The sequence below is a fragment of the Cucumis sativus genome, chromosome 1 (genome assembly GCF_000004075.3).
Source record: "Cucumis sativus cultivar 9930 chromosome 1, Cucumber_9930_V3, whole genome shotgun sequence".
Classification (NCBI taxonomy): Eukaryota; Viridiplantae; Streptophyta; class Magnoliopsida; order Cucurbitales; family Cucurbitaceae; genus Cucumis; species Cucumis sativus.
This window is the reverse complement of record NC_026655.2, coordinates 27,445,614-27,589,792: the sequence shown is the minus strand read 5'-3', so window position 1 is coordinate 27,589,792 and position 144,179 is coordinate 27,445,614. Positions and strand designations below refer to the sequence as shown.

Sequence of the window (144,179 nt, the reverse complement as noted above, 5' to 3'; positions counted from 1 at the left end):
TTCGATCCAAACTCATAAGTCATAACTACGTCCAATTTGTTACACATGTTCTACTATGATAGAGCTTGCAAAGAACCTTCAAATCTCGCTTATATAGCTCAACATGAAACTATTTGATTTGCAGTCCACACCAGAAGTGTTTTGAAATAAATAGAAAGAAAAACTCTAAAGATGAGAAGAGAATGAACACAATTTTCTGAAAGAGCACACACATCCATACTATACTATGGATGCATATTTTTTCTTCTAATTTTTCTTGTTTGTAAAGGATTCCACCCGTACATATTCTTGTTTTGATAAATTACCTCCAAATTTTGCCAATCAAAGAAATGAAGGGTTATTATGAGTCAATGAAAGCCAAATAAGTCTCGGGAGTTTTGGACTCCACATTTTCTTAACAATCTCTCACTTCAAGACAAATTGACTATTTTGTATCCAAACTTTAAATTTTGACAAATGCAAAGGCGTGACATAAAAGCTATAAGATTAACAATGTAACCAAGCAGAAAACCATAATAAAAAAAAAAAAGGTAACTATTGCTCGTTTATATTTGCCTCAAGGTATGAGCAAGCTACGTGGAACTACACCTCGAACATAACAACAGTCATGTGCTCTCACTTCAGCTAATTGAGTGACACCAACTAAGATCTTATTTACTTATGAACAATTATTTCCTAAGAAGATACATTTTTACAACTGAATTGACACATTCTTTCAAACTTTGTTAGCAGAACTCTACCTTTGACCTTAGCTTCTCCTTTGGCCTTCCATTTTGATTTCTTTACTTGTCTTTGTAAATTTATCAATCTATTCCACAAACTATTTTGATAAAGTCTACGAATGTAAGAACTTTTTTATCTGTAAATAATTTTAAGGATTTTGCTATTTAAATCAATTTGACGTGAATGTAAAAACTTTTTTATCTGTAAATATTTTTAAAAATTTTGCTATTTAAATCAATTTCACATTTTAGATTTGGCCTATTTTTTCAAAAACTATGTTTACAATTTCCCCTCCAAAAGTTTTGTACATATGGTGTCTTAGGTGGGCTTTTTCTTATAATTGTTTAGGGTTTAATATTTTATTTGTGTTTGTATTGTTGCATCTAAATTGGCTTGGTACCATTTCTTGGTTGATTAATGAAAAATGTTCATTCTATTTTTAGAGATTATTACAACATAAAAACTAGGGAGCAATAATATTAAATATAGCAATTTGATCTAAAATATAGTGTTTGATATACATATAATTCATTTTGATTATTATGGATTTGATTATATTTGTTGGACTTTGAAACATTATTGATATGAAGCATGTTTAGTTTTTAAAATTTGATTTTGACATGTATAACATTAGCTACATTGTTGACTAGTGGAATGTTTGTGTTTACATTTGTGAGATATTAAAATCCTCTTTGGCCACAATGAGTTCTCCAACCACGTCTTTCTTTCAACTCTTTCTTTCTTTCTTTCTATTATTTCCCATTTGGATGAATGAATTGTTTCCAACATATATTATATTTTTAGTTTCATATTTCAATGTGGTTTTTATTCATTGAATTCTCAATCAACACTTTTCTTTTCTTTTCTTTTTTAATTATTATATCACTTCAAAGTCATACACTTTGAGACAATTTATTTTTAATTAACAATTCTTCTTACAATTAGTTGGAGCCAATTGACATCTTTGTTTCCTATTAAACAAAACCATGTTTCTCTAAAGGATACTCACTATAAAAACACCTTCAAACTTGCTTACTAAACATCATTTTTCAATCACCTTTCTTCTCTCTTTTCCATTAGGCGAAGTTTGAGAAAAAAGTGATGAAGATATCAAAACCTCCGCGACATTGGCTTCCGATGTTTTGTGTTGTCACATTATGTCTTCTTGCTACTACAGTTGTGGCTGGAAAGAACCCTTATGTTTATGCATCACCACCGCCACCACCATCTCCTTATTATTATACTTCACCACCTCCGCCATTGAACTCTCCACCACCGCCCTCACCGTATTATTACAAATCTCCTCCTCCACCATCCCCATCTCCACCACCTACATATGTTTTTAAGTCTCCTCCTCCACCATCACCATCTCCACCACCACCATATGTTTACAAATCTCCTCCTCCACCATCACCATCTCCACCACCACCATATGTTTACAAATCTCCTCCTCCACCATCACCATCTCCACCACCACCATATGTCTATAAGTCTCCTCCTCCACCATCACCATCTCCACCACCTCCTTACGTCTATAAGTCTCCCCCTCCACCATCTCCATCCCCACCACCTCCATATGTCTATAAATCTCCTCCTCCACCATCACCATCTCCACCACCTCCTTATGTCTATAAGTCTCCACCTCCACCATCTCCATCTCCACCACCTCCCTATGTTTATAAGTCTCCTCCTCCACCATCATTATCTCCCCCACCTCCATACGTTTACAAATCTCTTCCACCGCCATCACCTTCTCCTCCACCTTCATATATCTACAAGTCTCCTCCTCCACCGTTTCCTTCTGCACCCCCTCCATATGCTTACAAATCTCCTCCACCACCTTCATATGTCTATAAGTCTCCTCCACCGTCTTCATGCCCACCAAAACCATACGTTTACAAATCTTCTCCTCCACCACCTTCTTATGTCTATAAGTCTCCACCTCCACCATCTCCATCTCCACCACCTCCTTATGTCTCTAAGTCTCCACCTCCACCATCTCCATCTCCACCGCCTCCCTATGTTTATAAGTCTCCTCCTCCACTATCACTATCGCTCCCACCTTCATACGTTTACAAATCTCCTCCACCGCCATCACCTTCTCCTCCACCTCCATATATCTATAAGTCTCCACCTCCACCGTCTCCTTCTCCACCCCCTCCATATGCTTACAAATCTCCTCCACCAGCATCACCTTCTCCACCACCTCCATATGTCTATAAGTCTCCTCAATCGTCTCCATGCCCACCAACACCATACATTTATAAATCTCCTCGGCCACAATCGCCTTCTCCTCCACCTCCATATGTCTATAAGTCTCCTTCTCCACCACTTCCAAACGTTTACAAATCTCCTCCACCACCATCACCATCTTCACCACCTTCTTATGTCTACAAGTCTCCTCCTCCACCATCTGCATCTCCACCTCCTCCATATGTATACAAATCCCCTCCACCACCATCTCCATCCCCACCACCTCCTTACATCTATAAGTCCCCTCCTCCGCCTTCTTCATCACCACCTCCTCCATCTCCTTCACCTCCTCCACCATACTATTATAAGTCTCCCCCTCCATTGTCTCCTTCTCCACCTCCTCCATATGTTTACAAATCTCCTCCACCACCATCACCATCCCCACCACCTCCTTATATCTATAAATCTCCCCCTCCACCATCTCCATCTCCACCACCTCCATACGTTTACAAATCTCCTCCACCACCATCACCATCTCCCCCACCTCCTTATGTCTATAAGTCTCCTCCACCACCTTCTCCATTTTCACCACCTCCATACGTTTACAAATCTCCTCCACCACCATCTCCATCTCCACCACCTCCTTATGTTTATAAGTCTCCTTCTCCACCATCTCCATCACCACCTCCCCCCTATGTTTACAAATCTCCTCCACCTCCATCTCCTTCACCACCTCCACCGTACTATTATAACTCACCACCTCCACCGTCTCCATCGCCACCTCCTCCATATATTTACAAATCTCCACCACCACCTTCACCATCTCCTTACATTTATAAATCTTCACCCCCTCCACCCCAATCACCACCACCCCCTTATTACTAAACATCTCACTCTCTGCTCACAAAGTCCCAACCTTTTTCATACTATGAAGTCTCATTACCTCCACCTGTCACATATTAAAGATTCTATTTTTAATCTTTATATCGATGCAAGCTCCTGCAATATTCGATGGAATATTTGAATTCATATCTAAACAGATTGAGTTAATTACACTGTATAAGTTCTTATGTTAGGAGAGAATCAAATGAATTATTGTGTTTGAATTAAATTTAAATTTGATTATGCCTTTGTATTGGGACTATTTTTTCAAATGTTTGTATTTGAGATATATATTTTATCAAGAACACATCGTTTTTTCTCTTAAATTCAATTGGAAATTAGACTTGAAAGACATAAGCAATTGATTTCATTCCACCATTAAAACTTCTCAACATCTCCAAGGTGACAAAAAAGAGATTAAAAAAAGATGTAATAAGACAACGTGCAAATTAAAAGATAAAAAATATTGAAGGTAAAATCATGATATGAAAAATAAAAAATAAAATATTTTAGAATCATCATTTTGTAATTTAATTTAGAAAATTGGACTTTCTGAGTATGTAAACGTGACTAACCTAAGATAAAATAAAATTTTGAAAGGAATAAAATAGACTATTGGAAGGAAATCTAAAAATTGGACATATATATGAAACCACTAATCAAACATCAATTGGACCATTTTTGTTAAGTTCTATTTTTCTCAAAACTCCCATTTGGTAAATTAGCGCAAAATAAGTAATTGATCATAAAAGAGTAAACAATAAAGAGAGAATCATACCGAAAAATACTAGTTCAATCCAAACTCATAACTATATTTTCACATGTTCTACCATACCATGGGATGGAGCCTATGAACAACTATTTGATATGTAATTATTTGATTTGGAGTACCACACAGAACTGTGATTTGTAATAAATAAAAAGAAAAACTCTAAAGCTAACGAGAGAATAAACACAATTTTGTAAAAAAGGCCACACATGCATAGTTATGCATTTTTTTCTTATAATTTTTCTTGTTTATAATGGATTATATTCCACCACCACAAAATTTTGTTTTGATAAAAGAGCAACTAGATAAATGGCAAATTTGAATTTTACTTTTTGAAAATAACAAAAATATATTTTAATTATAAAAATGGTAAAAACTAAAAAATGAAATAATAAATGCTTACAAATAGGACTTAAATGCATCTAACCCTAATACAAATGGTACCTTCTAAAATACAAAAATTGTGAAAAAGAGGAGTGCACCATTATTAAATCGCAGTCCCAAAACATCAAATCAAACCTTTTATAACAAAAGAAAATTTGAGAAAGAAGACAAAATCTACAATTATGAGAACGAGGAAAAATAAAAACTTTCCTAAAAGTTTAAATTTTATTTAAGAAATATTACGTTTCATGATTTACTAGCCTTATTTATTTAAATTTTTTTAAAAATAACTTTATTTGTCCTACATAAATGAAAGTGAATTTATTATAGTTGTAATCACGGACCGACCAAACTCTTTGGAGTTGCCAACAACCATATTAGGATGTGATTCATGAGATTTAAGTTCGAAAGTTAGTTGTATGTAGGAAAGGTATTAGCACTCTACACCACTCATAAAATTGTTATCCAATTTTATCTTAAAAACTAAATCAAAGGGGTCCACAAAACATAAAGTTTTTTATTTAGGTTTTTCTTAAATGTTTCATGGTTATCAATTTACATTGAAGAAATAAAGCGTAAGCAGGAGTTGTTAATTATGGGTGACTAAAAGTTAATTAAAAAAATAAAATTTATTTTTGTTTCAAAATATTTTATTTTTTATATTTACCTCAAGAATATTAAAATACCATAATTTTGATATTTTAATTTATATCATAGATGTCTAATAAAAAATTTCATATCTAAAAATTATTAAATTCATAAAAAATACTAGCCAGTATCATTTAAAAGTATAAAATTGTTTATAATTTTAAAGAAAATTTATTAATTAAATTTAAAATTGAGAAATTTCATGTGAAGAAATTTAAATTATAAAACTCATAAATAATTTTTCCACTGTTTAAATTTTTATATTCAAATTAGAAAATAATTAATAATAAAAAAAAATATTGTGAAATTTGAGAAATACTTAAGTGAAATAAATAAGATAAAATAATATACTGACATAAAATAATACAGAGAGATTGAGATAAAATAATACATGATAAAATAATTCAGATATTGAGATAAAATAATATAGAAATAAAATAAACATAGATAATATAAGCAAACAAATAAATAAAGATAAAAGAAAGCTGAAAATATACAAGATGTCATAAAGTAAATAATTAACGCAGCATGCAGTATGCAAATTAATTACTTAATACAAACGATGATAACTAACGCATGATATCAAGATGTCAAATAATTAATTAATGCAAAATGTCATGATCCTAATTGATTAATACATAATGTAAGTAATTAAAGCAAATGATTAACATTGGTAAGTAACTAATGCTAATTCATATTGTGAAGTCTCAATACTCCACCTCTCACATATTAAAGTTTCTATTTCTAATCTTGATATCGATGCAAGTTCCTACCATATTCATGTTGGAGAGAATTATCAAATGATTGTATTTGAGTTATATATTTTATCAATCATACTTAATTTTATTCTTCCAGTTTAAAGCTATGAGTACATCTCTTACCCTCTTCTCCTCTATAATGCTCAAATATTATCGAACCAAAAAACTTGAAAGTGATAATCAATTGATTCCATTCCACCATTGAATCTTCCCAACATCTCGGATGTGAAAAAAAATAGAGAGAAATTTTTCATGGCATGAAAAATAAAATAGACTGATCTTTCTTCGAGTTATAGGGACTAATTTTCTAATTTTAAAAAAATGGACTTTATGAATATCTGAAAGTAACCTAAAATAAATTTAAAATATTGTGTTGAAAATTTATACGGAATATAAAATAAACTAAACTACATCTCAAACTTTTATTTTATAAGTTAGAGCAAAATAAATAATCGATCATAAAAAACTAAATAATATAGCGAAGGAAAAAAAGAGAATGATACCGAAAAATACTAGTTCAATTCAAACTTGTAACTGCATCTAATTTGTTGCACACATGTTCTACTACGTTGGAACCTGCAAAGAACCTTCAAATCAGTAATACAAATCTCATCTATATGACTCAACCTGAACTATTTGATTTGTATTACCACACTAAGCAGTGTTTTGAAATAAATAAAAAGAGAAACTCTAAACCTTCCAAGAGAAAAAATACAATTTTCTAAAAAACCATACATCCATACATATGGATCTTTTTCTTCTAAAGGATTCCACCACCACAAATTCTTGTTTTGATCAAGCACCTCCTAATGTTGCAAATCAAATAAATGAAGAGTTATTATGGATTAATGAAAGCCAAACGAACATTTTGCCTCCAAACTTATCATTTTGACAAATGCTAAGGCACAACATAAAAGCTATAAGATCAACAATGTAACCAAACACACGAAACCATTAAAAAAAAAAAAAGGTAACTAATGCTCGTTTATATTTGCGTCGAGGTATGAGCAAGCTATGTGGAACTATCCCTCGAACATAAGCGACAATCATATGCTCTCACTTCAACTAAGTGGTACCAACTAAGATCTACTTTACTCCTAAACATTTATTTAGAAAGAAGATACATTTTTCAAGCCTATTAGCGAGCTAGACACTATCTTTGACCTTCTATTTTGATTTCCTTACACGTAAATTTTGTTATATCTATAAATACTTTCAACGTTTTACTATTTAAATCAATTTTCCATTTTATATTTTGAGAAAGAATGGGTTGGTTAATTGATTTGATTTGCTATTTAAAAAGAAGGAAAGAAAGCATAACCCTTTGGCCTATTTTTCAGAAACTATGTTTGCAATTTCCCTTCCAAAAGTTTTGTACTTATGGTGTCTTAGGTGGGCTTTTTCTTATAACTTTGGGCCCAAATATTACAAAAATGAAACTTCAAAAGTATTATCCCAAATTTTCTTATAATAGAACTTATCCATATTAACTAATCAGTATGTTAATTATTTGTTTGGTGTTTAACTTTTTATTTTTCTGTGTATTGTTAGCATCTAAATTGGCTTAGTACCCTTCCTTCCTTCACTCAGTTTTTTTTAGAGATTATTGCAACTTAAAAACTAGAAACAATTTTAAACGTAGTAATCAAATCTAAAATATTTGTAAATGTAACACAATACAAAAAGAATTTGTAAATATAGCAAAATTTTATTCTAAAAGCACATCACACATAGACCATATCATTTATTGACTATATTTGTAAATTATTTAAAAATGTTATACACTTAACTATCGTCTCTTCAAAGTATTACCCATTTTAATTGTAGCAGTAATATTATCTTTTCTTTTCACATTCATGTATTCTTCCTTGTACAATTGCTTCAACGATTTTTTTTCCCTTTTGTAGCTTTTGGGCATAAACCATCTTTTTTTTATTTTTTTGGTAAAATAAATGGAATTTAAATGAACGAATTTTATATATATATATATATATATATATATATATATATATATATATATAAAAAAAAAGAGAGAAAGTTCTTAGAATAACTTTTGTAGTTATTTATTTTGTTAGGGTTTTGCCCCATTTAGAAAGAGAATCTATTATATATATTTGTCATAAACAAGGCATGACATGAAAGTGAGAGTTCAAAGGAAAGGGACAAATCATTGGGGGTTTTGTCTATTAAGTTTTTAATTTTGGTAACTTTTGCTTCCTCACAATTTTAGGAATTTTTCCAAATATTTTTCCAAAAATTGCCATAACCCACATAGTACTTCTTGAGAATGTTTTGTACTTTTTTCTTCTCAATTATAAAATGTAATAACCAATTATTAAATAAGTTTATTTTTGGAATACATATTCGAAAATGAAACTATATAGTATATTTATAGAATTCTCTCATTCCTAACCTTTTTTTTCTTTCTATATTTGTTAATATCATATATATAATCTTTTTACAAAAAGAAAAGCAACCTTGGATTCCAACTTAGGAAAAAGAAGAAAAGTTTGAACAAATTAACTTTGTTTAGTTGAATGTCATTATTGGGTCATGTTTTATATGTATATACATGTATATTTGTATGAGTTAATATATTCTAGGGAAAGTCAATTTAACTCGATCGTAATTGATATAACCATCGATTTTAGAGGTGAGAGGTTTGATAGGATTGGAGGATTCTAACTAAATGGAAAGTCGTGTTAATTATGGTTGAGTTAAGTTTATTTTTTGTTTCAGAACTGTCATGAAAGTAACAATTTCGTCCCTAAACTTTAGATTGTAACTATTTATATAGTTTTAGACTTTTGTATTTATGACAATTTAGTCTCTCAACTTAATAAGTAAATGATTTAGTTTTTTTTGCTTTACAATTTGTTACAATTTAGTCATTTTCATAAAATGTATTATCTTAACATGTAGATTCATTAATGGGTCGAGAATCAAATTTATTTATATACTATAAAGATTAAATGGTCGTGTAATAAAACCCGACATTTAATTTTGATAAAAAAAAAATCACTATGGTATCATTTCAAATTATAGGTTTATTAAATGGTGAGAAATTGAATTGATATACCGTCTTAGATGGTAATAGTTAATAAATAAAACAAAGAAAAATTGTTTTAAAAGGACAAAATTGATGAAAATATATTACAAATATAACAAAATGATAGAGTATATTAGTGATAGACAATGAAAGACGTCTAGGATTAATATAGACGATACTAATATTTATCAGCATCAATCAATAATATTTTGCTATTTTTATAGATATGGGGCACTTGCAAAAATAACAAAAAAAAAAGTTATAAACGATAGGGCTCATGTCACTACATTTTCTAAATTGTAAAATTAGCAAATTTAAAACCGATAACTCTCTGATAACCCTCTGATAGTCGTCTGATAATCATCTAATATCACTAATTACTTGTCATATTTGTCATTTTCACAATATACAAAAAAGAGGTATCATGGCCCGTTCTATTTCTAAATTCTTTTATCATCTGTAATTTTTCAATAAATATTTTAGTTTATTTTGTTATATTTCAAAAGAAAAATTAGTTGTTTTTAAATCATAAATTACAACATAAATGAGAAAGTTATTTTATGGGATGCCATTTTTCATTCCACCATTTTTGTTAGTATTGTTTTTTTTTTTTAATAATAAAGATTGCAATAATATTTAAAGATTATTATATTTTTTAGGGAATTTTTTTTAAAAAAAGATAACAAATCGGTAAAATACATACATCGTATAGAATAATTTTGAAAGAAAAAAAAAACTCACAGACCCACAATGTGAAATACCAAATATATCCTAGTCAACATGCAAGCGAAAAGCTTGATACAGATATTGGTACACAATTGTTTAGATTTTGGTAAAACAATCTTGGTGCACATGATCTTGTGCCAAATCTAAGGGGGACGTTTGGGGGAAGGGGTTGGATTATGGAAGGGTTAGGGTTATGATAAAACTAGTGTTATAATAAGTTGTGTTTAGGGGAAAGGTTTATGAAGGTAGTATTATGATAAATTGTGTTTGGAAGAAGGGTTATGTGGGTAAGGTATTGATGGTGTTATGATAAGATGTATTTGGGGGAAAGATTATATGGGTGGTGTTGTGAACGTTATTTTTTAAAAAAAAAATCATATTCTAAATTCAATATTTTATTTTATTTTCAACATTTAGCTTAGAATTTGAAAGAACATCAATTTGTGTAAAAAAAATATATATATAAGAATGAACGTTTAATTAAGAAGTAATTTTAATAAATATATTCATAACCAAACTTATTAAACAATCAAACTCACATATCGATTAAAATTTTTAGTTTATTTCAAACCCAACTTTAATGGCTAATTCTCCAACTTATTCATGTATTTAATTTTTGTAGGCAAAATTTATTCAGTCAACTAAATTGATAAAATAATTGTATATATTTAATTAATCTAACAAATAAATAGATTGTGGAGTGTTCATAGAAACTACAAATTGGGTTTGGTTTTCTCTCACTCACAAATACAATGGAATCTTTCTATTTCTCACATTCTTTCAAATTAAAGATCAATAACAAACATAATTATTAATTATAAGTTATTAGTTATACATTAATCCAATATCCTAAAAAAACCAAAAAACTTAATACATTATGAATCTTCAAATTTTCATAACCTCAACAAAATCTCATTCAAAAAACAGAGCTCTAAACACACAACATCTAACATCTCTCTCACTCTTTGTTCTTAAAAAATGGCTTCTAATTCACAAACAAATTTACCAAGAAAATCCCATTTAACCTCAAATCCAAATCCCACTTGAACAATCCAAAATGGAGAGAAGAGGAAAATGGAGCGAGGGGTAACAAATCTGCTTCCACGAAGGCCATCGCCACCACTTGGTCTCAAACTTATCATTGTTCTGTCTACATAACTCCATATATGCAATTAGATTGATAAGTGGAACAGAAAGGGATGAGAGAAGAAAAAAATGTAGATTTAGAGAGAGAAAGAAGGAGAAACAATGAACAAAAAAAAAAAAAGAGGACTGAAAATGGAGGATGTTGGGTTTCGACAGATATAGAGTGACTGAGATTCTATCTTTACTTCTGTCTCTCTTTGTATCTCTTCGCAGCTGCAAAAAGAAAATGAGGTGAGTAAAATGTAAAGATTTGGAGGAGAAAACGGAAGATTTGGAGGGGAAAATGAAGACAGAAACAGTGAGGGAGGAAGAAGATGAGATTGGACGGAGAAGGGAAAGGATGAAGGATTACACGGTTTCAAGGGGTGTTATGCATAGTGAAAAGTAGTCTGAAAATGATTTTGGAGGATTATGAAAATCTTAAAAATAGGGTTTTCATAAATTTAGCCTCAAACAGAGGTTAGGGTTATGGTAACCCAAACCCAGGGTGATAAACTAGGGCCCAAACAGCCCCTAAATGATCATGTACCAAATCTAAATAATCTTGTACAAAATCTAAACGATCTTGGTACACGATCTTGTACAAATATCAAAGATTGTTTTAATATTGTTACACGATCATTTAGATCTTGGTAAACGATCATTTGGTTCTATCACTTATATATCTCTATCTATCTGGGATAGATGATTGATCATTTAGATTTTGGTATACACTATCATGTAATGAAAAAAAGAAGAAATTAGAATAACACAATACCTGATAATGGAAAAAGAATAAGGAGATGACACTGAAGATGAAAGGTGACAAAGAAGGAAGAAATTCTAGAAGAGAAGATGAAATTCTGAACAAGAAGATGTGAGAATATAAAAAATGAGAAGTAATAATTAGAGGTAAGCATGATCATAGACCAAAAAAAACGAGTCGACCGACAAAACCAAAGTCGATCAATCGAAAAACGAGAGGGTTCGATTTTGGAAAGTTTCAAATTGAGAATTTTCAAAAAACATTTAAGTGTTAAATCATACTCTTGACAAAAACCAACTGACCGACCAACCCTTACCCGTCGATGTCAAGGTCGATTTGAACATTTACTAAACCGACTATGGTCAGTTCGAGATTGGTTTTTAAAAAAAAAAACAAGTGGATTCCAACCAACCAATGATCACCCGTAGTAATAATATCAAGAAGATGCACATGCATTCAACACGAAATTCAAAACAAAAAGGGCAAATCAGAAATTTATGAAAATACAATGGTGGTTTCATAAGCTTTTATTTTTTGTTACACGGGTTATAAATATTTTCAGGTTTTGTTCTATATTTGTAAATTAAGATTTTTTTATAATTATTTTGTGTCAACAAAATTTTTATATAGTAAAATTAAGGATTGAAATTCTGACATCTAAAAGACGTCAATTTTCACTTCTCCATCTTAAATATGTTATTATTCCTAAACTACCATTCAACAACTCTTTTTTTTTTTTTTTTTGCAAAGGTATTGTAATAAATGTTTGGTGAGGATTTGAACTCGGGACCTCTTGTCCACTGGTGCTAGTTGAGCTAAGTTCATGTTGGCTTCAATAACTTATTTCTCTTCCTCTTTTTAATGTCTTGCTTATTATTTATTTATTCTCCCACTTTTTACTCATTTTATTTATTCTCCCACTTTTTAAGGCCCTAATTATTTGTTTATTTTTATACTAAAAAATGTATTTATTCTTTCTGTCGGAATCTTAATTTTAAAATATCAATAGTACAATAATTGCAATATGAAATATAATATAATGGTCGTTGATCAGAGTAATTTAACTTCATTTGTGATTTTTTTTTTTTACTTTCTTCAATGTGTAATTTGAGTTGAATCTGATTCCAAATGATTTTGTTTACATTAATTTTTTGGTTTTACTTTGTCTTAGTTTCATATATCAGTCTTGTGATATACTTATATTATATGTATTAGTTGCTTAATATACTTACTACGTGATTTTCGTTTTTTCAAATTAAGTATATGAATGATGTAACTCAATGTATCATTATAAAGTATATCAACAATATATTACTAAAGCATATCAGTAAAGTGAATTGTTATCCAGTATATGAATCAAGTTTACAAGTGTATATCAATAGTATATCAAGTATATAAGTAGGACTTCAAGCATATCAAGTGCATTTAATCAATCAATTGTATAAGTGGAATATTAAATGTATCTGCAGCGTATCGAGTGTATCAAACATATATTAGTAATATTTCAGGTGTGTATCAAAATGTATCGATCGTGTGTATCAAAGAGTATCAAGTGCATCAAGTGTATCGATCAAATGTATCGAGTGTATCAAAAAGTATAAGGTGTATCAAGGAGTGTATTAGGTGTATCAGACGTGTATAAGATGTATCATACGTATATTAGTAACAAATGCATTTGTGACATTTTACGTCTTAATGTGTGAGTTGGACTTCATTTTTGTCATTTTTACAAATAATAAAATGTGTGTTCTATGAATTTAATTATTATAATTTATTTTGTCATTTTTTCCGGTCGCCCTACTCTACTCTGTATAAGTTCATTTAAGGATCGGAAGGAAACCTTTGATATGCACAAGATTCTTTCCAACCACTAACATTCAATTTGGCAACTTTTTACTCCCTTTTATTTTCCATATTTGTCTTTAAATATATTATTCCAAAGATTTGCATATAAAGAAATAAATTAAATTGATCTCAAAATATTCCAAATAAATAGTTTTCTAGTAAAATAAAGGATGACCAAACAAAGTAGCTATATATATATCTCTGAAAATCACAAAAATCACAAAAATATATTACCAAAAATAGAAAATTCTTAGAAATTATGAGTTTGCCAATTAAAGAAAGAATCTATTCCATTTGTTCAATATCAAAAAGAGAGGAAATGATGGGTGGAGTCTATTATTATGCTTTTCAATATAATTATTTGGTTTTAGTGGTCATGACCCAAATATTCCCTCCAAAGTGCTTTGGTACATTTATAAATTTATGAGTAGTAATAAGATGAGTGCTGGTGGAGTTAGTAGTGCTTATAAAATGACATCTATCCAAAGGGTATGTATAAAACTGATAAATATTGTCGCATTTTGTAAAAAATGATGACATCAATAACGTTATGTAAGTTTTAGCCAGTTAGTTGATCTCGACAATTTTAATTTCAAAGAGCAAATGAGGTATTTGACCCATGACGTCAAATTGAGTGAGGAGGTTAAAGTAATAACCACCACAATATTTGATCCATACTCACTTCACAACCCAATATCAAATAACTTAACTCTATCGACTTCAACAATCATTACACAAAAAAAGGTGATCTTCCAATGCCTAGAATCATCGAGAAATTGCCAAAAATACGTCGGGAGATTCTCTCTGGACACCTTTAGTACCGTTGGAGTACAGTTGAAAAATTTCCGTCAAGAGAGGAATTCCACGGCATTGGAAGTTGTTTTGAACTCCCGATGAGGTATCAACCGACGCCAAGAGTTGTTTTGAACTCTTGACAAGGTGTTTAACTGTGTCAAGAGAGATTCTTAATTTTTTTAATAGTCATTATTAACATAATTATTTTTAAATTTTGATCTTCATGACCTAAAATTTATAGAACCCAAATCAACAATAATCTAAGTAAAGGAAAAAATTTAACCAAAAGAGAAATGTTTTATTTACATTAAGATTGTTGTTACATATAACAGACACAGTTGTAGTAAATAATAATAATGTTTATATAAAGTACACGTTGAGTGTTTAATTTACGTATAGCTTGTGAGTTTTTAATGCACTTCTAAGATATCAAATTTACTGAACTTAACATTAACATTAGTAGCAATTAGTAACATTGCAAGCATGTATCATACCAAATATTTAAGATCAAAATATCAAAGAAAACTTTAAACTAACATTTAAGCTAGGATCTTTTATAGAACAAGTCCAAAACTAGTTAAAATGTTCAGATTTAATCCAAAAAAGAATTTAGAGCAATATTATCATCTAAATCTCAACCAAAATAATATTGAAAGTTTAAATCCTTTAGATATAAAATTTTAGGAAGTATAATGATTAATTAAATCATCTTTATTATCACATTTATTAATTCCTCTAACTCAAAATAACTTATCCATTCAAGATATCTATGGAAAGCAAAAGAGAGGAAAGAATCATTCACTTTACTAACAAATAAATTTAGGCATTAAAGTATGTATAAAAAATGCTTTAAAAACATTTAAATATACATTAAGAATAAAGAATCCTGAAAATCGCACGATGCATGGTTTCTCAAACCAAAAGGCCACAAACTCTGCCTTACGGTGATTAAACTAGTAACAAGATATATAAATATATACTCTTCTTTAACAAAATAGCATGCTACTTTCAACCCTAATCATTTAGGACCAATTTTCAAGTATGAAACAAAGTGATGTTAGCTTGGAGATGAAAATTTGAAACAAAAACATGAAATGATTTACTCAAATACGAAAATTTAAATATCCAACATAATTATTTGCAACACACAAGAAAAATTAAATTAAAACAAGATAATTTTAGGTCTTTTACAACCCTAAAACATACCAAAATTTATTAATAAATGAATATTGAATACATCTCATCTCAAACAAAAAATCCCTTCCCTTGAGAACCATAGTTCCAAGACTCCATTATACATAATGATCAAAGCTTGGAGTTGTCAAATGAAATACACCTAAATAAACAAGAAAACAAAATATGAATAAATGAAGCTTAAATTGGTAACAACCCCAACTGATCATATCATAGTTTCCATAAATCATCATTAACACACTGAATCTAAATTACATTAGGAGCCATCAAAGCAATTAGCCTAATCCCTAGAAAAGCTCAAGAGACAAACAAGAATGCTCAGCTTGATGAAAAGAACGTAGTTCGGGCAAGACTATAGTAAATAATTGAAAATGAGAGCATATATGCAAAGACGAAAAACCTATATAAAAATACACTAATCAAAAGCAGTAGTATACATTATTAAACTAAAAAGTACTATATATTGATATTGTTCAAATTAATACAGATACCCATTTCAATTATATGGATATGTTTTTTTTTTCTTTTGCTAGGAACGATAATGAAATCAAATAATGGACAAAGTTTATATGTGAAAGAGACGATGAAAAAAACTTCAAAAAATCCATATAAAAGGAGGGTTAGGTCTAACAGAATGATCAATCAATCGAAGGGATCACTTTATATTATAGTTGAGGTAGGAAATTAAAGATGAAAAGTGGGTCCTTTTACAAGGTTTGAAGAAAAATAAGGAAATGAAGAAGGAAGAAATTAGGTTGAAGAACCTTTGCCGTTTTGGTTGACCAAAATGTTCCAAATTAGATTTGAAGACAAAAGTTAAAGTGTTGTTAAGTTCAAACAATGTTATATATATATATGTTTTCACACATGAGCATTATTTGATTACTTGATTTAGCTGTGTCCAATTGGGTGTAGTTTGATGTAGCAACCATTTGTTGGTTTACTAATTGACTTGTGTTCATTCAAAATTGTTAAATGGAATATGGCGAAAAGTTAAATGTTTAGTTTAAAATATAGAGCTGTATTTGCCCGTGAATTATCGTAGGTTTCAAACTCTTCTATTAGAAAATTTATGAATTATAATCTCTTTTAAATTTGGCTAAAAACTCAATTATTGTACGTAAGAAAACTATAAACTATTGAAAGTTACGCTTAAACCCCTAAGTAGGCCCAAGCTAGTCCAAGAAAATTTGAGAGACAATATGGGAAAGTATGAGTTTGATCAAATTATTCTAGGTCAATCAACCAAGCTGGAGAATATATACGTCCAACAACCGATAAATAATTGAGACAAACTTAAGCTAGTGATAGCTTCGACAATTTGAACTAACCTTACATATATGGTTAGAGACTTGAAGTGACACATAAATAACTCAAGGTTAGATCGAGAAGAGCATTATAAATAGCTTCAAGTGTGAGAGTAAATAATCTTTCAAATTATAAGAGCTTTAATCTTAGTTGAACTATACATTCCTTGTTCTAACTTAGTCACCAAAGTGTGTATTAGGCTCAACACCATATCAATGTAAAAAAACTGTCACGCAAGTCAGTGTAGAGAACGAGATCAGACCAAAGAAGCAAGCCAACAAAAGAAGACCACGGAAGACTTATAGTGACAAAATAAACGTACAAAATTTCCACACCAACCCAAAGCATTTCAAGAAATTAAGAGAAACTAGACATAATTTTCAAAAACCAAAAATTGATTAGCAAACTTGATATTCTATTTTACAAGTTTCTAACACTAAATGTGATGTATTAAAACACGAACAAGTATATTTTTGTGATATAATTAGTTGAAATGTATTTAAGTTAAAAGCTCAAACACACACATATATACTTTATTTTTCATTTTGCAGAAAGTTAATTTTTTTTGTTATGATCATCAATATCTTTAAAGGTAATAGATTCACATGTGTTGGGCGCCCACATTTTGACTTTGGGGTATGTATTAATGAGTTTTCAAAAGATCAGCAGCTACAATTTCAACCATAAATTTCTAAATTCAAACCTATTAAATATTCCTTTTCTTTTCCTACGACTAAATTTGAGAATTGAATCTTCAACAAAAAAAAAAGTAAACAATTATACATTTTGTTCTCGAACTATATATATGATCAAATTCATGAGCTTTGATACTACATTTATATTCATAATAGCAATGAAAACATGTATTGTTTTACTTCAATGTAGTAATTAATGGACGATTTAGATAGTCTAACTTTAAAATTTTGATTTATAACTTCATAATTATTTTTGTTTTCTCACAATTTTTCTACTCTATTTTAGAATTTTTAAAAATATTTCTTGAATTATTATTAACCAAATACCAAAAACTAAAAAAAGTTTGTAAAAAAACTTCTTTCTTTTTTAATTTTCAAAACTAAAGTAATTATAAAACTAAATTCTGAAGATGTAAATAGGAGTTGTGTTGATGAGACATTTGGTTTATACATGTATGTATGTGTATACATATAAACTCAAATAATAATCATTTAGGGGTATTAGGGAGAAAATTAATAATCCATAACTAAAAAAGTTGCATACACAAGCCTTTGTCTTTTTGTAATGTTTATTCAACTATTATTTTGATAGGGAGAGAGAGAAGCTCCCTTCAATTTATACATTTAAAAATTATTATGACCTTTTGGGATTGGACTTTTTTTCTCGACAATTAATAAATAAACAAAAACCTCCATCATTAACTCAAATCCTCCCTACAATTAACATGATGGATTTATATATATATAAATGGTTCCCGACTCATTCAAATATATCTCTTTTTCTAAACCCGAAACATTACCTCATTTGTTCTTTCAACATTGTTTTGATAATGTTAAATAGTTAAAACTATAAATATTGAGCTTTCATTTTCAAACTCTTCCATCTTCATCAACTTAATTATTTCAAATCATATATGAATTGATTTTACCATAGATATTAAGTCTCTTTATTGTTATTAGAGATTTTTATTTGTACATAATAGTTTTCATTTAAAAATGGTTTGAGTTAATGTGAGTATGAGAAAAGTAAAGAAGATTAAAAAATCGAAAAGGGGAAAAGAAAAAGGGCATTAGAAACGACACATCTTAGTGGTTAGGCATTGGAGGATTGGTTTTTGGTATTCACAATTATAAGGTGAAAGAAAGAATATAATAAAAATGTAAAACGAGTAAGAAAATGATTGGTTGTTTGTATTAAAAATTTAAAATTGTGTAAAAAGATTATGTTAGCTTTGAATATACAACATTATCTAATATTATAACATGGGTAGTGCTTCATTAATATTTTAAATCAAAATATTCTATTCCTTATGAAATGTTAATTATGTATGTCCCCTTTTGATTAGTAGATTAAATTAAATTAGGGTTCACTCCTAATGAATAGGCCAGCTGGCAATGTCACATTTCCCAATGTCATATCAAGTTTATATATTATACTAAAGGGGATGGGATCTCTTTGAATCGGATACGCACGGGGCCTTCTTCTTTCTTCTTTTATTCAATTATAATAACAAGTCTTTGTTTCATTCATTCATCCTTTACCATATCTCCATTAGTTTTTCGTCTTTCTTAGTTTTCAATCTTAGAATGTGTTATTAAGTAATTTTGCTTACATCTTTCAATCTTTCATTCATTCATTCATTAGAATGTTTTCACCTAAAATAATTTTGCTTAAAACACATTTATTATTATTATTATTTTAAAAAGTGTTATTAGGTAGAGGAAAATTGAATTTGGAACCTTTCATGCCAGTTGAGCTAAGTTTTATGTTAACATACAAAATACATTTAAACCATACTTTCCATCTTTATACTTTTAGTATTCTATAATTTGAAAAAGAGAATTTAATTCTCTTAAATAATTTATTTTATAACTCTAAATTGATGTTAGATAGAAAATCTCACACTATTATCATAGAAAATAATTGGAAAATTAGAAAACATAAAAAATTTAATGAAAAAATTCAAACTCAGATAAATAAATAAAAAATCTTTTTATTATATATATTTAGAGTCCTTTTTTTTCTCTTTCTTTTTTACATTTTCAATTACTTCTAATATTTTGCTGAAATTCTGAATGATTTATTTTTTACACAATGGCTATCTTTTAAAAAAAAATTAGTTCTAATTATTCTAACAATCATTTATAACAAATAGAAGAAAAGGAAAATAATAATGAGAATGGAAAAAGTACAATTTCCAAAAAGCTTTCAAGTGCATTTGGTAACCTATATTTACTAATCTATTCAACTTTTGATTTTGAAATTTTGAAGAATAGTTATTATTTTAATTCTTTAAATTCTATATATTGGAAAAATCTAGAGAAGACAAAAACATGAAAGTGCATCTTTTTATTATTAGAAATTAATAAATAGTTTTCAAAAGTGGAAAGAGATCATTATTTTCTTCTCAACAAAAGAAAGAAGAAAAATATTATAAATATTATTTATAGATGTCTGTGTGTTTATTTCTATCAATCCTCCTATTCTCATCTCATGTTTGTCAAATTGTCTATAAATAGTGACATTTTGTGGAATTGTAAGACGCACTCACGTTTGGAGAAGTTTTCACATGGATACATGGATGGAAGAGTATGAGAAATTTTAATTTTTACAATTTTTTTCTTTATTTTATCATTTATTTATTTATTTATATATTCTATTTCTTTACTTTGGTTGTACCTCATTCTAGAAAAATTATTAACTTTAACAAATAGAATAATGGGAAATTATATTAAAATATAATGTTATAATATTTTTTTTAAATATAATTACTTAAGGATATTATAAAATTATTTTCAAACGTAGCTTGGTTTAGATAAAATTTTCATCCTTTTGCACCTTTACACATTTTGACTAATAAATATTATGTATAAATCGAATAAACGTTTTCGTCATTTTTTTAATGTCATTTTTCAGTGTTTCTTTTATTAATTAATGATAAACTTTTATTCCATTAAAAAATATGATCCTCATTAATAAAAGACAAAAAAAAAATTATAGTTTTAATTTACGGTAGTCATCTACTTGAGATTTAATATCTTATAAGTTCATTTTATCGATAGTTAGATGTTGTAAAGTTGAAGTAGACTATTCCATGTTATTAGTTGAAGTGTAACTTGAATACTCGCATATATCATGAATGTTTAAACCGATCTAAATTGTAAGTGAATATATGTCTTGTCGATCTTTTATTATTTTGGTTAGTTTAATTCGTTAGAATTCTTTTTTGAAAATTATAGATTTTAATTTTTTCTAAATTAAGGGAACGTTAACCATACCCCTCTTCTTCTTTAACTAATCGTCTTCAATTTAGTTGATTTAACTAACCGTCTTCAATTTAGTTGATTTTGATGGATCGACTCGATTTTTCATTGTATCCTGATGACTTGAGTTAGAGTACATATTTTACCACCAAACTAAAATTTTTGTTTGTATTTAAATATTATATTTTGGTAAAAGTAAACTAAATTTTTTGTTTGTAATTAAATATTATATTTTGGTAAAAGTAGTTAAATATATATATATAAAAAAAAGTCCTTGTGATTAAATATTATATTATGGTAAAAAGTCACACATGCAAAGGTTGGAATATTTTAGATTAAATTGAACCTCTTTTTATGGGGAGGGGAAAAAAACAAAAGGTTGAAGGGTTTGGAGTCACATGCCTTTGTTGAAATGTGAAAGAAATGTCTTCCCATATGTGTCCAAAACCCCCCATTGAAATTTGGCCAAGCTTTTAGACATGACAACCACATCATTTTTCTTTGGTATATATAAATGTTCAACAAGTATATTCCAATTTGAAATCATCTCTTTCTAAATCATATTCACAAGTAAATCTATTTCTAACCCACTTAATTCATTAATCTAATGCCCCTATTATAAATAATTTTACTATTCTCAGTTAAAATCAACCTATTCTATTAATAAGTTGATATAATGTTTATATTATCAACTTTGATATTAGAGATTCGATTGTTCAGCTCCACACATTTACAAAAATAAAAGTAAATAATAATATTTAACTTAATTAAAATACATTGTACTAGGCCAGAACTAGAAGTACAACTCTATATTTGGTTTAGTCAAGTTGAGATCATAGAGTTGTACGTGACTCACGTACTTCCTTTTACAAATACAACTCTCGTGATTTATAGATTATCAATGTACAGTTACATTATTTTATAGTTCTACATCATTCTTTTGAACTTGTGTTAATTACTAAAAGAATCATGATATAATTTGATCAAAACTTTACACGGATTATTACAAGGAGAAGATATTCAAGGACTAGCTAGCAGTTAAACCTCACACTTTTTAATTTAGATTTTTTTATTGTCGTTTATAAAAAGTATGTGTTCTTTATACATTGTGTTGGAATAACCTTTACTATTTTTCCTCTATACAACCCACTATTGTATGAGCATTGTGAGGTCGTCTCAACAGGTACTACACAATAACTAGTTGAACGAATCCTAGTATTTTAATTATTGATATGGTAGCTTTGTAAGATAAGGATGGAGATGAAAATGTTAGGTGGATACATAGCTTTTGTGTGTTCAATTGTGAATGGCCATGACTAAAAAAGTTACAATATTATAGTGGGTTTGAATTCTTTATTTAGTCACTTTTTCTATATATAAAAAAAAAAAAATTGGTGTACATGTGTGTTAAAAAGAGCAAAATGTGGATTTATGGTCCCTTCAAAAGTGCCATTTAAAAGACCTTGGTGGAATAACATTGTGCACCAACTATTCTATTATATTGCAACTCACTTGTCAATTTTTTGCCCACCAAATACATTATTTTTTTCACTCAAATACCTCTTATTGTGATCTATCAATAATAAATAGTGATAAACGTTGTTGATAAATGTTGTAGATAGTAATAGATATAAATTTAATAATTAGAACGTTGGGTATAAAAAGCATATATATACATTGGAGAAACCAAGATCTTTGCCGTATATAGTTTTGGTGTAGTTATTGTTAATAAGTTTGAATTTTTGAAGGAATAAGTTCCATTTTTAGTTATTCATAAGAATAAAAGGATTTTAAAGTATAAAGTATAAATGTCTAATTTCCCTTTTTGGTGATCTTTTTTCTTTCAACTTTTAATTATTTTGTCTTAGTGTCTCTCAATTGTGCATTACTTTATAAAGCATGGTCTTAATTGTACTTATTTGTCATTAATTAAGTAATAAATTATTCAATAGTAACTTAATATGGACACTTTTTTTTTCTTTTGTTATTTGTAGAAATGTTCTTGCACAATTATTTAAAAGTTAGTTCATTAACTTTTCCAAACAAAGTAGTGAAAACAATTTTATAGTTTAAAAAAAAAATAATCAAGCACATCCAAATATTTGAATTTTTAATTAAAACATGTCCTAAAATAAAATAAATACGAAATCTTACATGTATTCACTCAAAAATTTGTTTTTTGGATTTTGCAATCCAAACTATGCAAATTTTAAAAACAATATTTATATGTTTTCAATAACATTTATAAATATTCCACAAAAAGTTATAATAAATATGTTGTCAAACCTAATGGTTTAAATCAGAATTTAATTCCTAAATTTAGTACCAAATATGTATGAAGAAAATATGAAATAGAACTCAAATGTGTTTTAGATTTCCCACCAAACAATCTTTTATGGATATATTAGTAAAAATATAGTTAGTAAAATGTTTTTGTGATCACCTTAATTTTATACTTTGAAAAAATAAATATAATTGTTACACCAAAAAATAAAGGGTATATGTGTGGTCATGACCTCCCTTGTGTATATGCCCAAATTATTGACCCTTTGTGTCTTTATATTCATTGCTAGGAAAAAATTGAAATATACATATATATATAAATGTATATAAACAATAATTTATAATGAAAGTTCACTTGTTCTCCACTAAGGAAAAAGAAAAAGAAACAAAGGAAGTTTATACATATTAATTAATTTGATGTCACTAAATAATAAAGTAATAATCAATATATATCTATATCATATATATATATATATATTGTATAGTACACTGTCTAGTCTAGTTTCACATGCCCATCAATACTTTTTCTTTTCTTTTCTTTTTTCTTTCTTTCTCTTCCAAGAACTTTGGATGTGTATCCTTTAAAAAGTTTGGAGAGCTTCAAGGTTTCTTTTTAAAAAATGCACAAGTTGAATATTTAATATACAAGGCATAGGTTAATTATAATTACATGGTTTCATGTTTTGCAACTTGTCCTTTAGTGGTGGAGTCGACCAGTAGACTATGTAATAGTTGTACACTTGTGATTGAGAAAGGAAAAGATTTTTATTCCAGTTACATCAGTCACAGTAAGATATCGGATTGTTGAGGGTTCATTTTGAGCTTTAGTTTCGTAGCATTCAACGTTTTCAAAATTTTGTAGCATATGGAATTGGTTCGTTGAGCAGTGTGTTAGGGTTTCATTTGTAGGATAGTTTTCCTGGTTGATTATGTTGTCTTGTTCAGGCCGTTAAAACAAATAATTATAGGGATTGTATTGTTGTTTCAATGTAATTATTGAATTATCAATAGAAATGTTCATTTTCATTTTTACCTTTTTATAAATTTATCGTCAAAATATTTAGAAAATATCACACTATAAAATTTGTTACGTTTGTAAATATTTCCGGACGTTTTTTCATTTACTCAATTTTCCCCTTATATTGTAAAGATAATAGTGTAAATATGAAAAAACAAAACAATAATTGAACAATAAAATTAAATATACTTTTTAAAAAATTAAACCTATAAGAAAAATTGATAGAAAAGCATATAGATATAAATATTATTTATGATGCCCTAGCTAGGCAAAACTCCAATAATATATAGCAACTCTTATATTATTGGACTTCTTCTATATCACTTTGCTTACCTATATAACTATCTTCTTTTTCCTCATTATAGTTTGTGTATGAAGATGAAGATAATAAATGTTACAATCTTTGTTTATATCTAAAGAAAAAAAAGTGTATAATTTGATTGTAATGATTAATAATATTATCCAAAATTTATAACAATGATTAAGTTCGATTTTATGATCACTCGAACTTAATAATTACTTGATTTTGTTAAGTTAAACCGAACACTCAAATAACTCGATAAAACATTAGGGTTTGTCCGGTCTATAATCTAGATTTTGTTTAATATTTGATATGCAGTTTTAGATCATATCTTCGATAGTTGTTCCTATAAGAATTCTAAAGCCAAACACGCTTAGCTTGGATTGTTTTTGTATTAATAAGTGATCTCTCGAGAATTTTCTTTAAACGATGTTATTAAAACACATGCTTTACATAAGAAATATAATAGAACGTAATTTTGTTTTGATTGGATCGTTCTTTTTTCTTTATCCACTATTATTGTAGCGTTTGAATTGCTATAATTAAAGATAGAATCCTTATAGGGAAAAACCCTAAACAAGACGCAAAGTGGTATGAAAAGTGATTCAAAAAAGCTGAAAAATCAAATACAAAAGCCAAAAGCCTCTCCACGTGTACAATTTCAAATGTCTAAATTTAATCTATGTATTTTTTAATAAATCTTAAATGATTAAATAATAATATAATAGTTTTCAAATTTTGGAGTGAAAATACCGATAAAAATGATATGGTAATGAAAAAATTGACAAGAGAAACTAATAGTGTACGGATAGATAAATTTAAGAGGAAAATAAAGAAATGAAGTACAAATTAAAGTGGTAATTAAACCTTAATTCAATAATATTAAATAGAATGAGATGTGTGTACATCTATTTATCTATTATTGATTATAAACTTTTTGTTTAGGAAATAATGATTATAAACTTAATCACGTATTTAACGCATTAATTATTTTATTATACTTATGTACTTAAAGGTCAATAATTTAATTAGGGAATTGTATTTTTCAACGTCATTTGAGATAACACCAAGATATTTTATTTTATTTTTCGTTATAAAAAGACCAAAACTTTGTTTTTTGTTTTTTGTTTTTAATTATTATTATAACATAATTTTATACACCTCTTATTATTGTAACGAAGTCTTCTCATTTAATACATTTAGGTTAAAATGCTATTTTGAAACTTGTTTAATTTTAATTAAAATTGAATAAATAATCGAAACACAACGTATGAATAATTTTTAAAAATAAAATTAAAAAGACCATATTAATCAAAAAAAATTATTAGGATCGAAATCAATTTCAACTCTAAACTTTTATGTACAAGTTTTAAAGGTTACTTTTTAACTTTTTAAACTCACTATTATTTTATTTATATATATATATGCGAAAGTTATTTTTGATTAATAATTAAAAAATATTAAGTGACTACACTTCCAAAAGAAAGAAAATTTGAATGGTAGGATGGTACCATAAAAAAGTTGACCAAATGAAAGTATTTAAAAGTTTGGATACAATTTTTTAATTGTTTGAAATGATTTGGGAAACTAATTATTAAAAAGCAAAAATTGTATATTTTGAACTTTATATATTAAATGAAAGTTAATAAAAATTGGAAATACAATTCTAAAAATCTTGTAAAATTTGAATTTTTATGAAGTTTTATGTAAAGACTAAATGATGAGATTTAAAAGAAGAAGAATAAATGATAAGGTTTGGAAATCAAATAATTTGTAATCGAACCCAAAGTTAATCTTGAATGAAACTTTATAATCTTATTAGCAATAGACTTGGAGAAGAGAAGAGAAGAGAAGAGAAGAGAAGAGGAGGAGTTGATGTGGGAAAAGAGAATCGATGTAGTGGTCCAGTGAGAGATCCCCACGTGGCCCACTCTAATGAAGGAGGCTGACGTGGGAGCAATCGAGTCATTCCTTTAAACGCAATAAATGGGCAATTCCGAGAATAGCCCTAAAGGGGGGAAGGGCGTTTTGGTAAATGAAGGACTCCACAAACATACACAATCTGAGGGCCTAGATTCTTGGACTCTTTCCTCACTTCCCATTGGTTTTAATTTCAGTGAACATCAAACAAAGAAACCAAAAACGCCATTTCATTTCTTTTCTTTTCTTTTCTTTTTTTCAAATAATTTTATTCAATTAGTAGCTTCTCTTCGCCGTACCGGACAATTTCTCCATATTTTCCGGCACACGGACTACCTCTGCAAAAACCAAGACCACGAGGAGGGGGAGTAGTAGGAGCTGAACAAGAGCAAGAAGAACTTAGGACTTACTCAGAGGAGGTTTTTTGATATATGATACCAAAAAAAATGATGAGATTTTGGTATGTTCTGTTTGTTTTTGTTTTTCTTTCTGAATTATGATTTGCTTTTTTGTTCCTTGTTGATTTGATTTGATGTTATCTTTTTCTGATTCTTGTTGGACCGTGGGAACAATTTGGTGGTGGTGTTGATTTGATAGTTGGTGTTTTGTTTACCGTTGACGAATGGAGTGAGTCTGAGTGAGTTTTTTCTTGGTTAGAGTTTGAGATGATTTGCACGTGAATCACTCTCCGAATTTTCTGCTGTATTCTGTTTCTTCTTCTTCTTCTTTTGTTTTTTTTCTTCATTGGATTTGAGTTTAATCTAGGTCTGTTTGTTTTATTGTTTTTGAATCTCGTGGTGCAGTTGAAGTTGTGATTCTGTACGCGTTATTGCTGAGGGAATTTGATGATTTGTAGAGTAATTTTGTGCAAGAAGAAACAGAGTTCTTTGTGGATTTTATTGCATTGCTGCTGTTTTTGTCCTTTTGTTTCCGTTGTTGATTACTACGACTTTGGCGTAACTGAAGATTGAAGAAGAAGTTGTTTTCGAAAGGTTTGTGTTATATTAAGTTCGATTGCTGTTAGTCTAGTTGAAGTAGAGCTGGAGAAAGGAGGAGGACCAATGGAGGCAGATTTTCAGCAGCAGCATCATCATATTCTTCATGAGCATCATCAGCAACAACCGCAGATTAATTCTGGCTTGACACGGTATCGTTCTGCACCGAGTTCGTATTTCAGAAGTCTGACGGATAGGGAATTCTGCGATCAGTTCTTCAATCGGCCGTCCAGCCCTGAAACAGAAAGGATTTTCGCACGGTTTATGACCGGGGGCGGCGGCGGCGGCGGTGGCGGCGGCCCTGAAGGTTCATCCCAGAACCTGGACGAATCTCGGAAGAGTGCTCAGGGTGGAGAAGTGCTTGTATCCACTGAAGCAAATCAACAAACATCTTATGTGGGTAATGAAACAAGAGCTATCCATCAGCAACCAAGCAATGTCAACAGCAATTACCCACCTGTTTCATCAACACCGAGTTTCTATCAAAGTTCAATGAAACCCCCACTTCCAAATCAGGGTATGATTTCACAAACGGATGGATCTGGTTCAATTGGAATTGATCTAAAGCCACGGATTAGAACAGATGGTGGAAGAACTTCGAATCTCATTCGGCAAAGTAGCTCACCTGCTGGACTATTCGACCACATAAAGATCAATGATAGTGGTATGTAATCTTTTCACCTAAATGTTTGATGTTTGATTTTCATGTTCTAATAGATTGGGTTGAGAGAAACATGATTTGTGCAGCCTAGACTTTCTATATTATCTTCTGTTCTGTTTATGATACTAGAATTTAGTTTCCAATATTCCCAACATGGTGCTGAAAATTCTTAGCAACTGGCAGGCTATGCTGCATTGAGAGGCATGGGAAATTTTGGAACTCGTAGTAGCTTTAATGAAGAAGCGTCTTTTTCTTCTCCAAGCAGGTTGAAAAATTTCTCACAAAGAACCTTGCCACCAAACTCATCAGGGTTGATGAGTCCCGTAGTTGGAATTGAGAAAAAAAGTATCAGAGAAACCAATCAAGATACTAAAAGCTTTGCCGAAAGCCAAACCAGCGATTATGGTACCACTAGCTTCCCAGTTGGTTCCTGGGAAGACTCGGCTGTTATGTCTGATAACATTGTTAGTCAAAAACCACTCGAAGATAACGATGACGACGAGAAGTCATACTCGAATTTTAACATTTCAGACACTCAGGTATTAGCTAGTTCAAGTCCATTGTGATTGTTTTCCTTGATATCTTATTCTGAATTGTCTCGTATCTTTATTGTCTTTGTGGAAAACTCAGAAGATGGATACCGGAAATCGGCCTCCCTTGCTTGCTCATCATCTTAGTTTACCAAATACTTCAGCAGAAATGAATGCTATAGAAAAGATCTTGCAGTTTTCAGATTCTGTTCCTTGTAAACTTCGAGCCAAGCGTGGCTGTGCTACTCATCCCAGAAGCATTGCGGAGAGAGTAAGTTCGGATATGTTAAACGATTAGTCAAAATTTTTCTCAATCTTTATCATTGGCCGTGTATTTATTCTATTTCTGAAACTACATGCTGCAGAATAAAAATTAATAACATGGTTTGTGATTCTCTTATCTGTCAAGCCATCTGCTGGATCTAGATTACCCTGATTTTTTTCACTTAAGTTTAGTATAACGTGGGAGTCTGTTGAACCTGATTTTTTTCACTTAAGTACAATTCAAGGAAATTGTAGAGAATCTTTCATGTATAACTGAAAACTTAAAATCTTTTACAAATTTCAATATTCTTGAGCTTATTAAATGTTGCCCTGTTAGAAAAATTAAGAAACCTTGACACTTCCTAAGATAGATGATTAGTCCTTTTATTGTCAATTCATTTTGATATGGAGCTTCGTGTTATCTAGTACTCCAAAACCTTTTAACATGTAGCGAAAATTCTAAACAATGTCTTTTCCTTTATCGATTACTTTCAGGTTAGAAGAACTAAAATCAGTGAAAGAATGAGGAAGCTTCAAGAGCTAGTGCCCAACATGGACAAGGTAACTTTCTTTTCACTTTACACTAAAAGTTGGTAAAGGTTGAGTTAAAACATCTCTCTCTCTCTCTCTCCACAGCAAACCAACACATCAGACATGTTAGATTTGGCAGTTGAGTACATAAAAGGGCTTCAGAAACAAGTTCAGGTAATAATAAATTCAAGACTGAGATTCACATATTTGTATGATAAAAGTTTCCACCACCATTGTTTTTTTTCTTTTTTTTTTCCTTATCTTCTGTTGATTTTTGTCCAGACACTTTCAGATAATCGTGCAAAATGTAAGTGCTCACATAGTCAGCATCAATAATGAAAAAAAGAGATTGGCCGTGGAAATTCTTATGTACAGAGCAATAGCAATTTCAAATTTTAGGATAGAACACGAATGAATCTCTCTGAGGGTATAACTACTTATTTCTGTACTAATTAAGAAGAAAAGAAAAAAAAAAGTGGGTCAACATTATTTTCTTTGAAGAAAGTTAGCAGAAGAAAAGAAAAAAGAAAGAAGATTGGAGAGCTGCAAAGGACAAGCAGATAGTGAGGTACAGCAATGGGAAATGAAGACAAAGAACTGGTGAAAGCTGGTCATGCATGTGAGTTTAAAGACTTGCTGGTACTTGCCTTCCACTGTGTAAATTAAATAACTATATTTGCATGATTAGTAGATCTTTCATTGCATTTAATCTGCCACTTTAGAGAGAGAGAAAGATTGACTTGGCTGTTGTAGATCTGTTTATATAAATTAAGAAGGGAAGTTGCCATTAATGGCTGACCCAATGAATGGCTTAGAAAGAAGTGGGAAATAAGTTGCCTGATTTGTATTAGAAATGTTGCAGATAAATTATTCCTTTTGGTGCTACATTTCATTATTACTATCATTGTTGATCGTTATGTGCATTCTTCATTTGAGTTTCTACTTCTTCCTTTTCCTTTTCTTTTTCTTTTACTCGTACTCTAGAAAATTAGTTGTAGTTAAGAAGTCTGTATTTGAAGTGTAGAATTACAAAGTAATTTAATTTAGAGTTAGAAAACATTAGAATAAAAAGTCGGTGGACGAATAGGTGGATAGACAAATGGCCTAAAGTTCACATTCTCTATTTCTCTTTCAAATTTACAAGATTGGTGGATTTCATTTTCTAGAATATTGCCTGCATTATAAGAACCAGAAATAGACTTTTTTTTTTTGAAAAAAAAATTACTTTATGAAAAAGGGAGATATAGTGTGGGAAACTTAGTGGGTTTGTTAAGTGAATCTCAACCACAACTTTCTTTTTCCTTTTGGGACCCAAACGTTTTGCCATTAGACACGAGTAGTAAATATGTCCAATTTAAAACTTTGTGTTTGTAAAGTTAGGTGGATTTGGGTGGCTGGCTTCATATAGCTTGGAACTTTGTGCACATTATTAATTAGGTTTACTTAAGGGGCAAGTTTTAGAAGAAAGATGAAGTATAGAGGGTGAGGAGCTATAGAACTACTTTGTCATAGCTTTTAGCTTCGAGTTGTTCATTTCCTTAAATCTCCTAAATTTTTCTATTACTGGAGATGTATTTTACTCTTTTGGGTTTGACTATAAATATCAGTAAACTTCATATTAATATTAGTCTCGGTTCCATTCTTTTTCTAAGAGTATGGTGTTGCAAGATCTAATAAATAAAAGGAGTATGAAAAATTTTGGACATAGAAAAATGATGGAAATTAAATAGTCAAACATAGAAAAAAAAATATATCTAGATTTTGGGTCTACTTTCTATTTGATCTCTGTGTCACTATTTATTAATAATAGACTACTGTGTATGTCACTTAGATGGTAGTTTATTGTGATTGATAAATAATGAAATTTTGTTATATATATTTGAAAACGTTTTTTTTTTTTGTGTAATCATCAAGATTTAATGACTATAAGAATGTTTGTTTCAGTTGAGTTTTTTTTTTATTCATTTAAGTTGGTTTCATTCTAGCAAATAGGTTTCAAAATTTTACGATTTACTCTTAAGATTTGAGGTTTAGAATTTGCACTTTTAACCTTGATATTTTGCTAAATATTTCCTCTTAGTCTTTGATGTTAATGTTTAGTAATTAATTTAAAATAACTATGAAGTGAAAAATTAACGTTGATTTTAAGCGTGATGAAATGTTTATTTAATAAAATGTGTAAGATAAAAGCATAAATGTTGAAATTTATGTAAGAAATGGAAGCAAAAGTAAACATTGAATTGAAACACATGGATGGATGGGATGAAAAACAAAATTTGTTTAGAAAAGTTAAAAAGATAATTGAAGTGAATTTGAATGGGAAGACATTTGAGTAATGATTTGAGGAAGTGATCAATAATTGAAAAGTTTGGATGGTAGAGAGATTATGAAGGGGATATTTTCATGATATTGGTAAGGAAATAAATGGTTTTGATTAACTTTAGAGAAAGGAGTTGAGAATAAATAATAAAAGAAAATGGTAAATTAGGGGGTTTGAGTATTAATTATTAGTAAGAGTTAGAGAAAATATTGTCCTTTTTGAGAATATAATATATATGTATATATGTTGAGGGGTTGATTGATTCTATAATTGGGAGAGAGAGAGAGAGTTGGTGTGAGTAATAAAGGAACACCAACTGCTACCATCTACATGGAGCCATTTCACTCAATTCTTCATTAAATATATATTACACCCTCTCTCAATTCCATCAACACATAACACCTTCTTTCTAGTTTGAAATCTAAAACAAAGGTGTTGGGATACGTGAGAAATCAAGAGCAATGCACAAATAGAGACTCCTTTAATATTAGAATTCAAAACATGGATGATGATGTAATATAAGATTAGTGTTGATACAAATATTGACATCTAAAAATAGTAGTAAAATGTTTATGGAAACGAGAAAATATTTAAATTAGTAAATAGTCGTTTTAGAATGTTAAACCAATTAACATGTGTTATTATTTATATGGTGTCTACATTAGTGATATTTTGATGTATATTTTGTTCCGTTTTATGAATCTTTTTACCATAGAATGAACAAAGACACGATTCTTATCGATATCGACAGTAAATCAAAACACAGTAGATAATATTATTAATTCTTTTTAAAATTTCAGTTGGAATGCTCTAAACAAAATTAAGATTTTCTTTTAAAAAATTTCAAAATTTCAAGTGTGAAATTTTCAGTTGAATACTTAGATTATTTTCGGTCGAATAAACATACTTAATTATAATTTATATTTCTAGACGACTTATATCGTTAAGTTAAATACTTAGAATTTATTTATTTTGAACTCACTCGTACTCATGAAATCTTATCTATTGTATTTGTTTATTTATTTTACAAAAAATCTTACCATTTTTTAGAATACCAAAAGATTTTAACAAAATTCTAAAAGAATTTTTATAACATTATTATGTGTTATGTTTATTTATGATATATTTATTTCGTCAAATTATATCAATACTCTACTTTTGAAATTCCGAATTTTAACGAAAAATATTTATTAACATTATTATTCATGTGTGTGTTTTTTCTTTAATTATACAAAAACTCATTTTTTGAAATTTGATATCTTTTAAAAGGAAATCTTGATTTTGTTTAGAGCATTCCAATCAACTTTAGTGAAATTTTAAAAGAATTATTATAGTGTGTTTGTTAATTTATTTGGCCAATTCTTCAAATCCTCCTAAATTAGGATTTTTTTTAAATTAATAAATTTTAAGCAAAAATTTTAGTTATTTAATTTGGACTTGGATTAAAATTTTGCTTTAGACCCTAAATAGTTTATCGATTCTTCTAATTTTAAAAATACTCACGATGTTCTAGTAATTAACGACATAGAGAGATCGATCGATGGAAACATTTAATGTGAGTTGTCAATGAAACTTTGTAATTTTTGGTTTAGTATTGGATATGAAAGATTTAGGAATGTACCAAATGGTAATAGCCAAAAAGAAGTTTCTAAAAATGGAATATAAAAAAATTCACTATTTATGGAAGTAAAAGTTAGAACATTCCATCAAATCCATTAATTCATATATAATGTACAAACAAATACACAAAATAATAGAAAAGTTATAATATGTTATTTGTAAGTTTGTTTTGTTTGACTTTCCCTTTTAGTTTATACATTTTATTTACTATTTCATAAGATTGATTGAATCAAAAAACAAAAAAGGGACAAAATGTGATTTCACATCACTTTTCAAAATACAATTTTATAACTTTTTCTTATATAATATATATATATTCTCTTTTCTTCAACTCTCAAATCTCTCCTCCTCTCTTCTCCATCTTTATAATCACAATACTCTTCCATGACAAAATGAATCATGAACAAAGTTGTTTCTTCTACCATCCATAACTAATTACTATAATCAAAGGCAAAGAAAAAAAAATCTTACAAATGTGAAATGTGAGTAAAAACTTAGAGATCGAAAGTAAGCTATAACTAAAACAAAAGTGGATATAATTGAGTTGAATTAGAACAAGAAGAAGAAAAAAATTGAAAAACCTCGGTGACGCTAGTGAAAGATCTTTTTACCATTTGCTTTTTCTACCTTTTCAACTCCTTTGCAAGCTGTCATTTTCTTTTCATTGTACTTCCTTTATCTTTGCATGGTTCACCGAGGGAGAAAGGAAAGAAGAAAGAAGAGTTTCTCAAGGGAGATGAAGGGTTCAACACATAGTCTACGTCCACTATTCAAGGTAAAATTCATTTTATTTAATATCCATTTAGAAAGTAAATTCAAGACATATATGAACTTGTTTTTCATATTACATCTCCATTGATTTATTTTGTGTATTTTCTATTTGAGGCTATAAGACTTTTATTAGTTATTTTGTTGAAAGAAAATCACTTCCTCTTCTAACAAAATATAGTTGTAACTAATTATTTCACTTCTTTTAACATTTGAAGAAGATGATTCATCAACATATTCATTCATGGGTTTGGGCCTTTAAGGACACCCAAGTTTTGGAAGGGGTGAGGAGATAGACAAAAGTAAGTTTTCCGTGTAAGGGAGGACACGGGAGGAAAGGAATAAAATAATAATACATTATATTTTTGCTAAAAACTATCTTTAATTTCAAAACTTCTTTATGTTTTTGTAAATTTAAATCTTCAAAACGTTTCAAAATAAATGGTAATTATCAATTATCAACTGGTTTTTCTTTTGTCATTAATATTATGACGGTTGGAGTTCTCTCCCCACTCATTATATATTTGAGTCTCATTCTTCTCTTCAAAAACACATAAAAAAAAAATAACAAAACGATTTTGTTCTCTCTCAAAATTCTCTTTTAGTATATCAAGCATTCGAGTGCCTATTTGAATTTTATCATGAAATATGTGTTACAATTTTATTTTATTTTGATCATGGGAGACTGTAACACCAAAAAATAAAAAGCTAAGGTAATTTTTAATTTAATTATCCATATATAATACAAAGTTGACAACGGTTGTTATAGAGACGGTAGTCGAATGTTGGCCGACTGGTTGTCATGTGAGACCCGAATCTGAATAGAAGGGTTTTACTTTTTGAACGGAGAGACATTTTGAATAGAAAGGTTGTTTTTTGAAGAAGGCATTTTGAAGTTGGCATTGAAGCTAGGTGACGCGATGAAAAGGTATGCGTTCAAGTTGTGTAACGCAAGATGAAGTTAGGCGAGGAGAGTTAAGTAGTTTGAAGAAATGTCTAATCTTGATTAGATGATTATGTGTTGAGTTTAGATTAAGCATGATATGGAAAGCTAGGAGTGTAAACAAGTTGGGTTGGGAGGCATTCTTAACCCAACCCTATATATATATATATATATATTATGAATTCGAGTTGGGTTGGATTGAATCGAATTTTTCAACCTTCCAACCCAACCTACATTTTAAACTAACCTAACACAATCCATATAATATGGGTTGGATTGTTCGGGTTACTGGGTCTTCCACTCCTATGGAAAGCTAAGTAAACTAACACGTGTAAAGTTATAGATAGGAGCTGGAAAGCTAAAATAAGCTTAAGGATGACTAATCCGATTTAAGGGTGAGTATAAATAAGATTGAAGAATTTGAAGAAAAGTGTTGTTATTATGAATTTGCTAAATTTTAAGCTGTTGAAGAAGTTACTAAGCGAGAATAAGGAAACTTGGAGTTAGACGTTCAAAGAAGGAAGAAAACTAAGTTTTGTGAGTGGTTTTCTAAAAGAAAGAATAGTGTTTTGAAAACATTCTTTCTTATGTTGTTTAATGTGTATTGTAATGTTGATGTTCATACTTGACTATTGAAAATGAAGTTTTCTCAACTAGTGTTTGATGTTTGATGATTGTATGTATGTATGAAAGTAAATCATTAGCTTTATTACTATCAATGAACTAGTTATTATGTGCATATAATGAGTAAATGCAACCATGAGGTGCAAGGACTACATGACATTAAGAAGCTGGCCAATGTGTTGAAAGGAGCGTATTGAGTTAGCTGCCTAAGCAATGAGAAGTGAACCCGAAAATTCTCTAAGTGATGCTAGTGAAATGAATCCCAATAGTCTATGAGTACAGAATGGTTCATGTTCTTGGTGGAAAGGAATAAGTAGAGACTAATGTGTGATTTGTGATTTATGATTATCAATAAGGCATTGAGAGCCTACTTTATGAAAATGCATTTGTTGCTTGTATTGTATTTCCTCAGAGGTTTTCCAAAACACCACTCACTAAATATTTGACTAACGTGTTAAAGCAAGACATTGAAGGTCTGGTTTATGAAAATGATTTTGTTAATTGTATTGTATTCTTCAAAGGTTTTCCAAAACATCACTCACTAAAGAAGGAAAGGGGAAGCAAGCTAGGAATTGGAAGCCTTTTATTTGTAGTTCCTTATATTTAAAAAAGCTTGTATTGTATCGTGTATTTAGAACTTAAGTTGTTAAGTTAATAAAGAGAAGTTTTTGTTGTTATCTTGCATTATGATTCTTGTCGTCTAATAGCTTAAGGTTGTAAGTATGAGCAAAGTGTTAAGGAAAAAGAGTAGGAATCAAGCTGTGTTAAGGTTGTTGTTGAGTTAATTTCGCTTACTAGGCGTTAAGCGTGCTATCTTGCAAGGAGATATGTGTTGAGTGTCTAGACAGTCATACCTCCACTTGGTCATGTGAAGTGACCTTAGGATGGGGTCTGACATGTCAAAGGATAACTAGCGAAGATAGTCACAGTTGTTGATAGAAGTGTTTCATACAAATGAGAGAGATTGATCATTAAACACTCAAATTTGATTTTTATAAAAGTTAGTTTTAATTTTTTACCCTAAATCAAACATCAAATTTCTTTTCGAAACAACTTATATTTTAATTTAATCACTTAAAAATTCAATCCAAATACGGTAGCTAAAAAAAAGTTATTCGGTTAGGGGTTAAAAGCGTAATTTGAGATTCAAAGAAGTATAAAATACTTCGAAATGTGCGCAGTTTAGCAAAATGCCGAGTGGCGGGAAAACGGCTGACGAAGGCTCAAAGTCCCAACCGATCACAATTCACACACTACATTCGCCGGAACTGTACCCCCACGGCCGGCCGGAAACTATCTATATCCAGTGGCCGTCGTCGCTCTTATCTGGCCAAAGACAAATGAAGCTCTGAACCGTAAAGAAGGTAGAGAAAAGGTGTGGTGGGTAAGAACAAATACAAGCTTCTCCTTCGAGCATCCTCAGTTGGGGAAACTCAAATTCGACCTCCCTTTCATCAGCCATGGACAAGTACTTGGTTCCGTCTGATTCGATACCGCAAATTCCTAAACCGTTCCGGAGGTCTTGTCTCTGATTCAATTATTTCGTATCCTTCATTCTGTTTTCTGGATATGTCTGTTCAATATCGTCGTTGGTTTATGTGAGCAGGAATAGGTGGAAATTAAGTACTGTAGAACTGAATGGGAAGTTGGATCCCAAGTATCGCCAGGAATTGTCTGGACTACTTGTTCAATCTTATGTAGAGGTACATTTTCGACGTTTTCTTTTTCCCTTTGGCATTTTGGTTTGTAAAATGCTCTCCATATTCTTGAAGATTTTGTAATGGTAGTTCGTGGTTTTCATTTCATGAAGGTTGGAGCATTTCCTCACTTGTATCATATAGATGGCGTTTTTTGTCCAACGAGTGTACGTCGTTCACTACTCAATTTTCGGTTTCATTTTGATTATTGTGTGGTTGGAATTGGGTTCTGTTTGTGCTAAGGATGTAGAGTCTACAGATGAATCGGATTACTGAGGGAGCTCAAGGTCATCAACTGCCATTTAAGAAGTCAGTGCATTTCTATCGAATCATCTTTAAGCAATGGGATGTGAATTGATTGTTTTATTATTGCTATTACTATTATTTTTTCTTTCTGGTTGTTTAATTCAATTCTTTACTAGTTTTTTTGTTGGGGTAAAAGAATTCGCCTCTCTATAAGTACTCATTTTCTTCTTTTATTTTCAGTTCATCGGTTGTTAACAAGAACCAAGACTTTTTTCTTCAAAGGGATATAGTTTTGATTTTTTTCCTCTTTATCTTTGGTTCAACGATTATTATTATACGAAAATGTTCGATTTTTGATTCTGAGTCTCTCTTTTTTTTTTCTTTTAAATCCTAGATAGCTGTGAAGTTTTTAAATTTAAATTGTAGTGTACCTTCTTCAGTTACCCAGATCCTGCTGCCAATTCCTGAAAAGCCTATCATTTTGAGGAATATATAATGTATAGAAAAGAATGACGTGTTTTCTGTTTATGTATCATTTGATTAGTTCTTACATTTTTATTTTCTTTCATTTCCTGTTTTTTCATCTGGAAAATCATTCTTCATGCAATTTAAGTGATTGTAGTACTTCTTACTTCATGAATCTTATCCATATTTATCACCTTTCCTCTCTTCTCCCTACAATAAGACTAAAGAGGAAAGGGGGAAAAAAGAAGCTAATTTTCATTCTTTTGCCAGACAAGGCATATCTGCCGTGGACTTCGACAACAAGGTGAATTATTAGATCGCTACCTTCAGATTGTGTCTTACATTCTTAATATCCTTACTGTCTATTCTTTGGTTTTTCCCAAAACGCTTCTATGGAAATCAATTCCAGGGAATATACTTGGTTTCAGCAACAAAAACAGGTTGTCTAACAGTACACGACTTTGAGAGTCTTTATTTGCAGACTAATGAAACAGGTGACTATTGTACTTCATGTTCTGTTCTTCAGTTAGTTTGTCTACGTTTCTTTTTCTTTTTGTTCTATGCTTCATAGGAAAAACAGTGTGCGTGTTTTTACACAGTATATATATCTCTGAACAGAGAGCATTTGAGTATTTTGATTGCTAAAGTACCTTCCTTTTACTAATAGGCTTGAGTGAAAACGAGAACAAACAATTACTGCACCTTTCCCTAAATGAACAGCTCGACTTTGTGCGGTGGAATCCTGACAACCAAGATGAGGTTCTTGCTCAATTCATTTCCTTGTAATTATGTGAATACAATTTTTTTCTCAATACATGGCTATGGTAGTTCAATGAACATTCTAAATACTGGTTGTTATTCCAATGCCAAGATCATTATCCTAGTTGTTTCCTTGCTTGATGTAATTACAAAAGGATTTGTGTGAAGCAATTTAGTCTGATGCTGTGAACTATTAAAGATCACAAAAGAATTACATATTCTGAATTCTAAAATATAAAACTTACCTATAACTAGCATCTTGTATGGTTTATTTTCCCCAACTTAGGACCTGCTGCAGTATGGACAATGACTTACTTGTTATGTGTTGGAGTCATATGCTAATGTAAACGTTCCTATAATGATGGGGTATCTTTTATTTAACTGTGTTGTATGCAACTTCATTGTTTCTACTTTGAACCCCATGAATGTGCACGTTGTTTATGCTAAAGCTGATGTTGAATCATGTATTTATTAGTGGAGTCTTCCTATATTTGCTGTTTACTAACTTATGTTCTCTACTTAGGTGGTCTGTACATCCATGAAAAGTAAGGAACTAAAGATATTTGACATTGGTTATATTTCTTCTAAGCCAGTCGAAGTAAGTTCTTTCACTTTTGTATTAACTTACAGGTTTCAATCGGATTTTTATATCCTTCAATTACAACCCGTGGTAGATCCAGAGATTTTTTTGAGAGGGAACTTCATAGCTTAGTAAAAATAATTTGGAAAAATATGTAAGAAGTTGGGGCTTGAACCTAGGTCTAGAGAGGGTAGGAGACAGGTTTACCACTAGGTTAGCTTCTGGTATTGGTATTATTTCAGTTTTATATATATATTATATAGAGAGAATAGCCCCCGGGCTTACACTAAATCTGTTGGCGATTACAACGTACATTTGCTAAATCCTGAAGTTTCTCATTTTACAAAAAAAAAATGCCACGCTTTCTAAGCTTCCATTTTGTTAACAATACCAAGTACCAATACAATTTACTTCATGTAGAACAATGTCTTGTTTAACGTAAATCTATATATACATGTGTGTATCAGAGAGAGACAACACTCAAAATGGAGCAGCTTGCTTGTGCAAATAAAAAGTTTGCTTGTACGATTGGTGAAAATTTGTCTTATCTTTTTTATTATGTCTAGTTTGTCAACAAAGGGCATATTGTTTTTAGCATGTTTTGCTTTAAAGAACTTAATTGATACAATTGTCACCATACCATTCTTTTTCTATTTCTTTTCACCGTTGAAAATGAACTATTGCTTAAGTATAGTTAACATCTGTCTGATCATGGACTGATGATTTTTCCACTATCCTTGTAGGTGTTGAGAGTAAGACAAAGAATCAACAATATGGGGTCAGATAATCATAAAGGTTTATCTGATATAGCATTTTTTTCGGATAATTCAAGGTTGGTCAAACAACTCCTTATATTTAATTTTTTATGTTGGTCAATAGGTGTGCGACTATTATATAATTCATAATCTTGGACAGAGTGAATTGATAAAAAGCTTTATCTATTTGGGATTTGGCTTGATCGTAATAATTGAATCTTTGGAGAGACTGAGAGGTTTTGTGGGGACATTTGGAGATTTAATACCTCTGTATGAGCATCATCACATCGTTACCGGAGGCCTCTTTGCAATTATGATTTTGGTTTGACTTTGCCTGATTGAAGTTCCTTTTTGTAGTTTGTTTTTGGACTCCATTTTGGCTGGACTTCTCTTTCTTTCTTTTTTGTGTGCTTGTTATTCTTTCATTTTTCTCCATGAAAGCATAGTTTCTTATAAAAAAATATTTGTTTCTATTCTTATGGGGTTGTCTTTTCCCTTCACATTTTAGGATTGAGTATCAACTTTAAAGTTACCTTGAATGTTACTTCTTTTTTGTAATATACTTACGTATGCATAAATATATGTATAGAAACAAACATATGTATGTATATGCTGTGTATGGATATTAAAAACGATGCTTTCAGTAAGAAATATGAATACTACAATACAAATGGATAGACAAGAAAAACTCCATTATTGTTATATCCTATACAAAGAAACTAAGTTTGAGATTGCAAGAAAGAGCTTCAATTGTTGAGAATAAGAACCCAAAGATAGTTACAAAACTCCTTAGAAGCAAGCATTCAAAAGAGATGTTAAATCGAGTCATATATCACACTTCATATAAAGACTCTCAGCTCCTGCAAAAAAAAAAAAAGAAAACTCCAGAAAGAGATATGATGGCTAATTTCAACTTTACCAAGTGATGCAGCGATGAGTATAGCTAATTTGAATGATATAGATGGAGCAGAGGAAGAGAAACAATGCAAATAGTCAATTTTGATACCATGTTGAATAACAATGAAGTCTTCATTTTTCTCTATTTGATTTAATAAGATCAATCTCATACAAATAGTCACTGATCTACAAAAGGTATAAAAGGAATACAAAGGAAACAGGGTAACAAAAAAAGAAGTTTTGCCTACAGAAAACAAGCGTGCTAAAGACTAAAAAATGTGCCAAAAAATCATGTGTATGGATTGACCTTTACGTAAAGTTGCCTGAAACTTGTGTTAGGTTCCTCCTTCCCCTGCACTCAGTGAAACCTAACACAAAATGTGATAGAACAGAGCTGACTGCTCTGATAGCTTTGATATTGATAATAAAGAGCACCAAAGTCACTATTACAAGCCTTAAGAAGGAAACAAGAGCCACGATACAGAACAATTCAGCAAGCTAAAAGAAAAGACAAGAGATTAGAGAATGGAAAGAAAGTAGCAAAACCAGCACATTCGAGAGAGCTGGAACTCCTATAAAAGCCTCTACCAGCCTTTACCAAAAATAGCCTGCCTACACTGGTTCCCACACTTTCCGTTTATAACAGCTTTTCTGTGGTTCCTCAATGATTCTTCTCCTCCCCAGTGTTTATGCCGCTCTTGTCTTCTGTGCAATTCCGTTCCTGCCCCTTCGTTTATATGTATATAAAATTTGGGGTTTAACAACTTGATACTCTTCTTTCAGTACATTTATGATGGATCGATCAAGTTTAAGTTGTGTTCAGACAAAGTCTTTAATATGGTGACTGATAATGCTAACTATTGATTTCTTCTGAACACCCGAACTTTCAATGTTTTAACACCTTAGATAAGTCATGTCTATCTTTATTCTTAGAAAAAAGTTGAAGATATATATATTGTCCTCCATGAACAATTTTGTAGATTACTTGCATCTGATACATGTGGCGTAATCAATATGTGGGACAGAAGAATTGGAATACTTCCATGTCTCGAGCTTACCAGTAACTCATGCTGTACCCTTAACAGAATCCAGCTGAATGTTGAAAATCAGGTTCTTGCTGTTCTAACATGTGGACGATTTTGTTTTCTATGAGTCACGTTCTTTCATTTTCTTTCATTACATCTCTCGTAGTTAATGAGTTTGGTCACATTGTCTGAAACATTGATATCTTGGTTTAGATTATCTTTGGTGCTGGTAAGCATGGAGTCATCTATATTTGGGATCTTCGCGGAGGGAGAACATCTGGTGCTTTTCAAAACCATAAAGAGGTAATAGAACTAACAAATTTTTGTATATTATAAGGAAGGAGGTAATAGGTCTAATTATTTTTAGCCATTGATGAAAGGGTTAGTTTGATACTTTTTTTTTCTGTTTTTTGTTTCTGAAAAAAAGATGAGATATGAAGCAAGTACCTTCTTGCTCACCTTTGTTCTAACTTCTAAGCTTGTTCTTATTTTGTTCCCCTTTTGATTTAATCATAATAATTTTCACACATTTTTTTTCATGAATAATCAATTCTTTCAATAAGTTCTGTAACTAGAGGAAGAACAAAACACTATCAAAAAGACTTCCTAAAACTATGAAACTTTCAAGTGAAGTAGTGAACAAACAATTAACAGTCAATACCTGCATTGAGTAGTGTAGATGATTCATAACGGAACCTGCAAAATCTGTTTGCTTCTACTATTCTTTCTACTTCAAATTTCTTGATTGTTAATCAGTTATTCCATCATTAATGCAAAGTTTCTAACCTCAGGGTACGACATACTATGTACAAAGCAATGTTGTACCCTAATATGTGCCCTTAAACCATTATCAACAATTAAGCTTTCCAAGCTTCATCTGGAAAAAATTCATAAGCAAGAAAAGACAACTTAATGAATTGTTCATCAAACACAGTTACGGTTCTATCTCCTTGTTACAAATTACAGAGTTCCTGATACGTCTCTTACTTCAACCAATGAGTTAAATCTCTCTTCTCAAACAACCTTAAACTTCTCCCATGTAAATGTAACCTATCAGACTCCAATAAAGTGCAACATCATTCAGTCTTAAACTAACAAAAGAAACCTTCTGCTTATTTGAACAATCTATCAAATATAAGATGTTCTCTAACTTCAAAATCCAGTGTTTAGCATCTCAGGGGTCAATATCTTCTCCAAAGCTAGGCGGTTCCCTGGCAAATAACCGACTAATCTTGTTGTTATGTTCTTCACTAGTTTGTTTATCTGCAATAATCCTCATTTCACTTGCTAAATTGCAAATTTGTCATAAACATTTCCCAATTTCACAGCTGGTTCAGTTGGAACTGGGTGATTGTTAGTCTTCACTGTAGAAACAACTTCTTCAATTGCATTTTCAAAGATTACTTCTTTCATGGCTCTGGATTTTTGGTGCATTTTTGTCCCTTTTACAACATTTCATTTGTTTTTTTTTGTTTTGCCAGTTTGATTTTTCCACTTTGTTTGAATTTTGTAATGGTCTTTGGCTTCGTTTTGTTTGTTCGTGTATTTGTTTTCCAGATTCTTTGTCCCTTAGGGATTCTAGCTCTTTGTATAATTCACTTTTACTTTGAGCATTAGTCTCATTTCATTTTATTGAAAAGAAGAAGACAAGATATACGTGGAAAACCCTAGTACAGGGAGAAAAAAACCACGTTAGAAGCCGCTCTTATTATTTTCAATAATCAAAAGAGTACAAGAGGGAAGAATATATATATAGGCTATAATGAGCCCTAACAAAAAAGAAATAAAACTAGGGTACAATATATTACACAAATACCCTTGGGGCTATAAACACTCCACTAGCCCCTAATTTCCAACACTCCTCCTCAAGTTGGAGCCTAGATGTCAATTAGGCCCAACTGCTAACACAATGGTCAAAGCTTTGCCTGAGTAATCCTTTGGTAAGGACATCAACAATTTGACTAGAAGGAATGTACGGGATACAGATACCACCACTATCAAGTTTCTCTTTTACAAAGTGTGTTTATCTCCACATGTTTCGTTCTATCATGTTGAACTAGGTTATTGGCTATGCTTATAGGTAGCTCACAGTTTTGGTGAAGGTCTGACAAAACTCTTTGCAGCCAGGTCTCTTCACAGATTTCCAAACTCATAGCTCTTTGTATTTGGCTTCAGCACTACTTCTAACGAAAAACCTTATTTACACTTGGTGGTTAAACTAAGCTTCAGAGCCTGGAGGAGGACTCATGTACACTTCTTCCAAATCACCATTTGGGAAAGCATTTTTTATATCAAGTTGATAGAGAGGCCACTCTTTATTGACTGCAACAAACAAAAAACCTTGATTGTGTTTAACTTTGCCACAGGAGAAAAAGTCTCTAAATAATCAACCCCATAAGTTTGAGTGAACCCTTTTGCAACAAGCCTAGCCTTGTACCTATCTAAGGTCCCATCTGATTTGTACTTCAAAGTGAACACCTATTTACATCCCACTATCTTGTGCTCTTTAGGAAGAGTGTAGAGATCTCGTCTTATTCTTCTCAAGTGCTCCCATTTTCTTCCATGACAACAATCTTCCACTCACGACTTTTCATAGCTTCGTGTATGTTTTTTGGTATTGTTGCATTCTTGAGACTTGCAGTAAACGCCCTAAACTTAGGTGACAGATTACTGCAAGACATGTAATTACACATCGAGTGCTTTGTATAAGACCTAGTACCTTTTCATCCTATATATGATAATTTTGTTGTACCATACCATAGGTTTAGATGCTATGGAATCAATGGCTATTGTCAAATAGAAGCAATGTTTCTTAATGGTTAAATCATTCAAACATCAGTTTAGATGAAATAGCATGGATTCTCTCTTGCAAAGTAACTGACTTCACTTTATATGGGGGCTGGATGCCATAGTTGTCCATATACATATTGCAAATCCGAAAGGCAATCAGAATGCAATTTTATAGGCATGAGCATTCTTTTCTCGTTTTCTTTCTTCTTTTTTTTTCTTCCGATTTTGCTTTTCATTGGCCGTGCAGGACAGTTTAATGCAATTTAGGAAACAGAATGTGTGTACTTATGCAATTAAGATACATTACCTAAACCATTTTCTCCATCCATTTTTTTTCTCTCTCTTGCATATTGAAAGGAAAAATTGTTGGCAACCGGATGACTATCACTCTTATCTTAGAAGCCAAATATAAGCAATCTACTCAGAGTAGGACATCTTATGCGACAATTTAGTCGCCCATTGGTGTGTTAGTCAGATTGTAGATCAATTAACCTAGTGCAGTTAAGTTTACATCAAAATTTAAACCTCATCTTAACGTGCCAGTGAAAAGTTTCAGCATAATGTTTCTATTATCTTTTGATTTTTTCTTCCAGTAGATTCTATATTGGAGCATCATTTAATATTTGTCATGCAGGTGTGCCACCCTCCTCTAAAATCGTTTAAGCTAGCCTCATTGATTGAGAAAATTGGGACTTTGAAGGTACTTTAAATTTCACTAACATATATTCGTCTACTATTTCTTTCAATAAAAAAGGGTGGGGACTGTTGAAGATGCATGTCTGCTTTTTTTTTTTTCTTTTCCTTTCAAAAACTGAAATTTCTGATTTAAAAGATGCAATGGGCACCAACAGTGGCTTAGTAGAAGTATTGCCAATCATAAATCAAAGAACGAGACTATAATTCTTAAAAGATTGTCTACATTTACACCAAGAAAGAACATTGAGCAATACTAAATCAAGAAAATCCTTAATAGAAGAATGAGGGTTGTTGAAGATCCTCCCATAAGAAGGAACGATTAAAGGACAGTCATAAGTTTGCGCATCTTCCTTAAAGGAACATCCCACAAAAATCACTGGTAAAATGTAAAATATGGTGGCATGGCATGCATGAGCAAACACCATCTAGAGCATTTTGCAACAAATTCCAGTACTCCACCAAGAAGAGAGAATGAAATAAGGCATTTGTTATTGGAGGCAATCTGACTGATGCCACAAAGGTTCTCATTAAAAAGAACACAAATTTCCTAGGATAAAAGGCCTTACAAATTACTAAATAAAAAGGATACCTACTCTTGACAATTAAAACTGAATATATTGAAATATAAAACATCAAAAACTACAAGATAAACGAAGTATAAGCCACTCAGAACCTCTCTCTTGAGTATGCTAACTCAAGCCAAAACCCTAAAGAACTCAACAACTGTCTGTCCTCCCTCAATCCCGCTCCCTCTTTTTGTAACAAGTTACACTAACTCCCCAGGTAGTTATCCTGATGCCCTTATTAATACCATATTACTTCCATCTATAAACCCGTATTAGTACCCTTACGTAGACCTCTTCTTCCTTCCTGCAGATGAACCTCATTACCAAGAAAGGTGCCATCCCCCACTCAAAACCTGAACTATTGCCAATCTTTATGAGTCGGCCATCAGCTACTTTCAAAATTAAGAGACAACTAGGGAAGGGTATAGTGTGATACCATATTGGTGAAAAAGAAGTATAATTTTCTATATATTTGTTTAGTTGATAAAATGTCAAACTAAACATATGGTTTTAACTTTTAACTAGAAAAACTCCAGGAAGGGAAAAAGTAAAAATAGTAAAACCTAGTCGACCATCTACAAGCAAGGAAAAATGAATAGACTAAGAAAATGTAACCTTTACTACAATACTATCAGCTAAACATAAAAGGAAAGAAAATATGGGGTTCAAGGTGCCGTTCTAAGCCAAGAAAATTAAGCCAGGATGGGTTTTTCAACCAAAATTATATGGAGATGAATTTTTGTTCTGCTGTCTCTGAAATGTGGAACTTCTTTAGTAGTGAATGTAGGGATGAGGAATTTCTTGTTCAATTGAAAAGCATCAAGTGATCATTTCTTCGCATGTCAAAAGGAATATATTTCTTTTAGCATGTAAATTCTGTGGAAATTGAATACAAACCTGCGGGCAGTCAGGCACTGTGAGAACAATTATGATGTTTTGATTGGACGTAAAAATTAAATTTTACTTCAGACCAGCCTATTTCCATATAAGCAATATAAGTTCCCATTGAATAACAAGCTATATTTTAAGACTTCATTTTCATTAGATGTGGTTTACCTTGTCAATCTTTCATCACAATGCAGGAGCAAACAAACATCATGCCGAAGGAAATACACTCTATTGATTTCAATCCAGCGTGCCCATATCAGTTGGCCTTCCATCTAGATGACGGTTGGTAAGTTGGAAAGAGAAACTTCATATTCCTTCATCAAGTAATGAATCTATCGATAGTGAACCATTCTGCACAACTTTCCCTGCACAGTTGGAATGTTGATAAGCATTTATTTAGCATTTCTTATGGTATCTTGTTCTCACATTAGCATCTTTTACAATCTTTTGTTCTCAAGTATCATTCTTAATATGAGCTCACGAATGCGATCAATAGTTTATATCAGTTGAGCCATGGTGAAAAGCTTTTCCTTTTCTGACAATTAAAAATAGCATAGTTTCCATCTATCATCTTCATTTACTAGGAAGTATTAATTTCCTGCTCTCTTCACTAGTACAAATGGATCATATTTTCTCTCTCTTAGCTATAGGAATAAGTTGACCCAAGGCATTCTATTCTTTTCAATGTCTACTTCTAGTGATTGATCACTTAATCTGTGTTGGTGTTATTTTTGGTGATTACAAGTATTCAACTACTTGATCAATTGGCTATATGAAAAATCCTAGGATTTACGGACTCTTTTAGTGTTCGGAACAAATTTCTTTAACTCCTTTTTTAGCCAACTTGCAACCTTAGACTAGATCTCTGGTCGTGGAACAGTCATTCACACGCATTGAGAACAAAAACAATAACTGAACTCACCGGAATGATCCTCGATAGTTTAAGTACAGAGTGTTCATATCTTGTACTTCTTAGCCTTGAAGAAAAGTTTAGAGAATAGTATAATGAAAATTTGTTCAGCTTAGGGCAGAACAATAAAAGAAAGGAAAACAAAAGGGAGATAAATTTGATAAGTTTTGGACCTGTTTAATTCTCACAAAACTGAATAAAAAATCTCGTGTGATGAGGGCTTGCAACTGACCTGGTAAGCCCTAACTAATATAGTACGTAGGCCCAGCATTAACATTTTAGGTAGTCTTAGGACTCTAAGCTGAAGTTTAGTAGCTTAGAATTTTTCTTTTCAGCTTGATATTTCTCTATTTTCCTACGAAGTTCAGATAAATACTCAATTTAAACTTGAAAGCTAAGTATTAGTATTAAGTAGAATATATCTATTCTAGGAATGTAAAACTCATCTACACCAAGCCCACCACCACCACACACACACACACGTAAAAATTTCTCACACGTCAGGCATGGTTGTATTTTGGGACTTGTGCTCCTTAGATTCAACAATGAATTTACCTAAAATGGCATTGAGGGTTTTCCTTTCCCACGAGAAATCATTTAATAATTTTTTTCAGTATTTTTTCCTACATGTGGACTCGGATAATATTTTTCACTCATCTAACATGTAGACTGTTAAGATGAGGAATAACATTATAAATAGTTGACCGTTAGATATTTTATTGCATTTATAACATGTGAAATATCTACACCCAGAAGTTTAAACTTAGAGGTTATAATAAATTTTAGCCATTTCATATATTAAAAGATAATCCAGGATTAAAAATTTCTTATGATTCTTCAGGTCAGGTATTTTGGATGTTTATAATTTTCAGGTCACACATATTCATTGCCCTCCCCCAGCTTGGATGTAAGTAAACTTAAAACATTTGTAAAGTTGAATATATTCATTATGTGGAGCATCAGATAGTTTTCTAACTCTGTTTATTTTTGTTTGGAAAGAGTAGAAATGATTCCAACATCCCCACAGATCAATTATTTTTGAGGAAACCATCATGGCTGCCAACAGATTCTGTAAGTTACTGACTTGTGCTTCTATTTTGTTTCATCATTTTTACTATTAGAAACCCGGTATTATATATGAATATGTGCATGACTAGAATAGTTCTATTTAACTTTTTAACCATACAGCACAACCAGTGTTTTAAAAATATTGCGCCTTGAGTTCTAAAAAACACTGAGCACAACATATTGTTGGTCAGTTTTTCTTTGACTCTCTGTAACCTTTCTTTTTCCTGCTTGCTTTGTTGGCCACCTCATAATTTACATATTTCCTATGTATTAGGTTTGAATTGTCAAAATAGTCCTGGCACTTAAGGTTGTAGACCAAGTGAAGAGAAGTTTAAATTATGCCGTTAAAGTCAACTGCAAAGCTAGGAATCTTATTTGCAAATTTTGATCCAGGAATTTTTGTACATGCAAATTTTGATATAGAATCTCTCTTGCATTATCTATAGCATGTGCATCTGTTCATAGCAAGTTCTAAAACAAATTCCTCAAATTTTATTCAGTTTTGAGTTTCTTACATTCTTTTTCTTTCTTTTTCAATGATGTACTTTTACATAGATCTATGTGGTTGGATCTTCTTCTGATGAAGGCATTCACCTTTTGGATTTTCATCCTGACTCCCGCTCTCCCAGCCATGTAGAATACAAGTAAGAAACTCAAGTATCATGCCTCTAACATTCTATGTTTTTGAAACATTTATTTATGGAGAAGGTATTGATATATATTCTTGCCTTTTGTTTATTGTAACCTTTGGTGTTCTAGTGATGAACTATGTGGTGCTGAGGCGGAGCACAAAAAACGACAGAACAGGTTTGTCAAATTGTCTGAAGGAGTTACTGCTTGTGCTGCTCACCCTCTTAATGGCACCATCTTTGCTGGAACCAAGGTTTGTTTTGTGTCAAGGATTTTAATGCATTATTTGTTTTATTCTGTACCAATTTAGTTATCATAGAAATTAGTGTTAATGTTTAGTGAGATTTATTGCATAAATAAATCAATAAACTAATTAGATATCCAGCATTTTTTGAAAAAAAATACTAAATCTACATCATAAAATAATAAAGATCTGCATCCAAATTTAATAATTTTTTTTACAGTAGGGACTAACATTGTTACAAATTTGGAAAAACAGAGATTAAATCGTTACAAACCATCGTTTAGGGACTAAAATGTTGCTTCCATAAAGATTTGAGAACCAAAAATGTATTTTTACCGTATTTTTTGTGCTTCATTCAGAGTTTGCTATATGGACATTGCTATAATTAAAATATCTGTACGTCCAAGTTCCTGGAGATTTTAGCGAAGCCAATGCCCCATGTATTTTCAATTTATTGCATTTGTGAATTTTTCCCCTTACATGAAACCCTTCTCTTCTCAGTTCTCTTTTTTCATTGTGATTTCATTTAAGGTTCATTAGAATGGCAATTCGGATTGCATTGTTTAGGTGGCTCAATTCCTACATACATACACATATGATATAGTCTTAAAATCGACGAAGATGATGATGAGTATTGTTGTTCTTTAAGCTAATTGGCTTCCCTTTTGTCCAAGTCGTAACTTTTGGAAGGATTGGTTTCAGAATTCATCCTTGATCATGATTTCCCAGAAGAGCCAATCATGTTAGAAGCCAAGATTGATGGAGAATGTGTAAGTACATGAAAAATTTGCAACTCAAAGAAGCCGTGGCTATCGACTAATCGGAAAATGCCTTCAGAACTTAGGCATTGTGTTCGTGGTATGTATGTCCTCCCAGAGTCTACGTATATAGATCTATTTGCAAGTTGCAACTGATGATAAGAAGTTTTCTTTAAATCGTTGTATGTTATTTTAGATTAAGAAAGCAGACTCTGTTGAAAAGGATTGAAGTAAGAAAGCTAATTTTTCAGTGTTATGATTTAGGAATGTATCCATAAATAATGAAGTAAGGAACATAAGCATTATAGCTATTTGCTTATGTGCGTCAACCAAATTTAGGAAGATTGTATTGAAGATGTAGTAAGCTATATGATAACATAAATAATTGTGCTATGATATTAGTCCCAATTTTTACTTTTTGGTTTATGTTGAATTTATATCTCGTTCTAGTTAGATTGTAATAGGAAAAAATTTGTTTAGGATGAGTTCTAGGAAAAAAATTGTTTAGGATGAGTTCTAGGAAAAAATTATATTTGTTTCTTCAATAAAAATCCTTTAAAGCACTTTTAATAAAAACAAAATATCATTCAGTGATAATATTGGCATATTTCTATCAATAGAAACATTATATAATTAATGTGGTTATGTTTACTTCAAGTTAAAAAACTCTAACCAATACAACACTTCAGATCAAATTCACAATTTTAAAAAGTTAGTTAAAAAAAAAGCATCCACAACTAGAAAAAGAAACCAATGAACTTTAGCTTAGATTAAACTTCACTATTTCTTGTTTTTTTGAAGAACAAGAACCCTAATTCCGTTCTAGTGTACACAAATCCACATTCCAATTAACTAACTACTCCATTCGACAAATCTCAAGCCCTCTCCCCTCTAATTCTCCTGGCCAATTGAATATCCTTAGGCATAATCGTAACTCTCTTTGCATGAATAGCACAAAGATTTGTATCCTCAAACAACCCTACCAAATACGCCTCCGCCGCCTCCTGAAGAGCCGCCACCGCGCTGCTCTGAAACCGGAGATCCGTCTTGAAATCCTGAGCGATCTCCCTCACCAGCCTTTGAAACGGAAGCTTTCTTATTAGAAGCTCCGTGCTCTTTTGGTACTTCCTGATTTCCCTCAGTGCCACCGTCCCTGGACGGAATCTATGCGGCTTCTTCACTCCTCCGGTCGCCGGAGCTGACTTCCTCGCTGCCTTTGTTGCTAGCTGCTTCCTTGGCGCCTTTCCTCCCGTTGATTTTCTTGCTGTTTGCTTTGTTCTTGCCATTTGTGATAGAGATTCAGAAGGGAATTTCGGAGATCTTGGATTTGAAGAAGTTTGATTGTTGTTCGCTGAAGAGTGAGTTTTTGGTTTGGTATTTATAGGAAACATTTATGAAGATGGGGCGGGAAAGTTTTTGAGTTAATTGGAACCGTTGATTTCGGATGCTTATGGACGGTTCTTGTCTCGTGTCACGCGGATCGCGATCTGCGTGATACTTGAATAATTTATGTCTTAATCTAATAACTATAAAATATTAACTTAGTTTGGTTAATTATTCTCCATTTAACATTTTTTTTTATTTTGTTTTGAGAAAACCCAAAGACTCCCAAGAAGGACTATTTTTTAGGAAATTAACTAATAAAATAAACATTGAAGTATGTTCTCTACCCAATGAAGGACTATTTAGTTCCTTCATATGGAGCAATCTTTTGTTACATGAAGAAGTAAAAAGGAGTATGTGGTTGTAAGAAGTTAGAGCAGAAGCTGAATTCAAAGCACTTTCTCAACGCTTGTGTGAAGGTATATGGATCAAAAGAGTCCCAAGTGAGTAAGTAAACATTGTTCATCTCCAATACATGATATGACAAAACCATTGAAATTCATACACTTTATCTCGAGAAAAAGTCGACAATGAAGTGGTTCATCTCAACTATGTGCCCACAAAGCAACAAATAGCAAATATCCTTACTAAGCCTTATTGTAACTCACCACATAGTTTGGGGTGGTTTATGATTTTTTTTAGGTTATTTTTTTGTGTCAGGCTTAATAACTAGAGGTGTAAACTAGTTGGGAGACGTTCCCAACCCAATCCATGTGTTTTCGGGTTAGTTAGGTTAACAACCTGAATAACCCGAACTAAGTTTCTCACCCAACCAATAAAATATGGGTTAGGTTGTCAGGTTGTACACCGTTTCTCTCTTCTCTACTATCAATCTTGAACTCAAAAAAGCAAAAAACATAAAATAATTCATAACATACTTTGAAGGAATTTCATAAACAAGGAGGAGGTGAATGACGAGGAACTGAGAAGAGGAGGAGATGACGATCACAAGGAAGAGAAATCAAAAATGGAGAAGAGAGGAACAAGGCTTCTTATTTCTTAACCTAATTATTTAACTTTTATTAAATAAATAATAAAATATAATATATGTATTATATTATATTAACTCGGGTTGGATTGGATTCATCCAACTCAGTCCGAAAAAATCCAACCCAACCCAATTCATATAGTCCGGGTTATCAGATTTCTCGGATTATTCTTATACCCCTAATAACAACACATTGGTACCGTACACATCTTAGTTCATATCATAGTTACCACGTGCCTTGATTGAAAAAGTATATATAATATAGTAATAATTAAACATGTATGTTTTAAGTAAAAAAAAAAAAAAAAAACTCAAGTAGTGAATATTTGACAAGGAAATTTTGTTTGACTTGAAGATTGTGTTTATAAAATTTTGGAAGGATGATTTGTAGGATTCCTTTGTCAAACGATGAAATTATCTATTTATAATCTTCTAGCTTTTCCAATGGATGGTGGAGATTAAAACTTGTTCTTCTGGTCTGTATCAATGTTGAAAATATCTAACAAATTCTCATGGATCTTCTTTATAATTGTAGAATACTCTTAGTCAATTCTCCTTCAACTTTTCATAACATTCCATATCCTTCCATTATGTTACCTTCTATGTTTCAATAATGTTTATAATTGTAGAATCTTCTAGAGTATTCTTGAATTTTTGGAAGAGTCTTAGATATCTATGAATAGTTCTAGTAATATTCTAGAATTCTCTACGAGTATCTTCAAGCTGTCTAAAATGAAGGTGATAGGATTTTTGTTGAGATTGTATGAAGTACTTTGAGCACTAAGAACCTTAGGGATGGAGAAGGTTCTCTACAAAGCTTGAGATGAGCAACTCTCTTCAATTTTATTCTCTTTGCTTTACACCGACTCAATTCACTTTATTGTTATAATACATTTGAGGCATACAAAGTGCAACACTCGAGAGGATTTGTTATCAAAATTTTGGCATCTTATTCGGGGAGTAGTTTCTTTTGTTGTTGAAACGAATTTGTTGCAAGGAAAACAAAAACTTGAAAGCTTTTTGTTTTCCACAAAATGTCAAATAAAATACCTTATTTGAGAAGAGGTTTTTCTTAGGGATTTTAGAATGCAAATGGCCTATTGGTGTACATCTGTCCTTTAACCCTTCAATCTATAGTATATATAATAATAATTATCCAAATAAATCTCTTCGCTCATTATTTGTGAAAGAAGAAAAAAACATGGCCAATGTCTTCTATTGACAAGAGAAACAAATTTCATTCATCACTACCGTTTAAACAATTTCAACACAAGTTTCTTTGCTGAGTTATTTTGTTGTCATCATCAAGAACCACCAGATTTCTTTTCTTATATATTAAGGTACAACGAATCCTAATATATACTTCCAATTGAAATTTAATCTTTTTCTTTTCATTAAACCCAATAAAAGCAATAGTCAGAGAGGCAGAATCCAAAGTGAAAAACAGACAAACAGATGCCAACAAAAGTTAACAACCCTCATCATCAACAGAGACATCAGAGTACAATAATAATTGAGGCCAAAAACAGTTTCCATTGCATCAAGAACAAGAATGGGTTTCAAAAGTGAATTCAGTACATGATCTACATTGACATTATCACGAAATCTGTCCCCTAGTAATCAAAGGCACCATATTGTACGAATATGGAAGGTTATATCATATCATCAGAAGGCTACCAATATAGTTTTCTCAATGTTCTTTCTATATCAAAACAAAGAATCAGAGAAAAAACAAAAAAAAAAAAAAAAAAAAAAAAACAAAGAGAGAAAAACAAAATGGCATTAATATGAGGAAGAGGTTGAATTTTCATCACAATTGTTCCACCAAAAGCTAACAGAAAAGCTAGTTGTTAAGGATCGAACATAATGCCACCATTTTGGTGGGATGTAAAGCATCTCACCTTCCTCTAGAATGCAATCCACAAATTCCAAGTCCACCACCTTTGGAAACGCTTTCTCGTCTATGTTGTCTAGATCCACCTTCAAACAAAAAAGAACGTAACCACAAAATGGTCGGCCAGTCATAAATTGTAAGAACATAAACAGTGGAAGGAATAACTCTCAACAGATTATCGTTGTCAAAGCAACTTTTAAAAACAAGGATATGGTGATAGCATATGAAGAAAAGATAATCATGTCAGATTTTCATCAAAATAATGATCAGTTTCTTTACCTGGCTCGAATTGCAAAGCATAGTTTCAGTGTATGGGTAAAGCTCCTCGGACAATGAAGCATCATAAAGCCTAATGTACTTTTTGCCTAAAACCTGCATGAGGAAGTAGTACATAGTTAAATATTAGAGAAAAAAGCAAAGAAATAACTTAATTAACAGCAGTTACTTGATTGTAAACACTTGCAGCATTTGTTTCCTTTTTGGTTCCACACACATGCACATTATTAGCACATGGTTGGCTCACCGGGTGAGCACATCGACATTGTTTCTGTAAATGAACATTATTGGCACATGGTTGATGGTTGGCTTACATTTTTTTTCATTTTAACTTTTACCTCTAAAAACACTACCTATTCCCAGACAGCAACAGAATTCCTCTCATAAGAATTGTCACTTTCACTTGACCTCCCATCTCATTTTCCTTCGTTTTTCCTTCACAAACGAGCATGCTTTTAGCATTTACCTTCTTTCTTCAGATCTCATCCGAACAGTTACCAAATCAATGTATTCATGTAAGCAAAATTGCAGATTTATTGCAGTTCTATAACTCAGTGAATCAATAGTCTTAGGACCTGAATGCCAATGGCGCTATCCATTTTTAAATTTAGCTTAAGAAGTGACTTTTTTAATCCTCGATGCCCAAAGACAAAATGTAGGGTTGAAAGTACCAACATAAAAGAAATACAAAAAGTACCAAAGAAAATTACTACAATGGTTTCCAGTTTAAACATTACAAAAATGATCTACATGTACAAACCTGAGCTAATATGTTGTGATGAGGATCATGGTGCAAAGGCGTTACTGTCCCAGGTGGGCCAAACCAAGCGTTAAGTGATCTTAACTCTCCACCGCCGACAGAACAATAATCAGGAATACAAATGTCCTTCCTGAGCTCATTTATCTGTCTTTAAAGAAAGAAAAGTATTGAGTAATATTTCAAGCATGAAGCGCCACAGGTTAATACTAGATTTCTTCAAATCCCCTACTGCCACATAACACACAAAAACATACATTCATATCAGTACATACCTGGTCAAATAATGGATGTTGAGCAAGATATGTAATATCATCCGAACGATCATTGGACTGAATCCTGCTAAGAAATTCGGAAAATGTAATAAGCTCTTGTTTCCATTCTGGACATAGATAATTCTTCCCAACCTGAAAAGCATAAAAGCTTTACAAGTCTTCAGTTCAAAGGTGGAAAATCTATCAGTTCCAATATCAAGTCAGCAGGAGAGACTGCAGGAGTTAAGCTACAATAGAAAGAAAAATGATAAAAATAGATAAACAACAAGAAAGAAAATAAAAATCTCAAAAAGGAAACTTATATATTTGCTATTCCAGTAACAATCAACTTGTGCTTAATTGCCTGAGAAAAATTTTAATAGCCAATTAAGGACACATTCTTAAAATCCAAGACTGTTCAACGTATTGATAATAAACAAATGAACAGATAAATAGATCACCTCAACTGGAATTGTACGGCCACCGGCAACCTTTTGCAGGTAATCCATGTTCTTCCACTTGGTCCTAGCTGGCCAATGAGCCATACCATCACTAATAATAATAGGGAAACCTGGTTGGAAATATTCACGCAAGAATCCCTCCAGAGATAAAGAAGACATCTTTGCAATCATCGTATTAGTGAGAGCCTTTACAGGCAAATTCCAAGCAACCTAGACAAAGGCATTAATTGTTATTACTTGTTAGAACAACTTTTGGAATTGACTTGTAAACATTGAAAATATGATTGTATCAACACTGTGTCATACAAGTAAACAAAAAATTTGCACATTCATAAGAACCAAGAAGAAATGATGGAAGACAGAAAAACTTATTTGAACAAGGCGGAGGCTTAAATCAAATTACTTTGTACATGAAAGATCTAATATGATGGAATTCTTGGTTAGTTGTTATGCGTGTCGGCCCTTTCTCAAATCTCTCGGTTGAGGGAGGTTTTTTTTTTTTTAAAAAAAAAGTATTTATATTTTGATAAGATGGCAATCGATGGCGATGCTACTCTGTCAGGTTGAGTAAGCTGATATGGAAGACCTAATAATTGAAGAAAGTTAAAACTTTCGTTTGGACTTCGTTCCTCAGAGGCATTATACTTGTGAAAGAATTGATGCATGTAATCTTATATCTTTCTTAGTTAGGGGTTATGTGCGGTGAGGTGACATGTGATAGTAATGAGGACGTCCATCATCTTTTTCTTTGGTGCTTACTCTCCATTAATTTGTAGCAGAATCTGTTAGTGTGTTCTGGGCTTCAAGTGATTCTCCTTAGAAGTGTTCTAGGTTTCAAGTGATTCAACAATGGCAGCAGTAAACATTTAGGAAAAAGCTCAATAATGAATAAACTATGATATTCCCTTTGCCAAAACCTAAATAGGACAGACCAATAGTGTATAGAACATCAACAAATACGATATATCCATTTTGTTTTTGGAGGATAGAACAAGGGCATTTTTTGTACACTTGGATGGATCTTTGTTTTCTGATTTTTGTAGATGAGTTGATATTTTAAGAATGGATCTTGAATTAAAATTATACTGACTCATTCCTTTTCAATGAAACCTCTCATTTTATTTTAAATAAGTCCATCCACTGCCCTCGTGAGTCTCCACAAACAATTACAGGCTTAAAAGCTTAAAACAGAGAAAAACAGCAAACACTTAACAAACGAATGAATGGGAAAAAAGAAATCCCACAAGGAGAAGGGTTTGAAACAGAGTTTCGTAGAAATCGGAATCACCAAAAATAAGAAAGAAAAACACCCTCACCTCGTTATTACGCTCCTGACAACCCAACGAACTCTCGTCTATTCGACCATCCTCCAAAACCCTAACACTCCTGGCTTCAGCAGAGACCTTAGCAATGGCAGAATCCAAATCATTTCTGAAAAGCGGACCACCCATGATGACCCCCATATCCAAAACCCTAAGTGCCTCCTTAAAGTCCCCACCAGCAAAATGAAACCTGGCCATGTAGAGGCAAGCCATGGAGTAGGCATCACGCCAGATTGGGAGAACAGAGTGCCATGGGCCAGAGTGAAGTTGCTCCCAGGCCATCTCTCCGGCGGCCTCGGCAGCGCGTGAGTCTCCGGCAGCCGCAAGAGCCGCCATGCTGACGTAGGCATAGCCACCGTGGTCGGAGATTGAGTGAAGAAGGGAATGGGATTCAGCGTCGAGAAGAGGGGTTTCGAAATGGAATGAGGAAGGGGTTTGTTTGGGTTCAGATGAAGACATGGTTACAATGGAGAAGAAGAAGAAGAAGAAGAAGAAGAAGAAGAAGAAGAAGAAGAAGAATAGAAATGGAAGTGAATGAGAAGAAGGTTTTGATTGAGAAGTGGTTGATATTTAGCAGTTGAAGGAAATCGAGAAGAGAGAAGAGATATTTTGGTTGGTGGGGTAAAGCAAAATGTCACTTTTTCATTATTATTATTTATTAAATAATAAATGACTTTTTTCCAATACAAAAATAGGAAATTTTAAAATTGTTATATTTCTTTTTTTAGTTTGAAATAAATGATTGGTTGTTTTCAACTTTTTTGTTAAATGAATTTTTGGTATGTGTGAAACTTCCAAGCCAAAACAAACCTCACTTACTTCTAGGTCTACAGGGATGACAATGGAACACAATTCAAGCATTCCCTAAAGTAGGTCATTGAATCCTTCACCCTCTACTCACCTATTCCTTTATATTTTTGGATTCATCAAATTGGGTCTATATGTATTTGAAAATTAATCCAAATACTATTTTATATTTTCAATGCTATCAAAAATTTCCATTTAATTTCAGAATTTATAATGCACAATTATATTAAATAAAGATAAAAAAAATTTCGAAATATAGTATGAATGTGTGTTAAAACTCGATGATTCGATCAACTCAAATTACCTAACCCAAACTGCAAGGGTTGGGTTGGGTTATAGGATTTAGCAACCATGTCAACCCAACCCAATTCAATATTGTTGTTGTTATTAGGATCTTTAATTAAGATGGCCTAAAATGGTATACAATATTATAAGATTGACCTAAACTTTTCAAAATTTTCAGAAATGTTCTAATTGACTAATATTTTACCCAAATAGAAGACCCAAATAATCAATTTACTCATATTTATTATTAAAAATATATAAAAAAAGGAAAAAGAAAAATAGATCATTATTAATATTTACATTTATTAGACATCTTATATAAATATAATAATCGATTAATTTTATAATGATAATATTATAATAAAAATTGTCTCTTAATTATTTTTATTTTAGTGATTTTGTTTAAAAGTTCTTCACTTTTGATCTCTCTAAATATAGTATAAAATGTAATAAAAAATTTCTTTTTAGTGATTTTGTTTTATAAAATATAAATAGTTATCAATTTTTTCTTTTTTAAAACACCTCATTTTATATTTACAATACACTTATTACATTAGAAATATACAAAATTTACTACATTTATGCCTTTCTCAAAATAGTCAAACCTTCTATAAACTCTATACTTTATGAACTTTAGGTTATTAAAATCAATTTTGTAACGTGTAAAACACATCATAACCTATAAATAGTAAATCAAATACAAAGTTACAAAAATCTACACTTCTCAAATACAATTTATTGTCTAAATAGACGTTATACTATCTACTCAAACTTATTCATTTTTACAAACGCAAACTCATTAAAATTAGTAAACTAAACGTGAATTTAATTAGAATTTAAATTATATTGTTAACGCAAAGAACGTAATATATAATATTTCTAAATACAACGTTTAAATTTTAATTAAAAAAAATATTTATAAATATAATAAAATTTTATAGCTTTAGTAATATTTGTAGATATTTAGGAAAAGGTTTCCTTTCCCCACATTTTGAGAACCTTCATACTTGGTCACATATACCTTAGATTTTAGTTGAGCCAACGTTGTGAGATCCTAATTTTCATTTTAATACAATAAACATTAGTTTAGAAAATGATGAATATGGAAGGAAAAGGAATTATAAAAGTGGTATATGCTTATAATTTGAAAAAGCTGAAAAAGAAAATATCAAGGAAACGCCTAAAAGGAAATATTTTGAGGATGTAACGTGGCAATTTAAGTTGACAAGAAAATGACACGTATGCAATTGTGGGTGACTAAGAGAGCTCCACGTACATTTATAATATAACTATATAAGAAAGAGAGAGAAGACAAAAGGAAAAATATCATTTTTGATAAGTCAATATCCAATGTCTACTTTGTATATCATAACACTAAAAGTAACCAATCACACATTATGTTCACAAAAATATAATCAAAATTCCCTTTCATTCCAAGCACATGAAAATAAATAAACCATAAAAAATAGCAAAATAACCACTGAGATGTGTGTGTTTTTTTTTTTTTCTATTTACATATAAAATTAGTTAAAACTAATTTGACGGGAGAGTTTCAAATTGACATTTTTAACAATATTTTCACGTATAATTAAGAGTAGATTTATCGATATGAGACCTGAAAACGAAAGTAGAAACTCAAAATGATTGATCAAGGGATGATTCTTGTTGGGATGATCCTTGTTGGTCACAACCCCTGAACGTCACATGTAGATTCGACAAAGAAGGTTTCTTATTGGAATGACTAGTCCATGTTGGACATTTGATCTAACTTATTGAACTAAAGAAGAGGGCATCCTAGTCTAAGTGAATAATTGAGCTTATGTGAGGAGTGGTTTAGATTCTCAAGAGATCATATGTAAAAGAACCACCAAGAAATTCAGGAGATGAGGTATTTCAAGGTCGATTATGGGCATAAGTGTTGGTGATGTGACTGCTTATTGAGTAAAAAAGATCATATCCATGAACCCAAGTTTATTAGTTAAATTAGGATTAAGGCCTATGTGAATACGCAAATAAACTTAAAAAAAAAAGAAAAAAGTGTTAAATTTTCAATTATGAGAACGATTGTAGTTAATGATGGATTAAAACAAATTTAATCTTCCAACCCAAATAAGAAGTGAGTGTATAATATCTCATCAAATCCAACTTAACTTGGGGTCCAAATTTCCCCAATTTTGTATTCTAAAAAGTAAAAATTATGCCTATAATTTCAAAGAAAAGAAAAGGAATGTAGGATATGTCAAGCAAAAAGAAAAGGAAAGCCAATCATCAAATATGTTTTGAAGTTGCAACGTGGCAACTTAAAATGCACAAGTATGTGACACGTATTCATTGGGTGACTAGGAGAGCTCCACGTCACAGGAGACAAAAGTATATGAAGCAAAACTATCTATATTGATTTGGACTAGCCACGTGGCACCTTAACATGACATAGACCAAAGAATTTTTTTTCATTACTATTCGTTCCAAAATATACCATTGGACCCCAAAAAGATAGTATGATTGATTGATTGAAACTTCTTAAATTTATTTACATCTAGATTTATTGATAAACTAATTCTGAGTTGGATCTATTTATATACTATAAAAAGTAGGTCATTACATAATAAATATCAACATTGGATTTTGATAAAAAATATTTATGCTCGAAATAATTACGAGTTACAAAGTATATAGACAAAATCATAATGTATTAAAGTTGAAAGATTAAAGGAGTATATAAAAGTATCATACTAGAGATATTTTGATAACATAATACATACATTAACTAGGTGATTGAGAGAATTCCACGTGGAACAAAACAAAAAAGATACATCATTTTCAAAAGTCGAAACTTTTCAAACTTTCACCTAATAAAATCAACGTCTCTTTCTTGTAAGGTGAAAAAGAGATGTACAAGAAAAAGGGAGACACATTAATCAATAGCCCATATTTCTTTCTAAACTTTAAAAAGTATAGTTTTCGTTTCGTTTGTAATTTAAAAATTGTTTTAAAAAATAAAATTGTAGTAAAATATAAAAATATTTCTCTTTCTAATTAATTTGAAAATAAATTTGGTTCCAATTTTAAGATTTTGACTAAAAGAGAAAAAAACATATCAGTCATAGGTGTGGACCTGGTGGTGTTGAAATTTGTATCCTAAAAACTCGTAGCTTGTAATTTAAAATCATATTCTATTGTATAAAGTGGTTAATGGGGACATATTAGTGAAAATGAATATTATAATCTTGAATCTAATAAACTAAGGTTCTGAGGTCTATCTAGTAAAGACATGAACTTTATGTATAGACATAAACATGGATCAAGTTAGAGTATATAGCCTAAACGGTGTATAGTATATATAAATAAGGTTGGGTACCTTATTCTAGGGATACTATGAATGTGGCTCATTTTGTAGTTAGTACAAATGATGTGTGATACAGAATCGTTCACGTAAAGATATTAAAGTAGGAGCATCGTATGTAAAGAGTTTATATAAGAATAGAACCATGAAATATTCACTATTTCATTATAACACCGTTTACTATTTAAAGATTGACTATTTCGTTTATTGATGATCTAGGTAACTCAATCTTAAGATTGAGTTAACTATGAACTCTTGTTCACATTGAGATTATTATTAGATCTACATACGTGCCCCCAATTTCAAGGGTAAGGTCGAATAAATAGTTGTGGACATAGAGTGCAAGGCAAAATTCGCTCTTGATTGTTTTAGAGTCAGTAGATAGATTAATCCCTTAAGGACTGAATCCAGATCTTGAACAAAGACACCCACCCTCTTATTCGCTTAGAGGGATTCGATTTATAGGTCGGACCTTAAACCAATTGTTCATTGGAGAATCAGTGAGACTTAAGAAACAAAATGTAATCTTGGGGATAAAACGGTCTTTTGACCTAGTCGAAATTACAGACAACCTGTGAATGATTAACTTACTAATCACGATTATACTAGATGAACACCAATATATCTATAGTGAAAGTAGTGCAACTACGGGACTTTATAGTGAAATGAATCGTTAGTTAACAAATGTTTAGCTCGACCTAAAAGAGTTTAGTTTGTTAATCGTGAATTGTTGGAGCCTAACATCTATAGGTCCATTAGATTTTCCTATTAGCTCATATGAATAAATTTATAACAATACGTTGGATTAGTTCAAAGAGTTCAAATTTAGCCTATTAATTTGTTGTTTCAAATTCAACTTCTTGTTGTGGGGTGGAGATGGTTGCTTCTTTGGAATGAAGTCTTGGATAGAGATGATCGTTTTCTTTGGAATGAAGTTTTCATCTTTTCTGTGGGAAACTCTTACTAAAACAATTATCTCTTATTGTAAAAGACATATAGCTAAATCAGTTAGTTTTAACTTCCGATCTGACTAGAGTCTTAACTAAGGAATATAGGAAAGTCTATAAATACCTTGTATCACTTTGATATTCATTACAACATATACAACAAAACTGAAGAGAAATAATATCTTGCTCCCAAAGCACAGTGGACGTAGGCATTTGCCGAACCACTTTAAAACACCTTGTCTTCAATCTTCCTCTCTTCATCTTCTATTCATCTCACCATCATCTAAAGGACACCAAAAGAAGAAACCCAGAAAAACAAAGAAACAGAATGAAAGAAAAAGAAGAAACTTCGAGAAAACTTTAGCTAATCTTTTGTGATTAGATATACACGTAGATGAAATGAAAAGGAAAGTAAAACACAAAATATAGAGAGAAATTACTATTACATGCAAATAAGTGGCATCTTCGTGTCCATACAAGTGACAACCCCTTCACTTTCATTACACCCTTAAAACCCAAAAATGGAAAACAAATAAAATAAGAGATTATTACATTTCTTTCAAACAATTGCAAGAGTGAATCAAATATTTTGAATGATACCTCATACCTTTATTTCCTAATGTAATCTTTATTGCTTATAACTTCAATTCACGGTGACTACTTACCAATTGATTAATTTTTTACGAGTTTTTTTTATACAAAAATGTTGTAGATCAGTAAGATAGATTGTAGCGTGAAATTACTAAGGTATGGTTAAGTTAGCTTGACATATATATAAAAAGTTAAAATAATGTAATCTCTATTTCTTTTCCATTTGTTTGTATTTCATAAAGTGAATGTATTTATAATTTAACATGTGAATGATAATTGAAAATGAAAAGAAAATTAAGCATTTACTAATATAATCATTGGCAAAATCAGTTATATAATTTACTATGAAATCACGTGAAATCCAACAATTTTGGTCAGGAAAGTTTTTGAGTAAAAAATATATAGAATTTGAAATTATTTTGAATTTTAAAATCATTCAAACAAATAACTAAATACATTTAAAATCCATTATGAATTAAAATTTCTCAAAAATCCTAAAATTTGAAAATAAAGCATCAAGTCTCTTTTGTAAAGCTGGATTCATTGAATCGAGTCTTAATGTCTTATTTTTTAGATTCATTCAATCAAATAAATTAATTACTTTTTTCAGCTTTAAAATAAATTAATTACCTGGTACATATAGTTTCTTTTTTCTTAATAATGTAATCCACCAAATAAAAGAAACATTTTAAAAAGTTGTGATTTAAATAGGATAGAAATAGAAGAAAATTGTTCTGATAAGAAAATAAACACTGATAGACAGATACATTATTTCATGATATGATTCCTTAACTTTTGAGATCGAGTTTAATTGCTAACTTGATAGTTACAAAACTGTTTAAGAAACAATAAAAACATATATAGGAAGTTGATATTGAAAAGAAAACATAATGGTTAACAAAGAACAGTATCAAAGGGAAAATTAATTTACCTTAATTCACATTAATTATACCTGATATATTGAGTTTTTTTAAAGTTAACTTATGAACAATCCAACCGAAGAAAATATGCAACCTATTAACAGAATAATAAATTAAAGTACTGAAATGAACTCCAGGAGAAGGATTGTACTTGAAGAAATCTAAGAAAATAAATATTGAAGTATTAAAGGATGCTAATTGGACAAGTTGAAGGACATATACAATCCAGCTTGAGGGAGCATTGAATTATGAAAAGTCTTCCCCCTTACCTCTTTGGAATCTTATTTATTGCAATTGGTGTGATATTGTTTCCTTATTTTCATTCACCTTTTATGGTCTTTGCCATGTTTGGCATTTATTGATACATATTAGGACGACACCCACTTGTAGAAAAAATAAGAAGAATTCTAAGTATCCAGAGATCTATATAATACAACCTTATTTTTCATCAAATTCCCTATTTTACATTTATATTTTCAAATCTCTAACCAGACTTTTAAATACCATAAATCTTTAGGAAAGATTATGAGATTTTTGCAACTTAAAATAAACATACCATTAGCAACCACATATTTAACCAATAGACAACAATATGGAATTGTTACATCCAACTCGAACAGATGATACTTTGGTGCGAGGCACCCAATTTTCTTTATGCCATATCAAACCTAAAAAAGTTTCGAACTCGAACACATATTATTGTTGTGAGAAAAATATATACATCATAAATGTGTAGTGAAATTACAAATGCAGGAGCTAGTTGAAATTTTGAACCAAGATTCACATCTTCTACCTATCCTACAACCAAGTGACCTTGAAAGGTACATGGAGAAGAAAATGCTGAAGTAAATCAACTCACTTGAGGAAGCTAATGGTAAGATAAATTTAGCCAAATTTCTTCTCTACTTTTCTAAGAGGGTACAAGAGAGGCACCATGAAGCGTGCTTACGCTACGAAACATGTTGCAGATTGAAGTTGGCCAGCTGATACAACTTCATAGCTTGGCCTTACTATTAACCTGATTAGATGGACAGTTTACAATGTGAAGGAGATGACATAAGTTACCAGGTGCAAGTGGAGTTGAAATCAGCCCCGACCATCGCTTCGCTTTGGGAACCTTGGAGAATCATATACTACACGTTGACAGTCATTATTCAAATCAAATATAACAATGTACTTTAAATAAACTTTGACGCCTTTTCTCAATAAAAATGTCCATTGCATCAAGTTTCATATAACCTACAGTCTTGATAATGTTAGATAAGAACAAAGAGGAAGGTTCCCAGCTGATAGGGAAAAGAACCCCGTCAAGCATGGATGTTGGTGAGCTGCATTCTTGCAGTCAATCCCTGGACATAGAACTATATTAGTAATGAAACATCAATTTAACAGAATTTCTTTTGACAGAAGAAAATTACAACAGGAAGAACTGGCACATTACAAGGAGGGATTTGGTACAATCTAAGGCTCAGAATATACAGAATCAGTAAACTTAGGCTCCGAAGTATTGAATCAAATCGTCGTCAACCAAAAAGTCATCAAATGAGCTTGCACCATCGATTCCAAGATGGAACGGACTGTTAAATGCTCCATAATCTAATGATAGACTGTTGATTGGTGATCCAAACTGTGGATCAACAGGCCTATCTTGTTTGGCGTTGAACGTTTCTTTTACATAGTTTAATTCTCCTGCTATAGTCTCATTGTTTCTATGTTGTGTTGGAATATGTACTCCTCCTTCCTCCAGTCTCATTTGAGGCTCATTTACAAATTGAGAATGCTGCACATCAAAATTGGATCTATATTCCACCGATGGGTTATAAATATTGTAAGCATTTTCGTGTTGCATCTCAGAATTCTGCATAACAGGATACAACAAAGGCCTTCCATCAACAAACATGCTCTGAGTGGAAATTATATTGACATTATCAGACGATGGTGCAGAGAACATGTTGAACAACTGGGGATCGGGTATTTCTGATTGGACATCTAAGTCTTTCTCCAGTGGCCTCAAAGCTGTGGCAATGTCCTGTTGTTGTTGGTTTCCTGGAATTTCAAATCTATCTAGCGGTACATTAGAATGGTTAATATCAAGTTGAGTATTTCTTGGTTCAACACTTGGTTCTTCTGCGTTCTGAGAGGGAGCCAGTGTTCGGTTGGCAGGCTTTATCCTGCCACCACGATGCCTTTTTCTCTGTTTTTCACCTTGCTCCTTTCCATCAGCAGGTTGAGAATTATTGGGTAGATTACTGGATGGCTCCACCTCCACGGATCGAGGTCTCCTATCCTCTTTAGAAGAAACTGAGCCGACACCATCATCGGCAAGATCAACATCATAGTCACTTTCACTACTTGCTGCAGCTTGTTTTTCCACATGACCACGTACTGGTGTCTCCGTTATTCCAGAAGCTCCATTATCACTACTTGGTTGCTGAATTAGAGATTCCTCTCGGCTTAAAACTCCCAACCAAATTGCACTCTCCTTTGCCGTCATTTTGTCTTGTAAGCACTTTGACTGCCGTACGTGTCTCCTTATCTTTGCAATGTCGGGTGACATATGCTTTATTACAGCTGTTAAGACTCCTACTTTCCACATCTTCTTCAAATCATGTGGCTTCTTATAAGGAGGACTATTGCCATGGGATAGCCCAAGTTTTACCCACCAATCTTCATTCCCAGAGGGCCACCAGGGTGGAGGAACCCCTTTTTCTAAAGGATACTTCCGCTGAGGGGGATCACAATGTTGCATCAAAGAAGACAAAAGAGACCCGAGTGTTGCATCCTGAAGGTCTTGAAGAACGCTCTGGGAATTACCATTTCCATTTCCATCTGCCTCTCCTTTGGCAAGACATTCTGCTTCATACTTGGTTATGGCAGCCGGTCCATTCTTGTCAAATTTAACTTTTTCCTTCCACCAAGCTCGAATGTTATCAGAAGCACCACTAACTGGTTTCCCCTTTTCAGGTATAATGCCATATACAAATCCCCGAGCTTTGCATACTTCCATCAGTTTCAACATATATTTAAGAATCCCATCTTGAGCTCTAGACATCTTCTTCCTTCGAGCCTGGTCGGACGTCTGCTTTGGCTTCTGCTTCTCCGCAGCCTGTTGTGCAGCAATCTTCTCTCTTTCCTTAATCCTTTTAAGCTTGATCCTATCCTTCCACATACGCCTCTCCAAATCCTCTGCATCGATTTCTTCATCACTAACATCCTTCTCTGCAATATTGTCACACCTTATATCATCAACTTCCATATCCGAACAGTCTCCCAAAGCATCATCAACCATCATAATATTCTCCATTTAAGATGATAATATCTGTTTGCCTTCTAGTAAAAGATAACAAAGAGAGAACACAAAGGAATTCAGAATTTTATTGGTTCTATAACTTATATTGATTCAGTAGGCACTCTCCTCAACGAAATTAAACTCCCACCCAGTTTTCATTCAATTCGAAACAACAAAACTTCAATCTCTATCCACTCTTCTCAATTTCCTCAAAGCCAAACAAGAACAAATCAATTTGGCAAAGTCAAATATCCATCAATCAGAAACTAATTTAGGCAACCACTAAAACTATTACAAAGAGGGGGAAAAGATCCCCAAACAAGAAACTTTGAAAACCCAAGAATCAACTGTTTAAGAATTCAATCAAATTACAACTAAATCAACGAAACACAGATAAAAAAAATCCAGCAAGTTCTCTAAATATCGAGGAGAGAAACAGAAAAACAAACGAAATTAACTCAAAGGGGAGGTGGGGAAGTTCAAAATCTTACCAAATATCGACCTGAATCACCAAGTTACGAACGAATAGACATAAAAATCGCAACCCCAGAAAGCGAAAATGAAAAAATCAAACGAGGGGAGCGGGTGAAAAGCCCTTGAATTCTTGAAAGAAGGCGACAAATAGGCGACGATGCAAAGGAGGAAGAACAAAAATGAAAAAAAAGGGTTTTACAAATTACAGGAGAGAAAAGAAAAGAAAGATGAATTGAAATGAATGAAAAAGAGAGATGCTGATGCTGTTGCTGTTGCTGGGCGTGGGCAGCCAGATGTGTGATGAACGGTCAAGAACCTCACCCTTTAAGTTGCCACAATGCCAACTCCGATTTTTCCATCCTCAAAACTCTTTAAAACCCAAATTCTCAATTTTTTCTTTTAAATTTTATGTAAAAGGGAAAATCAAAATCAAAATCATTCAATTTTTACACTAAATTTGGTACATTTTTTAATTTCATTGGTTGGATGTTAAATTTGGATAAGTGTTTGTAATTTTTACTTTTTAGTCTATTTTTCTCATTGGTCGCATAATTTGCTTCTGTGATTAAAAAAAAAAGAAAGGAAAAATGCAATTTCGGGTAATAAAATCCATTGATAATTTAATAAAAAAAATTGTCCATAAATTTATTGGTTTCCATATAATAAAATTTTGCACAAAAATACTTTTGAATAATGTTGCTAAAATATTTTATAAATTTCACCCCAAAAATTAGCTTTGATATAACTCTTTATTTAAAATTTCATCAACTTCATATCTTATATACATTTTATAATTTATTAAGCAAACATCAAGAAAACCTTTTTTTCTTTTTTTTTCCTAAAACATTTAGAGTAAATACTTGGGAAATTACCAAAACTAATATTATTTTTAGGGTATAGAGAGTTTTGGGATGAATTTTAAAAAAAAAAAAACATGTGAAAAGTCTGTATTGTCCTTAAGCTAAAACACCTTAAAAGTTAACAATTATGCAATTCTAAAACACCTTAAGCTAACAGTTTTGGGATGCATTTTTTATATAAAAGTTAAGTTTAATCATGCATCAAACAAACTATGAATGTTTTTCTCGAAACTAAAAACTTTTAGAGTAAAAATACGTTATAATATATTTTTCATTTTTTAAAAAAATCCATTTCAAATCATACATATAAATAACTATTTTTTTTTTATTGGGTTAGACTTTTCTCAATCAAGAGAAGAGTTCAACGTTTCAATCAACATTTTCCATACATGGTTGAGCTTGAAAACAAAACACAATTTACAATGCATCCAAGATTTTATATATTTGTAATTCAAGCTTAAAATGGAGTTCGTTAAATTCAAAAAGTAAAGTTTTGATTTTTTTTCTCTCAAAGGAAAAGAACCATTTACTCAAAAGTTAACTTAATAGTAATTAACCCAACTTTTTTAATAAAAAAAATGGGTCTCATCATTGATAAACTCAAAAGAAAAAAAGAAAAGAAGGAAATGAAAACTTTCCTACAAAAAAATTGTTTGTGATGTTTAAGGAAAAGAAAGTAGAATATTGTCATACTCAACTATGCTAAATCTTTTATATCCTATGAGTTGGAATAAATGGTTATTATTTGTGATTCTTTATGAATAGTTGGATCATTTCATGAAACATATTAATAACTAAATTATAGAAAGAATATGACTTTTCGAATGACTACAAATAAGTCTATAAATAAGTCCTTTTGGTTGAGAGAAAATTAATATCAATGATCTTTTGTCTTCTAAAAATGAATTTCTCTCCATATCCACAATCTTGACGTTTAGTAGATCCACAATGTTTCATTCGTTGATCTTCTATACAGAGTGCTACACTTAGAAGAAATGTGATATGTTCTATTTAGAAGGCAATTATACTCTCAATACTCAAGTATTAGGGTGAGTAAATTTGTCTTAAAGAGACAACATGAATTTATTGGCCTAATTAGATCTATAATTTATGTATGATTTTATGTTTATTGTGATAAAATCTTCGTAACAATTTTGATAACAATCTTAAGACAAAATTAGTTATTTTATTATATAGTTTTTTTAATATACAAATGTTATGCATGGTTAATTTCAAACGAAACATAATGATTTTTTAGATTTGTTCACAATGGATTTTCTTCATCGTTTTGCAATCACAATTTTAATATTAATTTAGTTTAATATTAATTTGAAAATTTTAGTGCATCTTTTAATTCCTGTTTTTATTCAAAGCGTTTTAACACCATCAGAACTGGTGTTGTCCACGAGGAGAAACCTGAAAATTTTGGTGGTGTTGATTTCAAAAGTTGGCGACAAAACACATGTTGTTCTATCTCACTACTTCACAGAGGATGCTCCCATCTTACTTGAAGGAGAAACTGACAAAGAAAAGCAACTTGCAGTTGATGCATGAAAACATGCAAAATATCTTTGCAAGAATTACATTTTGAATGGATTGGACAAAACACTATATAATGAGTATAGTAGTGTTGATTCGGCTAAAAATCTATGAACTTCATTAGAGAAGAAATACAAAACTGAAGTTGCTAGTGCAAAGAAATTTATCATTGAAAAATTTCTGGATTACAAAATGGTGGATTTCAAAACTGTAATCAACTAAGGTTCAGGAAATCCAGGTAATTCTACATGATATTCATTATGAAAATATGACTTTGAATGAGTTTTTTCAGGTAGCATCAATAATTGAAAAATTGCTATCCTCATTGAAGGACTTCAAAAATTATCTCAAGCATAAACACAAAGAGATAAAACTTGAGGAACTTGTGGTCCGACTTGGGATTGAAGAGAATAATAAAAAGGCGAAAAAGTGTACTATGGATAGTACAATAGATCCCAAGGCCAACATTCTAGAAAATAAACTATAGAGTAACAAGAAAAAAAAGTTTTCTGGTGAAGGTTCAAATAAAAAACCGTGATTCACAAAAAGGTTCAATGACAAGTGTTACAACTGCAACAAAATGGGACATCAATTGAAAGATTGTCGTAAGTCAAAGAACCTTCAGAAAAAACATGCTCAAGCTTATATCACAGAAGTTGATGAAGTTTCAGATGGTGTTGCAGATATTGACCTTTGTAGAGTCATTTCAGAATGCAACATGGTGGGCAATTCCAAGAAATGGTGGGTAGACTAGGGCTACTCATCATATTTGTGCCAACAAGAATATGTTCACATTATATGTGTCAGTCTCTAGTGGAGAACAATTATTTATGTGTAACTCATCTACTTCAAAGGTTGAGAGACGAGGAAAAGTGATTCTTAAGATGACCTATGACAAGGAACTCACTCTCAATAATGTGCTTCATGTTTCTGATATTTGCAAGAACTTAGTTTATGGTTCTTTGCTTAGTAAGAATGGCTTCAAGTTGGTTTTTATATCTTATAAATTGTACTTTCCAAGAATGAGATGTATATTGGAAATGGTTATTTGAGTGATGATATGTTTAAATTAAATGTACTCACAGTTGTACCCAAAGTATTATTAATAATAAAGTATCTACTTTTGCTTATATTGTTGAGTTATTTGTTTGACATGGCAGACTAGGATGTCAATTTCAATTCTTTGCGAAAGCTAATTAATATGAACTTGATTCTAAAATTCACTTTTGATATAAATCATAGATGTGAGATGTGTGTGAAATAAAAAATGACTAACACATTTTCATTCAACTAAGAGAATTACCAAACCTTTAGAGTTAATTCACAGTGATATTTGTGACTTGAAATTTGTACAAACTAGAGGTGTGAAAAAGTATTTTATTACTTTTATAGATGATTGCAAAATATATTATTACATTTATCCGTTAAAAAGCAAAGATAAGGCAATTGAAGTGTTTAAGCTTTATAAAAATGAGGTTGAAAATCAACTCAAGCACAAAAAATTGAGGCAATAAGAAGTGATCACGGTGGTAAATATGGTCTTCCTTTTGAACAATTTTGTTTAGAACATGACATTAAACTATTGCTCCTTACTCGCCTGAATCCAATGGAATTGCTGAATGAAAAAATCGAACATTTAAGGAAATGATGAACATAATACATATAAGTTCAGGTTTACCCCAAAATTTGTGGGGAGAAGCTTTATTGACAACAAATTATTTATTAAACAGAATACCTCATAAGAAGTCATAAAATATTCCTTATGAAAAATGGAAAAGAAGAAAACATTCATAAAAATTCTTAAAAGTGTGGGGGTGGCTAGCAAAGGTTGTCGTGCCTAAACCTAAAATGGTTAAAATAGGACAAAAAACTATTGATTGCATATTCATTGGTTATGTTAGTAACATTTGTGCATATAGATTTCTAGTTCATAAATCACAATCTTGACGTTCAGTAGATTCACAAGGTTTCGTTCGTTGATCTTCTATACAGGGTGCTACATTTAGAAGAAAGGTAATCTGTTCTATCTTGTAAGGCAATTACTATCAATACTCAAGCATTAGGGTGAGTAAATTTGTCTTAAGGAGACAACGTGAATTCGTTGGACTCAGATCTATAATTTATGTACGATTTTCTGTTTATTGTGATAATATCTTCATAATGATTTTGATAACACTATGAACAATGAACAATGAACAATGAACAATGAACAATAATTATTTATTTTTTGAATTCTTTGGTGGGTTTTTTTTTTAAAAAAATACAAACTATTTACACCTTACGGTAAAAAACCACTAAAGGATAAAACTCATTGTCCATTTTGCCATTTTTGACAACTCTCCTTCTTTTGTTTTTATTATTTTTCAATATATATTGGTTCATACTATATCAATATTTTGTCAATGTGTTGATTGACATTTTTTTTGTAAAATTGAGAATTCAACCATAATATTGTTGATATATATAATTGAAAGAGAGATTTGGAAGTAGGGGTTGTTTTTTTTTGTTAAAAGATGTAAAGGTTTATACAATTGCACAAAAATAATTATTGATACAAGAATCGTGCATAGTACAAAAAAAAAAAAAAAAAGAGAGAGAGAGAAAAGAACCAAAGACAAAATCAACATCGACTAAAAGGTTTTCCACAAACATCAAACAACCAAAGACAAAATAACCTACTAATATATTCATCCCAAACATCAAACAAGCACAAACAGAAAGAAGATAGACGAGTGAAAGGATATACAAATTAGGCCGACGACAAGATAATCAGGCATACCAAATGAAGATGAATTGATCATTCGAAAAAATCCTCTGTGTCAACTAATGCTACTGCACCTTATTATTTCATGATAGGCAAAGCTTGGGGACTTAGAGGGATAGATGGAGCTTGAAACGAAGGTGATGGTTGAAGACTGAAGAGAGCAAAGAACATGAGGTCAGAAATTTGAGTTGTGGAAGGCGAAGAGAGCTAATGCAAATGTGAGAAGAGAGGCAACAGAGACACTCCAATGTAATGGGGAGGAGAAATCATGAATTGGAAGGATAAATCGTGAAGGAGATCAAGAGGGGGTGGGGGCGGCGACCTTGGAGAGAGAAAGGGGAATGGGAAAAAAAAGAAACTAGTGTTTTTTTGTTTTCCAACAAGTGTCGACGGTCTATTAAATGTCATCGGCGTTGGTCCACTTAAGTGGACGATAATACAAAACTATCAACATATGTCTACCTATGCCGACAGTAGAAAAGTAAGTCACTGACAAAAATCCATCTACCCCAATGCTCTAATTTTGATCGTCTATGATTCCTTTTATTGTTGACGATTAAAAAATTCTTTGGAGAATCCACTTTTGCCAATGACATTAGGGGCGTCGACATGCTTGTCGTTGACATAGACAAAATTTCTTGTAGTGATTCACATTGAAATTAAGCATTTTTAGTAATTAACTTCCAAAGTTGGGATTAAGTTCTAAATTAAAATGAGGCCATATAGGCAAGTTTGAGTGTGGGATGAGCATCAAGACGTAAGAGGTTGTGTTGCACGTCAAAAGAAGTTAAAGAGGTTAGTTGGATGTTCGGTGAGCATAGGTCAAAGCCATGTGGACAACCATGTGTGCGTGGCACATCCAGCACGCAAACATCCATGCACTCATAGGGCAAGTGGCTAAGGGGTGTGTGCGGAATGCACAGCCGCACGAGGTTAGCACGTGACCAGGCCCCAGTGTTCTATGCACGAGTGTGCCAAACCTATTGCCAGTGTCAGTGTGCCAACTATGCCAAAATGCCATTTTTTGAACATTTTTTTTTTTATATTTTTGTGATTTTCGAGCAAAGTTTGAAAATTTTTTGGACTCAAGGGATTAATTTGGATTTAACTATCACTATTTCAAGTTAAGAGAAAATTGGACAAATTTATTGATCGATAATTTAGCTTGTATCTGTGATTGACAAAATAAGTTTGTAATAGAGATTTCTATATTTTTTTGCTGACCAAAAGTTTTAGCATGTTTGAGTTTAATTTGATTTACAAGTTATTTGTAAAGCATGCAAGGTAATTAAAACTATTTGAGAAGCATGTATTTGTTGTATTTATGGGCTAGCAAGAGGAATTAGAAATGAATTATGAATTTAGAAGTTTGTTAATGTTTTAAAAGCATGAGTTGTAGTTTGAGATTTGCTAAGTGCAAGAGAGTTCTTATACATGTTGAGTTATGGTTTTAAATGTTTGGAATTTAAAGTATATTTTAGTCTATACCAAGGTATCTTATTCTTACTGTAGCCCTACGTCGTAGGATATTATGTGCAGATGAATTTTGAGGCAAGGTTACCTATCTTTGAGGATTTGAGGGGGGACTCCTATATCTGAGGATGAGTTGGAGATGTCCATCTCTAAGGTTGATCTGATAGTATTGATCTTACTCTGCTATTGTGCCTGAGGTTTAAATTTGGTATTGATTTAGCTCTACCATCTTCTGATGTTTTGATTCTTGGGTTATAAACAAGGAAAAACTAGTGTTTGAGCAATTATTTTAAAATGTTTGTTGAATTGAATTATTAAGACGTTTGCTGAGTTTATGGCTTAAATGTTTTATAGAACATTTTTTTAGAACCTAGTCACTCACTGGACTTTTCAGCTTTCTGTTTCAAATTGTTTTCTCACTTTCCTAGTAGAGATCGTGTTCCCGAAGCCTGATATGGTGCTGCCAGTCTACTAAAGGGCCCTATCTTTTCTTCAGTATGTTGTTAAGTGTATATATAGTCTTGTGAATATGTCGATGATATAGTTAGCTTTAGGTTGTGGGTAGAGGGAGTTGATTTTTGTAACTAAGAGAAACTATGGTCTATGTTAGACTATTTTAATGTTCATTATAATATGGGTTGCATTTGAGTTGTTTTAATACTTATTCTTCTAGAGTTGTATTATTTTCTTCTGTGAGTTATTTAAGTAATGGTATCAGAGGTAGGGTTTGCAGGTATTGTCGAGTAGAGAACAGTATCTGTTGACTTTATATCAACTCTCAGATTAAGAGAGAAGGTGGTCTAGAAGCAGGCGTGACAAAGGGGGCTGAAACTGTGGTCTTTCCTAAAATGATTTATGCTTTGTAGGTTATAAAATTTCTTAACTAAGGTACTTGGAGTATCTTGGTCATTGTGGTTGGCACCAAAGAAGTTAAGGTTTCCTTGACATCAGAACTAGTGTAAGAGATTATTTAGGTATTTTTTCAGAGGATCTTTCAAGTTGTCTATCACATAGAAAGATTGATTTCATGATTGAGCTGAAACCATACATCGTTCCTATCTTTAAAGCTCCATACAGAATGATTCAAACAAAATTGACAAAACTCAAGATACAATTGTAGGATTTGCTTGACAAAGGTTTCATAAGACTAAGTGTATCATCATGGGGTGCGCCAATGTTGTTTATAAAGAAGAAAGATATTTCATTACATCTATGGATAGATATATTATAGAGAATTGAAGAAAGTGGAAATCAAGAACAAGTATCATTTTCCCAAAGTTAACGATCTATTTAGTTAGGGGCAAGAAGTCATAGTGTTTTTCAAGATCGGTCTTCGATTAGGGTCTCTCTAGTTGAGGATAAAGTAAAGTGATATTCTCGAGATTGCATTTTGTTCTAAATGTACGCATTATGAGTTTATTGTGATGTCGTTTGGCTTGACAAAATGCTTTTGCAATATTTATAGATATGATGAACATAATGTTCAAGGAGTTTCTAGACGCTTTTACAATAGTTTTATTGATGACATTTTGGTCTACTCCAATATAGAGACAAAGCACGAGAAGCACCGACAGAAAGTCCTTGAAACTCTACAATCAAATAAGTTATGTACAAAGTTTTCTAAATGTGTGCTATGATTGAAGAAAGTGACCTTTATTGACCATGTGGTGTCTAGGGATGAAGTTTTTACGGATCCAAAAAAGATTTAAGTTGTTACTAACTTGTCTCAACATATTACAATTAGTGAGGTACGTAGTTTTTTTGGTATAGCAGGTTATTACCATTGATTTGTTAAAGACTTCTCTCACATAGCCACTTCATTGACTTAGTTGACCAGAAAGATGACTTCTTTTTTTGGAGCAAGGCTTGAGAGGAAATTTTTCAAGCCCTTAAGTAGAGGAGATTTGGCTAATGATGGTTGTGAGAAAGCGATCATCAGAGGTTGCCCAACAACGATTGTTGAAAAAACATTAGGTGAAAATTGGTCACCTGAAAACTGTTACTAGAAGTGGATCTACGACGGTAGCGGAAACGATGGTTGAAAGTTGGCTAACCACGATCTTTATAGATGATGGTCAAAAGTTGGTCGATAATGATTGTCGAAAGTTGGCTAGCATGGATTGTTGAAGGTGGTTGCCATAGTCCTTTTTTAGTCATAGGAGAGATTAAGTATTAAACCATGAAAACACATATGTCTAAAGGTTATATGTTTATCCTCTAATCACTTATTTTATAGAATTCATTTTTTTGAAAACAATTTATTTGTTTAATTTAATCACTTGAAACCAAAAAAAAAAAAAAAAAAAACAATCCAAACATAATTAGCTACTTTTATATTTTGTAATTCATATGAATGGATTTTGTTTTAAATTTTAGAAATTGGAGGAAGCAATAAAATCTATAATGGGTGCTGACTGTCATCCACATCAATAACAAAATGCATCACTTTCATCCTTTCTTATGTTATTTATAAATGCTTATCGCTATTTACTATTAACTTTTCTTGATCAAAGTAATTGGTTTTGGAACCTTTAAGGGTGAGTCTAATATTTATAGTCTATGCCATGACGTTAGAAGTAGAGATTTAGACACCATTCATTTTTTAAATGAATAAATAAATATATATTTGATACCATACTTTTAAAACTGATTTTCATATATTTAAATTTTATTTAATACAATTATTATTATGTTTTGGTTTTAGGAGTGAATTTAGAGCTACCAAATTATTCTAAATTGTATTTCTTATATTGCATAGTTGATATTTTAAATTAGGTGAATATTAATAATAGATATGGAAAGAAAATTTAAAATATATTCAAAATCAATTTGAATTGATGGTAGATTTGTCTAATAATCAATTGAAGCTCATGCCAAATACCACAAAAAGAGGGTAGGAAATATTCTCACTTTTGGGAATATTAATAAATAAATAAATAAAAGTAAAGAGGCATTGCATCCCATGGAATAAAATATAAAATTAAAAAAAAAAATTTACAAGTAGGAGTTTTTTTATTTTTATTTTTTGCCATTTTAAAATTAATGCAAGAGTGGAAGCACTTTTTTTAAGAAGAAAAAAAATATTTTTTTATTCACTGCTCATTAAAAAATTCTCATAGGTTATGAGGTTCTTATTCTTTTGAAAGCATAATATATTCACGTTAAAGATTCGTTTGTCTTTGTTGATAAAAAAAATATTTAAAATTTAATTTTAAAACGTTCTTTCAAAGAACGTATGTTACCGTCTATTTTTTATCGTTACTAATATTATCGTATGTTTTTTACCGTTTCATTCGTTAAAATCGTTTCGACCGTTATGACCATTATACTGTTTATCACATTGAACATCAACTACACATAGCATACCTCCCACTCATTTCTATACATCACAACAAAATACACATTCATCTCCTCACATCTTCTACCTTATAATTGTAATAGCATTTCGAAGTGGAACCAAAAAATATTACTCACGATAACAAAAAATAACAAAATAATTTTAAAACATATATAAAAATTTTGTCTCAAAGCATATAATACGTCAGCATGAGGGTTTTCCCTCGAAGTCCTTTCCATGACATTGGAGAAACCTTTTTTCGACGTCGCGTCGGGACATCATTATTCGACCTGAGGAGGTGATGTCGAGCTTACCCCATTGTTGAAGTAATCTTTACGTTGGCATTAATGACGTTGGGGATAATACACGTCTGACGTCGTTTATTTAGCGTGTCAGCCAAAGTTCTCTCGACGTTTTACTTTCGACGTTCTGGTTGACGGGGTTATTTCTGACATCAAATGTTATTGATAGAAGCATATCAGTGTCGTCAATGTCACTCATAGAAGCATATTAGTGTCATCAATGTCTCTAATATAAGCATATCAATGTCATCAATGTCTCTAATAGAAGCATATCAGTGTCTATCAATCTCACCAATAGAAACATATCAATGTCTATCAATTTCACTAATAGAACCATATAAGTGTCTATCAATATGTAATAAATTAAATATGATATAAATTATTATCTTATTGGATAATAATATTTTTAATTATACTACAAAATAATTATTTTTAATTTCATCTTCAAACTAAAAACTTTTTTTATCACGATTATCAATTTTTGCGTTCGCTTTCTTGTTTGATTTGTATTTTAAAAAATTATTTTATTCTTCTATTTCGATTTGCTACAGAATATGTAATTACTCTTTTTTTTTCTCCTTTCATTTTTCGTTTCTTATATTCTTTCTTCTTTTGTTTCGTAATATATATTTATTTCTTTAAAAATTTGTTATTATTCCGTTCCGTAGTATATATTTCGGTCGTGTTTATTTCATGTTGTTTATTTTTTTATTATTTAGTTGATCTTCCTGTCATGCTCAACATAAATTTTTTATTAAATTTCCCGTCGTTTGTATATACTATGGTATACCACTGAATAATAAATTTATGTTTTGTGATTTATTACATATATACTACTGCATATATTCAATAATACATACACATATTCTTTTTCATGTTCTGTCAATTTTTCTTATTGTGTATATATACCAATATATACACAGATTATATATCCATTCCGTTTTTTATTTATTATTTTATACATATATAGTACTGAATAATTCATTCATGTTTTATGATTTGTTACATATACACTATTGCATATATTCAATAATACATACATAGATTTTTTTTTTCATGTTTTGTGATTTTTTCTTATTGCATTTATATACTACTATATACACATAATATATATTCGATTAGTATTTTTTAAAATTATTACATATATACTACTTCATATATTCAATAATACATAAATGATGTTATCTTCAATATACTCAATATACTCCTAATAATACGAAATATAAATTCTTATTAACCTTAAATTTTTGTCAATTTTTTCTCTCGAAAGATCACTGTACCAGTTAGTCGTCGATGTTCTTTTTCTTCACCGCTTATACTTCCCTCAATATTCTATTATTCGATGTCTTTTGTGAATAGACGGAGAGAGATTGGAAAGTGAGGGAGAGATCGAGAAAAAAGATTTTTTTGAATAAAAATCACCAAAATAAAAATAATTGAGGAAAAATTCTTGTTATAATATTACCACGACAAAATTAATCATTTACCATATTTACATCAGATATCTAATAAATACAAATATTAATTACGGTTCACTCTCCTTTTTTCTTTTTCTATTTTTAATTTATTATTAATAATAAAGATGAATTACGTTGGTCATTCAGGCCTTATATTTATGTAAAATATTACACAATTTAGGACATTGCTCAAAAATTAAAGAAATTTGGATTAATCTTGTACTATGGTATATCATTTTAAACTATCTTAATTAAATACTCTATAATTTGTCATTCCTCCTGTCACCTAGTACACCTTGGGGAGTGTCCATTCATTTAAGCATTTCGGTGCATTTAGGATTTTGAGTTGGATCACTCAAGCAAGCATGATGGTTTACCTTGGTTAAGCCTAGTGCATTTGGAACAATGCTTTAAAAGGTAGTAATAATAAACCAATTACTTGCAAGTCTAGATCATTTATACCATATGTGCATGCAAATCTCTATAAAAAGCCACATACTTCAGATGCTATAATGAACAAAAATATGAAAAATGATTTTCCAGTTAGATATAAGCCAATGAAGTTGCAAGTAAATGTACCTGAATGATGAAAGGCTGAGAGTTTGTAGCTGAAGTTAATGTAGAAGACTAGCAAATGCAGATTAGCTTCTATTGAAAATGAACCAATTTTCAGGTACACCAAAATACATTACCAATAATCGTTACACGAACAAGTTCCATCTTTAAAATGGTGATATCGAATTCGATCCCTAACGATAATCTCTCTGTCGTATACCTTTGAAATGAACTTTATCGCTAGATGACAGTCACTACATACTCTCAAGTTCTTCACAATACGAATCGGGGTTTTGGGTGTTGTATTCATCAACCCAAAGGCAATGGCTAACTTCTCACTGTGCTTTAACAAAGCTGTTTCTCTGTCTTCATTGTCGTCGATGTCAAGCAAAACTTCTCCGGATTCAGGGATGTAACCAGCAATCTTCAACTTGGTGATCATCTCGTCTAAGAACAAATAGAGTTGTTTTGTTTGAGGATGAGACCGATCACCGACGAGAAATTGATGGAACATCCCATTCAACTCGATGGAGCTGCAACCCGGAGTTTTCTTTTTCCCACTTTCTGCAATTTTCTCCCTTAATGTTCTTGCTTCATTCCAATTCCCAGTCAAAGAATATATATTTGCTAATAGAACATGGCAGCCCAGATGGTTAGGATCCAACTCTTTAACAATTTTCCCAACTCTCTCTCCCATTTCAGCATCCTTATGAATTTTGCAAGCACTAAGCAATGCACCCCATATAGCGACATCCGGTGTCAAATGCATACTTGATATGATCTCTTCAGCTTCCTTCAAGCGCCCAGCACGTCCTAGTAGATCGACCAAACAGCCGTAATGCTCTAACTCAGGTTTGACTCTGTAATGACTCGCCATTGATTCAAAATAGTATCTTCCTTCCTCAACTCTATTACCATGACTACAAGCATTTAACAAAGCAACAAATGTAACTTTGTTGGGAGAAACTTTTTCTATCTTCATTTGTTCAAAAACCTCAATTGCTTCCTTAGATTTTCCATGCACAGCAAACCCACCAATCATGGCATTCCAAGGCCAAACCTTTCGCTTCAACCGTGGATTACTGTTGAAAAGCTTTGATGCGAACTCTAACTCTCCACATTTTGCATACATGTCAATCAGTCCAGCCAGCAACCGCTCATTCATCTGAATATTGTTCTTTTTAATATAAACGTGCATCCATCTTCCTTGATCCAATGCCACAAGATTAGCACAGGCAGCAAGGGAACTGGCTAATGTGTACTCGTTTGGGCTCATCCCTTTTGCCAGCATGTTGTGGAAGATATCCAAAGCTTCCATGAAATAACCAACCTAGATATGAAGATCCTGTTTCAGATTTTTTTAAGCAATATGTAGAAACTAAACACAATTCATAATAAACTCAGTGATTGCTTACCATTTGATTTCCCCATGGATGCAGGGGCAAGTTTGAGGAAACGAGACAGAAAAATACTTCTCTCTCGCAAAGAAAGTAAATATGGCTTCTCACTATGGCATAGCGTATACCAGCACAGTATTACTGTGTCAAGAAGTAACTAGAATCATATAACGTTAAAATTTTTGGAAAAATTATAGCTTCTACTAAGGTTTTTAAGCTTCTACAAAGATTGTCTCTTTATCCCTTGCACCCCGTTTGTTAACCATTTGGTTATACTCATTTCATCTTTAAATTTCTTTGCTAAGTAATTAACTTGTACCAATGTTTTCATAAACCAAGCCAATTTTTTAAACTAAAAATAGTCGGTTTTTAAAACTTAGTTCTTATTTTTGGAATTTGCCAAAACATTTGCTTAACTTTCAAGAACCAATAACCAAAATTGAAATATTTCTCAAACAAGATCTTAGCTTAATTTGAGAGAAAATAAGCCTAACTTTCAAAAACCAATAACTAAAATCGAAACGGTCACCAAACAAGGTGTTGACCTACAATTTTTTCCACTAACTTCCCAATCATTGACAAAAAATAGACAGTTGAAAGGCTGATTAGAAAAATTTAAGAGTGAAGACTAAATAAAAGATAAACGGACATTGTTACAAAAACACAACTTCGAAGTTTAAAGCCTGAACTTATAATTGAGCCCAAAATTTTGAAACAAAAAAATGAAAGAACTTCAGTTTTTCATGTAATTACCTGAAGACAACCAGAAATCATTGTTGTCCACGACACAACATCTTTTTCAGGCATTTCATCAAACAGTTGCCGAGCTTCATCCATTTTCCCCAATCTCGCATACCCACTAAGCATGATATTCCAGGAATACATATCTCTATTGGGACTCCAATCAAACACCTTTCTAGCATCCACAACAAAATCCAAATTCACATACATCCCAATCAACGCATTCGTCACAAACAGATTGTTTTCCAGACCAAGTTTAATAGCATGAACACGAACTTGCTCCCCTTCCAGAACCCCAACACCACTGCCACAGCCCTTGAAGGCAAATGCAAACGAATACTGATTGGGCACTAACCTTTCTTCGCGGATTAAAGAACGAAACTTCGTGAAAGAATCAGCAGAAGAAGTGGTTGAAAATGCCAGGACCTTGATAATGGTGTTGTAGAGGAAGAGATCTGGTTGAGGAAAATGGTCGAACACCATGTGGGCATAGGAAATTGGAGCGAATATTGAGGAAAGTTGTTTAAGGAGTTTATTAGTGGGGATTGGGTGTAGAATAAGGCCGGTGGTGATCAATCGGGCGTGAACTTGTTTGATTTGGCGAAATGATTTGCAGGAACTGAGTAAAAAGTCGCATCGTACCATTTTTCTGAAGACAGTGACTTAGTGAAGAAGCTTGAAGAATATCACATTGAGAGCCGCCATGCATTTTGCATACATATCGATCAATCCGGCCACACCTTGACGGCGGCCATGTGACTGATAATTTTGTATATGGAAACAGACTTACTATAGCTTAGAGATCACAATTCCTTTAGAAAAAATTGGAGGAATATTCACTAATCACACAAATATGAAATAATAATAATACTAACAATTTTCTTATTACTTAATTTCAAATTTTACTTTACATATTTATTGTTAATTTTATCTTGAACATTTATTAACGGTAAGAGATTAGGTTTAATTAAATTTTAATGTGAGATAGTACATTTTTATTTTTTAAAATATATTTGGTTTATTTTTTCTTTCTCATGTAAGTTCAATTTATTTTATTTTTTATTGTCACTATAATATGGTTTTTTACATATTTTTTTTCTTTTTTCTTTCTATGTTTTTATGTTGCTTTAGTTTTGTACAAATATATGTACCTTTTTTCATTTTTATTTTTTTATTCTACAAATTCTATAATTTTTCAAAAATATACTATGTTTTTTTTTTATAAACACGTTGAAAAATGAAAATATACACTCATATATTATTGGTCTATAAGATGATATAGAGTAAAATTAGTTATATGTGTGCACTTATTTTGTTTATTTCTTAATTTAAATCTCACCAAATCCAATCAACTTTATTCTTTTATAAATATAATTATACTTTTACAAATAATTATATTTTACAAAATATAATTTTTTCTTTTTTTCTAAACAAATATCCTCTCTCCAAATAATTAGCCTCCCACAAATAATTTATCTTTGTCTTTTGTACAAAATACAATATCTTCCTTCTAAATAATTATGTTTTAACAAATATAATTATCTTTTCATTTTCGAGAATAATTATATGTATATATGAATATATATACATATAATTATCAAATCTTTAACAAAATTTTCACTCTTCAATTTAATTAAATAAAATCTAAATTATTTAATAAATTTCATTTTTCATAAAACCAAATAATTTCCACAACTTTACTTAATCCTTGTAACATACAATTAAATTAAATCCTCAAAAAACACCATAAATTTAATTTCTCTAATTATTTAAATATTCATCCAATAAATATCTAATTAATTCCAATTTCACGAGATCATTAATTCTTAATCAAATACTTCAACTTAACGTCCAATAATTCCAACATAACCAAATAACATTAAGATAATTAAATTCAATTTTACTTAATTTGTAGGGGTTACATATTAAGTCATACAAAGGAAGAGAAGAATAAAGAAAAATATATAAGTAAAAAAACTTTTTCACAAGAGAAATCTAGGCCCTCCCTAACAATGTCGCTAATTTGACAAACAAATTTCGTCGCTCAAATTTGTGCCAAATAAATTACCAAATTACACACCAAACACTAGTCTTAGTGAGAAGTTTGGGTTGAACCAAGGAGCACACTGATTGCTCAAATGAACTAATTTGCAACCACGTAACTGAAGAGTGGATTTTGAGTTGAATTTAATTGCAAAAAAATAAATTGCATGAAACAACGAGAAATTGTAAAGACTTAATGTCAAAATTGTCTAGCTTGGGTCTATTGGATTTTGCCTATTCTATGCATTTGATCATACTTTATCATTACCAAATTTCTATGTTGATTACACCTAGTTCGATTGAAAAAGACAATTGAATTGTCCTAAGCAACTAATCGACATTAATATGACCAATGAAAATCATTCAAAATTCAGATAAACATTGAGTGCATTAAGTTCAAGGGCAAGTTTGAGTAAATAATTAACTTTCAAGCGTCTAACTAAATATCCATGGAAATTCGAAATGGAATTGGAATTAAAGCATTCAAAATAGAATTGGATTCGATCAATAAAAATATATCTATTTCAAAAAGTCACAAATACAAAGAAAAAATGGGAAATCTCAAACAACACAAGCTAGATAAAAGGTACCTTAGGCTTGATACATCGTTAAAAGCATGAAAGTTAACAAGAAAAAAACTTCAATTGGCAAGACAAAAGAGTGTGCAAAAATCCTCTCAAGAGTGTCTAAGAAGGCGTGTAAATAATGTTCGTTAAGTGGCTTGCAACTAGGAACATATTATTAATGTAAAATTATAACGGTGTTGCGACGTTCTAGGGCAGCACCGCGATGCTAGGCCATGCATACGGGTTCTTCCAGTTTACAACTTTGAAGTGTCACGACACTAGACTAATTACATTAATTACACAAGAATTGATAACAACTACAGTGATGACAATTGATAGCACATTTCTTAAATTGAAATATATCACTAATAGCAACAATAGATGATATTCATTGCCAGAAACTATTAGTCACAACTTATAACAATTATCAATTTTTGTTGTGTTAGACGTGGGGTTTTAAATTTTTTACCAATTTTTATGTTATATATGCATTTATTTTATCTTTTATGTTGTATATTTTATTAGTTGTGGGCTTAAATGTCATTTATACAACTAGCCCTAATAATAATGATAATAAAAAAGGTGAAATGGAAAATTAAAGTAGTGTATATATTCTCAATTCTAATTTATTTTATTGACCCAAAACATTAGAATAACAAGTATATATGCAAAATCAAATACAAAACAACTTTACAATATAATGCCTTAGAAACTAGCTATGAGGGTCTTTATCATAATGCATTAGCAAATAACTTTGAGGAGCTTTGTTATAATGCTTTATGAGCAAATAGCTTTGAGAAGCTTTATTATTACAATGCCTTAGTAGCAAATAGCTTTGAGAAGCTAAGCTTTATTATTACAATGCCTATTATAATGCCTTAGTAGCAAATAGCTTTGAGAAGCTTTATTGCAATTCCTTATTATAATGCCATAGCAAATAGCTTTGAGGGGATCTTTACTATAATGGGTTTAGCAAATAGCTTCGAGGGGTTGGTTGTGAATATCTTCAAGTGCGTAGGAAATGGTTGAACCACCTTGCTGAATATTTTGGGATTCGTTCCAAAGTTTTGTGTTTGAAATCAATGTAGGTTATACCAAACCTCATAGTATATCCTCTCGACCATTCAAAATCGTCCAATAATGTCCATGCAAAATATCCTTTTATATTTACTCCAGCCCTACAAATATATTGCACAACATATATCATTAACTAAGAGCATAGTAAATATAATTTAGGTCATTTTCAAATGAACTAAAATATTTACGGTAAACGGCAATAGATTACTTTCGATGTCTATCTATATAGAGATAGTAGTCTAATTTGCGATCTTTCATAAATAGATTGTGATGTGTTTTTAATATTTTTAACAATTTTATCTTTAAAAGTATTTTTTTATTTAGTTACTTACTTTATTGACTCGTGAAGTTTAGTGAGATGTTGTTGGTGGTATTTAACTCTGCCTTCATCCTTGATTAATTTCTCGATGTTGGAACAATTATAGTCGAAAAATCCTGTATTTAAAATGTCAATTAATGAAATAATTAAATAAGATTAATATAAATATCAAACAGGTGTGTACGTACATATATAGTAAAATTAGAAAAGTAAGTTAAAATACCATTTTCTGTAATGAGGATGTGTGGATCTCTGTAATGGTTCTTTATATGTATCATAAGATCTTTCAATCCTTGTGGATAAACTGCAAGCCAAGAATCTTTACTCACCTACAAAATCAAGCATAGATATTATACTTTTTATTTGAGTTTTTCTTGTTCTTCTATCGCTTTCATATCATTAGAGGATTTAGATTAATGCATTTATGAAAGTTCAAGGATTAATGTGATATAACTATTAGTTTGAGGTTTGAATGGATATTTTTACGAAAAGAAATATGACATACAACTAATTTAAATTTAAAAACGTAAAACCAAACAAATGAATATATTTTAAATAATATTGATTACCTTCGGACCAATTGGAACTCCATCTCGATCAGCTACAATTCAGAAAAACAAATGGGCAAAGTCAAATTAGAGAAATTTAAATGTGTATGAGAAAAAGAAATGTAAAAGTAAAAGATATATAACACGATTTTGATGTAATTAAACAATGCATACTTGAAACATCAGCATGGGGATCAGTCACTAGACTTGGTTTGTGAGGATCAACATTGGGATTATTCTTTGCATAATTAGCTGTATAGTAATTTATTCCAATAAAATCATAAGACCCTTTCACCAAAAGAATTTCATCATCTTTGAATTTAGGCAATCTCTTGTTCACAAGATGTCTCATGCTGGCTGGATAATCTCCATACACCAAAGGATGCAAAAACCTACAAATATAACATTTAAATAGTTTGAACATAATAATAAGATAACTCTAACATGGTAAGATTCTCAACTTATTTATAAAATATATCAAAATTTTATTTTCTATCAGAGTATATCAACTCGTAGAGAATAAAACTTTATTATATTTATAAATATTATTTTAAATAGTTTTAATATTTAAAACAATTTTTATTCCAAAATGTTATATATTAATTGTTTTACTTACCAACCAAGAGAAAAATCAAGAGCTCGAGATGTAGCTTTTTTGTCTTCCAAACTATTTGAATATGGGACATACCAATCCGTATTCAATGTCACCCCAATTTGACCATTTTGATGTTTCTACAAATCAAATAGGAGTAAGTGTTGGAAAAATATGTGAACATTTTTAATTTAGTTTAACTTGAACATTATGAAATTTATAGCTTTTAGCCAATGGAATTAACCAAAATCAAATTTAGGTGATATGAGAAGGAAATAGTACATATTTAGACTTGTAAAGTTTAACCGCCTTAGCATGTGCGAGAATTTGGTGATGACCAACAATATATGGTTCAGTTCCAGGGTCTCCACCGAGACTATGTAACGGTTTCAAAATACAGCCTCTACGTGGTAAAAGACCAATATGGTTTGATTTTTTAGTTCCAGTATCTCCATCGAAACAATCAACCTGTTGCGAAGATCCTCTGCCTGGTGCAAATAGTCCAGTTGCATAGCCATATGCGGCAAAGATATATTGTTCGTTAAAAGTGATCCAATGTTTCACTCTATCTCCAAACTCTTTGAAGCAAAGGTCAGCAAAATCTCGATAATCATCTCTGAAATAATTAATATTCAAGTTATTTCTTTTCCTTGAAGTACATATTTTTATTATCTATTTATTCTAGTACGAAGTAGTCATTATTTATCATCATTATGCCAATATTCATATGTATCTCATAAGCATCGATAGACTTAAACGATAAAATGTAAAAAAATACTTACAAAAATAGTAAAATATAAATTACTGATAAGCATTGATAGAAGACTTTCTTCAAGTGTTTATCAACGTCTATGATATTAACATTGATAGAAGTCTAAAAGTTTACTCTATCATTATCTCTCATGAATACAATCTAAAATTTTGCTATATTTTCTTTAATAACATGATGCAAGAAGTATATTTAAGGGGAAGTATTTTGTAATAGAAAAATAGTAACTAATACCATAATGTTGTGTTTGGTATTGTCATTGTGTGAGGAATATGACCATTTATAAGAAAGAAAAAAAAAAAGTTACTCACATAATTTGTTGACCCAAGAAGCCTTGATATATATATTCTAAAGCCTGGGGAACATCCCAATGGAAAAGTGTCACATATGGTTTGATGCCTACAAAATTACAGTTATCAATATTATTGATTAAAATTATAGGTAACGAAGCCAAAATAATTTATCTACAAACAGTTAATTATTAGACCAAAGTGTTTTAACGAGACAAATGAAGTATTAAGATATATAATACATCCAACCTTTTGAAATGAGCTCATCGATGAGTCTATTGTAGTAGTCAATTCCTTCTTGATTCACACCTCCAGAAAGCTTTCCCGCTTTATAATTTCAAAACGTTGAAAAAATATGAATTAGTGCCTACATCATCATTAGTTAAATTATGTATCTATATCTATAAATATCTATCTATGGTCGATATACAAACAAGCACATGCATGTTCACAATAACACATATAAAGCAAAAAAAAAAGGAATTATAATTAACTTCTGAGGGAAAACTAATAAAAGATATATGAAATTTTTAAGTTTATTTTTTTTTATTGAAGTATTAGGGTTATGATATATCGAGATATCTCAATTAAGTTCGAAATATTCTCAGCGCCAACAGGTGTACATTAATTAATCATCATATGAATGTTGTTCAGAAGAGGGAAATAATGTCATAATTTTCAAAATTTATAATTTCCTAGTTTCTTTTAATATTAAACATACCAAATTTGAAGGTACTTCTTTTACATACATATATATATATACCAATTGAGGTCATATTTGAAATCCTTACATGGCAAGACTCTGGACCAGGAAATTGAGAATCTGTAGGCATCAAAACCTATACCCTTAATAATGCCAACATCTTCCTGTGTTATACATGAAGAATAATTAATAATCAATATAAGAATGAACATTACCTATGGAATAAATCAAAGTAGCTAAGATAAAAAAATAAACTATATATGGTCTAAAAATTGATGACCATTTTTTAAAAGTTTTTATGTGTAAGTAGATAAGTCCCACAAACCCGATAGCGATGATATTGATCAACAGCTACATCAGCATTACTGCCATCATCAATTCTCTCTGTAGTTCACAAAAACAAACATGAATAGATACTTCTTCATTTCGAAAGAGAAATAAGTATTAATATTATTATTTTTCTTATTGAAAGAGAGAGAAGATCAAAGAACCTGGGTGTTGATGAGTGTACGTATCCCAAATACTTGGTCCTCTCCCATACTTAAAAGCAGCACCTTCGTACTGTTAAAATATAATATATAAACACACAAATACATGTATGTACATACATTAATATTATTAATTTAGAGAATCAAAGAAAATGAAAAGAAGCTAGGGTAGTGTGTTTTTTACAGTACTTGATAAGCAGATGATGCACAACCAACAACAAAGTTTCTAGGGAAGTTGCTTCTCTTTATATTGGGCATGATAATAGGATCCATTGGAAGTAGTCTGTGAGAAAAAGTAAAAATAAGGCAAAGAACTTAGAACGACCAAGAAATTAAGGAAGCCCTTATTATATCCTTCTTGGCTTTAGTTTGATGATGGGATACTTCAACTTTCTAATTGCCTTTATATAGTGAGCTCAATATGCAAGCTAAGGGATGAGGAATCTGCAGCCATTGAAAGTACTATAAAAACAAAAAGAGTATCTCCACCTAATTTACATCTCAAAAATTCCCACACTTTAAATTTCTTTCTTTTTTTGTTTTATTTTAATATTCCAAAACATATCATATATCGCATGATATGTAATTTTAGAGAATGGAAGTAAGGGGAGAAAGTCAATTTAGGTCACGAATCTTGTTGGTTCTCAAACTCTTAAGTATAAGTGCATTTGATTAATGTATGTTCTTTTAGTGTTAGAATAGGTTTAAAGGTTGAATTTTGACTATGATTTTAAATAAGTATAGGACATGCTAAATAATAATAAAATAAAGTTATATATGTTATCTCTAACACTGTTTTCCAAATTTAAAATATTATAAAATTCTTTTAAATTAACAATGATCACTATTGGATTTTTTTTAGTAGTTTACTTTTATAAATTGAAGAACTAGAAAGATGCAGTTAGACACTAGTTGAAATTAACTTATACATCAAATACATCTATTCTTAAATGTCATAAAGAATTCTGAAATTAAAAAATTAAGTCTCAAATTATGCAACCCAGATTTTTTTACAATTATAAAATTGAAGAACAAATTAACATAATATTTTATAAAATTCAGAAACTAAAAAAAGTTGAAAGGAAATTGGGTTGTGTGTGTTTTAGTAAGTGAATTTGAATTATAAAACCCACCAAATATAGCACTAGATTAAACATAAAATCTTTTTTCCAGAAAAAAACAAAGAAAGTAAACATACATTTCAATCAAAAGTCACTATCTTAATGTTTCTATTATCGATATTCTCTGCTTACTCCTTATCTAGAATAATTTTATCTAGATTACAACGAATAAAAATTGACCTCGACCACAATTTAAGAATATAAAATATTTAAATTTTATCACATACTTATGCTATTTTGTATCTATGTCATCTTTTAGTATACCAAGTGTATATCAATGATACCAAGTGTATCAATACAACTATATCATTTACATTAAGTGTATCAAATATATTGGTGTATAAGGTGTATAGGTAGTTTTTGACCTGAGTTTGTTTTTTTCATTTAATTTTAGCAAAAGTAATAAGTTCTTAGTTATATAAGTCTAGTTTTTAATACTTATTTTACGGAAGCTGCACGAAGAACTTTTAATAACTACCTGTTTAATATTATTTAATAGTTTTCTACATGAAATTGAATAAAAAACGAAAACAAAAGGCACAACTATCAACCCCTATTCGTTTTTTGTTTGTTCAATTATAAAAAGTATCAATCAAATTTACAGTTTATATAAAAAATATCTCGAAACTTTCATAAGTTTATAAAATGTGCCTTTAAACTTTCAAAATGGTTCAAGTTAAATATCTTTAACCGTTAGTTTTGGATAAAAGCAATTAGAGTTTTGTTTCAAAAATACATATAAACTATTGAAAAGTTTCATTTTTTTGGAAGAGAAAATGAAGAAATCACACACAAAAAGAAGTGGAAATATGAAGAATGAAAAGTAATAACATGAAGAGGAGAATAATAAATTATAAAGAAGAAGAAGAAAAAGTGAAGTGAAGAATGATCCCGCAATATTAAAAAACAACAAAAGAAAAATCTAGAATTTATGAAAAAACAATAATAATTTTATGAGATTCCATTTTTTGTGATAAGAGTCCTAACTATTTTTTGATTTTGTTACATGTACGTAATTAACCAAAACAATTGTTGTTATATACCACAACTTGTTGATATATCGTCTTACTTCTTTTATTTATTTATTATTTTTTCTCCATTCTCTCTTCTTCAATCTAAAAAATTAAATAAATAAAATTATACAATTTATGAAAGGTATATATTTTGACTCTAATAAGAATGAAGAATATAATGGAAGCACTAAGTAATTTTAGGATTTAAATGTTTTAACGATGTTGTATACTAATAGTCAAATACATTTTTTTATTTAACTAATTAGTGTTTAGTAACCGTTAATAGTTAAATACATTTTTTTTATTTGACTAATTAGTGTCGTATGTTTTATTAATAAATTTTTTATTTTTTTAATTTTGTGAAATTTTAGCTTTATTAAAAAAATATTGGTTAATTTTCATAAATGTAACAAAACACCAAAATATTTACGACCCATGTAACAAAAAAACAAAAAGCACATGTAAGTGGATAAAATATTTTCATAAATTCCAGATTTTCCTTTGATATTGCAAATGATTCGTCACGTCTCATTCTTATTCTTCTTTTCGATTTATTCATCTTCTTGGTTAGATTTCTTCTTCTCCTCTTCCATTCTTTATTTCTTCTATTTTCATTCATATTCTTCTATTTTTTTCTTTCTTCATCTTCTCTTTCTTTCTTCTAGCTTCTCTTCCAGAATATCATGATTGTTTAAATATTATTTTGATATGATCTAAATGATCGTTCAGAATAGTCAACACGATCGTTTAGATTTGAAGCCATTTTCTCATTGTTTAAAAAAAACTATACGATTGTGTGGATATAATTTAATCGATCGTTTACCATAATTAACATGATCACTTAGCATGGTCAATATGATCGTTTAGATTTGAAGCAATTTTTCCATCGTTAAAAAGAACTACATTGTCATGTTGATACTACCCTACACGATCGTGTATCATAATTTTCTACACAATCATGTATTCATGATTGTTTAGAAGAAAAATTACACGTCTGCGTGTAGCTGATTGATTGCGTGGGACATTTTTGGTATTTCCTACACAATCACGTATTCATTTTTCTATACAGTATAAATATTTTACCAGTTTGTTATATTTTTTTTCAAAAAACTCTCTTACATTTTATCCAAAAAAAAGTTATTTTATATTTGATAGGGTCTTAAATTTTGTATCAAGTTCAGAATACATGGATTAGTGGAGAATATATATACATATGATTGGAGACTATAAGATTCAAAGTATTTTTCTTTTTTTCTTTTTTTTTCTTTTTTAAAAAAAGATTTAAGAATCAAAGTTTGGGATATGTACTTCTAAATTTGTCTTTATATATATGTGCTCTTTCAAGATGTATACACATTAATATGGTCTGAAGAAGGTTTTATTTGACTTTATTCCCTTGAATCTCAAACCACGCTAAAGCCTCCATCTATCACTTTAAGTGAATAACTAACTTTAAGAAATTAATCTTTGTACTTTGATACGGATCAACACGAACTTGCCACTTGTACTACTTAGTAGTATAGGTAGTGTCGATCTACATAGCATACATTTCATTTGGTTGTTTATTTGTAGGCAACAATAAGAGACTACATTAATTGGCATCGTCGTTGTTGGGGAGCGCCTAGATTTCTTTTGGAAAATAGTTTTCTACCTTTTATTATTCTTCTCTTGCTTTGTATGACTCGATGCTCCTAGGATCGAAATTCACGGTTGTATTTTGTAGATCTTGGTAGGAGAAAAGGCGAAGAAAAAGAGAGGTTAGAGAGCAAAGAGCTTCTCAAGAGGATATTTGTCTACAAGCACTTTTGAAGAAGAACCTCCAAAGCAAGAATTTAAGAGCATGCCAGATCTTGTGCTGGAGCATATCTTGAGGGATCTAGTTGCACCTGACTTTACCCGTAGCATACCTTGAGGGATCTAGTTGCACCTGACTTTACCCATAGCATACCTTGAGGGATCTAGTTGCACCTGACTTTACCCGTAGTACCTATGCATTACCTATTCTAAGACGACTTGTAGGACTCGTTTCTAATTTAAGTATAAGAATTTAAAATTTGGTTAAGAGTTTTGAAATTTTACGTTTTAGAATAGAATAGGCGTTTTGAAGGAAAATTACTAAGACCCGATGAATTCAGAAGCTTATTCTATAAACCCCAACATTTTAGTGCCACAACCTAAGAAAATTTTTGGAATAGAAAGATTGAGAGCATTAGGAGCCACTGTGATGAGTGAAACAGCTAAATCGGAAGAAGCTGAAAAATGGCTATGGACATTGGAGAATTGTTTATTGATAAACTGATATGTGTTGGAATTTATGATTTGACGAAAAGGAATTATCAAAGGGCATTGCAAAAAAGATTTCATAAAACTTCATCAAGTCTTTTAGACTTACGTTTTTAAAATCTCATCTTCTAGAAACAGGTGTTTTGGCCAAGTAGAGAAAAAGGTTGAAAGGCTTGCTGCGAGTTGAGAAAGCCACCAGGCATTTAAGAGTTGTTAATTATATTTGGTCAAAGTGTTGTAATTGTATATTCTTACAGAAAGCATGTTATTAATAAAGTGTACACTTAGTTAAGTTATTTATCACATTTGGCATTTAAGGTTGACTGTCATTGCGTTTTGAGTTTCATTTGATAGTATAAAAAGAGTTGAAAATAAGTTTAGCGATAAGATCAATTGCAAAGTTTAAGCTAAATCACGTCCTATTCGCACTACTTCCTACGTTTAGGTTGTCTTGTGAATTAAGGTGTGGCACAACTTGTAATGAACTTAAAACTAAGTTAATCCATTTACTGCTATTTATTATGGCTTTGCAGATGAGGACCTACACAAATCCATCAAGGAGTTCCATGTAGTGTGCAATAACATAAGACCACATGGAATGACTAGGGACCAATTGAATTTTAGGGCCTTCTCTTTAGCTTTGAAGAATGATACCAAGGATTGGCTATATATACTCCCGGTACGATTTGTGACCACCTGGGCCCAGATAGAGAAGGTTTTTCGAGAAATTTTTTCTCTACCTCTCGCACCCACCAAGGTAAAAAAGGAGACTTATGGCATCACGTAGACGAATGTCGAGTTACTGCACAAACACTAGGAGCAGTTTAAGTGCATGTGCAAAAATTTTCCTCATCACCAGATTTCTAAAGTGCTTCTAATTCAGTACTTCTATGAGAAGTTAGTCTCCAATGATAAAAGTACTATTGATATAGGTGCGAGAGGAGCCTTAGTGAATAAGACTCCAATAAAGGCCAAAACTATAATTTCCACTATGGCTACTAATGACAGCAGTTTGAAATTAGATATGGAGAGCATTTGTCCACCACTTCTTCACATGAGGTAAGTGAGCTTGGATCTGAAATTGCTAAACGAACTACTCTTAAGAAACAAGTATTCATTGCACAAGAAGAACAGTCTCAGTAGTCTGTAGTTGAGGTAAACTATGTTGGAAAAAAACAAGGTGGTAGGTTGCAAAATAAAAACTGTCGAGGAAGCTAAGGAAATAGTCACAGAGGATAAGGATATGATAATTATAGCTGTCGCCACGTGCTCAAGACGATGCGGAGCAGTTGAGTCCTCAAAATGGTTAGTTTTAAAACAAAATAAGAGTCGCTACCAATCTTTTTTATGATGTATTGAACATCGAAATAAAGTAAATCATTAAAAAAATGGTTTTCGAAAACTAGAGTGGAGTTTGGAAGTCATTTGTGTGTGAGGAATGTGTTAGCACCCCACAACACCCATTTAGAAAACGATGGTGAAATTTCAAATCTTGAATTGCAAATATTCTTTAATTTCTTTTAAAAAGCAATGTTTTATTTTACCCTTCATTACTCCAATATTTGAAGCAACGATCTCATAAAATAAGTGGAGAGCATTCCATCAATTGGACTATATTGAAGAATTTTCTCACTTCAAGAAAGTGAAAAATTCATCATAGGAATAGCCTTCTAATAAAAAGACGTTTTTTTAAACATTAATTAAAATTATTTTTTTTATGATCAAATCTTCGACTACCAAAGATGTGATCCTTTAGAAGAATTTTAAAACTTTGAAAATTTTAATTAGAAAGAGTTGAAAATTTTAAATTGAAAACAAAACGAAGGTTAATAGAAAAATTAGATTAGTAAAAACAAGAGTAAAGAAGCATCATAAACCAAAAGAATCGACTTCTCACCCTAAATTATACAAACAAAATAACATATTGAGATTTAATTTTTATAAAAACGTATTGGAGATCGATCTCAGTCTCCCAAAGAATCTACTTCCCACCTTAAGAATTCTAAGAATCTGGACTCTCAAATTTTCTAGATTTTGTGGTCAGATGTTTGTTTTAAAGAAAAATTAATTGAAAATATTAGAAAAAAAGATTAAACAACTATAAGCAAGAATTCATTAAATGAATCATAAACCAACACACAAACATTTAAATAAGCATATATCTACAACAATGTATACAACAATGTAGAATAAACAATAATCTATAAGTAAAATAAAATATAAAACAAAATTACTAGAAAAAGAATTAGAAAGTAAGAACAAATAATGAGTAAAAATAACTAAACAATAAAATAATTTACATAAACAAATAAATTTGTTATAAGAGAGAAACAAAAATGTAGAAATAAGATAAACACATAAGTAATTATAAGAGAAGAAAAATGGAGAAACAAAAACAAGAAAAATAAACAAATATGAAGGAAAAATATAATATTAAATGACATATAAAATTGAGAAAATACTAAAAACACAATAATAAATGGTATGGAAAGAAAAAAGAATTAAATATAAAATGCTAAATATAAATAAATTAAAGGGACATTTTTTAAATAGAAAAATAAATTAAAATATTTTTTAGATGAAGAAGAAAGGATGGGAAGGTTGTAAAAATTTTTTAGGGTTTTTTTTTGTGCCTTTTTTCTTTTTTGTTCACCTTTCCATGGATGAAGAAGAAGAGATTATTTATAGCCAAAAAGCTTCGCCAAATAGCTAAAAATTCAAAATTGCTAATTTTTTTTAAAAAAATTTGAAAATAATACCAACATTAGCATTCATCTCAAAATGGCATGAAACCTTTATTAACAAATTTAAAAGAGTTATCATATTTAGTATTTCTTCACCTACCTTAGACTAACTAATTGATTTAGTTATTCTAACCCAACTATCTACATAACTTTAAAAGTAATTAAATAACAAAGCAAAACCTCCAAGGGAAAGTCTAGCAATTGAATTAATTTTAAATAAAGTCGGACAAAATTAGGTGACTACAATAGCAAAGCGTTAAAGGAAAAGAATACTACACAACAAATCATACGATCCATGCAATTCGTAAAAAGTGCGGCAGCCGCAAAATTTTGAGCAAAGATAGAGCTCAAGGAAGAATACCCGCTGCCATTTTCAGTCAACAAATCCTTGAGAAAAGCTCATTCCACAGATCACTGTCGCGAAAGCATCTGCTCAAGGAAACCCATTATGTCGTCGCACCTACTCAGATCAGCCACCGCTCGTCCAGATCCTCAATCTCCTTTCTGTTCGTTGGTCTCTGCGCTTTGTTTGCGTAAGCATCGTCTATATCCGCTGCTAAATAGAACGCCAATACTTCAGACACCATCGACCAGACATTCGCGTCCCCGTTCTTCAGACACCACCCCCAACCCCTTCTTGCAAACACTGCCTTGAATTTTGCTTTCAGATTGTAGGAAAAGGAAATGTTGGTCATAGTTGTGTCGTGTCGAAACACTGCCTTGAAAGCAAAATTCGGTGCGACCTCGGTGCTAAATCGCTTATGTCGATTGCTCCCCAAGGTTAACACAACTTTTCCAACTCATGCGTGCATTCGTTTGAGTTAAGAATGGAATCAAAAGAAAAATAATTGCTTAGAGAATCAGAGAAAAGAATAGAGTTTTGCAAAAAGAATAACCAAACATCATAAAAAAATTCTTTACGTAATATATATATATATATATATAATAACTATAATTATAAAATAAATGAAATAATAATAATTTTTTCAATTTTCAATTGAAATATCAATTAGAAAATAGTAGAATGATGATCATTTCCAACAAAAACTTGAAACATGATCGTTCAAATATTGATACACAATCATTTAATTTTGATCTTGATATTATCGCATCCAAATCTAAATTAAGATAAATTGTTTGGTGAAATCGTGGAGTTTTATTATAAGGGTGGTTCAGGTGAGTTTTTAGTCAAATCTTGGAGTTTTATTGTGTTTTTAACACCCATTAAAGCTCTAAATTAAGATTACATTTTGGGAACTTTTCTTGGCCTTTCATGGTTCCTTTGGAGAAATTCTTTTTGTAGTTTTCCAACAAATGTTCAAAATTTTGACTTTGGACCTCAAATTGGGTAAGTGATTGGAGAAGTAAGTTGGACTTGATCGATGGGTATTTTATATACTCACCATTCTCACGTTTTACTTTTAGACAAAGGTAAAAGTAGGTCGACGAGTAACACGAAGGATCCATAATCGTGTAATTGAGACTAAACTAATGCTTATTTCCATGTTTTTATTAGATTGCTCATCCATGTTTTATCTTTTAACCTTACTTCCATGTTTTTATTTATTTATTAATGTATTTGAAAACTTTATTTTCACCTGGGGCTGTCTTATATATATTTATTTCTTTAATAAGATGTATCTAAAATTTGGATAGTTTTGGATTTTGAGATCCTATTTTTACTTGGGCAGTGACCACAACTTATCGAAAATTTGGACAAATAGATTTTGTTTGAAATATTGAAAGTCGTCATTATTTATATTGCCTACATTTTTAAAAATCTAACTAAAATCCAACTATTTCCCATGAACTAAAATCATCCAAGAAAGAAGAAATTGAAGACTAAGTCCACAAATAACACAATTAGAAAAATAATTTAAAAACATAACACAATAGACAGACGTAGAGGTTTTGTCTTTTACCAATTTTTGTGCTCTATATACAATTATTTTATTCTTAGGTTGTATATATATTCTATTATTTTTTGTTTAAATGTCACCTATACAACTAGTCTAATAATAATAAAAAAAAAAACAAGGTGTGAAAGGGTAAATTAAAGTAGAATATATATATTCTTTCAATCCAAACAACACAATAGCTCTAGGTAATTTATTTTATTGACCCAAAACATTCAAATAACAAAATTGCAATATCAAAAACAAAAACAAAAACAACACAAAAATATAATGCCTTAGGAAATAGCTTTAAGAGGCTTTGTCATAATGCCTTAGGAAATAACTTTAAGGAGCCTTATTATAATGGCTTGGCAAATAGGTTTTGATGGGATTGTGAATCATCCATCTTCAAGTGTTTAAGAAATGAGTGAACCACTTTGATGAGAGTTTTGGGATTCGTTCCAAAGTTTTGTTTTTGAAATCAATGTAAGTTATTCCAAACCGCATAGTATATCCTCTCGCCCATTCAAAATCATCCAACAATGTCCATGCAAAATATCCTTTTACCTTTACTCCAGCCCTGCAATATACATATTCCAAATTATACTATCAGTCAACAATATAGAAAATATAATTTGTATCATTTCCAAATATAACAGAATGAACTAAAATATCAACAAATATAGTAAAGTATCGTAGTTTATCACAATTATGGTTTGTGTCTATCTGCCTATCTTGACACAGATAGACACATATAATAGTCTATTACGGTCTTTAGCAAAAGAAATTGTGATAATTTATTTAGTTACTCACTTCATTGACTCATGAAGTTTAATGAGATGTTGTTGGTAGTATTTAACTCTACCCTCATCCATGAGTAATTTCTCAACATCGGGACTATCATAATCAAGATATCCTGTATTTAGAAAATATATTAATCAATAAGATTATTATAAACATCAAGCACGTGGTATCTATATATGTGTATAGTAAAATTAATTGTAATACCGTTTTCTGTGATGTAGATGATTGGATCTTCATAATGATGCTTCATATGTATCATAAGATCTTTCAGCCCTTCTGGATAAACTGCAAGCCAAGAATCTTTACCGGCCTAAAAAATAAACAAATCATTTGATTAAAAAGAGGAAAACTGCATAAAATTAAATATTTAAACAAAGTAATGTAATTCAAACATTGGATTACCTTTGGACCAATTGAAACTCCATCTCGATCAGCTACAATTAAGAAACACACAAATGGACAAAGTCAAAATATAGAAAAATTTAAAGGACGATTTTTAAAAAATAACAAATTTTACAAAATTATTTACAACTTATAGCAAATTTTATTACGGATAGAATCCAACATTTTGCTATAGTTTGTAAATATTTTAATTTATTTTGCTATTTTTAAGAAGTGCTCGTGTGTAAGAAAATTAATAATAAAAGTAAAAATAAAAGATATATAAAATTATAAGATCATTTTGATGTAGTATTAAGATATAATTAACCGTGCATTACTTGAAACATCGACATGTGCATCAGTGACTTGGCTTGGTTTGTTAGGATCAACATTGGGATTATTTTTTGCATAATTAGATGTGTAGTAATTGATTCCAAGAAAATCATAAGACCCTTTCACCAAACTAACTTCATCATCTGTGAACTTTGGCAATCTCTCCTTCACAAGTTCTCTCATGCTGTCTGGATAGTCTCCATACACCAATGGATGCAAAAACCTACAAATAATAACGTTTAAATTGTTTCAACATAATAAGTTAATTCAAAAAAAATTCAAGGCTTGGGAAACTTGATAAACTATGCGATCAGTCTCTTTATATATTAATTATTTGACTTACCAACCAAGAGAAAAATCAAGCGCTCGAGATGCAGCTTTTTTGTCATCCTCATGATTTGAATTTGGGACATACCAATCCGTATTCAATGTCACCCCAATTTGACCATTTTGATACTCCTACAAAAACCATACGAGAAAATGGTCGAAAAATATGTGAAAATTTTAACTTACTTCAACGTCAATAAATTATAAAATTTTGAGCTTTTTAACCAATGAAATTAATCAAAATAAAATTTTTAGGTAATATGGGAAAAATATTACATATTTAGACTTGTAAAGTTTAACCGCAGCAGCATGTGCGAGAATTTGATTGTGACCAACAATATATGGTTCAGTTCCAGGATTTCCCTCGAGTTCACAATCTAATAGTTTCCAGAAAAAGTCTCTCCGTGATACAAGACCAACATGTTTATGCTCAGAATCTTCACAAAGATAATCATATTGTTTGGAAGAAGAGCCTCGACTAGGTGCAAATAGCCCGATTGCATAACCATATAAGATAAAGATATATTGCTCGTTAAAAGTGATCCAATGTTTCACTCTATCTCCAAACTCTTTGAAGCAAAGCTCAGCAAAGTCTCGATAATCATCTCTGAAATCAACAATAATATTCATGTTATTTCCTTTCCTTGAACCACATGTTTCTATTTCTATTTCAGGATCTCTAATATGTGTTTTTACAATTTCTTTGTTCTATTTTAGTAACTTTTTGATAGACTCTCGTCTAATGATTTAGCCAAAACTTTTAAAACAGAAAAAGAAGAAAGCAAAGCTTTGGGATATATTTACTTTGAACATATTTGACAGAGGAGAAAGTTGGGTTCGAACAAAAATGGTTTGGAAACAAATCTGATATTATTATTAGGTTAAATCAAACTAAGAACTTTATTATATATTGAGCACCCTTATTAAATTAAACTTCTATTTAAATATAGTAATGGTTAATTATGATACAAATATAAAGCTATTTAAGCTTAATTTATACATGAATCTTCAATTTAACAACTAAAAGAGTTTATATCTCAATATAATATTATTCAATAATTAATTATTATGATTATTATTATATGCCAATATGAATATGTATATCAACTAAGGACTTATCATCAAACATGTTTAAAAGTCAACCATCTCATTTTACATATTATTAACTTAATTAAGAGGAGAGAGAAACAAAGAAAGAAGATGAATGAATTTTGTTTTTAATAATAGTAGGGGAAGTATTTTGTTATATATATAAAAACAGTAATATTAATACTATAATATATGTCCATTATCATTGATTTAGAAAAGAAAAAAGAAAGGGTATACTCACATTATTTGTTCGGACAAGAAGCCTAAATATTCATCTTCTAAAGCTTGAGGAACATCCCAATGGAATATTGTTACGAATGGTTGGATGCCTACAAATTAATTACAATTCCAAATATGGATTAAAATTATGAAGTCAATTAACCCAAATCATTTGATTAGAATAATTAATTAGACCAAAGCGCGTTTGAACGAAACAATGAAGTATTTAAGATATATAATAATACACCAACCTTTTGAAACGAGATCATTGATTAGTCTATTGTAATAGTCAATTCCCTCTTGATTTACACCACCAGAAAGCTTTCCCGCTATGTATTTTCAAAACGTTGACAAAACATAAATTAATACATAAATCATTCTCAATTAAATTATATATATATATATGTATGCACGTAAAATGGAATGTACTACGATTAAAATTATCTAAATGTATTGAAAAGTTAACTAACACTTATATAAGTGAGATTTAAAAAGTTTAGTTTTATAATAATATAATAAAGTCTATAGTTATTATTTTCACCTCCAATTTTCCTCGTTTGTTATTGATTATATAATATTGGCTTAAAATCTTAAAAAATAACTTTAAAAGAATTTGTTTTTGTTTATGAAAAACACAAACATTAATACTGATATACAATATTAATACGACCAGATTTCGCAATATGTCATTATTAAGAAACTAAGATATGAATGGGTTGAAGATACGTTATTTATTTATTATATTTTAAGATATATGTATAAATTTGACATAAAAAACATAAATGTCTATTTGTCAAAGTACAAAAAAAAAAGCAAATACAACTTTATTAAATTTTATTGTAATGATTAGTTTAATAGATAATTTTCATAAATATAACAGAACGACAATAATGTGTTTACGGTCTATAGAACAATTTAAGAAAATTCATTAAGGTTGATTATTTTTTTAGAATTTCATATTTTTCCTTACTGGTTTATAACAAATTCATCTTCTTCTTTCCAATTTATTCATGTCATGTTTTATATATTTTTCATCGTTCTCTTTTTCTCTTCTTTTGCAATTTTTCTTTTATTTTTCTTTCAAACCGTTAATTGGTTCAAAATCGTGTACCAAATATACAATATCTTTTAATTTTTTTTTATTTAGATCGTGCGACAAATATAAAAGATCGTGAAAAAAATCATTGGCATATTCGATATCCAAATCTTAACTATCCTAGCCAAATTTACCCTAAAAAAATCTTTTAAAAAATCGATTAGATTTGCCTTTTCAAATTTAAATGAATAAATTTAAACGATCGTGTACAAAAATAGCCTAATTTAAACTATCGTATACAAAAAATCTTAAAAAATCGTTTAAATTTGATTGTCTAAATTTAAACGATCAAATCTAAACAATTCTATATTAAATCTAAACGATTGTGTAAAAAAACAGTCAAATTTAAACAATCGTGCAACAAAGAATCTTAAAAAAAAAACTGTTTATATATGGCTGTCCAAATTTAAATGATCATGTATCGATCGTTTTCCAAGAAATCTTTAAAAGAATCGTTGAAATTTGACAACCTAAATTTAAACAATCAATCTGAACGTGTATAAAAAATTATTATTTAGATTTTGATCTAAAGTCAAATCTAAACTATCAAATCTTAAATAATGGTTTCCAAATACTATATCATTAGGGGCAATGTGGTCAGCAATTAGGTATTAGGGTTACTTTTAAAGAAAAATACTAATGTTGACCTTAATTAATGCTTTCTTTCCTATCAAAAAAGTGTTAGATGCCAAGATTTTCTTCATAAATCAAAATTCTTTTTTCTTTTAAATTAATATACAAAAACTGAAGGTAACTTTTTTTTACATATGTTAAGTGATACTTAAATCCTTACTTGGCAACACTCTAGACCATGAAATTGAGAATCTGTATGCATCAAAACCTATTTTCTTGATAATCTCAACATCTTCCTGTATTGTACACCAACAATAATTAATGCACATTTCCAATGGATAAATCAAGTAGTTATTAAGATAATTAAAAGAATTGTGGTCGGCCAATTTTTTAATTTTTTGTACTGCAACTATAATATAAATCTTACAAACCTGGTATCGATGGTATTGATCAACAGTTACATCTGCATTACTGCCATCATCAATCCTATCTGGAGTTCCACAAAAACAAACATAACTTACTTCCTCATTTATTTATTCTTATTTTTTCATATTGAAAGAGATAGACGGAGAGGAAGAAAGATGAAGAACCAGAGTGTAGATGAGTAAATGTATCCCAAATACTTGGTGTTCTCCCATACTCAAAAGCAGCACCTTCGTACTATTAAAATACAATATATATGTATATGTATACACATACGTTATATGTTAATATTATTGTACGTTTAGAAAATCAAAGAATAAAAGTGAAAAGAAGGAAGTGTGTTTTTATGGTACTTGATAAGCAGATGATGCAGAACCAAAAACAAAGTCTGGAGGGAAGGTGCTTCTCCTAATTATGGGAATGAAAGAGGAGTCTGAAGCCTCTTCAGCCATTGAAAGTAGTATACAAGGATAAGGGAAAAATACGTCAAAGAAATTAGAGCCAAGAAATTAAGAAAAAACCCTTATTATCCTTCTTGGCTTTAGTTTTGGATTGGTGAGATACTTCAACTTTCTCATTGGCTTCTTATAGTGAGGCCAAACTACAAGCTATTGGATGGGTTTCCTTTTTTAATTATTATTTTAACATATATACATATACATATATATGTTATGTGCTTTGAAATATTAAAATATGATAAATATATATGTTTCACATATGTCATGGGTCATGGGTGAATATTAAAGTATATGTAAGTTTAGAGATGGAAGCGACCGAAAAAAATCAATTAATTCTTAAATTTTCGATTTATTTTAGTTAGTTGGTTCTCAAACTCTTAAAAAATGTATCAAGTGTATATATCAAATGTTTGGATATATTGACATTTCATACCATAAAATTGTTTTTTTTTTTTTTTGAGTTTTGCAAAAGTAGTCTAATTTTTTAAACTTATTTTGTTAAATTTGCAAGAAGACCTTCAATTTAACAGTGAAAATATTTAATTGGTTTTGTTAAATTTTAAAATAGTCATTTAATAATTGACCATTGAATAGTATTTAATAGTTTCCCACGTAATATTGACCTAAAGAAAAAAGAAAGGGAACAAAACACATCTACCAAACCTTAATTTGTTTTTTTCTCTTTGAGAAAACAGGTTGGATTTAATTAGATATATTGTTAGATGATAAGATGTTGACTGCAGGTAAATATTTAATACTTTCCCACATAAAAAATGAGTTTTCGTACATTTTTAAAGTTATAAAATTTAGATTATATGTTAATGATAATTTTGATTAATCTTATCAGTTGAGAAAGATGGAGAGATAATATTTATAATAATAATAAATAATAAATAAATAAAATATTAAGTAATGTAGGTTGTGACCTTTCATCAACAAGATCGATCAAATTGCATCACAACTTAGCTTCTATAATAATAATCGGTATTAATTACCTTTGATCTCAAATCTAATCACGGATGGAGAAATAATTAAGAATATATAGGTTCTGAAATTTAGGTTTAATATATCATTTTGATGGAGGGTTGATCAAGCGGATTAATTTCTTTGTCCAAATCTAGACCAAATGAATTAACCGAATTGCACACCATCAATAATTCGTTTATATAGGGAGTACGTAAATTTCTCAAACAAATGGTTTCCAACGTAACCTAAGGTAATTGGGGTGGTTTTCAGTTATTTTGAATTCAAAATATGTGTAAACCTAAGAAATTTAATATTAAGTAGAGTTTAGGTTAAGTTAATTAAAGAAAATTTTGTATACAATGCATTCATTCATGTGCGTTTCTTATTACTAGGTTCAAGGGTTGGCTTCATCTAACCCAAATTCAATTGGAAAAGTCAATCAATTTGTCACGAGTAACTAATTGATAATCTGTCGAATCGATGAGAATGAGACAAAATCCAAATTAATATCAATTGCATTAAGGTTGTAGGGTTCCGCAACGTTGTAAGGTAAATGCCAATTTGGCTTCTTTTCTTCATGCTTCACCCCGGTTGATGCCTATTGACTTTTTTTCACTCATTTTATCTCCAAAAGGACGTGAACATCAGATTTTACCTTTGAATTGCTCGAAATTTATAAAATAGCCAAATACAAACATAAAATCATATAACGATCTCAAATTAAAAGGGATTAGATAGCAAAATTTCGATGCTATATCAATGGTTGGGTCAATTGTTTGTCCAATTGGGTCAAACAATTTTAACCGTTTCCATCTAATTTTGTAGTGGTGGTAGAAAATGTCAAGGAATGGTAGAGTTTCTCAATTAACTTTCTTACACCTCAATGTAACCAAAGGATGTATTGAAATTGGTTCATTATATTTCAAGAAAAAATTAAAATTACACAAAAATAAACTTATAGCAAATTAAAAAGTTGTGATAATCTATAGAAATGCCAGGCCCCACCCCAATGCTACTCCACCAGATGGGGGCGTGCCACCTAGTCACCTATCGTGTATCTCCCTGCAAGATGATGTGCTTAATGCCTAGTAAATGAAACACCTTACTTAACCTGTCTCTTCGTGAACCCTTTGCCTCGAACTTAGACTTTCTTATTGCATTGAAAAGTTTACAACTTTTAGACTTTAATCCATATTCTAACACTTTTACATAATAAAAATCAACTTTAGCCTTTAGGTGATAAGATTGAATAATAATAAAGCAGTGGAAGAAAATAACTCTTTTGTTTTATTAACTTAATACTTTATAGAGCTCATAGTTTACAAATTACATTCCTTTTCTCGCGGAACCATATAATTAAAATTAAGTTTTGATCCATTTTTCTAACTCCACCGTCCAATGTTGCTCTTTATGACAAGGGTAGTTAGAGGTGTAAAGACATCGTTGTCATCCATCTTCTTGGTTGCCCAACAACCATTTTAGGAACAACCTTTAGGGCTTCCTTTGCCCTACTCAGTTCTTCCAACCGTCAAATTTGGCCTCATCAACCTAAGTGTAGTCCTTAACGCCTCTTTTGAATTGATCGATAACCCTTGGCATTAAGGAGTGAAGTCCTTACCTACTGACTCATTAAACACGAAAGAACATGTCACAGCTTCTACGCTACACAAGTTTACATAATAATCCATCTTTTCCTCCTTTACTTGGCTTCTACGCCGGACATCCAATCCTTACTTGGCTTCTACGCCTGATGACCTGAGGAGGAAAAACTTCAAATTTAAATCAAAGACTTAGTGAGTTAAGGAAATACCTTTTGTAGAATACAACATTTTTACATTTTCTTAGTGATATATATATATATATATATATCACTACAAGAAAATGGAGGTTTTTCGACGTCGTCACGAACATCGGCAAACAAAGGGAAAATTGACGTTGGTTTCACAATGTTGGTATAGAGAGGCAAAGTCGACGCGCTAGTCTTTGTCGTCGGTATAGAGAGGCAAGGTCGATGCTCCCACAGAGCACATTGGGGATAGTTATGTATTAAAATTTTATTAATATCTTTCCCCGATGCGTTGTGCCATACGTCGATGAATGTTTGGCTTTTTTCTGATGCATTTACTAACATTATCGTCAAAGGCCAAATAATAGTAAAAATATTCACCTTTTTTCGACGTCTGAGTTGACGATGTCGGAAAATTCTTCAGAACAATAAAGTATTATTATCTTTCATCAACATGTACATGAAATGGCGTCGAAAAAAGTCCAACATTTAATTTTATAGTTGGATTTTCTCCAATGTCTTTAGTAAAATGTCGAAGAAGGTGGTGAAAGGTTGATGTTTTCGAGTTGCATCGACCTTTCCTTTCCCTATTTGTTCTATAATTACAAAACTTAGAAGGACTTATGAAAGAGTAAAGAAAAGGACTTGCGAGATGCTAGACGTGCACCCTGCAGATGAGGCGCACGACATGCTTGTGCATAAGGTTAGCACGGGGTAAGGATGGGCAAGCCCCTATCGTCCATGTCTTCGTGCCAACCTATGTCAATGGGTGTTTTTGGGTCATTTTGGTGGTTTTTAAAATTTCTAAGTTATTTTTTAGTATTTCCATGGTCAACAAATATTAAATGGATTTATTTACCATTACTTTAGGTGAGGAAGGGATTGAAAAAATGTAAAGACCAATAACCTAAAGCTTATATCAGTAAGTGAAAAATGAAAGTGATTTTGAATCATATGTTTCTTAAGCTTGTTTTAAGTACAATTTAAGTTAAATGTTTGAGCTATCTAATTAATGAATGATTTCTAAGCATGTAATTTAATTAAAGTATTTATTTAAGCATGATGGCTGAAAAATGTTTATGGCTTTCAAGGATCGATAAATGAGTTTATCAAGGCATGGTTACGTTTAAAAATGTTTGCTTAAATGCAAGAGGATCTTTAAAGGTTTGAAGCATTTTTTTCCAAAGCATATGAGTTTATTCATGTTTTATCTAATCCAAGATATCTCAAATAGCCCTTCGGGATAGGTTAAAGGGCGCAAGGAATTTGAGGTAAGGACACTTATCTTCATGCTCGAAGTTAGCTAGGGACATCTATCTCCCAGGAACAAGGATTAGGGATGTCCATCTTTGAGGGTTTGGAGTTAGTATTGAGTTCACTGTACCACCTCCCAGGAGTAGATACTTAGGTTATGATCAGAAAAACAAGGATTTGATTTACTGTTTCCTAAATGTTTATCAAGTTAAAGTATTCATGTTATTATTTATGTTTACTATTTAAATAGTCTACGAAATATTGTTTAAAAACCTATCACTCACTGCGCTTGTTTAGCTCATACTCTTCGAAATGTTTTTTTCTTTTCAAGTAGAGGTCATGTTCTCAAAGCCTAATTCACCGCCTCTTGTCTATTGAAGGATTTTTTCTTATTATCGCACATGTCTTGTTGTTTAATTTAGAAGTTACATTTAGTTGGTCTTTTAATTGTAAGAGACTTGGATTTAAGAGGGTTGAAGATAGAGTCAATTTCTATGTATCTATGGTTGCTGTTAAATGTTTGTGTAAAACTTATATAAAGTCATTTGTTTAATGAAAAGAGTTGCACTTAGTTGTGTTTAAGTTATGTGTGTTAACTTCCGCCTGCATTTTAGTTAAAGGTGAAAGGTTAAGGGTCAGCTGGTGTCATTAAGAAGGGGAGCAATATCGATTGACTTCACGTCCTCTCTTGATTCGAGAGTAGGTAATCCGAAAGAGGGTGTAACATGTCTTATATTTATTTCTTTAATAAAATGTATCTAAAATTTGCATAGTTTTGGATTTTGAAATCGTAATTTTATTTGAATAGTGACCTTAGCTTAAATTGAAAAGTCGGTAGTTACAGCCAAATGGACAAATAGTTTTTTTTGTATGAAATTTGCATACAGAACGTAATGGTTCGTGTTAAACATCTCATAAAGTTGAGTCATATTATTTATACTACTTTTTTTTCTTTCCAAAATCTAACTAAAAGTCAACTATTCTCCATCAATTAAAATCATCAAGGAAAGGAGAAATTGAAGATGATGATGGTGACAACAAATAACGCAACCAAAAAAATATTTTAAAAAGTAAGACAATAGACGTGGAGGTTTTTAGTCTTTTACCAATTTTTATGTTGTATTCTAATGTTCTTTTTTTTTAAATGTCATTTATACAACTAAGTCTAAAAATCATAATCATAATAAAGAGAAGAAAAAAGAAAAGGTGAAAGGGTATATTAAAGTAGATTATATATTCTCAATCCAAACAACACAATAGCTGTAGGTAATTTATTTTATTGACCCAAAACATTAAAATAACAAAATTGCAATATCAAAAAAAAAAAAAAAAAAAAAAAAAAAAAAAAAAAAAAAACTACAATATAATGCCTTAGGAAATAGCTTTAAGGAGCTTTATTATAATGGCTTGGCAAATAGGTTTTGATGGGGTTGTGAATCATCTTCAAGTGCTTAAGAAATGGTTGAACCACTTTGATGAGAGTTTTGGGATTCGTTCCAAAGTTTTGCTTTTGAAATCGATGTATGTTATTCCAAATCGCATAGTGTACCCTCTTGACCATTCAAAATCATCCAACAATGTCCATGCAAAATATCCTTTTACCTTCACTCCAGCCCTGCAATTAATATAACATATTCCAAATTATATTATTACTCAACGACAATAGCATAATAGCAAAGTATCATAGTTTATCATAATTATGGTTTGTGTCTATCTTGACAGAGAGTTTAATAGTCTATTACGATCTTTTGCAAAATAAATTGTGATAATTTATTTATTTACTCACTCCATTGATTCATGAAGTTTAATGAGATGTTGTTGGTAGTATTTAACTCTACCCTCATCCTTGAGTAATTTTTCGACATCGGAACTATCATAGTCAAGATATCCTGTATTTAGAAAATACTTTAATCAATAGGATTATTATAAACATAGAGCATGTGGTATCTATATATGTATATAGTAAAATTAATTGCAGTACCGTTTTCTGTGATGTAGATGATTGGATCTTTGTAATGATGCTTTATATGTATCATAAGATCTTTTAGCCCTTCTGGATAAACTGCAAGCCAAGAATCTTTACGAACCTACAAAATAAACAAACCATTTAGTAAAAAAAAGAAAATTGCATAAAGTTAAATATTTAAACAAAGTAATGTAATTCAAACAGTGGATTACCTTTGGACCAATTGAAACTCCATCTCGATCAGCTACAATTCAGAAACACACAAATGGGCATATATAGTCAAAAACAGAAATTTAAATGTGTATGGGAAAATTTAAAATAAATGTAAAAGTAAAAGATATATAAAATTATAAGATCGTTTTGATGTAAAATTAAAATATATAGTTGATGAATTACTTGAAACATCGGCATGGGAATCAGTGACTTGGCTTGGTTTGTTGGGATCAACATTAGGATTATTTTTTGCATAGTTAGCTGTGTAGTAATTGATTCCAAGAAAATCATAAGACCCTTTCACCAAACTAACTTCATCATCTGTGAACTTTGGCAATCTCTCCTTCACAAGTTCTCTCATGCTGTCTGGATAATCTCCATACACCAATGGATGCAAAAACCTACAAATAATAACATTTAAATTGTTTCAACATAATAAGTTAATTAATTCAAATAATATAGATACTCGTGGATATAGATATCTATTTGAAACATTTTCTGTGCTTTGTTATATATTAGTTATTTTACTTACCAACCAAGAGAGAAATCGAGAGCTCGAGATGCAGCTCTTATATCATCCACAAGATTTGAATTTGGGACATACCAATCCGTATTAAGTGTCACTCCAATTTTACCATTTTGATATTCCTACAAATACCATATAAGAAAATGGTTGAAAAATAGTGAAAAATTTAGTTTACTTCAATGTCAATAAATTATAAATTTTGAGCTTTTAACCAAAATCAAAATTTAAGAAATACGAGGGGAAAATATTACATATTTAGACTTGTAAAGTTTAACCGTAGCAGCATGTGCGAGAATTTGGTTGTGACCAACGATATATGGTTCAGTTCCAGGATGTCCCTCGAGTTCACATTCTAACTGTTTCCAAAAAAAGCCTCTTCGTGGCACAAGACCAACATGTGGTTTATGCTCAGAATCTCCACAAAGATAATCTAAATGTTTCGAAGAAGCCCCCCTGCCGGGTGCAAATAGCCCAGTTGCATAGCCATATGAGGCAAAGATATATTGCTCGTTAAAAGTGATCCAATGTTTCACTCTATCTCCAAACTCTTTGAAGCAAAGCTCAGCAAAGTCTCGATAATCATCTCTGAAATCAATAATAATATTCATGTTATTTCCTTTCCTTGAACCACACGATTCTATTTTAGGATCTATAATATGTATTTTAACAATTTCTTTGTTCTATTTTAGTAACTTTTCAATAGACCCTCGTCTAATGATTTAGCCAAAACTTTTAAAACAGAAAAAGAAGAAAGCAAAGCTTTGGGATATATTTACTTTGAACACATTTGACAGAGGAGAAAGTTGGGTTCAAACAAAAATGGTTTGGAAACAAATCTGATATTATTATTAGGTTAAATCAAACTAAAAACTTTATTATATACTGACCACCCTTATTAAACATCTATTTAAATATAGTAATAGTTAATTAGGATACAAATATATAGCTATTTAAGCTTAATTTATACATTAATCTTTAATTAATCATTATGATTATTATATGGCAATATGAATATGTATATCAACTAAGGACTTATCATCAAGGATGTTTAAAAGTCAAACATCTCATTTTACATATTATTAACTTAATTAAAAGGAGAGAGAAACAAAGAAAAAGAGGAATGAATTTTGTTTTTAATAATAGTAGGGGAAGTATTTTGTTATATATATATATATAAACAGTAATATTAATACTATAACATATGTTTCCATTATTATTGATTTAAAAAAGAAAAAAGAAAGGGTATACTCACATTATTTGTTCGGACAAGAAGCCTAAATATTCATCTTCTAAAGCTTGAGGAACATCCCAATGAAAAATTGTTACATATGGTTGGATGCCTACAAATTAATTACAATTCCAAATATTTATCAAAATTATGAAGTTAATTAACCCAAATCATTTGGTTAGAATAATTAATTGGACCAAATGAAGTATTAAGATGTATAATAATACACCAACCTTTTGAAATGAGATCATTGATGAGTCTATTGTAGTAGTTAATTCCTTCTTGATTCACACCACTAGAAAGCTTTCCCACTATGTGTTTTCAAAACGTTGACAATACATCAACCATCCTTAAATTAAATTATATACGTGCCAAATCTGATGTATTACAAATTAAGATTATCTGCTAACTAAACTTATATAAGTGAGCATTAAAAAGTTTAGTTTTATAATAATGTAATAAAGTCACTAAGTTTCTCTCTTGGTAATCATTTTTTTTAATTCAAGTATGTAGTCACTATTTCCAATTTCTACTTTCTTCCTTAGTTATTTACATTCCATTACTGATTTAAAAACTTAAAAAGTTCACTTTAAAAAAAGGTTGTTTTTGTTTATAAAAGATAGACATAATATTGATATACAATACTGATACGACAAGATTTTGCAATATGCCATCGTTAAGAAACTGAAATACAAATTTGTTGAAGATATGTTTATTTATTATTATATTTTAAGATATATATAAATTTGACATAAAAAAACATAAATTTCTATTTGACAGTTCCAAAAAAATATATATATATACAACTTTCATCAATTTTATTCCAATGGTTATAATTCAGTATAACTTTTAATCAAAATTAAATTCATCTCAAAATAAAGTATGAAAATTAAAAATTAAGTAGTTTAATACTAAAAAAACTAAACTTTTGCATTGTGTGGCCATTAGGCTCAATGTGGTATACGTCAGCATTAGGGTTAGCATTAAAGAAAATACCAAAGTTGTCCTTAGTTAATGTTTTCTTCCTATCATAAAAGTGTCATGGTTTTCGTTTTTCTTCATAAATCAAAATTCTTTTATCTTTTAAATTAAATATACAAAAACTGAAGGTAATTTTTTTACATATGTTAAGTGATACTTAAATCCTTACTTGGCAACACTCTAGACCACGAAATTGAGAATCTGTATGCATCAAAACCTATTTTCTTGATAATCTCAACATCTACCTGTATTGTACACCAACAATAATTAATGCACATTTTCAATGGATAATTCAAGTAGTTAAGGTTTAAAAAATTTGTGGTCTGCCACACAATTTTTTTAATTCTATGTACTGCAACTATATATAAATCTCACAAACCGGGTATCGATGGTATTGATCAACTGTTACATCTGCGTTACTGCCATCATCAATCCTCTCTGGAGTTCCAGAAAAACAAATATAACTTACTTTATCATTTATTTATTCTTATTATTCGTATTGAAAGAGCTAGACAGAGAGGAAGAAAGATCAAGAACCAGGGTGTAGATGAGTATATGTATCCCAAATACTTGGTGTTCTCCCATATTCAAAAGCAGCACCTTCATACTGTTACAATACAATATATATATATGTTAATATTATTAGTACATTTAGAAAATCTAAAGAATAGGAGTGAAAAGAAGGAAGTATATTTTTATGGTACTTGATAAGCAGATGATGCAGAACCAAAAACAAAGCCTGGAGGGAAGGTGCTTCTCCTAATTACAGTGGGAATGAAAGAGGAGTCTGGAGCCTCTTCAGCCATTGAAAGTAGTATTCAAGGATAAGGAAAAAATACGTCAAAGAAAATAGAACCAAGAAATTAAAAGAAAAAAGCCCTTATTATCCTTCTTGACTTTACTTTGATCGGTGAGATACTTCAACTTTCTGATTGGCTTTTTATAGCGAGGACAAGCTGCAAGCTACTGGATGAGTTTCTTTTTTTAACTATTATTTTAATATACATGTGTTTTGAAATATTAAAATATGATATGTATAAATACACATATATGTAAAATATGATATATATAAATACACATATATGTCATGTGTCATGGGCGAATATTAAAGTATGTAAGTTTCGGGATGGAAGCAACGGAAATCAATTTAATTCTTAGATCTTATTTCGATTTATCTTGGTTATCAAACTTTTAAGAAATATATGAAATGTATATATCAAAAATGTATTATATGTGTATCAAATGTTTGGATATATTTACATTTCATGCAACGAGGTTTTTTTGTTGTCATGTTTGTAAAAGTAGTCTAATTCTTAAAATTTATTTTATTAGATCGACAAGATGACCTTCTAATTTAATAGTAGAGAATTATTCTATTTTTAATTAACAAAAAATGTTTAAAATATTTATAAATACAACAGAATATCAATACACTATTATACATATTTATTAGCATATTTTAGGGTAAATATTTAACCGGTGTTGTTAAATTTTAAAATAGGCATTTAACAACTAAACCTTCCATAATAGTTTTCACATGACATTGACCAGAAGTGAAAGAAAGAAAAAACACATCTATACCAAAACTTAATTTGGTTTTTTTTTTTCTTTGAGAAAACAGGTTGGATTTGATTAGATATATTGTTAGCTGATGAATTGATGAGTGCAGGTAAGAATTTAATACTTTCCCACCTGAAAAACGAGTTTTTGTACATTTTTTAAGTTATAAAATTTAGGTTATGTTAGTGATAATTTTGATTAATGTTATTAGTTGAGGCATATGGAGAGATAATATTTATAATAATAATAATAAATAAATAAAATATTAAGTAATGTAAGTTGAGACCTTTCATCTACAAGATCGATGAAATTGCATCACAACTTTTATAATAATAATCGGTATTAATTACTTTTGATCTCAAATCTAATCACAGATGGAGAAATAATTAAGAATATATATAGGTTTTCAAATTTAGGTTTAATATATCATTGTGATGGGATCAAGCACATTACTTTCTTCGTTCACATCTAGATCAAATCAGCTAACCGAATCACACATCATCAATAATTAGTTCTTTTGGCAAGTTTGGATTGTACACAGGGAGTACATGAATTTCTCAAACACATGGTTTCCAATGTAACCTAAGGTAACCGAGGGTGGGTTTGAATTATTTTGAATTGAAATTTGTGTAAATTGCATAAAAGTAAATTTGAGGAATTCAATCTTTAAAAAAGTAAGTTAATTAAATGGAATTTTCTATATACCATGTATTCATTTATGCTGTTTCTCATATACTACTAAATTCAAGGGTTATGGCTTGACTAACCAAATTCAATTGGAAAAGCCAATCAATTGGTTCTGAGTAATAATTGATAATCTATTTGAATCGATGAGAAAAGATACAAAATCCAAATTTATATCAATTGCATTAATGTAGTCGTAGGGCATTCGGGTGTTGCGAGGTAAATGCCAATTTCGCTTCTTTTCTTCATGCTTTACCCCCCGTTGATGTCTACTAACTTCTTTTCACTCATTTTATCTCTAAAATATTATGAACACTAGATTTTACCTTCGAATTACTCGAAACTTATAAAATAGCCAAATACAAACATAAAATCATCTAACGATTCCAAATTAAGAGTGATTAGATAGCACATTTTCGATTCTATATCAATGGTTGGGTCAATTGTTTATCTAATTAGGTTAAACAATTTTAACCGTCTCTATCTAACTTTGCAGGGGTGGTAGCACATGTCGAACTCAAGGAATGGTAGAGTTTCTCAATTAAATTTCTTACGACTCAATGTAACCAAAAGGAGTATTGAAATTGGTTCATTATATTTCAAGAAAATTAAAATTGCACAATAATAAACTTAGCAAATTAAAAGTAGTGATAATCTATAGTATGTCACGCTCCGCCCCTAATGCCACTCCTCTAGATGGGAGCGTGTTGCCTAGACACCCATTGCATATCCTCACAAGATGACGCATTGAACACCTAGTAAGCGAAACAACTTACTTAACTTGCCTCCTCACGAAGCCTTTTCCTCAAACTTAGACTTTTTTATTGCAGTGAAAAATTTACAACTTTTAGACTTTAATCCATCACCGAAGACTTTTACCTAATATAAATCCACTTTAACCTTTAGGCGATAAGATTGGATAATAATAAAGCAGCAGAATAACATAACTTCTTCGCGTTATTAATTTAACACTCTATAGAGTTCATAGTTTACAAATTACATTCTTTTCCTCGCGAAACCACAAAATTAAAATTAAGTTCTGATCCACTTTTCTTCCTCCACTGTCCAATGTTGCTCCTTACGATGAGGATAGTTTAAGGTGTAAAGACATCACTCTCATCCATCTCCTTGGTCGCCCAAGAACCAATCTGCCACCTGTCTACTGAAGGATTTTGTCTTATTATTGTACATGTCTTGCTGTTTAGAAGTTACATTTAGTTGGTCTTTTAATTGTAACGGACTTGGATTTAAGAGGGTTGAAGTTAGAGTCTATTTTTATGTAATTGTGGCTGATCATAGATGTCTATGTAAAACTTATATAAAGTTGTTTGTTTAATGAAAAGGGTTGCACTCAGTTGTGTTTAAGTTATGTGTGTTAGCTTCCGCCTGCGTTTTAGTTAAAGGTGAAAGGTTAAGGATCAGCTGGTGTTGTTAAAAAAGGGAGCGATATCGGTTGACTTCACGCCTTCCTCTATTCAAGAGTAGGGTGATCCGGAAGGGAGTGTGTCATGTCTTATATCTATTTCTTTAATAAAATGTATATAAAATTTGCATAGTTTTGGATTTTGAGATCATAATTTTATTTGGACAGTGACTTTAGCTTAAGTTGAAAAATTGGGTAGTTACAATCAAATGGACAAATAGTTTTTATTTGAAATTTGCATACACGAATTAATGATCCATGTTAAAAATTTCATAAAGTTTAGTCATTATTTATAGTACCTATGTTTTTTTTTCTTACAAAATCTATCTAAAATTCAACTATTCTCCATCAACTAAAATCGTTAGAGAAAGAAGAAATTGACGATGATGACGACAACGAAAAATAACGCAACCAGAAAAATAATTTTAAAATATAACACAATACACGTGAAAGTTTTTAGTCTTTTACCAATTTTTATGTTGTATATTTTTATGTTTTTTTTTGTTTGAATGTCATTTATACAACTAGTCTAACAATCATAATAATAAGAAGAAGAAAAAAAGGTGAAAGAGTAAATTAAAGTAGATTATATATTCTCAATCCAAACAACACAGTAGCTCTAGGTAATTTATTTTATTGACCCAAAACATTGAAATAACAAGGATTGCAATATCAAAAACAAAAAACTACCCATTACAATATAATGCCTTACGAAATAGCTTTATTATAATGCCTTGGCAAATAGCTTTATTATAATGCCTTGGCAAATAGCTTTGATGTGGTTGTGAATCATCTTTTCAACTGCTTAAGAAATGAGTGAACCACTTTGACGAGAGTTTTGGGATTCGTTCCAAGGTTTTGTCTTTGAAATCAATGTAGGTTATTCCAAATCGCATAGTATATCCTCTTGACCATTCAAAATCGTCCAACAATGTCCATGCAAAATATCCTTTTACATTTACTCCAGCCCTACAATATATAATACATTCCAAAATATATCATTAGTTAAGCAAATATAGTTTGTGTCATTTTTTAAATGAACTAAAATATCAACGAATATAGTAAAGTATCATAGTTTATCATCACTACGGTTTGTGTCTATATCTATATATCCTGACATATATAATAGTCTGCTATGATCTTTTAAAAAATAAATTGTGATATTTTATTTTGTTACTTACTCCATTGATTCATAAAGTTTAATGAGATGTTGTTGGTGGTATTTAACTCTACCCTCATCCATGAGTAATTTCGCAACGTCGGGACTATCATAGTCAAGATATCCTGTATTTTAAAAAATATATTAATAACTAAGATTATTATAATTAAACATCAAGCATGTGAATCTACATATGTGTATAGTAAAATTAGTTGTAGTACCGTTTTCTGTAATGTAGATAGGTGGATCTTCGTAATGATGCTTTATATGTACCATAAGATCTCTCAGTCCTTGGGGATAAACTGCAAGCCAAGAATCTTTACTCACCTACAAAATTAACAAATCATTAATATGATAAAAAATAATATTGCATGAATTTAATTAAAAAAATTAATATAATTCAAACAACATTGATTACCTTTGGACCAATTGAAACCCCATCTCGATCGGCTACAATTCAGAAACAGAAATGGGTAAAGTCAAAATAGAGAGAGAAATTTAAATGTGTATGAGAAAAATAAATGTAAAAATAAAATATAGATAAATCTAACGTAATTAATTAAAAAATTAATAATAATTGATGGTCATTTTAGAAATAATAATTAAGGATATAACAATATTTTTTTAAAAAAAATTAAATATAGCAAAACTATCGCTGATAGACTCGTATTGCTGATAGATTCGTATGATATATCAGTGATAGGTCAATATTTACAACATAGTCTATTTGTGACTATACCTATATCATTAATAGAATTTGACAAATTTTGCTATATTTGCAATTTTTTTAAAATGTTGTTATATACTTAATTATTTTGAATCTAATTGCTAAATTTACAACTATTCCTAATTAAAGTATAATGCATTACTTGAAACATCGGCATGGGGATCAGTCACTTCGCTTGGTTTGTTAGGATCAACATTAGGATTATTTTTTGCATAGTTCGCTGTGTAGTAATTGATTCCAAGAAAATCGTAAGACCCTTTCACCAAACTAACTTCATCATCTGTGAATTTTGGCAATCTCTCCTTCACAAGTTCTCTCATGCTGTCTGGATAGTCTCCATACACCAACGGATGCAAAAACCTATATAATATATAGCATAAATAGTTTGAACAAAATAAGGTAATTCAATCTCTCTATACGTATCTATTTGAGTCTTAAACTTTTACTATGTTTATAAATGCTTTTAACAGTTTTATTATTTAAAACTATTAATATGCTATGTAAAAAAGTTATATATTAATTATTTTACTTACCAACCAAGTGAAAAATCAAGAGCTCGAGATGCAGCTCTTTTGTCATCCTCATGATTTGAATTTGGGACATACCAATCCGTATTCAATGTCACACCAATTTCACCATTTTGATACTCCTACAAAAATCATATGAGAAAATGGTCAAAAAATATGTAAAATTTTTAATAAATTATAAAATTTTGAGCTCTTAATTAATTGAATTGACCAAAACCAAATTTAGGTAAATACGAGGGAGAAATAGTACATATTTAGACTTGTAAAGTTTAACCGTAGCAGCATGTGCGAGAATTTGGTTGTGACCAACAATATATGGTTCAGTTCCAGGATTTCCCTCGAGTTCACAGTCTAACTGTTTCCAAAAAAATCCTCTTCGTGGCACAAGACCAACATGTGGTTTATGCTCAGAATCTCCACAAAGATAATCTAAATGTTTCGAAGAAGCCCCTCTGCCGGGTGCAAATAGCCCAGTTGCATAGCCATATGAGGCAAAGATATATTGCTCGTTAAAAGTGATCCAATGTTTCACTCTATCTCCAAACTCTTTGAAGCAAAGCTCAGCAAAGTCTCGATAATCATCTCTGAAATCAATAATAATATTCATGTTATTTCCTTTCCTTGAACCACACGTTTCTATTTTAGGATCTATAATATGTATTTTTACAATTTCTTTGTTCTATTTCAGTAACTTTTCGATAGACTCTGGTCTAATGATTTAGCCAAAACTTTTAAAACAGAAAAAGAAGAAAGCAAAGCTTTGGGATATATTTACTTTGAACATATTTGACAGAGGAGAAAGTTGGGTTCAAACAAAAATGGTTTGGAAACAAATATGATATTATTATTAGGTTAAATCAAACTAAAAACTTTATTATATACTGACCACCCTTATTAAACATCTATTTAAATATAGTAATAGTTAATTAGGATACAAATATATAGCTATTTAAGCTTAATTTATACATTAATCTTTAATTAATCATTATGATTATTATATACCAAAATGAATATGTATATCAACTAAGGACTTATCATCAAGGATGTTTAAAAGTCAAACATCTCATTTTACATATTATTAACTTAATTAAAAGGAGAGAGAAACAAAGAAAAAGAGGAATGATTTTTGTTTTTAATAATAGTAGGGGAAGTATTTTGTTATATATATAAAAATAGTAATATTAATACTATAAATATATGTCCATCATTGTTGATTTAAAAAAGAAAAAAGAAAGGGTATACTCACATTATTTGTTCGGACAAGAAGCCCAAATATTCATCTTCTAAAGCTTGAGGAACATCCCAATGAAAAATTGTTACATATGGTTCGATGCCTACAAATTAATTACAATTCCAATTATTGATTAAAATTATGAAGTTAATTAACCCAAATCATTGGATTAGAATAATTAATTAGACCAAATGAAGTATTTAAGATGTATAATAATACAACAACCTTTTGAAATGAGATCATTGATGAGTCTATTGTAGTAATCAATTCCTTGTTGATTCACACCACCAGAAAGCTTTCCCGCTACGTATTTTCAAAACATTAACAAAACATAAATTAATACATAAGTCATTCTAAATTAAATTTATATACATGCAAAATATAAATATAAAGTACTACAAATTAAGATTATCTGAAGGTACTAAAAAGTTAACTAAACTCTTAATATAGATGAGGTTTAAAATGTTTAGTTTTATAACAATATAATAAAGTTACTAAGTTTCTCGTTTAGTAATCATTATTTTTTATAGACTATTTAAACCAAGTCTATAGTTATTACTTCTACCCTCAAGTTTTTTCCTTTTTTATTAATTACGTTTTATCCGTGATTTAAAAACTTAAAAAGTAATAGTTTTTAAAAAAACTATTTTTGTTTATAGAATTTGTCAAAACATATTTATATATATATATATCTATATCTACGCACCTGCAAAATAGCATAGTGACAAAATGGAGAAGAAACTAATAAGAAATATGAAATTTCTAAAATGATTGATCAATGATGTATGCTTTAATTGATGCATTTTGTTTAGATTAGATAAACAGTATTATAATTCTCAAATTTTATAAGATATAGAACACAAACATGAATATACGACAAAATTTCACAATACACCATTATTAAAAAATTAAGATACAAATTTGATGAAGATGTGTTATTTATTATTATCTTTTAAGATATATATAAATTTGACATAAAAAACATAAATGCCAAGTTATTTGACAAACTACCAAAAAAAAAAAATAACACTTTAATAAATTTTATTCTAATGGCCAGTCTAACTCAATATACTTTTAATCTAAATTAAATTCATCCCAAAATTAAGTATGAAAAAAATGAAATTAACTAATTTAAGATTAAAAAAGACATTAAAAAAATGTGTGGGCCATTAGGCCGGGCAATGTGGTAAAAGTGAGCATTAGGGTTATTTTTAAAGAAAATACCAAAGTTGCCAAGAAATCTGAAGGTAACTTTTTTACATATGTTAAGTGATACTTAAGTCCTTACTTGGCAACACTCTCGACCAAGAAATCGAGAATCGGTATGCATCGAAACCTATTTTCTTGATTATGTCAACATCTTCCTGTATTGTGTATACGAAAAATAATTAATCAAATATAATTTATAATGCACATTTTGGATGAATAGTTCGAGTAGTTATAAAGATAATTTTAAAAATTGTGGTCTGCCAATTTTTTAATTTTATGTACTGCAACTACAATATAAATCTCACAAACCGGGTATCGATGGTATTGATCAACAGTTACATCTGCATTACTGCCATCATCAATCCTATCTGGAGTTCCACAAAAACAAACATAACTTACTTCCTCATTTATGTATTCTTATTTTTTCGTATTGAAAGAGCTAGAGAGAGAGGAAGAAAGATGAAGAACCAGGGTGTAGATGAGTAAATGTATCCCAAATACTTGGTGTTCTCCCATACTCAAAAGCAGCACCTTCATACTGTTACAATATATATGTATACACATATACGTACGTACGTACATATATATATATATATGTGTTAATATTATTAGTACATTTAGAAAATCAAAGAATAGGAGTGAAAAGAAGGAAGTGTATTTTTACGGTACTTGATAAGCAGATGATGCAGAACCAAAAACAAAGCCTGGAGGGAAGGTGCTTCTCCTAATTACAGTGGGAATGAAAGAGGAGTCTGGAGCCTCTTCAGCCATTGTAAATAGTATACAAGGATAAGGGAAAAATACGTGAAAGAAATTAGAACCAAGAAGTTAAGAAAAAACCCTTATTATCCTTCTTGGCTTTAGTTCGATTGGTGAGATACTTCAACTTTCTGATTGGCTTTTTATAGCAAGGCCAAGCTGCAAGCTACTGGATGGGTTTCTTTTTTTAATTATTATTTTAACATACATGTGTTTTGAAATATTAAAATAAGATATGTATAAATACACATATATGTAAAATATGATATATATAAATACACATATATGTCATGTGTCATGGGCGAATATTAAAGTATGTAAGTTTCGGGATGGAAGCAACGAAAAAATTAATTATTAGATTTTATTTCGATACTTCAACTATCTGATTGCCTTTTTATACTGAGGCCAAGCTGCAAGCTACTGGATGGGCTTCTTTTTACAATTGTTATTTTAACATATATATATATAGATATATATAAATATGTATATATGTCATGTGTTTTATGAAATATTAAAATATGAAATATATATATATATATATATATACTCACATGTATGCCATGTGTCACGGGATTATTAGAGATGGATGCGACACAGAAATTCAATTTAATTCTTACATGTTTTTGGTTGGTTCTCAAACTCTTAAGTATGTGTAGGTTATAAAATAATATAGTAATTAGATTTAAATCCAATCCAATCCAATCGTTCAAAGTTGTAAATATAGTAATTAGATTTAAAATAATTAATTATAAAATAATATTTTAAAAATTGTAAATATAACGAAATCTGTCAAAATTTATCCCGAATAGAAATCTATAAAATAGATCAGGTAACAAATATTGATATATCACTCAAATCTGTAAGAGTCTATCACTATTAAAAGCTTAACAATGACTTTCTATTACCTGTAGACATAGCTATATTTGTAATCTTTTAAAAATATTACTACATGCTAAATAAATATTCTAAAAATTATTATCCATATATTATAATTATCCTTGTTAAAATTTATTTTGTCAAATTTGTTCTAAGTCTTTTAATAGTAAAAAACTATTTTAATTAGCAAAATTTTTTAAAATATTAAAAATATCACATTGGGTGGAAAATCGAGATAGATTATTATATTTTAAAATATCACTATTTTGGTGTAAATATTTAGTTGGTTTTATCCTATATTAAAATAGTCATTTAATAACTGAGCATTTAATAATATTTAATAGATTTCCCCACATGACATTGAACATAAGAAAGAATAAAAAACCCTGCCAAATCTTAATTTGTTTTTTTCTCTTTGAGAAAACAGGTTGGATTTGATTAAATATATTGTTAGCCGATGAGATGTTGAGTGCAGGTAAAAATTTAATACTTTCCCACATAAAAAACGAGTTTTCGTACATTTTTTAAGTTATAAAATTTAGGTTATGTTAACGATAACATTGATTAATCTTATGAGTTGAGAGAGATGGAGAGATAATATTTATAATAATAATAATAAATAAATAAAATATTAAATAACGTACGTGGGGACCTTTTATTAAATGACGTGTAATTGATTTCCTAACTTGTATTAGCTATCCACTTGCTTTTCTTCCCATTTTTATTGGTTTCGTTTATAGTTTATGTCTCATATTACATATTCTTTATAAACTCATATTCACATTCTTTCATATTTTTACATAAATATAATCGTTCAATTCATTATCTCTTCTCTTCTACAAGTCTACGTGTTATCAATCGTTTAAGTAAGTGATAGTTCACGATAAGAAGAGTCGCTTGTAAATTTTAACGTGTTAATTGTGCTTTTGTGAATGCTTGGATACCATAAGTCACTAACTGCCCGAGAGGGAAAGTAACTAGAACTTAATTAGCATGCATGAAGAGGAGTTTTACCTCTTTGCGATAGTATTTCTAGCCTTGGGATCCTGAAAGAAGAACAACTGTGGATAATGGTCACTGAGAAGTAACCGTCCTTAATCACGAAATATTATAAGATGCATAAGGTATTTCTTCCATATGTAACTCACTTGTCATATTTGGTCACATAGATCTCTGAAAAGCAATTATGTGTGACATATATGTATTTGAGAGAAGCATGTCTTAATCACAAGTGTGTCTTAGCAAGTTAGATCGCGTCAAGATTATCTCTCTACTTATTCATATGATACCACACGTGCATTCCTGCCTTCTTTTTCCTAATGCAGGTTAGACAAATGATTTTATCTTTAACTAAATTCTTACATTTTTTATTCTTTAATTCTTCCAACGTGCTTAAACGAAAGAGTGGAATCGAGAACTAACATCTAAAAACAATTCTTTGTGTTTGACCCTAAATCACCCAAGTAAACCTACTGTTTTGCTTGCACTTAAGCAAACAGTAGGAAACTTGTATCCGACGAAGACTCAGGAATATAATCACGCAATGAAGAGTTACAATGTGAGCATCTCACATGCTATGATCATACCATATGGCCCATCGCCATCGGCAGATTTAGTATAGGCCCAGGGAGGGCTTGAGTCCCCCCATCAACTTTATTATCTTTATATAATATGTATAACAAAACCAATTAAAACTATTAAGTCCAAGAACTAAATTGAACAAATCAAGTTTTAGACGTCGTTATCGGGGAATTGATTTGGGCAAAGCATTTGATTTTGGTGAATCACACAATTAGTCAAAAATTGCGCGAGAAGGCTCAAGGTACCGAAGTAATTTGTGATTGCTTGAACCAACCCCAAAATTAATGTATCTTTCTGATGATGACCTAGAGAAATTCCAATGGATGCAGTTGGTTACAATTGAAAATGAGAACCTCCATAAAGTCATCAATAGAAGTGTCCCAACATGGAGCTAAGGAAGAGCACAATTTCAATTAACTGAGCGGCAAGGACCAAGAAAGATCATTTCAACATTGCGAGGAATCATTGGGAGCAGAGACTTATATTGCAATGATCAATCAGGACATTGAGAGTCATGGTGCAAATGATCAATGTAGTTTAGTAGCAAAGAGTTAGGAAGTTATGCGGAGCAGATGCGATGAAACTATGGTTCCTCCTCGCCAAGGATAAAAACATATAAACACACCTGTAACGTATAATATTTCCATTTATTTTTTTATTTTATTTTTATACCCTTAGTTCAGCATGCATGATTTCTAATACTCTTATACCGCTGCGAACAATTCTTTTAATTTTTTTTGTAAAGCCATTTTTGTACTTTTTTGTTGTCACTTTTTGTATATCCTTTAATCTCTCATAAGGATTAGGTCACACCGCGCAAACTTAGGTAGACTTTCATTCGTGCACAAAGTAGGAAGCTAGATTACATGGGAAAACGGTGAAATCTTTAGAGGTACGAAGCATCAAATCAAATCCCTCAATTTTAAACTTCCAAGACGTAATGAACATGTCGTACCTCGAGCCAAGAGCAGTCACTCAAGTTCTTCATATTAAACCACCAATTCATCCAAAAGCTTAAGCTGGTGGTTAAAGGCAAAATTTAATTATATATCACCAACACTCCCCCTCACTTGTGGGCTTGAAATATCTGAAAGGCCCAACAAGTGGAAATTGATTTTAATTGGGGAGGAAACGACAATGGAGGGGCTCCTGCTCTGATACCATATTAAACCACCAATTCATCCAAAAGCTTAAGCTGGTGGTTGAAGGCAAATTTAATTATATATCACCAACACTTCACATCACAATTAATTTGACAAGACATTAACCGTTTGGTAACCACTCTCTTAATCCTAGTTAAGAAGATCTATTTAAACACTTCAAAACTCTGAGTCAAAACATTTAGCCCAACAGAAGTCACGAATCCACTCATTATATAATCGTCAAAGCTCTACCATTCAAAAAAGTTCTTCTTCAATGTTCTTCATTGTATTGCCATCGTCTTCACCAAGAAATGTTCTCCTTACAAAATCCCTCTTCAGGTCATCATACTACTAATAATCAGTACTCCTCATTCTCAATGCCTAGAGAAATATGGCTACAAGAATAAGGAAAGCGTGAGAGGATGGAGAAGGCCGAGATAGGAAATACGGGAGTAAAATAATATGTAAGGAAAGAGGCAAAATAAGGTGAAAAGATGGACATGAATAAAAGAATATGTAATAAGAAGAACGATGAGGTGCGACAGAAGGTTAATGAGGATGGAAAAGAGTATCTTCCACTAAAAAGGACTTTCTCTCTTGCTGTTGAATCTCAGGGTTGAAAACAAGGGCCCGCGAAAAAACTATTCAAGAGACTCGGGCCTTGGAAGAAAGAATGGAAATGAAGGAGATGGAGAAAAAGCAGCATGGGAAGTTGGAGAATCAAGCAGTGAAAGAACTACTGTCATGGGAGAACAGTTGTTGGGGAAAGAACAAATCAAGAAAGTCAGTCCCAAGGGCGAGTTTGTTAGAAGTTGTGTGGGCCCGTAGATATTTTATTTGTTCAGTATTATCTTCTTCTTGGTTAACGTGTCAAAAGGCGTTCGTTTAAGTAAATTTTTTAAGAATATTTTGTTGGGACAAAGATTTTATTTGAGTCCTTTTTTAAAAAATATATTTTCCTTAAATATTGATGATTTGCCTTTGGGTTATTATTCGCGTGTACGAATTTTATACGTTATGCGATTCATTCTGCAATATTGAGAGAGACGTTGTTGCTGTGTAAGAAGATAGAAAGTGAGAAACATTTTCTCCATTGAACGGTCAGTCATTCACAGAACCCGAAGCACGTGTAAGTTCCCTCAATGGTGTGATTTGTTGTTGGTACTTGTATTTGATATCAATTTGCTAATATTATAGTATTCAAAGTTCAAGCTTCTATAGTACGATGATTTAAAGAACTTCCGTATACGCCTTGATGAACGACGTTATACAGGGGGAGATCCTGTAGATTACTACCTTAATCTATTGTTTGATGAGAAACATGATTCCGAGGAAGATTTTGGTTAGCCAAATCTATCTTTGTAGTAGATTAATGATAGTGTTACTTGCAATAATATTGTATCACTAATAGTACTGAGTGAAGAAGTTCAGTATGAGACTCTGTACTCATAATCATAATAGTTTGATTATGATTTATATATCAAAGAAATAAAATCTCTTATGTCAGATCAATGACTCCCTAGACGTAAATATTGTATCATCGAACTTGGTTAACAATGTCTTGTGTCCCTACACTCTCTACTTATTGTTCTGATTGTTGTATCCTCTACTATTAACTGTGGGTTCATCTAAATAACTATTGTTGATTGTTTCACTTATTTTTATCATAACGCAACAGACGTGGAGGTTTTTAGTCTTTTACTAATTTTTGTGTTGTATATGGAATTATTTTATCCATGGGTTGTATATTTTATTATTTTTGGTTTAAATATATCATTTATACAACTAGTCTAATAATAACAATAATAAAAAGAAAAAAAGAAGTGAAAGGTAAATTAAAGCAGCGTATATATTTTCAATCTAAACAACAAAATCGATCTAATTTATTTTATTGACCCAAAACATTAAAAATAACAAGATTGCAATATCAAAAACAAAACAACATTAATGCCTTTAGTTACTATAATGGCATTTAGGAAATAGCTTTTAAGGGGGACTTAGCAGATAGGCTTTGAAGGGGTTGTGAATCATCTTCAACTGCGTAGGAAATGGGTGAACCACTTTGATGAGAGTTTTGGGATTCGTTTCAAAGTTTTGCTTTTGAAATCGATGTATGTTATTCCAAATCGCATAGTATACCCTCTTGACCATTCAAAATCATCCAACAATGTCCATGCAAAATATCCTTTTACCTTCACTCCAGCCCTGCAATTAATATAACATATTCCAAATTATATTATTACTCAACGACAATAGCATAATAGCAAAGTATCATAGTTTATCATAATTATGGTTTGTGTCTATCTTGACAGAGAGTTTAATAGTCTATTACGATCTTTTGCAAAATAAATTGTGATAATTTATTTATTTACTCACTCCATTGATTCATGAAGTTTAATGAGATGTTGTTGGTAGTATTTAACTCTACCCTCATCCTTGAGTAATTTTTCGACATCGGAACTATCATAGTCAAGATATCCTGTATTTAGAAAATACTTTAATCAATAGGATTATTATAAACATAGAGCATGTGGTATCTATATATGTATATAGTAAAATTAATTGCAGTACCGTTTTCTGTGATGTAGATGATTGGATCTTTGTAATGATGCTTTATATGTATCATAAGATCTTTTAGCCCTTCTGGATAAACTGCAAGCCAAGAATCTTTACGAACCTACAAAATAAACAAACCATTTAGTAAAAAAAAGAAAATTGCATAAAGTTAAATATTTAAACAAAGTAATGTAATTCAAACAGTGGATTACCTTTGGACCAATTGAAACTCCATCTCGATCAGCTACAATTCAGAAACACACAAATGGGCATATATAGTCAAAAACAGAAATTTAAATGTGTATGGGAAAATTTAAAATAAATGTAAAAGTAAAAGATATATAAAATTATAAGATCGTTTTGATGTAAAATTAAAATATATAGTTGATGAATTACTTGAAACATCGGCATGGGAATCAGTGACTTGGCTTGGTTTGTTGGGATCAACATTAGGATTATTTTTTGCATAGTTAGCTGTGTAGTAATTGATTCCAAGAAAATCATAAGACCCTTTCACCAAACTAACTTCATCATCTGTGAACTTTGGCAATCTCTCCTTCACAAGTTCTCTCATGCTTGCTGGATAATCTCCATACACCAATGGACGCAAAAACCTATATAATATATAGCATAAATAGTTTGAACAAAATAAGGTAATTCAATATCTCTTTACGTATCTATCTGAGTCTATCATTGATAGAGAGTAAACTTTTACTATGTTTATAAATGCTTTTAAAAGTTTTATTATTTGAAACGATTAATGTGCTATGTAAAAAAGTTATATATTAATTATTTTACTTACCAACCAAGTGAAAAATCAAGAGCTCGAGATGCAGCTCTTTTGTCATCCTCATGATTTGAATTTGGGACATACCAATCCGTATTCAATGTCACTCCAATTTCACCATTTTGATATTCCTATAAATACCGTATGCGAAAGTAGGTTGAAAGATATGTAAAAGTTATAATTTACTTCAACCAGTAAATTATAAAATTTTGAGCTTTTAACTAATTGAAATTAACCAAAATCAAATTTAAGTAATATGGGAGAAATATTACATATTTAGACTTGTAAAGTTTAACCGTAACAGCATGTGCGAGAATTTGGTTGTGACCAACAATATATGGTTCAGTTCCTGGATTTCCCTCGAGTTCACAATCTAACAGTTTCCAGAAAAACCCTCTGCGGGAGACAAGACCAACATGTGGTTTATGCTCAAAATCTCCACAAAGATAATCAAAGTGTTTGGAAGAAGAGCCTCTGCCGGGTGCAAATAGTCCAGTTGCATAGCCATATGAGGCAAAGATAAATTGTTCGTTAAAAGTGATCCAATGTTTCACTCTATCTCCAAACTCTTTGAAGCAAAGCTCAGCAAAGTCTTGATAGTCATCTCTGAAGTCAATAATATTCACGTTATTTCCTTTCCTTAGAAGTATATGTTTCTATTTCAAAATATATAATATAACTTTACAATTTCTTTCTTCTATTTTAACTTTTCGATAGACTCTCGTGTAATGATTTAGCCAAAACTTTTAAATAGAAATAGAAGAAATAAAGCTTTAGGATTTTTACTTTGAACATATATATTTGACAGAGAAGAAAGTTTGGGTTCAAAACAAAAGTAGTTGGGAAACAAATCTCACATTATTATTAGGTTAAATAAGACCTAAACTTTATTATAATTGACCACCCTTGTTAAACTTCTATTTAAATATAATAATGGTTAGGATACAAATATAGCTATTTAAGCTTAATTTGTTAATTAATCAATAACTAATAACTAAAAAAGTTTTTCTGCACCAACAATTGATTATTATCATTATTATTCCAATATGAATATGTATCTCCTCAACTAAAAACTTATCATCAAAGATGTTTAAAAGCCAACCATCTCACTTTACATATTATTGACTTAATTAAAAGGAGAAAGAGAAACAAGGAGGAAACAAGAGGAAGAATGGTTTCTTTTTTTAATAATACTAGCGGAAATATTTTAATTTGTTACACAAGGTTACTAACTAAAACTAGAAGAATTTTTAAAAATAGAAAATTTTATAAAATACTTCTAATCGAAAATTTTATAAAATACTTCTAAGTTATAGCAAATTCTATCACCGAGAGTCATCGATATACTATAGTGATAGAAGACTATTATTGATGAAATTTAAAATTTTGTTATAGCTTATAAATATTTTAATTTATTTTGCTATTTAAAAAAATATCCCTTAATACTATAACATATGTCCATTATTTATTTAAAAAGAAAAAAGAAAGGGTATACTCACATAATTTGTTCGGACAAGAAGCCTAGATATTCATCTTCTAAAGCTTGAGGAACATCCCAATGGAATATTGTTACATATGGTTCGATGCCTACAAATTAATTACAATTTCAAATATTGATTAAAATTATGAAGTTAATTAACCCAAATCATTTAGTTAGAATAATTAATTAGACCAAAGCTTTTTAATGAGTCAATGAAGTATTTAAGATATATAATAATACACCAACCTTTTGAAATAAGATCGTTGATAAGTCTATTGTAGTAGTCAATTCCTTCTTGATTTACACCACCAGAAAGTTTTCCCGCTATGTATTTTCAAGATGTTGACAAAAAATAAATTAATACATAAGTCATCTTCAATTTTATATATATATATATGCAAAATCTAACGAACTTCAACTCAACCTTATCTAAACGTATAGAAGTTAACTAAACCTATACAAGTGAGTTTTAAAAATTTTAGTTTTATAATTATAAAATCAAGTAATGAAGTTTATGTTTAGATAACTTTTTTTTAAAATCAAATTTATATAATCACTCCTCCTATCTCTAACTTAGGTTATTTACATTCTATCACTAGTTTAAAAACTTAAATGTTAATTGTTACATTTGTTTTTCTAAAATGAAATTTGCCAATACCAACACATGTATATATATATATATCTCTACACACACCTACAAAATAGCATAGTAACAAAAGTTAAAAAAAATTGAGAAGAAACTAATAACAAATATGAAAATTTTAAAATTAGTGATCAACGATGTATGCTTTAGTTAGAAACTTACATGCATTTTGTTTAGATTAGATAGCTAATACCAAAGTTGTTGCCCTTAATTAATGCTTTCTTTATTATCATAAAAGTGTTCAGCTGCCAATCCAACCAATGTTTTCTTCATAAATCCAAATTCTTTAAAAAAAAAATTAAATATACACAAACTGAAGCTAACTTTTTTACATATGCTAAATGATGCTTAAATCCTTACTTGGCAAGACTCTCGACCACGAAATTGAGAATCGGTACGCATCAAAACCTATTTTCTTGATAATGTCAACATCTTCCTGTATTGTACACCAACAATAAGTAATCAATATAATAATGTATATTTTCTATGGATAAATCAAGTAGTTAATTAACATTAAAAAAAATTGTGGTTTGCCATAATTTTTTAATCTTATGTACTGCAACTATATAAAACTCACAAACCCGATATCGATGGTATTGATCAACAGTTACATCTGCATTGCTGCCATCATCAATCCTCTCTGGAGTTCCACAAAAACAAACATAACTTACTTCCTCATTTATTTAATCTTATTTCTCGTATTGAAAAAGCTAGAGAGAGAGGAAGAAAGATCAAGAACCAGGGTGTTGATGAGTATATGTATCCCAAATACTTGGTGTTCTCCCATACTCAAAAGCAGCACCTTCATACTATTAAAATACAATATATATATGTATACGTATACACATGTTAATATTATTAGTACATTTAGAAAATCAAGGAATAAAAGTGAAAAGAAGGAAGTGTATTTTTTATGGTACTTGATAAGCAGATGATGCAGAACCAAAAACAAAGCCTGGAGGGAAGGTGCTTCTCCTAATTACAGTGGGAATGAAAGAGGAGTCTGGAGCCTCTTCAGCCATTGAAAGTAGTATTCAAGGATAAGAGAAAAATATGTCAAAGAAATTAGAACCAATAAATTAAGAAAAAGCCCTTATTATCCTTCTTGGCTAAACTTTTGGTTGGTGAGATACTTCAACTTTCTGATTGGCTTTTAATAATGAGGCCAAGCTGGATGGGTTTCTTTTCTTTTTTTTCTTTTTATTATTATTATTATTATTATTTCAAAATAAATAAATATATATATATAAAAGAGAAATTGTATTATAGATGACAAAAATATTTAGAAAAAAACCGCTCATAGCACCTCTTCTTTTTATATTGTAAATATGACAAATATGACAAATAATCAATTATATCACACGGCTTTGAGAGAACTATAAAATAGTGATCCACTTTTAATTTTGTCTTTTTTACAATTTAAAAAATGTAGTGACGTAAACTTTATTATTATGATTTTTTTTTTTTGGTGCTATTTTTGCAAAAACTCCCCATATAATATATGTGTTTTTGAAATATTAAAATATGAAATATATATACAAAAACACATATGTCATATGTCATAGAATATTAAAGTATATATATGTAAGTCTAGATATGGAAGCAAATGAGAAAATCAATTATTAAATCTTAGATTTTCGATTTATCTTAGGTAGTAGTTGGTTCTCACGACTTTTAAAAGATATATGAATGTATTTATCTGTATCCAAACTATTAAATATAGAAAAATATTACAATACACGATGATAGATTAAAGGTAGAGGATTATATTTATGTATTAGAATATTTTGGTGTAAATATTTAGTTGGTTTTGTTATATTTTAAAATAGTATTAACCATTTAATTATATTTAAAAGTTTTCCACGTGATATTGACCAAAAGAAAGAAGAAGAAACACATCTACCAAACCTTTGTTTTTTTTCTCTATCAGAAAACAAGATGGATTTGATTAGATATATTGTTAGCCGATGAGATGTAGACTACATGTAAAAATTTAATACTTTTCCAGATGAAAAACGAAGTTTTCACATTTGCAATGTTAAAACTGTATTATAATAAAATTTAGATTATCTTAATGATAATTTTGATTAATCTTAGGAGTTGAGGCAGATGGAGAGATAAAATTTATAATAATAAATGAAAATATTAAGTAATGTAGGTTAGGAACTTTCATCAACAATGGATGAAATTGCATCACAACTTTTATAATAATAATCGGTATTCATTACTTGTTATCTCAAATCTAATGATAGATGGAGAAATAATTAAGAGGATACATTCTGAAATTTAGGTTAATATATTGTTTTGATGGATGGTTGATCAAGGAGATTAATTTCTTCTTTTAAATTTGGATCGACTGAATTAGCTGAATCACACACCATCAAGAATAGTTTTTGTGGCAAGTTTGAAATGAATATAGAGAGCATGTGAATTTATCAAACAAACTATTTCCAACTTGAGCTAATAGAAGGTGTGTTGAATTATTTTAAATTGAAAATAGTGTAAATTGCATAAAAGTAAATTTGAGGAATCCAATATTAAAAAAAGTCTAGCTTAGATTAATTAAACGAAATTTTTGTACAAGTATTTATTTAGGGATAGTTGCAAATTTAGCAATTAAATTCAAATTCATTAAGTATATAGCACAATTTTAAAAAATTTGTAAATATAGCAAAATTTATCAAAATTTATCGATAATATAAGTTTATCACTGATAGACCATGTTGCAAATATTGGTCTATAACTGATATACCATATAAAATCTATCAGCGATATAAGTCTAGCAGTGATAGTTTTGCTTAATTATTATTGCTAAAATAGTCATCCATTGCAATTTTCCATTTATTTATGCGATTACTAGATTCAAAGGTTAGGCTTCACCTAACCAAACCAACTGGAAAAGCTAATAAATTTGTCATAAGTAACTAATTGATAATCTATCAAATCTATGAGATGGATACAAAATTCAAATTTATTGAAGTCGTAGGAGCACCGCAGTGTTGCGAGGTAAATGCTAATTTGGCTTCTTTTCTTCATGCTTTACCCCGGGTTGATGCCTATTGACTTTCTTTTCACTCATTTTAGCTCCAAAATGACATCAACATCAAATTCTACCCTCCAAATCGTCTAAACTTACAAAATAGTCGAATAGCAACGTAATGATACTAAATTAAAAGAGATTAAATAGCACACATTTTCCATCCTATATCAATGGTTGTGTCATTTTATTGTCTAATTTGGTCAAATAATTTTAACCATTTCTATCTATTTTTGTAGAGGTGGTAGCAAAGGTCAAACTTGAGAAATTTTAGAGTTTCTCAATTAACTGTTTTAAAGCTCAACGTAACCAAAGGGAATAGAAATTGGTCCATTTCAAGAAAATTAAATTTCACAAAAATAGACTTAGCAAATTAAAAGTGAATAATCATAAGAAAAGACATAACCTGAGTTATTACGGAATGGATTAGAAAAGCTAATTAAGTAATTAGTCTAAATTGAATTGATGAAAAGCATGCAAATTCAAAATGTCTTAAATTGCAATAATTAAGGTCTAGGATGACTTTAAGCTGAATATTTAATTTTTCAAACACCAAATTAAAGTATTTGTTTGATTCAATCTATGTGGATTAGGGCAAATGTTTATCTCTACCAATTTGAAAGCTAACCCAACCAAAGCATAGGGGGTGCAGCGACGTTCGGGTGCACGTGGGTTGTCTATCAATCTTTGAAGCATCGTGACGCTCCCATTTGCACGCTACTATATTCAAGAGTGCCAGGCAAGGCAAGTGTTTGGATCGGATCATTTTACGCAAAATTTAGTTTTACTTTTTTCAAACAATTACAAATCCTTCATTGATTACCCTCGGGTTTTAAACAATTTAACTGAGAATTTCACGTGTTGATCCCCATGTTCGACTTGATCTTGTCACTAAGACCATTTTATAGTGGTGGTCACAATTTAAAATATTTGGTATGGATCTGGACAACGAAATATGCTTGATCAGTCGACACTCTAAACACATTGACTACTCTCGACCATACAAATTAAAAAATGCTCCTTCATAGGCAAAAGTTATAGCTCATCCAGGATGAGACGGAGTTACATATATGGTAATCATTTGAAAAATTAATCTCTTCAATCAACGATGTTACAAAAAGAGATTAATTCTCTTGTGATCCAATCTTATATAAATTTATTGCACTAGATACATTCACTTACAATGTCTCTAATATAGGAGCTAGACTCTCTACATGACCGATTTGGGTTTACATCATTTATAACCCTTACATAGATTAGATTGCATCCATAGAGTTATCAGAATAAGACTCCAACATTTTGTCCATTTACTATATAGATCGCACTCCAACAAATTTGACATTTATTCATAGACATAAATTCAATTTCTTTGATGGCTAGGACAAAAGACCATAAAAAAAATATATGGAATAGGAGAGAAAAACATTATTAATTTGTTTATTGATATTCTCCCACTTTTAATCCTCAGATAGATCATAGGGTAACAAACATTTGTAACTAATACTTAATAAAGAAAACTGTTGTAAATGGATAACAATTTATAAATCGGATATTTAAAGTGTTTCACACCCCTTTATTTTATTTTGCAAAATATATCACCTTTAAATTAGTGTATAAAGTATATTGAGTGTATCTAAAATATCAAATGTACTAAACATATATTAGTAGTATGTCAAATGTACCATGTCTGTCAAATATATAGGTGTATCAAATATATTACGTACTTATTTTTTCTTGACAGATTATGAGTTGAGCTTGTTTTTTTAATCATTTTTGTAAAAAGAAACAAATGTGAAGTAAAAATCTAACTTTTAAAACTTATTTGGTCACATTTACCCAAAACGTCAAGGAGTTATATATTATAAAATTGAGAATTTGATTAGGTTTCCACTTGCCCTCGAGGTTGGTCCACTACTTGTGTGATTTATCTTCGATTGATCATAGTCTTGGATTGCAGAGACAAAATTCCAAAAAACGCACCTTCGTAGAATATATATATATATATATGTATATATTTAATAGTTTTCCACATGGGATTGAATAAAAAAGGAGAAAAGAACAGAGCTATCAACCCCAAATTTGTTTTTTTTCTCTCTGAAAAACAAGTTCGAGTCAATTATTGAATAACGAGATGAGATGTGAACTTCATGTATAGACTACATTTAATAAACTTTCAGACATAAAAAATGAGTTTTCACATCTGAATGATGTGAACGCTCCAATATTCTTAACTTGTTGACCAAAGTGTATTTATTATAAAATTTAGGTTAGCCGATCACAATTTTAATTAATATTCTAAGTTGGGTTTTTTTGGACACAAAATATATATGGGGAGAATTAATTTTCAAAGAAAAAGAAAATTATCTTCTTACATAATCTTGTACTCTTATTCTTATTGTTAATTGATTTGAAGATAAAACTTATGTGTTTATCTAATATTGCATCAAACCCTATGGAGGACATATGGATTTATTCACCAAAAAGTGAAATCCCACCTAAAAGAGGCATCATGTCTTGAGTAATATGTTGAGGATCTCGTTAATAACCACAAAGTATCTCACAACTTTTTGAACCAAACATGTGTACTACTTTCAATCTCAAAGTTAATGACAAATGGAGAAATAAAAAGTGTATGCATTAATGGAGGCAGAGACTCGTAGAAGCAAGGGGCATGGTGTTTATTGCACTTTAGTGATATACCCGTATGCCTTGAGTCGTTTGAAATCATTAGCCAAACTATTTTGCCTTTGAAACCTCTAATCTTGTTAACCTTCTACTTTTTTTTTACTTCAAATAATATTGGCTTTTAAGTAGAATTTTATATCTAATTTTGGATCAAACAATTTTAATCATTACTTTAGTGGTGACACAAGTCGAACTAACTCAAGAAATCGTAAAGTTTCTCAATTAACTTTCTTACAACTCAACTTATTTGAAGAGGTGGTTGAAATGGTTGATGGCAAGAAAATTAACTTGCACACAAGTAACAGTAATAGTAGTAGTGGTGGTAATAATAAGAGCAATAATATAGTAGCAGTAATAATAATGAAATGTAAACCCCACTTTTTCTTACTTGGTACTATTAGAAGGCTAATAGGTTAGTTTGACCTTGGAGACTTGAGAGATCAAGTTTATTGAAAACCTATCATTAATAAATATATTGGAAACAAGAAGAAACAAAAGTGTGGTTGTCATTAAGATAAGATTAAGATTGAGGGAGAAAGGGTTGGAAAATTGTGGAGTCGACCAAGTAAAGGGAGAATTATAATTGGAATTTAATTATTAGAAGTTATAAATCTCAAAAGGAATTTAATAATTTAAATTAGGATAATGTGAACGAGATGATTGAGTACATGGGGAATTACTTCTGATAATAAGAAAAGGAAGTGTGTGTGAACAAAGAATTAAGAAATTTGAATTATGTGTTCCTTGAAACCTACTTTGATTTGTTTTTTCATAGAAAACGAAATAGGTTTGAGGGTTAAAATGAGATATGTGGTGCTTACCTAAATGGGAATTATAAGGTTAGTGAGCAATTGAGGTCAAGGGAAGATTGGAGTTAAAACTTGGTGTTGAGCTTAAGGACTAGCAATTTCATTAAGTGCATACATAACAACAACCCTACATTGGTCACAAATAATAGCTAGAGAAGCTTGAGTTGAATTTCCATGTTTTATGAATAAAATGAGGACTGAATGAGTTAGTTTAAGAATTACCTAAGTTGAGCAATAAAAAGGATAATTATCTAAAGTTGGTCGTAAAATTTCGACACCAACTTAGGCCTATTTGATAATATTCTCATTTTTTGTTTCATGTTTCTTGTTTTCTCTTTGTTTTAGAACAAGAAACATAAATATATTTGATAATTATACATGTTTCCTATTTATGAAAACAAAAACTTGTTTGATAATCATTTCTTGTTTCTTGTTTTTGTTTTTCTATTTTTTATTTTTTTTGTAACAATGTAATAGAATAAAGAAGATATGTCAAAAAAGTTATTATTATATCAAAAGTTTATGTTATATAAAACAAGTAATTTATATAATTAATAACGAAGTTGTATTCTATCTTTGATATATATTGCACAAATTTATGCTATTTGTTTTAAATGATGGCAATATTTAAATTTTCAAAAATATATTACAAAAATATTTATAAAAAACTTGATTAAGAAAAAACAAATGTTACATAAATTTTAAAAAGTTATTTTATTTTTAAAACAAAAATAAAAATTTTAACGAATTTCAAATTTACTAAAAATAAAAAACTCCAAATTTAAAGGTTAATTTTATAAATATAACAAAACATTCAAATATTTACGACGTGTGTAACAAATAAAAAAATCCATGAAGTCAACCATTTTTTTAATAATATTTTAAGTTTGCTCTTCCTTTCCACTTCCTTTTCACTTTCTTTCTTCTCTTCTTAGTATGCAATTGTTCTTTTTCTTTCCATCTTCTTTTTTATCTTGTTCTGCAATTTTTCAATTAATCATAAATCTTATATTATTATTTTTTTAAAGTGTTTATTTGGTTCAAGATCGTGTACCAATTATAAAAGATCTTGGTACACGATCTTGAACCCAAGTCGTTGGAATATTTGGTACACGATCATTTAAATTTGACTACGAAAATCGTTGAGATATTTGGACACAACCATTTAGATTTGGTACATGATCATGTACCAGGTATAAAATATCTTGAGAAAAAAATTGTTAGGATATTGGTACACGATAGTTTAAATTTGGGTACACGATCATTTAGATTTGGGTACATGATCGTGTACTAAGATCTATATTACGTGTGCGAGTGACAAATTAATCGTGTGTTGACTGAGCATTTTTTGTATTTTTCATTGTGGGTTTGTGAACTTTTTCAATTTTCAAAATTGTTGTATACAATGTAAATATTTTGTCGGTTTGTTATATTTTTAAAAAAGATCCAAAATTTAAAACTAAGATAGTATATAAAATCACTATAATTACAAAATATGAATTTCAAAATGAAAAAAAAATTATTAATAGAAATTGAAATTAGATACATTTAATTTTGAAACATTTAAAATAAAAAGTTCAAGTAATATATAAATATTCAAAATTAAAAGATAAAAGAAACATTTCCAAAAAATAATTTTAAAAACAAGTTACTAAGAAGGTGAGAATTTGATCCCACGACCGAGTGTGTGGAGAAAAATTAAGCAAGCACCTGAATGAACTGAGATGAAGACTATTTAATACTTCTTTTTGAAATGGATATATATATGTGTGTATGAGAACGGAACCGGAAGAAACTATTCTCCATAAGCCTGATGTCCATAAAAAGAGCTCTTAGTGAGGAAGCTAATTCTTGGTATCCCAACCTTACATATTGAGTTTGATACCTTCTTGGAGAATATCAATTAGTAAGGAAACAAATCAAGGCTTCACACAAGAAAATCAATCAGTGTTATACCGGCCAGCAAAGTTCTTGAATTCCTCCATATGGACTTGATGGTCCTATGTAGCTGGTAGAAAGTTTATGAGGAAAGAAATACATTTTTGTGCGTGTAGATGATTACTCACGTTTCACTCGGGTCGGGTTTCTCAAGGAGAAGGCATACACATTTAAAGTCTATCGCGCTCTATGTCTACAGCTCCAACGTGAACAAGAAAAAAGTATATATTATCCGCATTTAGAGCGATCGTGGATAAAGAAGTTTGGAAACGCAGAGTTTAACGAGTTTTGCGGCTCAAAAGGGATTGTCCATGAGTTATCTGCTCCTATTATACCTTAGCAGAATGGGGTTGTGGAATGGAAAAATAGAATGTTACAAGAGAAATGACTAGAGTCATGCTTAATGCTAAGAAACTTCCATTATATTTCTGAACAGAAGTCTGAAACACAACATGTCACATCCACACTATAATTGCCCTATGCCCCGGTACAACCAACACCAACTATAAGCTCTAGAAAGATAGGAAATCTAAAGTGAAATACTTTCATGTCTTTGGAAGTGTCTATTATATCTATGCAGATCGAGACTTTCACAAAAAGTAGGATTCCAAATCAAATGAAGAAATCTTCTTAGGCTACTCAGCAAATAGTAGAGCTTTCAGGGTGTTTAACAAACACATTCATATTGTAACAGAATCTATCGATGTGGTTATCGCCCTTTAGCTAGCTTTTAAGTAAATAGGGAAGATGTTGATTTTCATCCTAACGTTAGTACTAATGTTCAAAGTGCTCAAATAAAGCTAGTTTGTTACTCCTACTGCCACTAGAATTCGTGATGACTCAGGAGTTATTGAAAATACAAATCACCATGAAGTTGTTCCTATTATATCTGATGTTTGTGCTCCATCCACTTGCGTTCAAAAAATCATCTTTCTAACATTATAATTGGTAGTCTAAATGTGAGAGTTACAGGCCATAAGAGGGATCAGATTGCTTATGCCAAAATGATTGCCTACATTTGTTACACATCTTCTTTTGAATCCATTAATGTTTCTAAGGCTCTAAAAGGTGAATTTTGGGAGAATGCAATGCAAGAAAAGCTTGTTTAATTTGAAAGAAATCAAGTTTGAGAATTGATTCCATGGCCTAACAATGCTAATGTCATTGAAGCTTAATGGGTTTTTAAGAACAAAACAGATGAAAGTGATGTGGTTATTAAAAATAAGGTTAGGCTTGTTGCTCAAGGGTATGCTTAAAAATAAAAGGAGTAGATCACTTTAATAAGACCTTTGATCTTGTAGCTCATCTGGAAGTCACTCGTCTGGTAGATGTTGGGACGCCACTGTCTTGAAATACATAATGGAGGAACAACTGGACTACAACATGGCATAAATGGGCATTGATTACATTAACATCAAGGGATGTTTCTGGATTTTGGTTGTGCTAGAAATGATCGAAGAACGAATCATGGTATGAGATTCATTTATTGATTTTATGTCAGATTTGAAGCTGGCAAAGAAGTACTCGACAACATGAATCGTGGAGGCATTTTTACACTGAAGTCCAACCTTCCTAAGACATTGTGACCACTATACGACATCCATAATGCATTGTACCATAGCAAAGTATAGCAGGTGATTGTGAGATTTATTATTGTTGTAAATATTTTGTGTATGACAACCCACTCCTATTTTCGAACCCTAACCTCATATAACATCCCCATATTTTGTAGATAATTAGCAATACAACTCTGAGTTAATAGAGCCTTATTGTAATGAAAAAAAATACTTATGCGGAGCATATATTTTATTATTCTTCATTCATACTCAAATTTTCATTATTCAAAGTAAAACAAAGTTAGGTTTTAAAACTAGAGGCAAAGTTACCTTGAGATCAATCGAGATTTAAAACAGAAAAGATTAGGTATTACAATTCGAGGCAAAGTTATCATGAGATCGATCGAGATTTAAAACAAAAGAGTTTAGGTATTACAACTTGGGGCAATGTTACCTCGAGATCGACTGGGATTTAAAACAAAAAGGCTTAGATTTTAAATCTCAGTGCAATGTTCCCCCGAGATTTAGAACAAAAGGGATTGAGTTTTTAAACATGATGCTATGTTATCCTAGATCAATCGGGATTTAGAACAGAAGGGACTAGGTTTTAAAACTCGGTGCTATGTTACCTTGAGAGCATCTGGAATTTAGAACATAATGGTAGTTTTAAAACTCGGAGCTATGCTACCCCTAGAGCAACCAAGATCTAAGATAAAATAGTGTATCAAGTTTTTGTTTCGACTTCTTTTCTATTTGAGTCGTGGAACCATAATTCACTCATAGCATGTTTTAAGGCTATATTTATGTCATTCACCTATTGGGTTTCCCTCATACATTCCTCTAAATTCTTAGGATGTCGACTCATCACCTCTGCCCTCAATTCCAGCGACAACCCTGTCACAAAGGCATCCATTAAGACACTTTCTGCCATTTTTTTGGTACATGAGCAGAGTAATTCAAAAAAATTTCAGGTAATCTCATACGAGTCATCTTGTTGAATTCAGATTAATCTTGCTCCTAAGCTATCTTCCCCACTGGTTGGAAGTGGACGAACATCCTTTGCTTCAAATCTTCCCATGATTAGACCTTCTTCCAATTATTGCTCCATCGAAACTAGTTGACTTCATTTTGCCCGAAGCTCACCACTGTTACCTTTATCTTTTCATTGTCCGCTAAATCATTTATGTTGAAAATGATTTAGGTTGAAAAAGTGTTTTGCTCGATACACCCACAATTTCGGGTTCACTCCATTGAAGATCGACATTTCCAATATTTTGTATTTGTTTTTTCCGTCACATTTCATTTTCTTCTTCGTCCATTTTCCCTTTCATCTTCGTCCATTTCCCTTTCTTCTTTAACATTGAGGTATCTGAGGTACTACATTATTCCTCTTTCTTTCTACTTGCAATTATCTTCTCCTTAATCTCTTTTTCTCTAGACTTCA

The 144,179-nt window shown here is 30.5% G+C and overlaps 12 protein-coding genes across 23 annotated transcripts; 3 read left to right on the top strand and 9 right to left on the bottom strand.

Annotated features, from left to right (window-relative positions):
* Positions 1-1,787: 1,787 nt before the first annotated feature.
* LOC116402247 (extensin-2-like) lies at positions 1,788-4,070 on the top strand. The gene has a single exon (XM_031881535.1). The coding sequence runs from the start codon at positions 1,825-1,827 to the stop codon at positions 3,799-3,801; it is 1,977 nt and encodes a 658-aa protein (XP_031737395.1). The 5' UTR covers positions 1,788-1,824; the 3' UTR covers positions 3,802-4,070.
* Positions 4,071-26,808: 22,738 nt separating this feature from the next.
* On the top strand, positions 26,809-30,557 carry LOC101213023 (transcription factor bHLH122). Of its 3 annotated transcripts, XM_031880239.1 has the most exons (8): positions 26,810-27,106; positions 27,244-27,283; positions 27,450-28,305; positions 28,486-28,841; positions 28,933-29,103; positions 29,592-29,657; positions 29,733-29,801; positions 29,910-30,557. In XM_031880239.1, exons 3-8 carry the CDS (start codon positions 27,708-27,710, stop codon positions 29,961-29,963), a joined length of 1,314 nt encoding a protein of 437 aa, XP_031736099.1. In that variant the 5' UTR covers positions 26,810-27,106; positions 27,244-27,283; positions 27,450-27,707; the 3' UTR covers positions 29,964-30,557. The 3 variants fall into 3 exon arrangements, with proteins under 3 accessions (XP_011660123.1, XP_031736099.1, XP_004139111.1); XM_011661821.2 differs by lacking the exon at positions 27,244-27,283 and having other exon boundaries at positions 26,809-27,106; positions 28,936-29,103; XM_004139063.3 differs by lacking the exon at positions 27,244-27,283.
* Positions 30,558-37,090: 6,533 nt separating this feature from the next.
* Positions 37,091-51,300, top strand: LOC101212781. Of its 5 annotated transcripts, none has more exons than XM_031884323.1 (18): positions 37,091-37,421; positions 37,509-37,605; positions 37,713-37,766; positions 37,859-37,908; positions 38,581-38,614; positions 38,720-38,804; positions 38,978-39,069; positions 39,593-39,667; positions 40,393-40,481; positions 42,330-42,411; positions 42,540-42,629; positions 45,751-45,816; positions 47,461-47,552; positions 49,018-49,083; positions 49,181-49,247; positions 49,800-49,888; positions 50,004-50,127; positions 50,821-51,300. In XM_031884323.1, exons 1-18 carry the CDS (start codon positions 37,363-37,365, stop codon positions 50,863-50,865), a joined length of 1,356 nt encoding a protein of 451 aa, XP_031740183.1. In that variant the 5' UTR covers positions 37,091-37,362; the 3' UTR covers positions 50,866-51,300. The 5 variants fall into 5 exon arrangements, with proteins under 5 accessions (XP_031740183.1, XP_031740180.1, XP_011660121.1 ...); XM_031884320.1 differs by having other exon boundaries at positions 42,327-42,411; XM_011661819.2 differs by having other exon boundaries at positions 42,282-42,411.
* A 314-nt stretch (positions 51,301-51,614) lies between these two features.
* On the bottom strand, positions 51,615-52,251 carry LOC101210833 (histone H3.2). Its single transcript, XM_004138976.3, has one exon. The coding sequence runs from the start codon at positions 52,160-52,162 to the stop codon at positions 51,752-51,754; it is 411 nt and encodes a 136-aa protein (XP_004139024.2). The 5' UTR covers positions 52,163-52,251; the 3' UTR covers positions 51,615-51,751.
* A 2,509-nt stretch (positions 52,252-54,760) lies between these two features.
* LOC101210592 (lysine-specific demethylase JMJ30) lies at positions 54,761-58,798 on the bottom strand. Of its 4 annotated transcripts, none has more exons than XR_004216117.1 (7): positions 58,206-58,798; positions 56,890-57,099; positions 56,450-56,581; positions 56,178-56,321; positions 55,756-55,852; positions 55,421-55,513; positions 55,181-55,227 (listed from the first exon to the last, which is right to left on the bottom strand). XR_004216117.1 is itself a non-coding variant. In XM_011661816.2 (6 exons), exons 1-6 carry the CDS (start codon positions 58,668-58,670, stop codon positions 55,030-55,032), a joined length of 1,242 nt encoding a protein of 413 aa, XP_011660118.1. In that variant the 5' UTR covers positions 58,671-58,792; the 3' UTR covers positions 54,761-55,029. The 4 variants fall into 4 exon arrangements, 2 of the variants coding, with proteins under 2 accessions (XP_011660118.1, XP_011660120.1); XR_004216120.1 differs by having other exon boundaries at positions 55,207-55,227; positions 55,771-55,852; XM_011661816.2 differs by lacking the exon at positions 55,756-55,852 and having other exon boundaries at positions 54,761-55,227; positions 58,206-58,792.
* A 6,975-nt stretch (positions 58,799-65,773) lies between these two features.
* Positions 65,774-69,214, bottom strand: LOC101210347 (ETHYLENE INSENSITIVE 3-like 3 protein). 3 transcript variants are annotated; one of them, XM_011661815.2, is made up of 2 exons: positions 68,885-69,214; positions 65,774-68,434 (listed from the first exon to the last, which is right to left on the bottom strand). In XM_011661815.2, exon 2 carries the CDS (start codon positions 68,406-68,408, stop codon positions 66,597-66,599), a length of 1,812 nt encoding a protein of 603 aa, XP_011660117.1. In that variant the 5' UTR covers positions 68,409-68,434; positions 68,885-69,214; the 3' UTR covers positions 65,774-66,596. The 3 variants fall into 3 exon arrangements, with proteins under 3 accessions (XP_011660117.1, XP_031744747.1, XP_031744748.1); XM_031888887.1 differs by having other exon boundaries at positions 65,774-68,431; XM_031888888.1 differs by having other exon boundaries at positions 65,774-68,323.
* Positions 69,215-81,178: 11,964 nt separating this feature from the next.
* Positions 81,179-84,123, bottom strand: LOC101212547 (pentatricopeptide repeat-containing protein At5g66520). The gene is made up of 2 exons (XM_004139062.3): positions 83,305-84,123; positions 81,179-82,484 (listed from the first exon to the last, which is right to left on the bottom strand). Exons 1-2 carry the CDS (start codon positions 83,935-83,937, stop codon positions 81,288-81,290), a joined length of 1,830 nt encoding a protein of 609 aa, XP_004139110.1. The 5' UTR covers positions 83,938-84,123; the 3' UTR covers positions 81,179-81,287.
* A 2,561-nt stretch (positions 84,124-86,684) lies between these two features.
* On the bottom strand, positions 86,685-91,058 carry LOC101212302 (cyanogenic beta-glucosidase). The gene is given in 14 exon segments (XM_011661813.2): positions 86,685-86,940; positions 86,943-87,079; positions 87,311-87,413; positions 87,521-87,626; positions 87,867-87,898; positions 88,020-88,237; positions 88,462-88,577; positions 88,720-89,053; positions 89,518-89,605; positions 89,746-89,823; positions 90,288-90,363; positions 90,525-90,583; positions 90,691-90,760; positions 90,877-91,058. Coding segments are annotated over 14 exon segments (1,620 nt in total). The 5' UTR covers positions 90,961-91,058; the 3' UTR covers positions 86,685-86,821.
* Positions 91,059-99,889: 8,831 nt separating this feature from the next.
* LOC101212059 (cyanogenic beta-glucosidase-like) lies at positions 99,890-105,538 on the bottom strand. The gene is made up of 13 exons (XM_031880442.1): positions 105,342-105,538; positions 105,156-105,225; positions 104,997-105,055; positions 104,786-104,861; positions 103,148-103,225; positions 102,919-103,006; positions 101,865-102,195; positions 101,605-101,720; positions 101,267-101,484; positions 100,950-100,981; positions 100,752-100,857; positions 100,557-100,659; positions 99,890-100,323 (listed from the first exon to the last, which is right to left on the bottom strand). The coding sequence occupies exons 1-13, from the start codon at positions 105,438-105,440 to the stop codon at positions 100,152-100,154; spliced, it is 1,548 nt and encodes a 515-aa protein (XP_031736302.1). The 5' UTR covers positions 105,441-105,538; the 3' UTR covers positions 99,890-100,151.
* A 5,111-nt stretch (positions 105,539-110,649) lies between these two features.
* LOC105434523 (cyanogenic beta-glucosidase) lies at positions 110,650-115,263 on the bottom strand. The gene is given in 14 exon segments (XM_031880440.1): positions 110,650-110,928; positions 110,931-111,067; positions 111,239-111,341; positions 111,434-111,539; positions 111,631-111,662; positions 111,815-112,032; positions 112,164-112,279; positions 112,409-112,742; positions 113,410-113,497; positions 113,619-113,696; positions 114,536-114,611; positions 114,746-114,804; positions 114,904-114,973; positions 115,071-115,263. Coding segments are annotated over 14 exon segments (1,611 nt in total). The 5' UTR covers positions 115,173-115,263; the 3' UTR covers positions 110,650-110,836.
* Positions 115,264-118,597: 3,334 nt separating this feature from the next.
* Positions 118,598-123,745, bottom strand: LOC101205705 (cyanogenic beta-glucosidase). Its single transcript, XM_011661814.2, has 13 exons — positions 123,556-123,745; positions 123,355-123,424; positions 123,196-123,254; positions 122,966-123,041; positions 121,903-121,980; positions 121,693-121,780; positions 120,697-121,030; positions 120,453-120,568; positions 120,062-120,279; positions 119,611-119,642; positions 119,414-119,519; positions 119,215-119,317; positions 118,598-119,002 (listed from the first exon to the last, which is right to left on the bottom strand). Exons 1-13 carry the CDS (start codon positions 123,655-123,657, stop codon positions 118,831-118,833), a joined length of 1,554 nt encoding a protein of 517 aa, XP_011660116.2. The 5' UTR covers positions 123,658-123,745; the 3' UTR covers positions 118,598-118,830.
* A 5,374-nt stretch (positions 123,746-129,119) lies between these two features.
* LOC101211820 (beta-glucosidase 12) lies at positions 129,120-133,840 on the bottom strand. The gene is given in 14 exon segments (XM_031880441.1): positions 129,120-129,310; positions 129,313-129,449; positions 129,621-129,723; positions 129,816-129,921; positions 130,013-130,044; positions 130,197-130,414; positions 130,603-130,718; positions 130,860-131,193; positions 132,087-132,174; positions 132,314-132,391; positions 133,071-133,146; positions 133,292-133,350; positions 133,450-133,519; positions 133,631-133,840. Coding segments are annotated over 14 exon segments (1,599 nt in total). The 5' UTR covers positions 133,733-133,840; the 3' UTR covers positions 129,120-129,230.
* Between the last annotated feature and the right edge of the window lie 10,339 nt (positions 133,841-144,179).

Bases quoted from the DNA above. Each gene is read 5' to 3' on its own strand.
- LOC101205705 (XM_011661814.2), bottom strand. From the start codon at position 123,657: ATGGCTGAAGAGGCTCCAGACTCCTCTTTCATTCCCACTGTAATTAGG. The intron at 123,425-123,555 runs GTACCGTAAAAA...ATATTGTAACAG, and splicing joins CTGCATCATCTGCTTATCAA to TATGAAGGTGCTGCTTTTGA. The intron at 121,981-122,965 runs GTAAGGACTTAA...GAAAATACGTAG, and splicing joins TTGGTCGAGAGTGTTGCCAA to CGGGAAAGCTTTCTGGTGGT.
- LOC101210833 (XM_004138976.3), bottom strand. From the start codon at position 52,162: ATGGCAAGAACAAAGCAAACAGCAAGAAAATCAACGGGAGGAAAGGCG.
- LOC116402247 (XM_031881535.1), top strand. From the start codon at position 1,825: ATGAAGATATCAAAACCTCCGCGACATTGGCTTCCGATGTTTTGTGTT.
- LOC101210347 (XM_011661815.2), bottom strand. From the start codon at position 68,408: ATGGAGAATATTATGATGGTTGATGATGCTTTGGGAGACTGTTCGGAT.
- LOC101212547 (XM_004139062.3), bottom strand. From the start codon at position 83,937: ATGGTACGATGCGACTTTTTACTCAGTTCCTGCAAATCATTTCGCCAA. The intron at 82,485-83,304 runs GTAATTACATGA...CTTCATATCTAG, and splicing joins TGATTTCTGGTTGTCTTCAG to GTTGGTTATTTCATGGAAGC.
- LOC101212781 (XM_011661819.2), top strand. From the start codon at position 37,363: ATGGACAAGTACTTGGTTCCGTCTGATTCGATACCGCAAATTCCTAAA. The intron at 38,805-38,977 runs GTGACTATTGTA...TTTTACTAATAG, and splicing joins TTTGCAGACTAATGAAACAG to GCTTGAGTGAAAACGAGAAC. The intron at 39,070-39,592 runs GTTCTTGCTCAA...TTCTCTACTTAG, and splicing joins ATCCTGACAACCAAGATGAG to GTGGTCTGTACATCCATGAA.
- LOC101212059 (XM_031880442.1), bottom strand. From the start codon at position 105,440: ATGGCTGAAGAGGCTTCAGACTCCTCTTTCATTCCCATAATTAGGAGA. The intron at 105,056-105,155 runs GTTCTTCATCTT...GTGGAACTCCAG, and splicing joins ATTTACTCATCTACACTCTG to ATAGGATTGATGATGGCAGT. The intron at 103,226-104,785 runs GTAAGGATTTAA...GAAAATACATAG, and splicing joins ATGGTCTAGAGTGTTGCCAA to CGGGAAAGCTTTCTGGTGGT.
- LOC101210592 (XM_011661816.2), bottom strand. From the start codon at position 58,670: ATGTCTTCATCTGAACCCAAACAAACCCCTTCCTCATTCCATTTCGAA. The intron at 56,322-56,449 runs GTATGTACTGAT...CTTTAAAGACAG, and splicing joins AACATCCATTATTTGACCAG to ATAAATGAGCTCAGGAAGGA. The intron at 55,514-56,177 runs GTTTGTACATGT...TTCCTCATGCAG, and splicing joins ATCACAACATATTAGCTCAG to GTTTTAGGCAAAAAGTACAT.
- LOC101213023 (XM_004139063.3), top strand. From the start codon at position 27,708: ATGGAGGCAGATTTTCAGCAGCAGCATCATCATATTCTTCATGAGCAT. The intron at 28,842-28,932 runs GTATTAGCTAGT...TGGAAAACTCAG, and splicing joins TTAACATTTCAGACACTCAG to AAGATGGATACCGGAAATCG. The intron at 29,104-29,591 runs GTAAGTTCGGAT...GATTACTTTCAG, and splicing joins CCAGAAGCATTGCGGAGAGA to GTTAGAAGAACTAAAATCAG.